We start from the raw sequence: 109,682 nt of genomic DNA, 5'->3' as shown, positions 1-109,682 counted from the left end.
CAGCCTGAGAAGCTCACCCAAGCTCACCTGCAGCCTTTCCATGCCTTGTAGACTTGTGGCAAGGTCACGGGTGAGCAGACCACCCCTACTTTCATAAGACCAGACCCTGGGGAATGTCCAACAAAAATATAATGCAAACTACATATGTAATTTAAAACTCTCCAGTAGCTATTATTTAAAATTATTTTATTTATTTATTTTTGGCTGCTTTGGGTCTTCGTTGCTGCATGTGGGCTTTCTCTAGTTGCAGAGAGCAGGGGCTACTCTTCGTTGAGGTGCGCGGGCTTCTCATTGCGGTGGCTTCTCTTGTTGCGGACCCCAGGCTCTAGGCGTGTGGGCTTCAGTAGTTGTGGCACGTGGGCTCAGTAGTTGTGGCTCCCGGGCTCCAGAGCGCAGGCTCAGTAGTTGTGGCACACAGGCTTAGTTGCTCCGCGGCATGTGGGATCTTCCCAGACGAGGGATCGAACCTGTGTCCCCTGCATTGGTAGGCGGATTCTTAACCACTGTGCCACCAGGGAAGTCCAGTAGCTATTTTTAAAAAGAAAAGATGAAATTCATTTTAATAACATATTTAACCCACTATATCAAAAATACTATCATTTTAACACATAATCAATATAGACGATTATGGATGAGATACTTAACATTCTTGTTCCATACTAAGTCTCTGAAATCCAGTGTGTGCATTACATGTACAGCACATCTCAATTCAGAAGAGCCACATCCTGAGGACTCAGTAACCACATGTGGCTAGTGGCTATCATATTGGACAGCACAGCTCTAGACAGAACAAACGCAGTGACCTTGGGCAAGTCAATTCAGTGACCTCTGAAAAGGAGGTAGGAGTACTACCTGCTTCACTGGGTCATGGGAGCATTCATGGAGGTGATGTAAGGCAGGTTCCCAGCACAGCGCCAGCACCAAGTAGTCCCTAAGTCGGTGTTCCTGGAATCTAGGTATTCAGGGGACACAAGTGGGCGGGGAGGGGGTGTTGGGGAAGTAGGAGGAAGTCCCGAGGAGACCTGTGCACTGGTGTCAGGTCGACCTCAGCAGGGCTGGGGGAAGGGCGCACCCCCCACCCCCGCCACCCCTACATCACCCCCACAGCCTGTCTTCCTTTTTCCCACCTGCAGCCCCGCCCCTGGGAGAAGGGAGACAGGTTAGGAATGGAACTTGAACAGACACATTAAACTCATTTGGGTTTAATTCACTTCCATTATGCACCAATTGAAAGGAAATTAGGTGACCTAGGTGGCCTGAGGGAGAACCTGGGTGCAGGATGCTGCCAACTTCTGTCTCTCTGGACTTATTTCCCTTGAGGCTTCCTCTTGCCCACCCCCCGGGCAGCCCTGGGTCCAGTAGTTGGGGCTTTTTAGAGCCAGTCCCCAGTACCCCCCATTATTCCTCCCTGCACTCCTTCAAGAACACCCACCCCAGGAACACCCCTACCCTCTCAGGCCCTCAAAACACATGCTAAGTGTCCAGGGCAGAGGAGACTCCAATAAGGGTTTTGGCATTTCAGACGAGTGGGAAGTCAAGAAGGGTGTTGGGCAGAGGGTGGCATGATCAGATTTAATAGGATTGCTCTGGGTGGATGGGCAATGGATGGGGGGCGGTTACTGAAGAGTGAGATGGATGCAGAGAGACTGGTGAAGAGACCATCCATACAAAGGAAACTTTAACTTAGGGGGATGTTACGGCGGGAGCATGGAATCTCCATGTATGCAATGGTGGAATTGTCAGCCCCTGGTATGGATGGTATCAGAAGGAGCCAAGGGTGACTTGTGGGCTTCTGTCTTTCTTACACACCTGGATGGATGACCATGCATTGAATTTGGAGACCAGGAAGAGGACCAGCTTTGACGGGGGACAATCATGACTTTCACCTAGAACACGTTAACCTTGCAATACCTCGGAGATAGTCATGGGGGAATTTCAAGTAGGAAGTAGATGGTTAGACATATAGGACTAGAATTCAGGAGAAGGGCGGGACTAGAGTTACTGGCATGGCAGGAAGCCGTATTGGAGCAGGCTGTAGAGTGAGTGGGAGGTGAAGAAATTAAGACAGGATAGACAATTCTTGAAGTGGAGCTATGAAAAGAGGGAGAGAAAGGTCAGGGGCCACTGTTGGCTCTGAAGGTGAATTAGCTGGAGAGGATGATGGAATGTTTCCAAGAATGGAGAGGCCATCCTTACCCCCTCCCCAAGATCCTACATAATGATAGACCAAAAATAACCAGCCCTACCATCCTGGGAGGCAGGGTCCTGAGACCTGGTAATGGATATCATCACAGAGATTGATTCTGCTCATTTGTTGGGCTGCAGGCCAGCCACAGTTCCTGAAGGAGGGTGGGGGAGGATAGGGGTGGGCATTCAGCAAAACCGTGGCTCTAAGGTCTTCTGGGAGGAGGGAACTCTAGACTCCATAGGGAGCTCCCAGGCACAAGATGGAGATACAGATCTGGTGCCCTGGGCTCTCTGCAGCCCTTGTCCCTGCTCCTTCTGACCAGGCAGGAGCAGGGGTGAGTCATCCCCACAGTCTCAGCTCCCCACGGGGCCTGCTCCAGGCTGCTGTGTCCCCATCCCCTGCCGTGGCATGGCACAGCCCCAGCCATCGATCCGGTCATCCCCAGAGTCAACCAAGAAAGTCAATATTTAATTTGGGCACCACGTTAATGCCATCGATCGCCGACTCCCCTCCTCCACTTCCTCAGGCTCATTTGTCTCTTCCCACCCATGGAGGGGAGGGGGGCAGTACTGGAACCCAGTGGAGGCAGAGCTCAGCCTGGGTCGGATTGGGAAAACTGGCCTGCATGTGGGGATGCTGCCCTTAGCCACCCAGGTTCCCATTCTCCCTGAGAATCACCGACCTGCTTTGTTTGAGTTTCCTGAGCCCTGTCTCCAGTGAGGAGGAGGCCGGGAGGTCCACATGCCTCCCAGGCGGGGACTGAGCCTAACTCCCTGCAGGGTCCATACACAGAGCGGATGTGGTTGCCGGTTGAGCAATGGAGGGAAGGATAGAAACCGTGAAGTATACCACCGTGGGAGAAAAGTGAGGGCAAATCCTAAGACCCAGAACCCGAGGGCTGTGCCGGCTCAGGCTTCTAGAGCCCCTCCTGGGTGCCCACTGCTGTACCCGTGTGATGCTGTGGAACCCACACAAGGACCTTAGATGAGGGTCCATCTCTAGACCTCAGAGAGGGGCTTGGGGGAGAGTTGAGCTTAGAGGCCTAGGGCCCAGCTGGGCAGCGAAAGAGGCTGAGGGGAGGGCAGGGCTGGGCCCACCTCAAGGCTGGGCTGGGTCCAGCTCCACTGTTTGTTCTTGTCAGCTCTGTGGGTCCAGATATGGGCAGGTGGGCTGTGCCCTTTGACCTTCTTCCCCAGCCCAGCCCACCCACCCCCAGGAAGGGAATGGAGTCTGCTTTGGGGGCCAGGCTTGTGCTCAAACCGCAACTCCATCCCCAACTTGCTGAGAGACCTTGGGAAAGTTAAATAACCTCTCTGAGCCTTAGATTCCTCTTTTGAGAAGTTTCTTAGGGCTTGGATCACTTTTTACAGTTTCAGAGGGTCAGGGATGGGCAGGGGCAAGCCTTGGTGGCCCAAGGGGGTATTACCAGAGTTCTCACACTGAGCAGCTGCACACTGGTACAGCCTTGAGAAGCTGCCAGCAACGCTGCTATGAGGCTGCTCGCTATCAGGCCTGGGCCACCGTGGCACCCTTGGTGCTCCTCGTTATCCTGAGCTCAAGAGCCAAGACCATGTCACCAAGGGGACAGTCAGGCCAGGCCTGCCACCTAGCACCTGGGTGACCCAACAGCCAGTCCAGCTTGGGGCACCAGCAAGGTGGCAGCAACACACGTACACACACACACACACACACACACACATAAATGAGAAGAAATACTGCTTCAATGAACTTATCCACAGTTTTGCAATTGAAAAATCCCAGAAGAAGTTGTTTTCATTTCAGCATACACGTAAGTATTATCCTTCATGGGTTACTATCATTTCTATTATGAATCATGTACGGGGAGTACTAGGACATCTAAATGTCTTAGTCTGGCCCAGGTGACTCCCATCCTGAGCTGCCCAGAGATTCCTCAGCAGCCCAGCTGACCCACTCGGAGCCACTCAGTCAAGCCTTGAGCCAGAAGAGGCTGGTTTGGTCATTCATTTATTCAGTAAACATTGTCCAATGCCAAATTGTGCCAGGCCCTGAGCTGGGCACTGACAATGTAAAGATGAGGAAGACATACTTTCTAAGAAGGATACCAAGGAGGAAGGAAGCAGGGGGAAGGGATGGATTTTGTTTTTTCTGCCCAAAACCTTCCAGGGGCCTCTCGTTGCTCTTAAAATAAAGTTAAGTTTCCTCACAGTGGCCCAAGAGGCAGGGCCTGATGTCCCTGCCTATCACTCCGGCAGAGCTCCAGCCACGTGGCCTCCTTTGTGCTCCTAGAACACATTTCATGGTTTCTCCCACCCCAGGGCCTTTGCATATGCTATACCTACCACTTGAAAGGCTCTTCCCTGGTTATCTGCTTTGCTGGCTCCTCATCTTTTGACTGAAGCTCTGATGCCACCTCCTGCATACCCCTTACCCTTCTGGACCATTTTCTATCACATCACCCTAATCCTTCCATAGTACCACTTCTCCCAATCTGAAATTACAGCACCTATTTCCTATTTATTGTCTGTTTCCCCCACTAGACTGTAAGCCTCTGAGGGTGAAAAAGGGTGATAGTCACTGACATTCATACCGTTGCCTGGCATATGATATGAACTTCATAGCTAATGTTGAATGGATGAATGAATGAATGTGGAATTTAAGGTTCCCAGGTATCCAGGAAGCAGGTAGAGCTAAAGCTCTGGCCCTTGGTGCCCCACCATAGACTGACCATATCTGCGTCTAGACCTGGGGGATGGAGGGAGGGTGTTGCATATGCAGGCCTGGGAAGGGGAGAGAGCCCCAGTGGTGTCCAGCCTCAGGGCATGCATATTGCAGGAGGCTCCTTCCTTGCATATCAACTTGCTGCTAGACTGGCAGCTCCAGCTGCTGCTGAGTTTTTCACTGTCAGGGCCAGTGGTTGATTGGAGATGAAGGCTACGTCTACTTGAGTGTGAGAGTGTCACGTATAGCTATTTAGGCAGGGGTTGGCTTCCATGTGGCCCCTGGGTGCTACCACGTGCAGCTGCATGTCTGAGCAGGCTCTGCCCTTAGCTGGCAGGCAGTGCACACAGGTGATTTATGTTTTACACACCATCACTTCCAAGCCCAACTGAGGGAAGGAAGGGCCATTAGAGACTATTGAGTTCCACTCCCCCCATTGTGCAGAGAGAAAAACTGAGGCCCATAGAGGGGAGAGGTTGCAAAGTTACATTAGGAGTCCATGCGGGGTCAGGTCTAACGCTCAGTGGGCAGGGAGGATTTATGGAGAACCTATGGTGTACCTGGCACTGCTCTGGGCACTGGGGACTCATCACACTAGAGCAGCCCACAGTCCAGGAAACGGGGCTCGGGGAAGAGGGAGCCAGACCTGGACATGAGCAATAGGCCCCAGAGCAGGAGGGGTCTCCTCTGTCTTTGTGGGGAGGGTGTCAGGGAAGGCCACTTAAAGAAGGCAACACTTGCACTGAGCTTTGAAGACTGAAAGCTCAGCAGGCAGAGAAAAGGGAAAGGGCACTCCCAGCAGAGGATGCCATGTAAGCAAAGGCGCGGAGGCATGAAACAACCTGGCAAGTTTGGAAAATTGCAAATCGTATGGTTTGGGTGGAGAGGGGAGTGCGAGGAGGATGGGCTGCAGAGATGAGGCGGCGAGGGAGGCAGGTTCTGATCACAGTGGGCCTTGTGGGCTGTGGTAGGGGTTTGGATTTTATCCTGAGGGCTGCCGGCAAATCACTGGAACAGACTTGGGTTTTAGAAAGATTCTGTAGCAACCGAGGATAAATGAATTCGACAAATACATTCTTTTTTTAAAGATTTCTTTTTAATGTGGACCATTTTTGAAGTCTTTATTGAATTTGTTATAATATCACTTCTGTTTTATGTTTTGGTTTATTGGCCCTGAGCCATGTGGGATCTTAGCTCCCCGACCAGGGATCAAACCTGCACCCCCTGCATTGGAAGGCAAAGTCTTAACCACTGGACCGCCAGGGAAGTCCCGCAAATACATTTTGAATGCATACTTACTATGTGCCAGGCACCATGCTGGGTCCTAAGGATTCAATTCTGAATGAGGCACACCTAGTCTCAGTCCTGCAGTGAGATACACAGACAGGTGGAGCAGGTGGGACTATTGGCACACAGACTCCAGAAACACACTATTTCTGTATTCTCATTAAATCAGCTCCAATCTGACTCTCACTCTAGCCCTTGCCTAGAAGTTGGCAGAAGATTCAATCTCAACCATCCCCGGGGCCGTCTGCCACTTTCTCGATAGGCTTGTGCAAGGACCTGCTGTCCCACCCAGGTCTAAGCATGGAGTCCTGATTCCGGCTACACTAGTTACACAGAGATAGATGCCCATTGTACTAGTCCGTGCGGTCCCTTGAGGTTCGGCAACTCAGCTGTTCCTCTGCCACCCGGAAGCATTGAGGCTAGTACCTCAGTGCTTGGGCTCCAGCCTCCCCAGGTGCTCCACCTGCCCCCCACCTCCCATGATCTATCAGGGGAGGGGCTGCCGGCCACAGATCCCCACCATTCAGACGACCTCCACTTCTAGCTCCTCTGCAGCTAGCTGCGCTCTCTCCTTTCTCTGCCCACATTGGCTGCCCTCTTCTCCCCATCCCCTTGGGAACACCTAGCACAGTCACTTCCAGAAGGTTAGCTTTTTCAAAATCAGGATGCGCCGTCAGACTTCAAGCAGCTTTTATGTTCAACCCCGCACAAGTTCCCAGAGGCTAGAAAAATCAAAGGGTTCAGATACCAGCTTGGAGCTGGGAAGGGAGCAAAATAATTAACATTTCAATAAATTATCCTGCCACAAAAAGTGGATAGGTGATGAGAGACCCAGGCACTGGGTCCTGTGGGAGCTCAGACAAGGGGCACCTAACTCATGCCAGAAGGTTGGGAAAAGCCTCTCAAGGAGGGAAGTTTTTGCCAGATGAGTCCTGCAGACAGCAAGGAAAAGTGTTCCAGGAAGAGGGAACAGCAGGTATGAAGACCTCAAGGTAAGAGCCAACAGGGGTGTGTGAAGAACTGACAATTGCCCTGTGAGAATAGCTGGGACTGAAGGAGGTGGGGCTGGGTGATGAAGAGCCTCCTAAATCCCAAGCGAAGATTTGGAGTTAATCTGACCATAAGAAGCCACTGAAAAATTTTAATCAAAGAAGAGACCCGAGCAGATTTCTGGTTTAGAAACATTTAATTGGCTATTAGTAGAAAATGAATAGAGAGAGGGTAAAATTTGAGGCAGGGAAAGCAGTTGGCAGGAGCTGCAGGGATCCAGGCAAAGGATGGTGGCTGCCTGGACCCCTGGTGGTGGCAGTGATGGACAGAAGAGGGCATTATCCATAGATAATTATGAGGAAGAAGGGACAGGACTTGGGGGGAAGGGGGGAGGGCAGATCTTCCAATGACTATCTGGGGCGAATCCCTGAGATGGGGCAGAGCAGGATGGTGGTGTGAAGGTGTCAGCAGAACATCGAGGGAGAAGAAGGAAGGATTCGGTGTGCAATGGACCCCTCCCCCCACCCCATCTCTGCATCCCGCGATTCCCAAACTTCCCACTAGATGGAGGGCTGGTGCTGGGAGACAGGCTCCGCCTCTCATCCTCTGCCCCTCACCCCCAGTGGGAGGGGCCTCCACTTGGGCCTTTCCAAACCCCGTGTCCCTGAACTCGATAGGAGAGCGTCTGTATTTGGGGCCATCAGCTGCCCCCACTCCCCAGGACTGTGGCCTCAGCCTCTAGGGCGCAGTAGTAGGGGGATCAGGCCAGAGACCTCTGCCCAGGTCCCTCCGCGCGCAGCTCTGTGCCCGCGTATACAGGGGTGTTCCCGTGCTCGGGCTCCCTCCACCACTTCAGCTTCCAAAACCGCCTGGCTCCCACAGATAGATACGTCCCTAGCCTAGAGGCCTCCCCGTCAATGGCGCCATTGTTGCCCCCCGACGCTCTCCTTCTCCCCGACCCCACGCTGGGGGAGGGAGAGGCCCCCATTCCTCTCACTTTTAACCCGGCCCCCAAAGGCAGGCTCAGCTCCAGTCCCAGGCTGTTAGACGCCCGGCACCTAGACCTCCCAGGACCTTTGGGACCGGATACAGGTTGGCTCCCGGCAGAGCCGGATAGGAGGCGGGGCCTAGGGTGGAGTCAGGGAAGCCACCGGGGCCGTGCGTGCGGCCCAGGGAGGGATAGGAGCGTGGCCTATGGCGGGGTGGGGTCGGGATCTCCCGAGCCTGGAAGCGTCCTCCCCTCACTCCAGCACTCCCCACCCCCGCCCCGCCCCGTTCACTGCGGCCGCTCGGGAGCCCAGCCCGCTCTGGCCCTCAGTCCAATAGCCAGACAGACCAGCCGTCGGGAAGCTCCCGGCCCCACTTAACAGAGGTCGTTTCTTGGGAGGCCGCGCCCAGCTCCCTGGAACTGCCAGGCCTTGCGGAGCAGGCGGGGGAAAGGGGGATGCATTTTCTGGGCCTGCACCTCCCCCCACACCCCAAGTGTTTCCGTTCTTTTCTAGATAGAATAGCTGGAGGTCCTGGGGCTTAAGTCCCGAGCTGGAGGACCTGGTCAGGCGCCTGATCCCCGCCAGCAACCCCTTCCCTGCCCCTCAACGCTCAGGCCTGGAGCCTGCTCTAAAAATAGACTGAGACGCGGGAACGTGCCTACGCGGGAGGGGGTCTGGGAGGCCTGAGTCACCCTGCCGGCAGGGCCTTCCCCCCATCTCGGGAACCTAGGCCGCCTTGACGGCCTGGCGTCGCTCTGATCCTGCTGGCCCGACTCTGCGCTCTTGGCTGTGCCATGTCCCCCTCCCAGGCCCGGGAGCTGGCCAGGCGATGGCGGCCCAGGCTGAGTGAGCGGCAGCAGCCACAGCCGGGAAGGATTAGGAGTTCCCGGTCCTGATTTATTTAGTTGTTTTTGTGTGTCTGGCGGCAGCCCCCATCCCCCAGCCGCCCGCAGGACAGTCACGTCTACACCTGCCCTTCTCTCCCGCCCAGGCCCACGGAGATGTTCTAGGCTTCTGGGTGGGGACCTGGGCTCGGAGCAGCAAAAAGTCCCAACTTGGATCTTACAGGTTCCGGAGTTAGCATCCCCATTCAACAGATGAGAAAGCTGAGCCCAGGGGAGAGGAAGGGGCCTATCACACAGCAGATTGTGCTGTGATAGCCCTGGATTCAAATCCCAGCTCCGACTCTTAGCTAGCCACTTCTTAGGGCTCGTTTCCTTACTGTAAAGCGCTCAAGTTGAGGATGACACCCATTCACCTGCGAAATGGGAATAATGATAAATACTTAGGATCGTCCTGATGATTAAAATTATTTTTTTACGCGAATTACCTGGCGGTCCAGTGGTTAGGACTTGGTGCTCTCACTGCCGGGCCGGGTTCCATTCCTGGTCGGGGAACTAAGATCCCACAAGCTGGGTGGTGCGCCCTTGCCAAAAAATTAGTTTTTAACAAGCAGCAATGACATGTTGAGTGTTACACGTGGGTTCAGTTCCAGCTCAGGAAATTAGTTATCATCTCTGGCACCTATTTTTCTCCCCTTCTGCATGTACAGAGGAGGATTAATGGGTGTGGTGAGCTCGCCCTGCCCACCCTACGCCTGGGGCTCAGCTAAGGTGGTTGGAGCCTGGTCACAGCGGTACTTAGGTGAACGTGGAACACATGGGCCAGAGCCGGTGGAGGGGGGGGGCAGCATCCTGGCTTTGCATGGGTACGGCTCACCTCACCCTGTTCCCCTTTCTGAGGAGGAGGCATGTTTGGGTCATTACAGGTTTAAGAGCCTCGGACTTGGGGAATGGAAGGGGCTCAAGAGTCCCTAAGATCAACTTTTCCTTGTTGGCAAAGGGCAGGGGCCCTCCTAAAGCCAAACAGTGCATCACGGTTGACCCTGGCCCTGAAGCCAGCTCCCCAGTCCCAGGCTTTTTCTCCCCACCTTCCAACCACCTGTCCTCTGTCTTCCAAACACCAGTATCTAGCCTTTTCTGAATGGTCAAGGCTGACAATACTCAAGTTGGTTATATTTCTTTACATATTATTTGTTATTTAGGCCACTTAATGGGGGAAAAAAAAAAGTCTGATATCTGTTGGAAATGTCATTGACCTTTCAAAGCTACCTGAAATCAGCTTTGTAAATAGGAAGGGGATGAGCATGGGTGTGAGGTGCAGGGCAAGAGTCCCTGGTGAATTATATAGCCCTCCCCAATAATAATAATGTTAATAATGCACATTTTTGAGCGTTTACTATGGACTTAGTTTCATGCATTGTTGCATTTAATCCTCCAAACAATTCCATGTGGGTGGGTGTTATCATAATCACCCCATTTTACAGATATGGAAACTAAGGGTTCAGAGAGGTGAAGGAAGAGAACAAAACCAGGAAGTAGCAGAGCCAGGATCAAACCCTCTCTGAGCTTAGATTTTATTTTTTTGCCTTGATGAAAAAGTTCGGTTTTCACCTTGAATTTTCCCTTGCCCTGCCCACTCCCTCGGCCTCCCTTTCCAGCTAGGTTGTCAGGCCTCCCAAGACCAGCCCTGGGCACTACTGGGAGGAGGTGGGGCTGGGCAGCAGCCAGAGTTTCTCTCTACCAGAGATTCCAGGTTTCAAAGAATTTGTGAGTCCAACTGTCTGAGGCTTTTGCATGCAGAGCTTGCAAAAAGAGAATCCGGAAGTCCCCGAGTGCTCCTCTCCCCACCACGCCTCACCCAGGAGACTCCTTGGCTTGCTCTCCACAGAAGGGAGTTTGTCCTGGGCCCTCTTTCATTCCTGCAGCCAGTATTTATAAAGTGCCTAGTCTCTGTCATAGGCTCTGGGGATAAAATGGTAGCAAAAACAGCACTTCCTATGGCTTACAATCGAGCAGGCTGATAACTGATTATACCCCTCCCGCTTCCAAGCTTCTGCTCAGATCTACTCCTTCTGGGAGACTGTTCCCAGCTGCCTTCCCCAGCCCCTATTGGGAAGGAAGGTGAAGATAGTCTCAAAGCTAAACATGTGAGGGACAGGTGGGAAGGGAAGGCACCCAACAGATTGTGTTTGTAGTGGTGGTAAGGTTACACTCTCTCACCGCATGTATGGAATACCTGGCATCTGTTGAGCTCCAGGAACTGTGCTCAGCACTTGAAATTTGTCATCTTGGGTAACGCTCACAGCATCCCTGTGAGCTATGGACAATTCCATTTTACCAACTAGGAAACTGAAGCTCTCTCTAAGAGATGAAGGGATTTGCCAAAAGTCACACAGCTAGTAAGTGGCAGGAGTGGGGTTTGAACCCAGTTATTCTGGGGCTGGAGCCGCTACTGTTAACCACTATGCTGAGTTCTTGTTTGACTTTTAGGTAAAGAAACTAAGACCTAGAGAGGCCTAGCGATTGGCTAAAGGTTGCACAGCACAGCAGGACTGTGAGTTGAGTTGGTTGGTACCCAAAGGGTTGCTTGGGTAAGGGTATACAAACTATCCTACCAGGGCCTTGGGAGGCCAACTCTTGCCCCAGAAGGGATTATTGGGGATGGGGGCAGGGCCTGGAGGAAGGCTAGGGGCCAGGTCCATCTGGGGGTCTTCAGTGCTGCCTGTGCTCCACCCTCACCCCTCTCCACAGGCCTTGTGCCATGGGGCAAAGGACACTTGGGATGCCTTGGCAGATGTGGGCTACATCCCACTGTCCCTGCTGTGTTTGTTCTGAGATGTCATCTCTGTGTCCTGCTCTGTGCAGACCTGGGGAGGTGGCTGGTAGACAGGAGAAAAGGAAGCTTTAGTCCTTTGCTTAGTCCTTCACACCTGGGAGCTTCCAGTCTGTCTGGGGAGGAGGGACTTGCCTGTGTTGGGGATTGTTACGCTGGCGAGCATTTATGAGCATATTTACTAGGTGCCAGCAGCATGAGTGCACTTTTCTCTTTGCCATTCTCTCCCTTAATCCTTTCAGCAAACCCTAAGTGACAGATATTGCTGTATTTCTGATTTTCCGAGGAAGAGGTTAAGTGATACCACCAAGTTACAGAGCCAGGATTTGAACCCAGGTACAGGCGATCTAACACCATGCTCTACTGCAGGGGTTCTCAAATGTGATCCCTGGGCTGGCAGCACCAGCCTTGCTTGGGGACTTATTTGAAAAGCAAACGCTGCTGAATCAGAAATTCTGGGGGTGGGACCCGACAGTCTGTGTTTAACAAGTCCTCCAAGCTCCAGAGCTTCTGCTCTCCTGCTTTATAGCACCTTGGCTGGGGGGGCAGGGGGCAAGGGGCAGGTGACCTGACTAAGATCATGGGCCCTGGAGTCAGGCAAAGCTGAATTCAAATCTCTGTCCCACCACTTCCCAGCCCTATGACCGTGAGGCTTAAATCATGAATCTTTGCCTTTCTAGCCTGTGAAGTGGTGATAACGGTGCCTCACCTCCTAGAATTGTTGCCGGGTTAAATGAGAGAGTAGATCTCCTTTGACAGATGAAAAAATGGCAGCCTAGAGAGGGAAAAGGACTTGCCCAGGCCCCTGCTGTGTGGGCTCCTTTCCAGAGAGGACTCTGCCCTGTGGGTCTGTCCCAAAGTGACCAGTTCACATCCAGCTCCATCCTTGCCAGCTGTGTAACCTTGAGATGATTCCTCATGTTCTCTCTGCCTGTCTCCTCGGGCTTAGAATGGGGATCGTAACAGTGCCTGGGCCTCCTGCCCTTGTTGTGAGACTAAAATGAGTTTCTCTGTGTATGGTGCCTGCCAGCACTTCAAAAGGGCTCAGTAAATGTTAGCTGCTGTTATTAAAGGCGGAGGCAGGATCAATTCCTACTGTCTTCTAACAGCCCCCCACCCCTGGTCAGAGCATGATTAAGAGTTTAGTGCAGGGCTTCCCTGGTGGTGCAGTGGTTGAGAATCCGCCTGCCAATGTGGGGGACGCAGGTTCGAGCCCTGGACCGGGAAGATCTCACATGCCGCGGAGCAACTAAGCCCGTGCGCCACAACTACTGAGCCTGCGCTCTAGAGCCGGCGTGCCACAACTACTGAATCCCATGCGCCTAGAGCCCGTGCTCTGCTACAAGAGAAGCCACCGCAATGAGAAGCCCGCGCACCACAATGAAGAGTAGCCCTTGCTCTCCGCAACTAGAGAAAGCCCGCAGCAACGGAGACCCAACACAGACAAAAATAAATAAATAAATAAATCTATAAAAAAAAGAGTTTAGTGCAGGTCAGAGAGCGTGGGAATTCTGAGGAGCGGAACCTTCCCCTCGGGGGAGGGCATTTTGGACCAGATCATTCCGTGTCGTGCAAGACTGTTCTGTGCATTGCAGGATGTTTAGCAGCATCCCTGGCCTCTACCCTCTAGATGCTAGGAGGTGTCCCCCCCACCAAGTTGGGATGACCCAGAATGTCTCCAGACATTGCCAAATGTTTCCTGGGGAGCAAAATTGCCCTGGTCAAGAGTTACTGAGGTAATCAGGCAAGGTGGTTTGAGGTGCTTTAACACACCAGGTGGGTTAACACGGGATCCTACGGTTTACCTCTTCGTATGGCGGGGAGGCTGGGGCCCAGGGGCACACAGTGGGTAGAGATAGGTCTGGAATCCAGGGCTCTTGTGCCTGTCACCTCTCCACAGGTCCCTCAGAACAGGTGGGCAGAGCCCAGGGGACAACCAAGCTGGGACTCAGGATGCCTGGAGCGTTCCCCCTTCCTCCCCCAGTGTCTACCTGCCTGACCATTGCCACATCCACTGCAAAGCCCATCAGAGTCTGGGCTTACCTCTCCAGAGGCTCCAAACAGGTGCCTGGTGTCATGTGCTACTGAAGTAAGACACCCTTGTTGGGCATCTAAGAATGCTGTTGCCAGGGCCAAAGTTGCCAGGGCTGGGGGTGTCAGTGCGGAGCTCGCCATGGCCCTGCGGGGGAGGAGGGCATCAGCAAAGTGGAGCACCGCCCCACCTGCTGGGACCATAAAGCTGCCACCAGAGGTGAAAGATGGGTCCCCCTGCCACGGGGATGCAGAGAGCCGTGGAGACATGGTGGCAGGGCTGATTTAGAGCAAGGAGAGGGAAGGAGGGAGAATGAGAGACACAGTCAGAGAGTCAGAGATACAGAGCCAGAAACAGAGACACAGCCAGAAACAGAGACACAACCAGAGAGAGACAGAGGGAAAGAGACAGGGTGAAGAGAAGCAGAGAACACGGAAGCTCCAAGACAAAGAGAGATAGGAGATAAGGACATAAAGATGCAGAAAGTGCGAGAAACAGACCCGAGACACAGAGGGAGATGCAGAGTTAGAGACGCAGATCCAAAAACAGAGGGCAACAGCAGAGTCAGAAACAGAGACAAAGATGAGAGAGAGCTGGAGAGGGGGCCGGAGTCACAGAGAGGAAGGAAAGAGAGCTAGAGAACCAGATGCAGAGAAAGCAGGCCAGATTCAGTGAGAGAGATGTCGTGGTCTGAGTGCGGGTTGGAAAAGAATTTCCAGACACAAGGCAGAATGTAAGGAAGATAGAGTTTATTAAAGAGAAGGGTTGCTGCAAGAACAGTGGGCCGACTTCCTGGTAGCCAGGGCAAGTCGACCCCGAGCATGGGTTGCTTGTCTGTTTTTATAGCCAGGGAAACTGCCTGGCATCTGCTGACTGGGCAGAGTATGTATACTTTCAGTGTGTTGAGCGGAGATAAACGGGGCAAATATCTTTTCTTATATGGGATGGGAAAGGGACAGGGCATGCTGCTTGGGAGGGCTCTGGGACATTGCAATGGTTGCACTGTGACAGGGTGATAGGAGTGCTGTAACTCTTTGTTCTGGCAATATTTGCCCTTTGAGTTTATCTTGTTCTTTGTCCTTGGAGCACACCACAAGAGACAAGCCGGAGTCACAAAGAGACGGGACGGAGACACCCAGAGAAACCCAAGGAGGCAGAAGGAGACCTTGGTCCTCTGATCTCAGTCTCTCCTCTGGGACCCAGAAGCTGGGCATGTGTGTGTATCTCTGCCCACAGGAGCATTCATGTCTGTGCTCCTGTGGGGGCCGTCTGTGTCTGAGTGCCCAGATAGTGCTTGTGTGCGTTCATCTGCTAATTCACCACTGGCTGCCTGTGGGGTGCCAGGCTCCTCTGCAGGGCAGTGGGTACCAGCGGACAAGACCCCTCCTGGAGACTCTTGCTTATTAGTAAAGAAAGACAGTACACAAATGCCGGAGCTATGCAGAGATTTCAAACAGAGTCACGTGCTAGAGAGTGACTCGGGGCTCCTCTAGACCTGGTGGTCAGGGAAGTCCACTCTGAGGGGTGACTTATGAGGTGAGACCTGGATGTCAAAGAGCCAGCCTCGCAAAGATCAGGGACAAATCCTTCCAGAGGGATGACTTGGTACAAAAGCCCGGAGGAGAAAGCCAACTTGGTGAATTCAGGACTGAGAAGGGAGGCCCGTGGGACCACAGCTTCTGGGGGTGAGGTGGCTGGACAGGAAGACAGAGGCCAGATCATGAAGGACTTGGTAAGGCCAAGGGAAGGATTTGGGGGTTTCTTCTGGGTGAAATGAAAACTGGAAGATTGAAGCAGGAGAGTGAAGCCAGTGGATCCAGGTTTGGAAAGGTCTTGCTGGCTGCTGGGTGGGAAGTAGGGAGTTGGGAGGCTCCTGCAACAGTCCAGGCAAAAGAGGATGGTGGCTTGGGTGAGACCGGGGAGAAGTAGGTGGATGCGGCCTGCATTTTGGGTGTAGAATCCACAGGATAGCAGGGATGGCAGGGGAAAGGAAGGAGCCAAGGATGACTCCTAGGTTGTTTGCCTGAGCATCTGAATGAATTATGGGGGTGTTTATCAGAATGAGGAAGACAGGGCGATGCAGCTCTGTGGGGAACAGTCAAGAGGTCTGTTTCGGCTAAGTGTGATATGCCTGTGTGTGTATGTGTGTGCACCCGTGTGCCCATATGCCGGGGCCCAGGTGTGCACGTGTGCCTGTGGCGGTTCAGCTCACCTCTGCTTGGCTGGGTGGGAGCTCCTGGGCTTGACCTGGGACCAGGCCCTGTCTTGGCTCTTCACTCTCGCCAGCCCCAGGTGCTGCCCCTGCCAGCTGGGGATTCCCCAATGGCCAGCAGGAACAATGGGGTGGGTGGGCCCTTGGCACTGCCGACATCTGGGCACACAACCCCAGGCCCAGGAGGCCTGGGAGCCCCGCCCGGCAGCGGCAGGCAGGCTCCGGGGCAGCTGGTGGCGATTAGCAGCGTTGATTACCTAGTGGCGATGCCATCTGGGGTTAGGGCACTGAGCCCAGCCCCACGGGATACCCTGCTTGCTGGCATGCAGGGCTTTCTGGGGCTGAATGCATGTAAATGTGTCAGCATCGCTGCCTGCGTGTGTGTGGATGTGCATTGGTGTGTACGTGTCTGAGTCGGGGTTTCTGCAGGAGCTGAGTCTGCGTGGCCACCTGTGTCTGAGTGCACACATGTGTATGTGCTGTAGGTCTGCAGGTTTCTCTGTTTGCATATATGAAGACTTATGCCTGTGGGCACAGATGTGTGTTTCTATGTGTATGTTTGTGCACACACATGTCTGCATGTGCATGCATATGTCTCATGTGTGCATATCCAAGTAAAAGCAGTGCCAAGTACATGCATTCTGAAAATTATGCACCTGTGTTTGAGTACATCCAGGGATATATTTCTGTGGCTTCATCTGTGCTCACACATGTGTCTCTGTGTGTCTGTTTACGTGAGGAGTATCAAGTGTGTGCATGTGTCTGTGTGAACCTAAGTGTCTACATATGCACGTGGAGTCTGTACACATGTGTCGTGAGAGAACATATCTAACTGCACGTTTCTGGATGGGTGCACATATGTGTCAGGGGCAGGAAGGGGCATAGGCCCATTTCTAGACTGCGTTCAGCCGTCCCCTCCTGCCCGGGAGGGTCTGGGATATGAATGGAGGAAGGATATAGGAGTTGCCCAGGATGGCACAGTGGTTAAGAGCGTGTGCTATGGGTCCAGCCTAGCTGGCATGGGCCCCTGCCCCACCATCCACTAACCATATGATCTTGGGCAAGTTGAGTTGTTCCTGGGCTCCAGTATTCCCCATCTGTAAAATGGCGGTAAGCATAGAATTCTCCTTCTGGGGCTGTTGTGAGGATGAAAGGAGCTAGCCTGTGTGAAGTTCTTAGCACAGAGCCTGACCTTGGGTGTTGTCTATTCATTCCCAAGGGCCCGCCACTGGCGCAGCACTGTATGGGCAGGCGGAGCCGGTGCCTGCCCACTCCTCAGGCCAAAGCTCCCAGAAAGCCCCACCCCTCCACTTCCCGCCTGCTGAGCTCAGCGCTTCCCAGGCCCCACCACTGTCGTAGCCACATCTGGGCCAGTTCTGTGCAGGGACCACAGTGGCGCGTCTCTGTGGCCGTGGTTGCGGGTTTCCGCTGACTCAGCGCCTCGGGCTCCGGAGGTGGGAAACCCTAGGCTTGCCGCCCCTCTGGTTAAATGGGGCCACAGGGCTATGGCTCCACCATGTTGCTTCTCCAGGAAGCCCCCACCCCCCATCAGGGCACTCCAGGTGCTCCCCCCACACGCATTCCTACCACTCAAGGGCCTCTTGAACCTACTTCTCTGTAGTTCCTCATCCTTGGGGCCCAGAAATTTGTTTGCTGCCGCCAGGGGAGACCCTTGGGAGGGTCACCTTGATCATCCCCCTGCCTCTGGACAGAACTGGACACATTACCTGCTTCCTTCTCCTCAGAAGTCCAATCTCTCATCCAACCTCAATTCCTCTCGGTTCCTTGGATCCTGAGTATAAAGCAAAACCCTCTCCATCGCTGGGCTGGTCCAGTTTCACCCCCTCACCCCGTCCTTGGCCCTCACCTCCTGCCAGCGTCCACAATAATAATGATAATAACGGTGAATATTTATTGAGCTCCTCTTTTGTGCCCTTAGTAAGTACTTTTACAGACTAACTTGTTTCCTGCTCACAACCTTGTGAGGTATATGCAGTCATTATCCCATCTTACAGATGAGAAAGTGGAGTCATAGTTAAATAGTAAGTTCAAAACCACAAAGCTAGAGCGGAGGACAGGGATTTGAGCCCTTCTAACCTCACGGAGTCAGGAGGAATAAGGGGACCCGCTGGGTTCCACTTGTCTGGAATTGAGTCCAGAGCAGAAGGGGTTAATTTAGCATGCGCGCACCCACCCACGCGCACACACCCCCCAACTCCTGGAGGGGGCCCCCTCCCCCCAGTTCAGACGGTCAGAGAACAGACTAACTGGGAATGTTAGGCTCAGAAACTGGAAAAAGCTGACCAAGGAGGCTTGGGCAGCAGCCACGTCACGGGTGCTGCGGAACTGGGGAGGAGGGTCTCCATCCCCCCCTCCCCCCAGCCCCACCACCCTTCTGGAGGCCCAGCGAGGGAAGGGGAAGGGGGTGGCACAGGGGAGGCCCTTCAAGCTCCAGACCTGGCTCTTAAAGGGCCGGACTCCCCGCCCACCCGCCTGCCGCCAGAGCCCCTTGCAGGGCAACTCCCGGCACGCAGGGTCCCGCCTTGCTCACTCGCTCACCTGGCGGGGCAAGTGGGAGGGATGGGCTTGGGAACGCAGCCAGGCCAGGAGCGGGCCTTGCGTCCCGCCGCCTCTGCCACCGCTGGAGCCCCCTCTCGGTCCTCCCTCCCTCCTCCTGCCTGGCGGGCGGGTCCAGCTGTGTTCCATTAGCGGCCCTGGCAAGTCCCCAGCCCCCTGGAGCCTCCCCCTCTTCTCCCACCCGGAGTGGCCGGCAGTCCCCGGCAGGCGAGCGGGCATGCGAGCGGGGCAGCATTCAGCCCCAAAAGCTCAGGACGGGAAACTGGGGACCCGAGGCCGGCCAGAAGTAATCGAGGACCTTCCAGCGGGTCTGAGGAACGCAGGCCCTGCCTCCCGCGGTTGGCTGCGTTGGGCTGCCTGGATTACTCAGTGAGGTGGCAGGGATTCCCAGCCACGGTAAGTAGGGGTGGAGCGGGTTGCCTCGGGGCTCTGGACTGAAGGGCCTCTTCTGCCCCTGACTTGCTGTGTGACCTGGGGCAAGAGGCATCCCCTCTCTGGACCTCAGTCCCCTTCTTTAAAGCAGGATGAGCTCTACCTCCATTGCAGTTCTGACTCTCCCTGCCCCCAGATCTGTGCCTTCGTATATGGATGGGGTCATCTCCTTGGAAGCTTCTCTCTTATCCCTGTAGCCCCCTGCTCTGGCTGGGGCTAGAGGAGTGAAGGCGAGAGGTCAGGAACAGGAAGGGGACAGGGAACCATTGAAGTTCACATGCATTCACATGTCTGTCACAGTTGGCAGTCCTTCCACTGACTGGCAGGAGGGGGAGGTCAGGATAGGGTTTGAGAGATAGGATGTGCATGCCACCAGAATGCGGGATGAATAGGGTGGGGGAACAGTTCTGCCCCAGGAGGAAGGAGATTGGGGTCCTATCTCCAAATATATTGAGGCGAGGGGTCCTTCCTGCTCTCATTCCCTATCCAGAACTGAGGGAGGGGAAACAATTCCTTTACAGCTGGAGGGAATGAGGTCAGACTTGCATAAGAACTTCCCGACAGGAGGGCCTATGGAGGAGTAGTCATAGGCTGGCTGTGTGCACGTGTATATGTACTAGCTGGTGTGTCTAAGTGTACCGTGAACATGTGTCTCTGTGACCATGCCTGCGTGCAGGTAGGACTGTATGCACACATGGGCACAAATATGTCTCTGTGTATATGTGCCTGTGTATCTGTGTGTGTCATGCTGACACATGCATGACTGTGTGCGTGAGCGAGCTGCCTGTCTCGGGGGAGGCTGGATGATGTATGGCTCTGCTGGCCGCTTGCTGAGCCCGCATGGATTTATCTGGGCCCATCCATCGGGGTTTAATAAAACTAAAAGACAAGCATCCATCAGCAGGGGAGGTTGGCAACAAGGTCCTGAGCCCGTTGACCTGTTCTCTCGCCCGCTGCACCCATGGGGGAGGCTTCCAGTCAACCCTGTGATGCCTTCCAGGAGACTCAGCCCAGTTGTCAGCCCCTGACCTTGTGGGTGCCAGACAGGGCCGCCTGGCTGAGCTGGGTGCGGCTGGCCAGGAACCAGGCTAGCATATACCAATGCAGTGCACAGGTTGATAAAATATTGAAATACTTCCAAGTGTCTTGGCAAATAGCCTCTGCCTCAAGCTTCCTCGCTATCCCGAGTGACCTGGCCTTCTAGGACCCTCTAGATCTCTCCTCAATCCAGCAACTGTCCACTGGCACAGCCAGATGCCGCCTGGACCTGGTTTCGGCGCTCCAGCCAGCATTCTGCTCTGGCTGCTCAGTGTCCGTGCCATACCGGTGGTTAAATATTTTGAATATCACCTCGGCCCAAATCCTAGCCCAAGGCCTGTGGTTGGGCCTCTGAGGGGGACTGACGCCTGGCTAGACCTCCTGCAACCCCAGTACCAGCGCCTGGGCCCCATGGGCTGGTTGCTGCTTGCCCACGTGTGGAATTGTGCTCTGTGAGCTCAGGAATCCACCTTCCTGCTCTCTATGGTTTTCAGGTGCTGTGGCTGCGGCCGACTTCTCTGGACCAGGATGTGGGCATCTTGGGCTCCTGGCTTGTGGCTGCTCAGTCTCTGTGTTATCTGCAGCCATGAGGCAGATACAGGTGAGATGACGTGAGGATCAGAGTGCCATAGGCCTGCCACTGGCTCTCTGAGGTGTGGGGTCCTGTGCACGTATGTGACCACGGGCCTGGGTCACGTGGGCATTTATAGGAGAGTCCAGAGGCTGGGCTCAGGGTAGCCTGAGGTGTTTGCACACATGAGCCAGTGTGAGGTGAGCTAGAGAGGATGTGTGTTTCAGTCTACATATTTGTGTGTCTCTGGGCCTCTCTGTGTTTACATCTCAGAGTTGCTGTGTGCATCTGTACATACTCCTGTGTCTCTGTGTGTGAGAAGAACCACCCACCCTAATACATAAACCCAACCTGTGCCCCAAGTGCTGGTGGGGCCAGCGTGGTGGGGAGGAGCCGGCAGCAAGCTGTCCCTGCAGAGGGAAGCTGCATCCCCAAACAGGCCAGGCCTCTCCAGTCCTTTCCATGGTGGAGAATCCATCTTCCAGCCCACGTGCTCCTCCTCCTCCACGGCGATCTTGGATAAAGGGCCCGCCTCAAGGCCCAGACGCCGGATGGGACAAAGGGTGTAGCTTTCCAGGGCCCAAAGCCAGAGTAAGTTGACCAGGCAACTTGCCCTGCCCTGCTAGGTGCCCTCTGGCTGTATGGCTGAGCAGGAATAGAATTCCTAGAACCCCAAATCCAGCCAAAAGAGGCAGAAAAACCAAGATGCAGATGTGAGTGGGGTACATGTGACTGTGGGTTGTGTGTGTACATATGTGTTTTTGCATGTTTGCATATATACCTTACTCTCTTCTCCCTCACCGGGTCCCTGGGGATTGGGGCAGATAATTTCAACATCTGTAAGGAATTTGGGCCCGTTGCCAAGGGGTGAGTCACCCATTGCTGCTGCTGATGCTAAAGACAGTGATAGTTTTTCTGGACAAACCTGGGGGAGAAAGATTCCAGGGGGGTCACTGGGCCTAGGAATCCAGGATTCCTTCTTCCAGCCAGGCATCCAGGGAGTCCAATGCCCAGCTTCTAGGAGCTGTATCCACTGGCTTGTCCCAGCTACCCCATCTGCACTGATGAAAAGGTTTTTGTTTTTTTTTTATTCTAGCCTCCGTTTCTCCCGTTGTAGCACTCTCTCATTACTTCTGCTCAATCAGCCCTAGAGAAGAGGCAGGCCCATGGCTGCCTACCTGCCCCTTAAGGGTTTTGGAGACCTGACTAAGCTATCCCCTTCTGCATGAGCCTTTACCCCCTTCATATACCCTGTCTGGAGCCCCAAGGTTCTGGGGGGGGGGTCCCTTGAGCTTGTGGTCCACTCAGGCCCTCAGTCTCTTCTCACAGTTTCATAAGGTAGTTATCCAGTTGAAAAGTCAATCTGTTGACTCAGACTTGTGTCTGGCCTGCTTGCCTGTTTTGGCTGTGGGAAGTGGAACCCCACCCATTGCTGAGAACATGTGTACCAGCAGCACATGGCATCCCTGGTGGCACAGGCATCTACAACTCACACATGTGCAGACATGCACATGCACTGGTATATAACACAGTGTGCATGGACCTGACATTTCCTTGCCCCTGAAGTTCTCCTCTGTCTCCCACTTGGGTGTATGTTGTGGAGGGAGCACATGTGTATACACAGCTCCCCACCCCATCTGAGCTGTAGGGCTGCCCAGAGTTTCTTTCATTCTCTTGCTGGTCTGGCCCCTGACTTGGGGGTCCTAGGGAGATTTGGGTTCTAGGAGTTCTGATCTTGTTCTGCTGTGAACTTACTTAGTAGCCTTGGGCCAGGCCTCAGTCTTCCCATCTGTGCACTGGCTCCCAGGGTAGCCAGGGTCAGAAGGCAAAAGGTGAAAGCAGCCCCAGGGCAGAGCCTGGGTAAAGATGTAGTGTGGGGAATATGAACTTGCTCCGTCCCAGGTTCCCCAAGAGCCCAGCTGTGAGGTCACCTCAGCCTGAGCCCACCAGATGCCCCACTGCCAATTCTTTTCCAGGGGAGCGGTGCCCACCTTCACAGCAAGAAGGACTCAAGCTGGAACACAGAAGTGACTTATCGACCAACGTGACTGGTGAGTGCTCATCTCATCCTGTTGTCCCCCCTCCACCATCTTCCTGGAGTGGCCAGTACCCCACTCACCTGCCCAGCTGAGCTTGTCATCTGGTGTCTCCCCTAAAGGCTTCAATCTCATCCGCCGACTCAGCCTCATGAAGACATCTGCCATCAAGAAGATCCGAAACCCCAAGGGACCTCTCATCCTGCGACTGGGAGCGGTCTCAGTCACCCAGCCCATGCGGTAAAGGCCCCAGTGTGACCACTGGGAATCAGTACTGACCTCAGCCACACTCCCAGCGACTCTGCATGTGGGGCCTAAGCTCAGGGGCACCCGTGGGTCATTGTATCCTGCTTCCTGTCAGGAGTCAGCCTGGTCTCCACTCCTGGGCCTTGCAGGGCGTGCAGAGAGAAGGGGACCGGCAGGCCCACCCTGTGTCCTTTCCCCATCTCTGGCTAGCAGTGGGTGAGGACAGGTCCGCATCCTGTGGGCACCAGTTCTGAGGACTCCAGGATGGAGGAGGGAACCTTCAAGAATTGTGTGTGTGTGTGTGTGTGTGTGGGTGCACGCACACACGCGCGTGCACCCACACATGTGAAGTCCAAACTCCCACAGTCCCTGGGTGGTCTGGCCCCTGTTTGGCTCTCCAGCCTCATCTTCCAAAATGTTCCCTTTCTTTCTTTTTTTTTTTTGTGTGTGTTTATTTATTTATGGCTGTGTTGGGTCTTCGTTTCTGTGCGAGGGCTTTCTCCAGTTGCGGCAAGCGGGGGCCACTCTTCATCGCGGTGCGCGGGCCTCTCACTATCGCGGCCTCTCTTGTTGCGGAGCACAGGCTCCAGACGCGCAGGCTCAGTAATTGTGGCTCACGGGCCCAGTTGCTCCGCGACATGTGGGATCTTCCCAGACCAGAGCTCGAACCCGTGTCCCCTGCATTGGCAGGCAGATTCTCAACCACTGCGCCACCAGGGAAGCCCCCCTTTCTTTCTTGCTGCTCCAGTCGTGCTGAACCTGTTCATCTTTTTTCAGTATTTCTTCCCCTCCCCCAGGCCCGGTTATTCTCCCCAAGGCATCCTGGATTCCTTGGAAGCACTTACCACAATCCTAATGAAATAGTGCAACAGTCATTCTGAGGATCCTTTGTTTATGGCCTTACCTCCCACATCACCCTGTCAGACTTGAAGGCTCCCTGAGGACAGGCCTCTTCTCTGTGTTTTCACCCCTGTTACCCCCGGCAGCCAGACCCACCACTGGCACATAGTAGGCCCTCAATAAACATCTGTAGAATGAATGGATGTGTATAAGTATGTGTGTGGCAGTTTGGAGGTGTGTGCCTGTGCGTGTCTCGTGTAGGTTCAACAGTCCTGAGGGCCCAGGGTGGGCAGCAGGTGGTCTCTTACCTGAGCCTCAAGGCACCCTCCCTGCTCTACCCACAGACGTGTATTCCCTCGGGGCCTCCCCAGTGAGTTTGCCCTGGTGCTGACACTATCGCTGAAGAAACACACCCACCAGAACACGTGGTATTTGTTTCAAGTGACCGATGGAAATGGGTACCCACAGGTGAGCCCGACCCCCTGCTCCACCCCCATTGCTCTTGGCATTCGAGCAGTACCAGTCCATACCAGCTTCTGTCCCAGCTTGTGATTTCTGGGGCCTCCCTGCTCCATCCCCGTGCCCACCCTCAAGGCCGCCCCCACTCCACCTATCCCATTCTCTTAGGAGGTATTGCTCTGTGACCCCAGCCAGCTTTCGTCCCTTTCTGGGCCTCAGTTTCCCCTCCTGTGAAATGAGCTTGAGAGCCCTTACCTTTGTCACGCTGTGGCTTGCGGGGCTCTGATTCTCTGTCCTTGCCTTTCCCAATTCCACACAGATTTCCCTGGAAGTCAACAGCCAAGAGCGGAGCCTGGAGCTCCGGGCCCGGGGCCAAGATGGCGACTTTGTGTCCTGCATCTTCTCAGTGCCCCAGCTCTTTGACCTGCGTTGGCACAAGCTGGTGCTGAGCGTGGCTGAACGCGTAGCCTCTGTGCATGTGGACTGCACATCAGTCTCCTCCCGGCCTCTGGGGCCCTGGCGACCCATGCGGCCTGTGGGCCATGTTTTTCTGGGCTTGGATGCTGAGCGGGGCAAACCTGTCTCGGTGAGTGCTAGGTCAGGCTTGGACTCTGCTCCTACTTTCTGGGAGCCTGAGTGAGCTCCCGGGAACCTATATTTGACCAGGGCTTTCCCTTGCTCAGAATCCTCTCATGGTTCCCCACTGACCTCCAGATGCAGCCTGAACATATTAACCTGGCATTCAAGGTCTTTCATGATCTGGTCCCTATAAATGACTGCAGCAGCATCTTCTGTTCCATCTTTCCGTGCAGCTTTTGCTCTGGTTGATTCCATCCCAGACATCCATCTCACCTAATACTTTCACACCTCCAGCCTTTGCCTATGCTGTTACCTCTACCTGGAATGCTTTTCCTTGCATACTTACCTGCTGAACATCTACTGGTCCTCAAGGCCCAGCTTGAATGAAATCTCCTCTTCCCCTCTTCCTCTGGGCCAAAGCGAACATTTCTCCCCCCTCTCCCTCTTTCTTTCGCGTATAGTTTTGTTTTGCTTTTCGTGACAGCTGTATTCTTGATGGTCTCCCAGGCCAGACTGGAAACCTTCTGAGGGCAAACTCTGGGATGGAGCCATCTCTGTGCCTCATTAAGGGCCAGGACTCAGAGCTCTTTGCTAAAATGAAGTGACACTTGTGTGTCCCCTGCAGTTTGACCTTCAGCAGGCACACATCTACTGTGACCCGGATCTCGTGCTGGAGGAGGGTTGCTGTGAGATTTCACCGGGAGGGGTGAGTGGCCTGGTCCCAGCACAGCTGGGAGGGGTTGGGGCACTGCCCAGGGACACAGTGTGCTGGAGGAGGAGGACCAGGAAGGGGATGCCTAGAGATCTTAGGATGATGAGTGGGTGAAGTGGGAGGGGTCTGCCTTCTGTACTGACCCCAGCCCTTCCCCCACACTGGGCAGTGTCCCCCAGAGACCTCCAAGGCCCGCCGGGACACCCAGAGCAATGAGCTCATCGAGATCAATCCACAGACTGAGGGCAAGGTCTACACCCGCTGCTTCTGCCTGGAGGAGCCGCAAAACAGCAAGGTGGGTAGGCAGGGCAGGCAGACATGGGCACAGGCAGGCACAAGTGGGCCTGCCCCTCCCCTGACCTGACTGGGGCCTGCCCCCAGGGTCAGTTGACCATGTGCCCCCGGGCAGGGGAGGCACTGGAAGCCCTGCCTCTTTGCTTCCCACCCGTATTGGATTCTGGTAGGCAGAGAGACAGCCCACTGTACGACCCTGTGCCTGCCTGCCTGCTGGCATTGAGAGTTGTGCCCATCTAGCTCTGGTACTACCCAGACCCTCACTGGTACCGTCCCAGACCCTGGTGAGGGGAGGACCAGGCTGGCACCCAAAGGCAGTTTCTCCAGGACAGGGATATCTGGGATCAGAGGCCAGGTGCCACACTGCTTGCCTTGGGGCTCACTCATTCTCCTGGGCTCAGCCCGGGCAAGTGCCAGGCTGGTTCCATGCCCAGCACCATGGCCAGCTGCCCTGCCTGCTTTAGGTTCTTTAGGGGTGGCAGGGAAGCCCAGTTCCTCCCATAGCCCCACACCCTGGCAGGGCAGCCTCCCTGCCTACTGGGCATCTTGCCCAGCTTTTGGCTGCAGGAACACAGGATCCCATTGATTCATGGTCTTGTTTTCTCCGACATCACGTGGGTGGGGTGAAAAGGAAGGGGGGTGCCTGTTGGGGTGCCAGGGGCCTGAGCAGGCTCTTGATGACCTGGGAGCTGCCAGATGTCAGGCTGAGGCATCCCAGGGGTCCATGCCCCTGCCTGGGGGCCCCTATCTAGTGTGGACCCCAGAACTGCCCCCTCCTCAAGATTTCCCCCTTATTCTGTCTGCTCAGGTGGATGCCCAGCTGACGGGAAGAATCAGCCAGAAGGCAGAAAGGGGAACAAAGGTAGAGACAGTGCGTGGGCGGAGGAGCCCACAGTGTCCTCAGTCTGCCCTCCCTGTCCTCCGTAAACCCCTCGAGTAAGAGACTCTCCGCCCATGCTCTTCCTACCTGCCCCCACTCTCCTGGACAGAGCTTAGGATTTGTAGGTGCCAGCTCTGAGAAAGAAGGATGAACGGGAGCGAGACAGACAGTACCTGGCACTATCTAGGGCACCCGCTCCTGGTGGTTCTTGGGTAGGGGTGTTGGAAGCAGTGCTTTGTCCCCTCCATTCCCCACCCATTCTCATGCCCTCCCTCTTCTCAGGCCCACCAGGAGACAGCAGTGGATGAGGTAAGCCTCCCATCTAGACTGGCAAAAAGAGCTTGGTTGGAAAGGTGCCAGCATGAGCCCTCCGGACAAGGCTTTGGGGCCCTGGAGCCTGGGCATGGGGGTGTGGGATGACCACACAGCTCCCAGCATTCCTTGGGGACCTGATGCTGGACCCTGTCTGCCTGCTGCTTCTCCTTAGGAGCGGGGTGTTCAGCCCTGGACACTCCTGCTGAGTTGGCAGCAAATGGCCACGGGTATCTTGGAGAGAGCCCAGGCCTTGGCCATGGGACCCTGGATTCTGGGCCTCACTCTGCTCCAACATGCTGTGTGACCCAGGGCCCACTGCTATTCCTCTCTGGGCTTCAGTTTCCTCATCTGAGAAATGGCTTGGCTCTGGGTTGGTGGGAGTTGAGGGGCGAGCTTGATAGGATTTCCATCTTTATGCTCCTCAACTCCACCCAGACACCTGTGATGTTCTTGGTGTGTGTATGGGGGCCAGTGGGGTGGAGAGGGCTGGTCCTGGGCTCTCAGACCTGACCTCCAGGCCCATTCTTCCCTTTCAGTGCCCACCCTGTGTCCATGGTGCCCGGGAGAGCAACGTGAGTGAAGAGAGAGTGTGCTGGGTGGGGTGGACGGGGCCTGGGAGTGGGCGTTGCCTAGAGGTTGGCTTGGCGGCTTCCTGGTTCAGGACAAGGGGGTCTTTGTGCACTTTCACACTCTCTGCCTGCCCACCCCCAGAGCTGGGTTTGACCCACACCCGCAGTCCCACCAAGCCAGGGCCCCAGGGAAGGAAGCCTCATGCAATGTATTGGGCTCCAGGGTGGAATGGGGACGGGGTGGCGGCTGGCAGAATCAGAGCCTTGGTTGCTGATCCCAGCTTGGCTCTCCCCTCAAAGACTCAGGCCTGGTCTGCTTGGAAGGCTTCTCATGTCATCTTCGAGGCAGAGAAGGGGAAGGGCTGGCTCAGGGTGACACAGCCCAGCATGACCCCCCAAACCACATGTTGGCTCAGGGCCTCCCCTCCTATCCCTCTCTAGCTGGTCCTGGCCCATCCTCCCTCTGGGGTCCAGAAGGACAAGGGAAAGGGACTCAGTGCGAGCCCAGCTGGTACCCAACTGTGTCTCTTCCGTGGGCAGTATGAGTCACCACTTTCCCGCAGCCTGACATTCTGAGTTGACATTCTGCATTGATCCACAAAGGGCACAACCCCCGCTCCCCTCGGCTCTAAGCCCCTGGCCTTGGGGGACATCAGGAAGTACCCCCTCTGCTGCCCTCCCCTGTTTCCGTCCAGTCCTCCACCAAATCCAGTAAGGCTGATGGTCCCCAGACATGCAGGGGTTACCATGGCAACCAAGCAGCCATATTATCCTAGCAACTGCGGGGTGGAGCTAGCCAAAGCCAGGCAGGTTAGAGAAGGAAGGTCAAACCCCTCCGTAAGTTTGACAGCTTTGGGATATAAAATCAGCATGCTGGTTGGCCTGGGAGACAGAGCAGGGGCTGGGGTTTGGGCTGTTGGTTCAGCCACCCCTGTGTGACCCGGACTAAATTGCTTGCCCTCTCTGGGTCTGTTTTCCGCTCCCTCCCTGAGATGATTACATCCTCTCTCCTTTGTCCCCTCAGGTCACAATTGGTCCCTCTGGCCCCCAGGTGAGTCCCAGATGGAGAACAGGACACCCCTGCCCTCTTCAGTGGTGCTAGTCCATCTCACGGCATGTGGCCCCTTGGCTGTGTGTATATATCAGGGCTACCCAAGCCTGCATATATGTGGGGTGATTAGATATGTGTGTGTGTGTGTGTGTGTGTGTGTGTGTGTGTGTGTGTGTTGGAGAGAGTAGGGGGTTGTGTGTATGTGAGGATGTTAAGAACTGCCCTTTTCTGAGGGCCTACTGTGCATCAGGCACTGGGCCACCCATTGGCACCATGACTTTCCTGAACCCCCTCAGGCATCTTGCCGGGTGGGTACTATCATTTTATTTCAGGGAAAACCGAGGTCCAGCTGTGCCCACGTGGGTGACTGGTGTGCTTTTGTGTGTGTGTGTGTGTGTGTGTGTGTGTGTGTGACTACGTGCATTTCTGGACACATGTTTGCACATGTGCAGGGGGGTGAACCCATATACCTGTGGGCCTGACAGGATCGCAGAGCTTGTGGGTGATGTGCAAATGTGAGATTGCACACTTCTGTGTGCCTGTGAGTATATAATGTCATTCTTGGAGCCACCTCCATGTGCGTGCTAAGTGGTGCACACTTTACCTGCAGTGTCACATTTCTTCCTCACCGCAGCCCCTTGAGGTAGGTGCTGACATGAATCCCATTTTATTGATGAAGAAACTGAGGTTCAGACAGTTCACATAACTTGCCCTGAGACACATGCTTGTAAGCGGTGGAGGTAGGATTTGAACTAGGGCAGCCTAACACTCACCATCATGGGTGTCTGCCACTCCACATGTGTGTGTCCACGCACATGTGTCCCTGTGCCCCTGGGTGTACTGTGTGTGAGCTAGCATGCTTGGGTTGGAGTGTGGGAGAAGAGATACCTTCTGCCTGAAACTACGGATTTGCCAAATATGGTCCTTTGGGGTGGGAGGGACAGGCGGATGAACGCGTATGGAATCCATATGCTGTGTGCGTGGGGGCGGGGGGGTTGGGGCAGGGCTGTGCTCATTTACACACCCGTGTTTGGTGGATGCGTGGAGAAGACCAGGATGGGGAGAGCTTCTTCAAGGCTCTCATGTGCTCCTCTGGTCCCAGCCCTTGTTTTGGTCTCATCCACAGAGAGGGAAAGGTGAGCAGGGCCTGCCTGGTCCATCAGGACCCAAGGGAGAGAAGGGAGCCCGGGTAAGTGCCCCAGCCATGCCCATGGTAAGACGTTCCCACCTGTGCCCTGGGGTTGGGCCAGAATGTGAGCCATCATCCCATCATCTCAGATGGAAACCTGCAGCCTGGTCCAAATAGGGGATGAGGGCCAGGGTCTCTCCAGGGGTTAGTGTGCGGAAACATGCATCTTCTAGGGGCACCTGCGACTATGGGATTCTTGGGCCCATCCTCCTCAAAACAGGTCTAGGATGGCTCCCCTAGGAGGCTGATCATTTGCTCCCTACCTCTAGGGCAATGACTGTGTTCGAATCTCGCCGGACGCCCCGCTTCAGGTAAGGCCTGGAGGAGAGGCCTGCTTTAGGGCCAATATGGGGTCAGCCCCTGAGGAAGGGGCTGTGCCCTCAGAGCCCATGGGGGTGACCCTGGGCCCCTCTCAACACCTTATCTCCCTGTTCAGTGTGCAGAAGGCCCAAAGGGAGAGAAGGGGGAGTCGGGAGCCTTGGTGAGTATGGGACCAGAGACAGGGCAGGGCAGCGGGGTCCTGGCCAGCCTCCCCCTCCTTTCCTCACCTCTCTTTTGTGTCCCCTCCTTATCTCAGGGACCCTCAGGACTCCCCGGCTCCACAGGCCAGAAGGTAATGGGCCAGGATTTTGAGGGGTGTGCGCCAGGGAGGTCTGCGAACCCTACAGACAGGAGGAGGGAGGTGTCCAAAGTCATCCTAGGGGATGGTGTCACTGGGCCCAGAGCTGGTAGTACTCCCGAAGCCTCCCAGTCCTCCTGCCTTGTCCAAGTTCCTGCTAGACCTGGAGAGAAAAGCCACAGACTCCCTGAGCGAGTGGCCTGGCTGGTGGCAGTTCTTCCTGTTGTCTCCCCTCCTGTGAAGCCATTTAATCTCTGGGGAGGCTGAGACCACCGATCTAGAAAGCAGTTGTCCCTCCCCAGATGGAGCTGTCCTGGCTCTTCCAGCCCCTTCTCTCAGCCCCAGTCACTTTGCCTCTTCCTTCTTCAGGGCCAGAAAGGCGAGAACGGAGACGGTGGCATCAAGGGCTCGCCAGGAAGGCCAGGCCGAGATGTACGGTGCTTGGGACCCTTCCTCAGCACGACCCCCACATCCCTCAGCACGTGGTCCTGAAATGCTGGACTGTAATCTTGGGAATCTAACCCACTACGCTGCTCAGACAGAACAGAGACCTGGGGAGGGGAGAACTGCACCCCAGGAGGGGGCAGAGAAGGGCCTGACCCTGGGCATCCTGACTCCCAGCCTGGGAGCCCCTGACCTCCAATGTCCTGATGTTGACATCTAATGACCTCGGGGCACTGGGTGAAGTCAGGCTTTGGGACAGGGCAGGGAGGGTGGGCAGCTGGGTATTTACACGTCCCAGTGGGGCTGCTGTCCCCGGGAGGTGCCAGGCCTCAGCCATTCTTAGACCCTCCCCCTGCCCACAGGGCCGGCCAGGAGAGATCTGTGTCATGGGGCCCAAAGGGCAGAAGGTGAGTTGTGGGCATCTGAGGGGTGAAGAGTGGGTGGTGGGGCTGAGGCGGTGGCTCTCTCATACCCACCTTATGTCTGTGCCAGGGAGACCCTGGCTTTGTTGGACCTGAGGGGCTGGCGGGAGAGCCTGGGCCCCCAGGGCTCCCTGGGCCCCCTGGGATAGGACTTCCTGGGACCCCGGTGAGTACCCCTTGCCCCTCCTGCCCTCTTTTTCTCAGAGACCCTTCTCCCTCCTGGCCAGGGGTGGGGAGGTAAGGCTTGGTCCCAGGCGGCCTGGTTGGGGGAAGGGGCCAGAGTGGATCTCACTGTAATGTGAGGGCCCTGGGAAGCCCCTGCCTGACCCTGTTTCTGCCCTCAGGGGGACCCAGGTGGCCCTCCAGGCCCCAAGGGAGACAAGGTAAGCACAAGCAGGAGCAGGGGCACATGCGGGAGCCCCCCTGCTTAGCGGGAGGGGAGAGGAGAGAGGAGAACGGGGCCGGGGTGGCTGGGGCAGCAGGGACAGCAGGGGGGAGGAGGGAGGCGGCCGGCATGTTGGGGAAGGGGCTAGGGGGCTGGGCCCCTCAGTGGGCAGTGTCCCCATCCCAGTGCTTGCTGACGTGGGAGCCTTGGCCTGGGTTGCAGGCACAGGGACGGACAGGCCTAAGTCTGGTAATGACCGGAGTGGCCTCATTGGAGGGCCCAAGCTCATTTTAGGGCCTTATGCCTTGACAAGCAGAAAGTCCTGGAAATGTCTTTCTGCTGTGGTTCCTCTGGGGTCACCCGTGTCACCTCCAAACGTGCTGCACTGGGGAAGGGGCACATAGAGGCCTCTTGTTCTCCATTCCTTTGCAACCAGAAGGACTCAGGTTAGACATGGAGAAGGACAGGCAACAGGAAGGGAGTGTTCGTTGACAAAACCGACCACGAGGAGATGAGAGATTTGGCGAGATTGTCCTGCCGTCCAGAGAGGGAACTGGATGGCAAAGGGGTGCATGGGCTGAGGTCACGGCCAGAAGCCTCCCCCTTAACCCTTCTTCTGACCACAGGGCAGCTCCGGAGTGCCGGGAAAGGAAGGTCCTGGTGGGAAACCTGTGAGTGACCCCAATCTGGTGGGGGAGGGGAGCCGCTGCCCACCATGCCCAGGCCTCGTCTACCAAGGCCTCCAGAGAGAGAGGGGCTAGGTCCTCGGGCCCTTTCTGCTGTGGCACTAACGCTCACTGCTTCTCCAACAGGGGAAGCCAGGGGTTCCAGGGCTGAAGGGAGAGAAGGTGAGTCCCAGGCTTGGTTACCCCAGGTTGGGATGGGAGGGCAAGCTTCTCTCTGAAGGTGACACTGAGCATCAAGGGCGCTGGGCCTGGGACCCTCCTCGGGGGACCCCCACCCCTTCTTTGTTCCTATGGTGTGCGTGTGATTACTAAATAAAGGGCCTGGCTTTGGAGTTACACAGACAGGTTCAAATCCCACCTCGACCATGCACATGAACACAGCAAGTCAATGCGCTTTTCCCTTTGCCCAAGTTTCCCCACCTCTAAATGGGACACAGTGATTTCTTATGTTCTTATGGCTTGTTGTGAGGATGTAGTTTTTTTTTTTTTTTTTTGAGGATGTAGTTCTTGATGTCCAGGAATCGTAAGCTGAATGACTGAGTCGGTTGAACGGAAAGCCCCCTCGGTGTTCCTGCTGTGTGCACTTTGCCCCGGCCCACCCCGTGCCTAGAGCTCCTTGTCTTCCCCAGGGTCTTAGCCCCAACTTGTCCACTCGTGCTCTCTCCCTTCTGCTAGGGTGACGGCTGCGAAGTGTGCCCAACGCTGCCTGAAGGGTTCCAGAACTTTGTGGGGCTCCCTGGAAAGCCAGGGCCCAAGGGAGAACCGGGTGATCCTGCACCCGCCAGGGTGAGTGCCCAGGGTGGCCCTTGTGGGACTCCACCAAAAAACCTGGGGGCATAATCATGGAGAGGAGCTGGGCAGAGGGGCTGGAAACTTCTCATGGCCATAGAGACACTGTGGGCAGAGAGTCTAGGCTCTTAGCTCCTTGGGGGGGGGGGGGGGGGCTGAACCATAGAGTTTAGGGCTGGGCTAGAAGGCCACCCCAGGTCTCCATAGCAACCAACTGGGGTTCTCCTAGCCAAGGCTTAAGATGCCTTTTGGGCAAGCTGGGGTGGAGCCAACCCTTATAGTGAGTGAGATTGTGCCCTCCTCCTGGGATTGGGTGTTGGTTGGAGGTGGAGGAAAGGAGCGGGCAGGGCTGGGTTATGGTCCTGGGCTGGACTCTGTACCCCACTCCCTCACAGACCCTTTTTTTCAGGAGGGCCTGGGAGCTGTTGGACAAAAGGGTGATCGGGTATGTACCGGCACTTCTGGCGGGGTAGCTTAGCCTGGCCTCATTTCCTCCATCTGTCACACGGGTTGATGAGCCCCGGCTCTGGGGTGCTGACCTTGAATCCCCTGGGACCCCTGGGTGTTTGAAGGGTTTGTGGTGTGTGACATTGCTGTCCTCATATATGGCTAGGAAATTTGGGGTGTCCCAACATACCCAGTCTCTCAGCCCATACACCTTTTCTCCCTGCAGGGAGACCCTGGCATCCAAGGCCTCAAAGGAGAAAAGGTGAGGGACACTATTCTCTGGCTGACCCCTTCTGACTACTGGGAGCCTTTCTGATCCCTTCTCTTCCTTCCCCAGGGGGAGTCCTGCTTGTCCTGCAGCTCAGCCATAGCAGCCCAACATCTTGGGCCCGCTATAGGGCCCAAAGGAGATGTGGGCCCTCCTGGTCTCGGTTTGCCTGGCCTTCCGGTGAGTGACTGCTTCCTCCTAGCCAGGCCAGGCCAGGCCAGCCCAGCCCATCTTTGCCACACTGGTGGCCTCCCTGGCTCCTTAGGCTCTGAGTCTCAAGGCAGAGACCAGGAAGGAGGCCCTGAGGCAGGTTCTCCAGGCCTCCCTCCACCCTTGCACTGCCCTGGGACTCCCTCTTAGAACCTCTGAGTGCCCATCTGTATAACAGAGGTAGTTGTCCAGCTACCTGCAGGGTTGTGGGATTTGTAATTCTGAGCTGGCCTTTCTCTTTCTGGGTGGACACTGGGACCCATGGAGTCTTGGAGGGATGGGAGTGGGGGGGGGTGCAGTGACTATGACTTGATTGTTTTTCAGGGGAAAGTTGGGGCTCCAGGGCCAACAGGGCTGAAAGGAGAGAAGGTGAGACCTGGTTAGATGTCAGGAACACCGGGGTCTTCTTGGCCGGGAGACAGGGGAGGGGGCCCCTGGACGGGGAATAGGGACAACATAGACAAGAGATCAAACTGTAAATCCACAGAGAAATAAATTCATCAGTGTTTTGTAGACTGGAGTCAAAGAATTGATTTCTGAGAGCCCACATGTTCTCCAAGAAAGTTCCTTAGTGTTTTATTTTTAATTTACTGATAATCCAAAACAATTAAGTATATGCAAGACTACCTTATAATAAAATAATAATAACCCTTCTTTACCACTTACTTTGTGCCGAGCAGCATTCCAAGGGCTTGTAGGTGTATTGACTTGTTTCCTCCTCCCAAAACCTCATGGGGTAGGTACTCCATTATTCCCATTTTATGGATGAGGAAACGGAGGTCCAGAAAGGCCAAGTAAATTGCTCAAAGTCACATGGGTGTTTGGGTGCAGACCTGGGATTTGAGCCCAGGGAATGTGGCTCCAGAGTTTGTCATCTTCCCTACTCGGCTGGGTTACTCAATTTCAGTGCCATGTGAACCTTTGTATTTGTGGTTGCATTGGAGATGAATGACAGCGTTGAATTAATAATGCAGTGTTACTTAAATGAGGGGTCCTGTGGGTATACGAGTGTTCATGTGTGAGAAACACTGGAATATACGTTCAGACTCCACTCTACCAGGCAAACCACGCCTGTCATTTCTCAAATGGAGCTTTGTGCCACCACCCCACACTTGTTTCCTCTTCCGGTCCCCCCATCTCTGTAAATGGCATATACCGAGTTCCTCAAACCTCCTCAAACCCCAAACCGTGCAGCATCCTTGATTCCTCCCATCTCCACATCATCTCCTCCATTTGACAGTTCTGCCACAGCACCTCTCTCAATTCCACCTCCTTTGCTCACCTCCATGACCACCACTTCGTCTGGGTCCCATCATCTCTCACCGGGATGGTGGCGGCAGCCCCTTAGCTGGCCTGCCTGTGGCCACTGCAGCTCTTAAACTTTTTCATCCAGTGGCTAATGGGGCTTTGTTAAAAAAGAAAAGAAAAGAACAAAACAAAACAAATAAAAACCTCAGGTTATATTATTTCCTTGCTTAAAATCCTTCTATGACTCGACTTTGTACTGAAGGCCTTCTATGCCTAACAAGACCCTGGACGCCTGGCCCTGCCTGCCTTGAAGGTTCATCTGGTTTTCCTCTCCCCACTTCCTGTGCTTTAGATGTGCTGCCCTCCTTACTTTCTGGAATATGTCAAGAATGTTCCCACCTCTTAGATTTTGTACTTGTGGCTCCCACTGTCTAGAACATTTTTCCTCTCTACCTCCCCCTATTCTTTCATTGGCTGGCCTTTGTCTCGTCTTTCTGATAATAATTGTGGCTCACACTTCTCTGACCATCCTGTCTAAAACGGCCTCCCCTGCCTACTTTGTCTCATCACCCTGTTTATTTCCTTCACAGCACTCATCGCTATTCAGTTACAATTATTTAAAAGTTCTTGGTGTCCCTACAAGGGTGTAAGCTCCACAAGTGTGTTTGTCTGTGCTGTTCACTGCTACCTACTGGCACCTTGCTGAGTGCACAGTGTGTACAGGCATCCAGCGAGTGACTGTTGGATAAATGAATTCGTGATCTTTGTGTGCTGGGCCAGAGCTGAGGGTGGGGCTGGGATTCTGCAGAGTGAGGCTGGGGACAGAAACAGGCTGGCCACAGACTCCCCTGGGGACCTTGGGGAAATCCCTTTCCCTCTCTGGGTCTTGGTTTCCCTAGCCAGGAAATGGGGGGGGCGGTAGTTGGGGGTCCCAAGGGGTTATTTGTGTAGTTTGGGGTTTGGGAATGACCTAGAGTGGCCTCCTCACTTTGACCCTGTGTCCTCTGCTTTGCTCGCAGGGTAATTTCGGGGAGGCAGGGCCAGCCGGCAGTCTGGTAAGTGAGCTTTGGATGGCAACAGCTCTGAGGAGAAGGACAAGGTGGGACGCGGGGAGATGAGAGGCCCCAGCACGGCCCAGGCAGTTGCCGGGCATCACACACGGCTTCTTATCACACAGGGGCCTCCAGGGCCAGTGGGACCCACAGGCATCAAGGGGGAGAAGGTGAGTTGAAGACGTTCCCCACGCTGCAGCCAGTGCCAGCTTCCCAAACACACGCTTATCCTGCTCTACTTCAAACCCTCCGAGGCTCCCCACTGCCTGAGGGTAACATCTGATTCCTTAGCATGATGTCAGGACCCCTGAGGCCTTGGCCCCCACCTTCGTTTCTTACCTGTTTTCCCACAATGTCTCCTGAGATATCCCTTGGCAAGCACAGGTGCTATGTCAGGCCGGGCTACGTTCCCCAGCCCCAGATTCCAAACCTACCTGGGGTCCCCCAACTCTGTGTCCTTGCTTGGCAGGGGGAGCCTTGTGAGTCATGCGGAGCCCTGTCCAAGCACGAGGATGGGGACAGCCATGTGGTGGCCTTGCCTGGGCCTCCCGGAGAGAAGGGGGAGCCTGGGCATCCAGGCTTTGGCCTGCCAGGAAAACAGGTGAGTTCTGGGGCCTGTGGAGGTGGGATACAGGCAGGGCTTGAGGGGGACAGGGGCTGCCTGGGTCTCTAGGCTCCCTGTGCAGTGGGGAGTAGGTGAGAGTGTGTGGAGGGGTCAGTGCCTCTGTCCCCAGAGGGAGCTGGCCTGACAGGCCTCTGCCCTTCGTCCTGGGACACAGCATGGCCGGGTGTGCAGAAAGACCACCAACCTGGAACCAGACAGACCTGGGTTCGAAGTCCAGATCTGCCTTTTACTAGCCCTTTGGCTTGAGCCAGTTACTTCCCCTCTCTGTGCCTCTGTTTCCTACGCATGGTGTTGTTGTAAAGCCTAGGAACAATGTGTGTGAAGAACTTAGCAGCACACAATAGGCATTCAAGAAATGATAATTACCACTGTGGTGATTATTATTGTTACTGCTTTACTAATAGCAGTGAATGCTGACATAGTGTTCATCATGAGCCATGCACTGTTTCACATATATCAGCTATATCAGCTTGTGTAATCTCACAAGAACCCTACGAGGTAGAAGCCTGTGCTCTTTTTATTGTCCCCATTTGACAGATAAAGAAACCGAGGCACAAAGAGGTTAAGTAACTTGCCCAGGATCACCCAGGCAGGGAGCCTGGCTCAAGTCTCTTCTCTTGAATATTGCTTCACTAGAATGAGAGCAGAGATTTTGATCTGTCTTGTATATTGTATATTCCCGGAGTCTAACACAGTGCCAGACACTTAAGGGTGTCTAGTATGAGTGAATGGGTGCTGGAAATGCTTTCTCCTCAGGGCAAAGCTGGAGAGCATGGATTGAAGGGGCAGAAGGTAAGATAATTTGGTGGGCACGGGTGGGCACCACCTCCTCTCAGATGCCCTCCCCACCTCCTATTCCTGATTGCCCTGTGCCCACTCTCCACTCCCTGCCCAGCCTCCAGCCCCAGTGAAGGGCTCTGAGTGCCTGCAGGTCCCAAGAGGGCACCGTGCCCTGCCCTCCTTGAACCCTACTCCAGCTGGATCACCCCTGCCCTCTTTGAACCCTACTCCTTACAGGGCGATGCTGGGAATCCCGGAGATCCTGGAACACCGGGCACCATGGGGCGGCCGGGACTGTCGGGAGAGCCTGGGGTTCGGGGCCCTGCAGGGCCCAAAGGAGAAAAGGTCAGTCAGGCAGGGGGCAGTTTTTTGCATGAGCAGAAAGAGATTAGGCTGAGAGCTAGTGAGGGGAAGGACTTGGGGTCAGGCTGTGAGCCTCAGGGGATGCCAGAATCACTGGGTGGAGGCGCCTCAGCTATTCTCCGAGGCAGGGAGGAGAGCTAGGCGTGTCAGGGGCCAATTTTGATATCCCAGGCTGAGGAGGGGTCAGTGGAGGGGCAGAGCTTTCAGAAGGGCGCAAGGATCCCCTTTCCGATGTCTCCTCCCGGCTTGGCTGCCAGGCCTGGCTCATGAGCTCCTGGCTGTGCCCATCTCTGACCAGGGTGATGGCTGCACTGCCTGCCCCAGCCTGCAGGGGGCATTGACTGACAGGGCAGGACCACCTGGGAAGCCAGGCCTGAAAGGAGATCCGGGGCCGGAAGGCGTGGGCCGGCCTGGTAAACCGGTGAGTTCTGGCTACCTGCCCTCTTGTCCTTCCCTCCCTGGGCTTTCCTTCTCTCCCTCCTGCCCCATTTCCCTTGAGGGACCCATGGCTCACCTGTGTCTTTTAGGGCCAGCCTGGTCTACCAGGAGTTCAAGGACCCCCAGGACTGAAGGGCATACAGGTGTGTGTGTGAGTGTGAGGGCCTGCGCTGCAGCTCTGTGTGGGTGAGGGTGCGGATGCGGAGATGCGTGGGGACGGTGGGCCTGGAGGGGGGAATGGAGATCAGCTACAGAGCAGGGAGGAGGCGGAGGTGGAGGAGGTCCAGGAGGAGGGGCTGGGACAGGGGAGAAGGGTGAGTGGGGAATCTCAAGCGCAGGCTTGTCCTTCTGCCTCTTTAGGGAGAGCCAGGGCCTCCAGGAGTGGGAGTCCAAGGGCCCCAGGTGAGTCTCCAGCCTTACGCGTGCCTGCTTGCCTCCCAGCACTTCCCTAAGCCAGCTACTCACTCCCACCTGCCCCCCAAACCTCAGAGCTCTGCCTGCCCCCAGATGCTCAAGGGCACAGCCCTGGCCTGCGGTTGTTTCTGTTGGGGACTTTGGTTTTGACCCCCTGCCCCTCTCTGACCCTCAGAGTCTCCTTGTGGAGCTCTCCTGAGTTTGGGCTGGCAGACACCCCACCCCAGACCAGGTCTGCCGGCGGGGCAGGTTGGCTTGGGCAGCTGTGGCCCAGTCTGCCTTTTCTGACTTGCAGGGGGAGCCTGGAGCCCAGGGTTTGCCTGGCATTCAGGTACGTCTGCCTTGGGCCTGGAGGAGACGGGCAGGTGAAGGGGCCACTCTAGGATAGAGATAACTAAGTGTGCTTCCATCTGCAGGGGCTCCTGGGACCTCGGGGGCCACCTGGCCCTGCTGGAGAGAAGGGTGCCAAGGTGAGCCTCTGCCTGTTTGGGCTCTAGACTTGTAACACTTCGGAATGTCCTGGCAGTGGGCACGGGGGACATGGGAGCTGAGGGATGTTTGTCAGAGGGCTGCCCAAGGCCTGGTCTCACCTGCTGGATTGTAGCTAGCTTCAAACTCTGGCCCTGCAACCTTTGTACCCTCTCTTCCACAGGGATCTCCAGGGGTGAAAGGAGCCACTGGGCCTGTGGGACCTGCTGGTGCCAGTGTCTCTGGGCCTCCGGTAAGGGCCCTCCCCCACGCTCCACACTGGGGATGTTGCTTGGACCAAGGGCGTTGCCGCCAGGAAGAGGGCATGGGGCTGACCCTGCCTGTCCCAGCAGCATGGGGGATGGGAGGAGAGAGGCCTCAGCCTGGCCCGGCCTGGGAGAAGGAAGACCGCCCTGTTTGGGGGGAGCCCCTGAAGAATGATAGTATTGAACACCACCAGTTTTTGAGCAGTGACCGTGCTGAGGCCCTGTGCTAAGCTCTAAACAAACAGAGATTCACTTAATCCTCACAACAGTCCCGTAAGGGAACGGCTATGATTATCCCCATTTCACAGATGAGGAAACTGAAGGCCAGAGAGTGAGGAGACAGAGCCGGGACTTGAACCCAGGTCTGTCTGACTCAAAGCCCATATGCTCTGCCCGCCACCCTCCACTTCAAACCTTGGAGTCATTCGGGATCATCTAAAACAGTGCTGCCCAATAGAACTCTCTACCCTGCCCGAGACGTGGCCACCAGCCCCACATGGCTGTTGAGCACTCAAAGTGTAGCTAGTGTGACTGAAGAACTAAACTTTAGATTTAATTTTAATTATTTTAAATTTAAGTAGCCGCATGTGGCTATTGGCTACCGTACTGGCCCGCACAGATCTATCCAGACCAGCAACACTTTCAACCTTGTTACCCTCAAGGACCTCCCTTTATTGCTGTCCCACCAGTGATTCCCATGTTCTGAAAGATGTGTCTGTTGAACAAATTGCATAGATTAGGTAATAATATACGCATTTCCTCATTTTTATTCATCAAAGACCTGTATAATAGCTAGCTTTGACTCCACATGAATCCACTAGAATTTTTTAAGATGATATAATTCTAGCCTAAATCAAAGAAATGATACCTTTCAGCCAGCCTGTGTCATGTCAGGTTGTGGGCAAATGTATAATTTTTCCTAGGCTTTTGGTAATGTTGAAAATAGCCTGTGAACTGTATCTTTTCTGTCTTTATGGATCCCTAGAGAAATTCCAGACCCAGTTTGGGAATCACAGATGGATTCCTCCTGAGGGTGCGCTGAAGCCCAGAGGGGTCGCGGCCTTGCCCAGGTCCCCACCGTCCGTGTGGTTGCCTAGCACAGCTAGGTAGTCAGGGTCCCCGCCTGTCCCAGGGAGCTCCCAGTAAAGGCAGAGGTGAAGGTGAAGGTGAAGCCGGCCCTGGTTCTCAGGGAGCTTTGAGTCCCACATGCGAAGGTGGCCTGTCCCACAGGACAGCAGCCGTCAGAGAGCCCTGCTGACTTCTCCAGACTGCCTTCCCTCAAGTTGAATCCCATCTGGGAGGTTTCCCAATTCTGGCGCCACACTTACGAGTTGTGTGACCTTAGGCCAGTGACAGCCTCTCAGGGCCTTCAATTCCTTGTTGACAAATCAGGGCTGAAATTCCCGTCTCCTCCTTAAATCAACTGAGAGAACTTTTATGATGGAGAGAATTGTGTCAAACACTAAAGGGTAAGAGGACAGAGCAGGGACTTTGGGCCGCACAGACCTGGGTGCAGCCGTGCTGTTGGGTCTATTACAAAATGTCTTTAAGCCTCCGTTTCCTCACCTGTATAATGGAACAATACCATCCTGCAGGGCTGGGAGTGGGGATTCCATCCAGTGCTCCCTGACAGGTGCTTGGCCCAGTGTCTGACACCAAGAAGGTGCTCAGGAAATGCCAGTGTTCTTCCTCCTTCCTCCTCGCCTTGTCTCTTGGGCCTCAGTCTCCTACTCTAGGACATGGGCACTGGGATGTGGGTTCCAGGGGAGCCTGGCACTGCTTCTGTTTGTCCTATCACCCTCCCCTGCTGGCAGGCCAGATGGCTGGCTGCTGTCCAGCCTTGCCCACTGACCCTGGGCTCTCTCCCTTCAGGGCCCTGATGGGCAGCAAGGACAGACTGGACTTCCAGGAGCCAGAGGGATGTTGGTGAGTACCGTGTCGTGGGGCAGCAGGAAGCCACAGCTGGCCCTTTCTCCACACCCCTATCTACTCATCCCCCTGTGTTTCTTCCCTGCAGGGTGAAAAGGGAGAGCAGGGAGAAAAGGTAAGTCCCAGGGACCTGTGACCAATACTCTGGGGAAATTAGCAGCCCCTGGAGCTCTGCCACCCAGGGGACCCTCTGCACTTGGCTGTGGCTCTGGACTGAAGGATGGGTGCTGAGGAGTCATCCTGGTCTCCTTGCCACCCACTAGCTCCCTGGTTGCTGGCCCAGGGCTCAACCAGGATCCCAGGAGACCCAGAGAGCTCCAAGGCCCCCATGGGAGGCAGCTGCATTTTCAGATGGATGCTGAGTTACAGGACAGGGGAAGGAACTGAGTTCAGAAGGACTAGTGAGAGGACAGGGATATGAGGGACCAGGAGAGAAGGGCATGGAAGCCAGGCTGGGCCAAGGGGAATGGGGCTGAATACTTATGCAGCAGCCGACAATGATGAAGCGAAAAATGCAGTAACACCAAGAGCTGTTGATGGCCGAGTGCTTGGCACATGGCAGGAACTCTATATACATTCATCCTTTCCATCCTCATGACAGTCTGTGCATTTGGTATTATTATCCCCATTTTATAGATGAGGAGACTGAGGTTCAGAGAGGTTGAACAGATTACCCAAGGGTACAGTCAAAAGAGGCCGATCCTGGATTTAAACCCTGACCTCTCCATCTCTAGAGCCTGCCCTGCCGCCCAGCTGTTGATTTCCAGAGGGTCCTCCATCCTCGCCCCTGCTGACAAAGGCTCTTTTCTTTTCAGGGTGAGCCAGGGGAGTGCTCCTGCCCCTCCCGAGGGGACCCCATCTTCTCTGGCATGCCGGTAAGTGGTGCCGAGAGCCTTTGCCCCCAGCCTGGGGGTGAGGCCTGGCTTCCGGCCTTGTGCCCAAGACGCACAGGCCCCTGCGCCCCAGCCAACTGCGTCCCCACGCAGCCCTGTGCTTTGTGTGGACATTGCCTATAACCTTCTTTTGCGATCCCCACTCCCACCCAGGGTGCTCCGGGACTTTGGATGGGCAGCTCCTGGCAGCCGGGCCCGCAGGTGTGTGTCGCTTGTCTCCTCTGTCTCTCCTCTTGTCCGCCAGCATCCCGAGGCTTGCCCATCCTAACGCCAGCGCCCCCAGCGATGGGGCAGAACTTTCTTCTGGATCTGATGGTTTCTTCTCTCCTTCAGGGTCCTCCGGGTATTCCTGGACCACCAGGCCCCCCTGGAATGCCTGGGCTTCAGGTAAAGAGGGAGAAGAGAAGCGGGGGGCAAGGCAACAGGGCGCACGCTCTGTGCCAGACCCCAAGTGTGCCGCTCCCCTGCCCCAACGCTTGTATGTGTCATTTCTCACTCCTTGTGCTTCCGCTTCCCAGAGTGGTACGGAGGACGCACTGGTCCCTGAGGGCAGGCTGTGTGTACTCCCAGACCTTTTTTTGAGGAATGCCCTGTTGTTGTAGCCCAGGTACCCCACTGACACCTGTGTCAAGCTCGGGCCTTGGTCAGCTGTCAGGAACCCAGAACCTGGGTCAGCTGACAATCCTTGACACTGGTGCAGAGCTCACCATTTTGGAGCAGCGTTCAACATTCATTCATGCAACGAAAGTTTTGCACACCTAGTATTTTCCAGGCACTGTTTTAGGTGCTGGCAATACAGCAGCGGACAGAAAGAAATCTCTGCCCTCTGGGAGCTTGCATTCTAGTAAGAGAGACAGGCGATAAGCAAGAGAAATAAATAAAATACAGTATGTTAGAAAGTGATATGTCCTGATGAGAAGGTTAAAGCAGGGAGTGAGGATAGAAAATGGGAGGAGCCCAGGGAAGATATTTGAGAAAAGTGTTGAAAAGAAGGGGATGTTTAAATCAAGACTTAAAGGAAAAAAAGGGAAAAAGAAAAAATAAAAAGACTTGAAGGAAATGAGGAGAGAGCCTGCAAAGGAGAGTATTCCTGACAGATAGACAAGGGAGCAGGTACGAAGGCCCCGGGGGTGGGAACGTGCCTGCCATGTTTGGAGAATAGGAAGGAGGCCAGGGAGTGAGGGGCGAGCAGTAGGAGTTGAGATCCTTGTGGCATCATGATTAGAGTGTGTGTTCCAGAACCAGGCAGCCTGACTTTGAATCACAGCTCTGCTACGTGTTAGCTTTGTGATGCTGGGTAAGTTACTTACCCTCTCTGTGTCTCAGTTCCTTCATCTGTTAAGTGGAGATATTGTAATTACAGAACCTACCTCATGGGGCTTTTGTGAGTATTAAGCAAGTTAATGCTTGCTAAATGTGTAGAACCTTGCCTGGCATATAGTGAATGCTCGGAAGGCATTAGCCATCATTATGACAACAACTACTGTTATGATTTTACATCCATTCTCTCGCATTTGTTTGAGCCTTACATCAACTCCAATAGGAAGGTGGTGGATCCCTAAGTCAAGCTGGGCACGGTGAGGTTCTGGGAGGTGAAATATCTTGTCTGAAGTCATCGGCTACGAATTGGCAGTGCTGGACTGGGGCTTTCCTGTGCAGGGCACTTTCTTCTGCCCTCCACTGCCCTGCAGGGTGGCTCCCCAAGGTTTGCATGCCAGGCCACACTTCCCAGAGGCCCTAGGAGGCACAGACAGTAGCTTCTGTATTTCTGGCTCCCAGCTCCTGGAGGAGTGAGTCTCACCTGAAAAGGCAGAGCAGGACTGCGTGGAAGCTTTTTACAAACTACTCTCCCCCCTCTGCCCTGATGATTTTATATATACCTCCCTTCACCCTGGGCTGAGAATCTGCTCTGGTGGGCCCCCTTTGCTGATGGGAGCCTCTCTCAGTATTCCAATTCTCTGTCTCATTGAGAGCTCAGAATTAGAGCCAACTCTGGGTCCCCCACAGGCCAGCCACACCTTTACCAAGTGTCCGGGCTTCCTGCTGCACTGCCAGGAAACAGGAATCAGGCTGCAGGGGGCTTGCAATTTGCTTGGAGAAACGTGAGAGTCATTTCAAAGTGACCCATTAACAAGCGCATGCAGATGTCATGTGAACCCTGCCAAGGCATGCTGGGGGAACGAGGCAGAAAAGAGTGACTGCCACCGAGTTTGGTCCCAGGCACCAGAGTCCTCTTCTGGCACCAGTGCTGGAGACCAAGCCGAGGCTGCTGCTTGTGGGCACCTGCCCCGTGCCAGGCAGGGTGCAGGTCCCCTTCCCTGGTCGTCTCCTGCAGTCCTTTCAAGGAAGGGAGGGCCCAGCAGCTCCTCTCTTCAGGTGCAGGAACAGGCTCAGAGATAGACAGCATCCAGAGCTCCAGTAATCCCCATCCATTCCTACAGACGTTAAGAAGTGTGCGGCTCGGTAGCTAGTAGACAGTGCATAGTAGCTCTTCACTTCTACAGTAGAACAAGTGGGAGGTATAGTTCTGGGCACGCAGAAAAAGAAAATCACAAAGTATCAGGCTTGAACTAACACAGACAATGGAGAGTGGGGCAGGGAATGAATGATCATTTAGGGGCATGATTAGAATTAACACGGTCACGGTGTTTCCCCTGTGCCGGGGGCTGTTCTAAGCACTTTGCCTTCTTAACTCGTTGAGGGCTCGGAATGAGCAGGGCTGGGTGACGGCACGTGGAGGGGCAGGAGGGGCCGGGGGAGACGGACTCCAGGTCTGACTCAGGCCTGGTGGAGCCTGGCCTGAGATCGGGCGGGCTGCCAGGGAGGGTAACGTGTTCTATTGCTGGGAGCTGGGACTTGAAGGGAGGCCAGCTCTCAGAGCGGGCCAAGGAAATCCTGTGTCGGGGCAGCGGGTGAGCAGCAGTGCGTCCGCTCGGCGTGTATCTGAGGCATGCCTCCTCCGGGTGGGGCACTGGGGGTTTCAAACCGAACACACTCCCTGCCTCCATGGAGTATTTAAGATGCAGATGTGCACTGTGAGTCTGTAAGGGGAACAGAGTCTGGGTGGTAAACATTTAACATGAGCATCCCTCGTGCCATGCTCTGTACTAAGTTCCTTATAGCCGTGATCTCCTTTAAGCCTCACCACAAACTACCACTGTTTTACAGAAAAGGAAACTGAGGCACAGAGATTCCCCCCCCACCTCCCCGCAAGTAACCTGACAAAAGTTGTACAGGTAGTGAGTTAGAATTTGCACCTAGATGGGTATGACTCCCAGGCCTCCACCCTGTGTGTGCCTGAGTGTTCTGGGGAATGTCTTTTGAGGAATGATGCAGAAATCGTGGTTAAGAGAGGGGTTGAAGCCAGTGGTCCTCAATCTGAATTTCACCGCTGTGCCTTGCTCGTCCTGTGACCTTTAGCAAGTTGCTTGCCTCTCTGAGTTCGTCGTCTTGTTTTTAAGATGGAGATAACACTTACCTCACCAAAACAACTGTGGTGATTAAATGAGAAAATATAGTGAGAAAATATAGGAAAAGTACTTAGCACAGAAAGAAATAATAGTTATTTACTATATAGAAGACCCACTGCCCTGACATGTAGGGGAAGAAATCATTTGGACTGGTTTTGGGGGGTGGGTCACCCCTCTGGGTCTCCTCAGCTCCTCCTACAAAAAGTCTGGAGACTTTTGAGCTGAGAATAGACGTCAGCCAGGGCTCTCAGCTCTTCAGGATGAGGGGGAGAGGCAGTGGCGATGGTGAGAAAGAATCTGGGTGACCTACAGGCTAGAGAGAGGTGTCCACTCACCCGTGTCTCTTCTTGGCTGCAGGGAGTGCCGGGGAACAACGGTTTGCCAGGACAGCCTGGGCTGACTGCAGAGCTGGTAGGTACCGGCCTGGACTCACTGTCCTGCGCCGCCCCTGCTCTTCCCAGGGCTGAGCTTGCCATGCTAGCGCCTCTAGCTGCTGTGGGGGTCCCTCCTCCCTCCGTCTTCCGAGGCTGGGAGAAACCTGGATGCCACGTGGCTTCCCGAGGTTCCACCTGGTGCCATAAGTCTCCGTCCCCCTTCCGCTCGCCCTCTGAGCCCTCGTGTCTGTCTCTTGCAGGGATCCTTGCCCATTGAACAGCATGTCCTTAAGGTAAGAGAGTCAGAGGGAGGGCCTAGGAACTGGCAGGGGTTCCCCTAAGGGGATCGCTGTAGTAAGCGCTCAGCTGCATGGCACCACACACAGAGAGCTGCAGATGGAGCTGTTTGTGGGAACCGTGCATGCCAGGCATCTAGCTGAGGGGGCCTAGTCAGGGGCCGGCTCGGAACAGACTCCCAGTCAGTGTTTGTTGAGCGAGTGTTTGAAGGAATCCTGTGAAGGCACCCAGATAGGTGGCCATGGGTGCTCTGGGCAGTGGTAACACGGAGACCTGCCTGCAGCAGTTGCCAGTGAGGTCACACGGGGGCAGGGCAGGGAAGGTGAAAGTGCACTTGGAGGGCAGTCAGGCAGGGATTTGCGAAGGTTATGTTCTATGATAGGGCTGGGTAGGGGCCTGGAAGAAGGCTCCGGCTGTCCTCTGCTCAATCCAGAAAGAATCCAGGGAGGAGAAGGGATTTGAGAGGTGATTCTAGTGGGGCAAGAAAGAGGACTTGGGGCCTGAAGGGAGAGTCGGCCTGTGCCAGGGTCTGTCAGTAGCATTAAGACCATGCTCGAGGGCTGTGGCCTGGTCTGATCTCCCACGCTGGGCACCACGGGTGCCACAGCGCTTCCTTGCTCAGTTACCTCTAGAGACCAGATCAGGACTCTTCCCTCCTCCAGCTCAGCATCCTTTGGGGTCCCTCCCACGCCTTGGCCTCCAGAGCCCCTGTCCTGGTCACCCCCTTCTAGCACTGGCTGGTCAGTGCCCTGGAGCTCCCACGACCCCAGTGGTCCTGGTCAGGACAGAGCATGGGGACCGCCTGCCCCGCCGCTGCTCTGGACAGCAGTCATCTCCAGAAGCAGCCTGAGGTCGGGTTATCCTCCTGGCGGCAGCTACAGGTTGGATCACGGCAGGGTTGTGGCAGTGAACCCCCGCTCTTCTGCCCTAGGCCTCTGGCAAGCCAGGGTTCCCCAAGTCCTGCCCCTGGGCAAGTGATTATGCGACTCCAAATGCAGGATTCGACATTTCTCTGTGTAACATGTTGTCTGATGGCTTCTTGATGAAGTGCTCCACGGAGGGCCCCCAACAGGAACTGAGTGTGGTCTGGAGAAGGGGTCAGATGGGCACCGACAGCCCAGAGGAAGCCTGGGCCTGTGGACAGAGCGCTTCCTTGGCCCTCAGACAGACCAAGGTCCGATCCAGGGTCCCACTTACCTTAGACAAGTCATGCTGTCTCTCTGAGCCTCGGCTTTCTCATCTCCAGAGCGCTTATAAGATGACCTGCCTCATTGCAGTGTCAGGGTTGAATGTGATAATGTGCAAGGCCTGTCACCATTGCTGGCATCATGGGTGCTGAGTAAATGACAACCATTATCATTGAGCTTTGCAGCGAACAGTGGAGGTGGAGCAGCATCTCCTCTAGGGGCCCGTGGACATCCCGCCGGGCCGTGGATAGATGCCAGGCTCCCGAGTCCTCTGAAACTGTAGTCTAGTTTTCACTAGTAGGTTTCATTTTGAGGGGAAGCGGACTCACAGCTTCCATCAAACTCTCAGAGAGGTCTGTGACCCAAAGAGCTTAAAGCCTCCAGGTAAGAGGAGGACTTTCTTGTCAGGAAGACTTCAGGCCCGGCCCACTGGGGAGCCTGTAACAGCCGTGATCCACTGGGAAGTGCAGGGCAGGCCCCATCCCAGAGGCTGTCTGCGAAGGGCCTGGCTCCTCCTGCAGCTGTTTCCTTTGCTCCCTTGGGCAGAGAAGCTGGTGTTTGGAGCTGGCCTTTTCAGTCTAAATCCTCGTGGCATGTCCTCACACTGGGTGCAGGTTGCAGGAACAGCCGGGACAGATGGTCCCTCCCCGGGCCCCTCCGCCTCCTCCCACACGCCTGTCTGGAAAGTGGCGTTGGCTTGGCCCTACCGGAGCTTCTTCCTGGAGGAAACTCAAAGCCAGTGTTGGGATCGGGTCCCTTGAGGATACAGCAGAGCTGCCGCAGACATGTGGCTGGGGAGGAAGAGAGTGGGTGGGTGCCGGCCAGCAGGGTGCCCCTGGCTGAGTTCGGAGTGGGTTTCCCCCATGAGGCCCACCCTGGCCTTCTCCGACCCGGGCCCCATGCCACCCCCCCCCCACCTTTGTCTCATCAGAGCATCTGCGGGGACTGTGTCCAGGGGCAGACGGCCCACCCGGTGGCCCTCCTGGAAAGTGGAGAGAAGGGAGACCAGGGTATCCCCGGCGTGCCAGGCCTCGACAGCTGCGCCCGGGTAGGAGGCTGGGCTCGGGGTGGCCTTGGTGCAGGGCGAGCTCCCGGCTGCTCCCCGCTGACCGGGCCTCTGGCTGTCGTCCGCAGTGCTTCATGGAGCGGGAGCGCCCGAGAGCTGAGGAGGCCCGGGTGAGTGGGCCTCCGTCTTCTCTTCACCCCCTGCCCCGGGCCCCACGGGGCTGCTCACACTCACCGTCCATCCCGCTCCAGGGGGACAACAACGAGGGAGATCCGGGCTGTGTAGGGAGCCCCGGCCTGCCCGGTGCTCCAGGACTGCCCGGCCAGAGAGGAGAAGAGGTAAGAGCGGGGCCCTCGCCTGGGCTGGACCCTGAGGCGGCTGGGGTCTCCACTTCAATGACCTCCAGTTCCCGAGGGCAGTTTCCTTCCTGCCAAAAGTCTTCTCGGGCCCTCCGGTGGCTCCCTGCCTCTCTTGGGAGTCTTTCAGGGGCCTTCAAGGCCTTAGGTCACCGGCGCCCCGCGCTGCTCTGGCCTCACCTGCTCTCCTGGCACCGGGCCTCCTCGCAGCTCTGGGCCCCGGGCCACTCTTCCTCCCCTGGCCTTGCTGCTCCCTCAGCCTGCAACTCTCCTCCAAGGCCCGCTCCTTCACCCCTTCAGCCCTTTGCTCACATATCACGTTCTCGGTGAGACACTCCCTGACCACCCTCTCTAAAATAGAACTCGCACACCCGTGCTCAATGCCCAGTCCCTCTCTCTGCCCCACACTCCTCACTGTGTGGCATCCTGTGTATTCCCTTCATTCGGGAACACGCCACAGGTGTCTACTGAGCACCGCCCGGGTGCCAGCCTCTGTTCCATGCACTACTGTCCACCTCTCCCTAGAATGTAAGCGCCACAAGGTGGGGATTTTAATGGTCCATTTGTCATTGTGTCCTCAGCCCCTGGACCAGTGCCCAGTACATAATAGCTGCTCGATAAATGTTTGTTGGATGATTGAATGAACCGAATGAAAGGTTTAACGTCAGCTTTAACATCCTGCTCTGACAGCACTGCCTGTTGACTGGGTCTGTGGCAGGCTGGGAGGAGGGCTGCGGAGACCTCGGGGCGCTGTGGGCCTGAGCCTCTTCATCCATATTCCCTGGCTTCCTTTGCAGGGTTCGCCCGGCATGAGGGGCTCTCCGGGTCCTCCAGGCCCTATTGTAAGTATCTGTGGGTTTCCTGGCCTGCTTGAGAGGCTCTCAGAGGGGTTGTAAAGCCAGACACCGTTCTGCTGCCTTGTCTCCGGGAAGCTGGGCAGGACAGAAAGAGGGAACTTCCTTTCCCTCTCCTTTCCCTCGTCAGAGCATCTGCGGGGACTGTGGCCTCCCGCCACCGAACCCCCAGAACAGGCCTGCTCCGCCCCGCTCTGCCTGTGGTCCTGCTTAGAGGAGGCCCTCAGGGCGCGTCCTTGTTTCTGCAGCCCTGTCCCTGCTGTGTTTTGCACCCATGGCTCATGGTCTGGACAGCCAGGAAAGCGTGTGGCAACCTTCAGACAGGGGCCAGGGGCTAAGATGGAGCGGCCCTCTATCGCTCTGTAGGGCCATCTCTAAGACAAGCCTACAAAGGCTAGACTAGGAGCATCTACCCTGGAGTCCTCTGTGGTGTTGATATGGCAGGAACATAGAAGTGACTAGGAAAGCCTGGAAGAACTGAAAATGCTTTCTTTGGAGGAAAAAAAAAATGGCTGGTGGGAGCCTCTTAGAACCAGGGAGTCCCCACCTGGGGGCTCATGGAGGTCAGGTAACAGGCATGATGGGCTTCCACTCTGGCACCAGGATTCACTCGGACTCGGGAAGACTTGGGCAGGTGGTTTGACTCTGGGGGCTGTTGCGCATCTCTACTGATGGCAGAGCCATTCTTCCTGGAGCCGAGGCGAGGAGCAGACGTATTCTGGGCCAAGACTTGGGATGAGTCTCTTTTCCAGCTGCCTTGAAAATATTCCCGTGACTTCCTCTCCCCGTGACCTCTCAGCCCCAGACTGTGACCCAGGGTTACCGTGCTTGTGAGATGTGACCTGCCTGTTTCTCCCACCAGGGCCCCCCAGGTTTTCCTGGTGCTGTTGGCTCCCCCGGATTGCCTGTAAGAACCTAGCGCTGCTCGACCTCCCCTTCCCCTGCCAGCCAGGTCTCTGTGGCTTTTGCTTGTCTCCCTTCCTGTCGTGCCCTGGCCTCCCTCCTCCATGTTTGTCGTTGTCCCCCTGCAGGCTCGGTAGCTAACGACACAGGTTCCCTGAGGTCCCAGCAGCTTGGACGGCCTCCCAGTCTCTGACTTCTTTTCATTTCTCCCTTCTCCCTCTTCTCCTGCTTTCCCTCTCTCATCTTCTCTCTTCTCCCCCCTTCCGTTTCCCTTTTTCTCTCCCACAGTCACACATCACTCCCCCTAAATCCTCTGGAGCTATTTTACCTTCTTATTTTAAGCTGGTGCCTCTAGGGGCCTCTTTATCCCTGCCTTCTCACTCTGCCTCCTGCTTCTCCCACCTTTGGTGTTGACTGAAGATTTGCTGAAAGTAGTTCTTGGGGCCCTGCCAGGCACCTGGCCCAGAGCCCGGCAGAGACGCCAAAGCTTTAGGGCTTCACACTGCAGGCTGGCACAGGTTTGCTGCCCTGCTGCTTGGCAGGGCTGTCCAGAGGCGCCCCAGGGATTTCAAGGCGGCCATGCTTGCAACTTTTCCCATCATCCTAGAGGAAACTTCCTCCTCTTCCTTTCCTCTTCTTTGGCTCCGGTCCCAGTCTGCTCTGAGGCTGGGCACGTGATGCCAGCAGTAGGGCTTCTGGGTGTCGTGGGGCCCTGCCCCTCTGTGCCCAGTGTCTTGGCCGCCTCCTTCTGCCAGGTGTCGTTAATTGCTCTGCCTTCGTCATCGTCACAAGTATGTTTGAGTCATCCTCATCCTCACTGTTGCTCCCTCCTGGGTCATGGAAACTAACCTCCTGTTTGTCAGATTTCGTGTCCCTGGGGCCTAGCTCCTCTCCTCCCAGGCCTGGTGATGGAGGCTCAGGGAGCAAGGCCTCTCCTTGTCACAGCTCCATCTGTCCCCACGTCCTCATCCTGGCCGGACCTTGTCTGTTTCTGCTTGCTTGGGTGAAGGGGCCATCTGTCCGTCTAGCCATCTGCCTTGTGTTGTGGAAAGGTTTGGGTGCCGTTTCTTGAGGGCACAAGGGAGAAGGGGCAGACACGGCCCCTTAATGGTGCGGTGCATCCACGAAGGCCAGGGCGAGGAGTGAGGAGGGATGGGGGCTCTGGCTTTGATTGAAGTGGATATCCCTTCCCACCTAGAAAGTGAAGGGACTGCTCTGGAGGGAGCCTTCCCATGTCCCTCCCCAGCATCCCTAAAAGAATGTGGTTTTTGGCTGGGGCAGGGGGTTGGAGAGGTAAGTGTTGGGAGTCGGGTGATACATTTTGGTGGGAAGCATCACTCTAGGGACCCCTCTCTGGACAGTTGCCCCTCAGGGGGAGCACATGTGTCACCCTCCTAAAGGTGCACCCCAGACAGTGGTCACAGTAGGGCACACCAATGACAGCCGCCTGAGAAGTACCTTCTGAGAGTCACCCGACTGGGCGGGCATATCTCTGTGGTGACCTGTCTCGGGGGGCATGCTCCTGAGAGGCACCCTTACGTGGGAATTTACACCTCTGATAGTTACCCTTCTGGGCACACCCTCTATGGTCATTTTTCTGGGGACACTAGGGGGGGCCACCAGCAGCCCCCCACCTTTGCCTAGAATGGGAACAGAGGGCTGGGGGGCTGCAGGGAGGAGTCAGGGGCTGCGTGGAGACTGCCCTCCCCTGCAGTTTCTCATGATTTTTCTCTCCAAGGGTCTTCAAGGAGAGCGAGGCCTCAGGGGCCCGACAGGAGAGAAGGGGGAACCGGTAAGCGGAGGCAGCAGGGGATGGAGGTAGATGAAGAGCCCTGGGGAGACGGAGGTTGGGCCCCCCGGGATGGCTGCTGGGTGGAAGATGGGAGGTGGACTCCTTCTTTTGAAACTCTTTGCCCCTCAGCCCTGATTCCCTCAGTATTGGGGGATCCCTCAGGATCAAAGGAAGTTGATCTCCATGTGCCCTGACTCCCTGTAAGGGGCAAACACCTCCATCCCTGGGGGCTTTCTCCTCCCTCTTCCTGCAGCGTTCAGCATGCCCCTTGCACTGCCCCCACCCGGGTCCTCATCATCCCCTGCCCTGGGCCTTCTCCTCTGGCTCAGCTCCCAGCGTCCAGGACTGTGGTGGTGATCACAACCGAGGGGAGCTGGGTCTGGGGGAAATGGCCCAAGGGGGCGGCTGTAACCGGGGCATCTGCTGAGGGGCAGCTCCAGACCGTCGGGCCTTGGCCGCCCTCACAGCCAGGGATGGGGACAGAAATGTTGGGGGGCTGGTCCATCATGTCTCCCTTTCTTTGCAGGGTCCTCCAGGGCAACCTGGCTACCCAGGTGCCATGGGCCCCCCGGGGCTGCCTGTGAGTAAGGGGAGCCGGGTCTGGGGTTACCCGAGCCGTGGGGTGGTGATCAGGACCAGCCAGGCTTGGGCATCCTCAGCGGGCTCCCTCCTTTCCGAGCATTTCAGCTGGTGTCTCTGCCAGGCTGTCTGTCCAGAGCAGCCCCCACCCCATAAGCCCCCTTGGTAGTGGAGCTTGGCCTCCCTCTCCGCGTTGGGGGGCCCACCACAGTCGCTGCACATCAAGGGCCAGACTCTCAGAGCACCCGGAGCCTCCCAGACTAGGAGAGGACAGAGGTCTGCCTCCCCGGGGGCGGGGGAGAGTTGGGGAGATCCAGCGGAGGCGCCTGGTAGGTGGACGTGACCCCCGTTCCACTGAGTGGCGGTGGGAGGCCGCAGAGGCGCCCCCGCTCCGCTCCGGGAGCAGCCCACCCCTCTGGCCCCCCAGCCTCGTCCGGGGCGCCTTCTGCGTCTAAGTGCCAGTCTGTGTGCCTGCTGCAGTCTCCACCCCTCGCATCGGCGCCGTGGCAGGCGGACCACGGGGCTAATTCCCTCTCTCTTTGCTGCCTGTCAGGGCATCAAGGGGGAGCGCGGCTACGCGGGTTCCCCGGGAGAGAAGGGAGAATCGGTGAGTGCGGGAGGGCAGCTCCCTCCGCGGGGGGAGGGGGGGGAGGGGAGGAAGGGCTTCAAATGGCCGGTCCCTGTCCGCCGCCTGGAGAGCTCACAAGCCGCCCCTGAAAGGGAGACGTGACCCCGGCCTCCCGGCCCCCTGACTCGCTCCAGCTGCGTCTCAAGCAGTCAGCGCTGCCCGCTGGTTGCTGCGGGGGCGGAAGCTGCGAGGAGGAGAATCCCGGCAGGTTTCGTGGAGAGCGGCGGAGGGGCCACCTGGGGGCAGGGGGCCAGAGTCAGCGGGCAGGGGACCTCCTCCCTCCCCCCACAACGCCCACAGGCCGGAGAGCCAGGCCCCCCACACTGAGCACAGGAGCTGGGACCGTCATCAGATGGGGACACCGAGGCTCACGAAGTGACATGGCTTACACAGGGTCCTGCAGCTAGTGAATTAGGGCCGAGCCTGGACTTGAACCCAAGTCTGTGACAAACCTCCCAAGTCTTTTGTCTTACCTTCCCCCTCGCACATGCTGATGAGGCCCCGGTGGGATGCAGCAAACCCCACTGTGCATTTATTCAATAACAAATCTTTCTCGTGGGCCTTCTGGGTGCCAGGCTCTGTTCTGAGGATGCCTTGGTGGATAAAACAGGCAGTTGAACCCTTGGTCCTCAGGGAGCTCACGTTCCAGTGGGCCAGGTAGATAACAGATGAGTAAACAGCTACATGTAAATTATGAGAGGTAGGACCGGTGGAGAAAATCAAGCTGGGTAAGGAGCTGGAACCATGAACAGGAAGCATTAGACAGAGGGTCAGGGAGGCCTCTCTGAGGGGGTGGCATTTGAGCTGAGCCCTGAATGGAGCTGCGGGGGTGTGTAGGAGCACAGACAACCAGCACATGGTTGTCTGTGCTGGCGAATCCCAGAGGGAGAAGCCATGGGTGAGGGTACCTCAGGGACAGATTCGAGCCATCGAATGATTTGGTAAGGTTTCAAGAGACCTAGAAATGGTGGGGGATGGTGGGCATCCTAGGTAGAGGAGACAGTTGTGCAAATGCCCAGTGGTATGACTGTATAGTGTTCAGGGAACTGCAGTCTGGCCAAGCCAGGCAGAAGATAAGAAAAGGAGAGGGAACTGAAGCAGGGAAGGGTGGTTGGTATCAGATCACAGGATGCCTCAAAACCCAGCATTCAGTTGGCAGAGGGGAGCCATGGAGGATGTTGGAGCAAGAGAGTATTATAATCAGAGCTGTGTTGAAGCAGAGGAGATGGCAGCCTCTTGCTGGCTGGATTAGAGCAAACCAAGAGATGGCAGAACTAGTTAAGAGGCTGGTTCAGTAGCTCAGGCAAGGGAAGGGAAGCCTGAACAGACCAGGGAGAAGAATCCTGCAGCTTAGAGGGGCGTCCCACCACGTCCCTGCCTCTGCTCTGTGCCCCGTCCCCTGCCCCATACCCTGATCTCCCGCCTGCCCCAGTCAGAGTGACCGATTCTGCTCCTTTTTGTCACCAGGGCCCACCAGGATCTGAAGGCCTCCCAGGTCCCGCAGGCCCAGCAGTGAGTGGGGAAGGGGACAGGGAGATGTGGACATGGGGATCCCTGATCCTGCCCTGGGGTCTGGGGACAGGAAGGTTGGGTTCTAGATGCATTGTTCTCTGTGGTGACAGGGTCCCCGAGGAGAGCGAGGACCCCAAGGGAACTTGGGTGAGAAAGGTGACCAGGTGAGTGGTGGCAGGGACCTATCTAGCTGTCCTCCCCCGATGGTCACCCTCATGTACGGGACGGGGTGGGGGAGGGGGCGCAGTGACCAGCTCTAGCCTCCCACCCCCCACCATCCTTGAGTTGTAACCTCTCACCTCGTGCCCAGAGCCTCACCTGCTGGCCATTTGGGGCAGAGTGGAGGACAAGGCCCGTGACTTGAGGCAGCCTCACGCTGTCATTCTTTCCACCTGGGTAGCCAGGCAGGAGAGAGAGGGTGGCACAGCAAACTGTCCCTTGCTTTCTTCCCCTAGGGATTTCAAGGCCAGCCAGGCTTTCCAGGCCCACCGGTGAGTGCACACACAAAGCCAGCTCTGTCCGATGTGATCCCATCTGTGAGGGGCAGGCCTGGCCAGGCCAGGCTGGGTGAGGGTGGGCCTAGGGAGGGGAGGGAAGAGGCACGGGAAGAACAGAGGAATGGCCTGGGTGGCCAGGCCTGATTCCAGGAGCCAGGACCTGGAGAGCAGGGCCTCCTGGGTGGGCCCCAGCCCAGCCGCCCAGCCAGACGTAATGCTCCTGGGTGGTGTTTCTGGGAAGTCAAAACGCATCACATTAACAGTGGTGAAGCACACCCAGGAGGAAGAAGGAAGGGGAGCTGCTTTCCAGCCCCGCTTTCATTCCTGCCTGCTTCTTTGTTGATTTAGGGTCCTCCTGGATTCCCAGGCAAAGCTGGAGCACCTGGCCCACCTGGCCCCCAAGCGGAGAAGGTGAGCAGGACCCCAAGTTGGCCACAGTCACAGCTCTGAGCCATCAGAAATTCAAGGACTAATTCAGTTACATCAAGGGTGGGCAAAGAGACCTCCAGGATGAGCCCAGCAACTGCTGTAGGGCAACAGGGCCGGGGCAGACCAGTGGGCCCCTAGGGCTGACAGCTGGGCCCAGGATGCCCACTGGCCTCTGTGCCGCCGAGGTTCCCACCCAATGGGAGAGCATGGGGGGGGGGGAGGCAGAGGGGTGTAGTGAGAGGTGGGCCACTAGATGCGACAGGCCAGCCCCGGCCAGCTGCAGCTCCTCCAGGGGAGGGCAAGGAGTTGAGGGAAGGAGGGAAGCACGTCCAAGACTGGGCACCCTGGGCCCTTCAGCAGGAGGAGGTCTGGGTATTTGCCTTCTGGGTCTGACAACAGCAGGAAAGGGGAATGGGCCTCCTGGGAAGCCATGCTCAGGGTGTCCCCAAGGGCCAGAGAGGGCAGGCGTGGCCTGTGACCTGGTGACAAGGGTGGGAAGGAGCAGCAGCTGGGGAGCCCCTGCACTGGCCGCCCCTGGGTTTGGCTAGATAAACTTTGGGACTAGCTCTGCCTTGCTCTGGAGGCTGACATCCTTGTCTCAGCCCATCCTCTGGGCTCTCCAGATGTGACAGGTGGGCAGTGTAATGAGGCCCCAAATTGACTTCTAAGCTTGGGGTAGGGGGATCATAGCCCACAGGGAGGGGCAGGAGATCTGCAGCTTCTTGGGGAGCCTCTTTCCTCTGAAAGCTGGAAAGGACTTCTAGAAGGGCCACCTTGGTCTAGGTTCTCACTGTTCAGGTGAGGAAATGAAGCCCAGAGAGGCTGAGGGCATCCCAGGGATGCACAGGGAGACAGTGACGGAGCTGAGACTTCCCTCCCAGCTCGGGAGAACCCTCAAGCCCCTGGCTGCGTCCCCCCACCCCAGAGCCGGCACCTATCAGCTATGGTTGAGGCAGTGGCGGGTGCCACCTCCCTTCCCTTCTCTGTGGGGCACCTGAGTGGCGGCCCCTGCCAGAGTCTTCCGTGCTGCCTCTGTGCCCGAGGCTGCTTGCTCTCCTTAGGCCGGTCATTGCAGAGACTCCCAAACCTCTGGCCAGCGGTTCTCCATCCTGACTCCCTGTGGGGCTGCCATTTCCTGGGGCTGTGCTGACCCCTCCTGGTAGCTGGCGGCATGGCAATGCCACCCTGAGCCCTTTTCCCCCCCTCTGTGGGGTCTCTAGCTGGATCCCTTCCCCTTGGTGACCCCCACAGCCACTGCGCCAGGGCAGCCTCACTCTCCCCACTGGGGAAATGCTGCCGCCTCCCCACTTAGGTACCTGCCTCCCCCTCTCTTCTCCGATAAACATTTGAATTCACACGTTCGCTCTCATCATTCCCCTGCTTTGAACCATCAGTGGCTCCCCAGTGCCCGTAGTGGTGTTTTTCAGACTTTATTTTGTAGTCCCCAAGGCTTTTTGTCACACAAAATCTCATATGAACGCTCAATCTATAAAACAGATGCAAGTGGAGCTGCTCTGGCTAAGGCAAGGGTAGGGGTCCTGGAGTCCCACCCCCTTGGCCTCCACTTTGTGCCCCCAGCCCCTCCAGGCTCCTCCAGGAACCCCCAGGCCCTGAGAAGTACAGTTTGAAAACTAACGATCTGTTTGATAAAATCTAGTACAGGGTTTCAGGGCCCTCCTCCAGCCTCCTCTCCGCCCCCCCCCCCCACCACATCACACGGGCTCCCCAGACACCCCAGCTAGACCAAGCATGTGAACACCTCCCAATCTTTATCCTTCTCTGAAGTCCTCTGTGGCATGCCCTTTTCTCCTAAACCTACCCAAATCCCAGCCGTCCTTCAGAGCCCAGCACCTGCTAACTCTCCTGTGACACTTTCCCTGCCCCCGACCAGAGTGAGCTGCTCCCTCTCCTCAACTCCCAGGGCCCCTTTCTCACACAAGGCACCTAGACTGTTGCAATGCCCGTGATGGTCCTGGGCCTGTGACTCTCGCTGGACCGTGAGCTCCTCGAGGACAGCGCCCACCCTTTTTCCATCTGGGGGAACCAGAGGCCACGTAGTGCTTGGCACCTGGCTGGGGTCAACGTGAACTGAATGTGTGCCCTCACTTCAGCCCACATTACCGAGCACCCACCAGGCCAGTCCTTGGTCAGCCCTGAGGAGGGCGCTGGACCCAGTAGGCTCTGTCTCTTCCTCGTGGAGCAGTGCAGAAAGGCGGATGCTTGGCAGATGAAGACAGATTTTCTTGGGGGAGGGGTGTGTGCGATACAGCCAGTTAGGCCAGAACCGAGCTGGGGTTCGGAGCCAGCTGTCCTGACTTCCAGTAGTCACCGGGCCCCGTGGCCGGGGTCTCTTCTCCTGCCGGTGTGTGTCAGGGGGATGGAGGGGGGCAAGGCCCCGCTGACTTTGCTGGGGGGCTCATTTCCAGGGCAGTGAAGGGATTCGAGGTCCATCAGGCCTGCCTGGTCCCCCTGGACCACCAGGATCTCCCGGGATTCAGGTGAGCATGTGCGCGCTTAGCCTGACAGGTGTGTGTGTGTGAGTATGTGTGTGTGCTCATGCACGCATGTGTGTGTGTCTGTGTGTGTGTTTTAGGGGTGGGAGTTGGGTGAGGGGTGGAGGGGGTGAAGAGGGTGGAGGGGCTGGGTTAGGCCTCCCACCTCCTAGGGCTCCAGCACAGGCGTGCAGGAATGCCTTTTTCCCATTTCCAGGGCCCTGCCGGTCTGGATGGTCTGGATGGGAAGGACGGCAAGCCTGGCGTGAGGGTGAGATGGTGGGCCCAGGAGGGCACCCCTTCCTTCTCCTTCCTTCTCCAAGAGCCAAAGTCAAGGGAACCCTGATGAAGGGAATTGAATTCCACTGCCCCACACCTCTTCCAGGAGGTGCCCCACCTTCCCTCGGTCGGCCTCTCACCATACCCCACTTCTCTGATGGCACCAGAGCCCCCTGGTTTCTCTGTTCTCCCAGTTGCCTTAACCAGGTTGGATGAGCTGGGTCTCACCAAAGGCAGGCAGTGAAGGGAATAAATTTATACCCAGAAACTCAATCAGCTGAAGAAACTAGGCTGGGTGTCAGAAAGAATAGGCTGCAGACAGGGAAGGACTTGAGTGTCCCTGGCTCCTTGGATCTGATTTTTCTGGGGCATCTGAAAAGGATGGGGCCATGGCAAAGGGCAGAGCATCAAGGTCAACCCCCTTCTGTACCCAAAAGAAGGAAAACTGAGGTTCAGAAAGGGACCGGGATTCACTCGGAATGCATAGCCAGTCAGAGGCTGAGCCCGGCTTGGAATCTTCCCTGTGCCCCATGCGACAATCCCTCCATCCTTGGAGAGCTGGGGGAGGGGCTGGAGAAAGGGGGAGACTGATGAATGAGTGGGTACAAGCTGGACAAAGCTCTTGTCTCAGTGCCCCTGGTCTCTTTCCCTAGGGGGACCCTGGTCCTGCTGGCCCCCCCGGACTCATGGGACCCCCGGTAAGTTGAGCTGCAGGAAGGAGCTGGGAGCTGGGAGGTTCCAAAGCTGGCAGGTGCCCTGATGGGTGGGGCAGCTCAAATCCACATCCCCTGTGGACATGTTATGACTTTGGATGGATTTGACTTGTCTAACCTGAGGAAAGAGGAGTGGGAAGTGGCCTCTGCATGAGGTGAGGGACGTGGCAGCTCCTGCTTTTTCTTCCAGGGCTTCAAGGGAAAACCGGGCCATCCCGGCCTCCCAGGACTGAAGGTAAGGGCCTGGTGACTTCTGCCAACTGGGTTTTCTCGGCTTTTCTCAAGGTCTGACCCCGGGCAGTTGTGGCAGTCTAGCCGGAGTGGAGTGCCACCTGACCCTTGGCTAAGATGCCATCCCAGCATCCAGGCCTTCTGAGGCCACCCGTGCCTGGCCGACTGGGTTGGGGCTTTGCCATCTGCCAGCCCGAGGGCATCAGAGGTCCCCTGGCCAAAGCCGGGGCATGTGGCAGGACTCCTCTGATGTGGGGTCAGCTTGGGGTGTGGGAGCCAAATGGAGGTCTGGTGAGCCTCAGTTACCCCTCTCTCCTGCAGGGTGACTGTGGAAAGCCTGGTCCCCCGGGCAGCAGTGGACGCCCCGGAGCAGAGGTAAGGGCCTGGGGCCTATGCGTGCTGCCTTTAAACAGCCCTTGGGTTCTGCTGAGTCCAGGACGCAGCCACTGCCTCCCCCTTCGCTGGCAAAGTGGCAGCCTCCTCTCCTTGCCTTCTGGGGGAGGTTTTGCCCAACACTGCACATCTTGACCTTCCTCCTCTTAAGTATATAACCGGTTTTCTCTCCCTACGGGCTATTGGGTCATTAACCCATAAAGGCCTGGGCTCTACCTTCCCCCTCCAGCCATACTCATGGGCAGTGCTGGTCCCCTGTCCCCGGAAGGCTTAGGCCTAGAGGCCCGGGCTCAGCGCAGCTCTTCTGGCCATTGGTGTTCCACCTGCTGTGCTCAGCGTTCTCCTACCTCACAGTCTGTGTGTGTAAGTCTGTTTCTGTGTTGTTTCTTCCTCTTTCTCCCTCCTGCAGGGTGAGCCTGGTGCCATGGGACCCCAGGGAAGACCTGGCCCCCCTGGACACATTGTGAGTTAATCTGTTTTCCTCTCTGTCTCTGTGAGAGTTCAGACTGTGTTGGGCTGGGTGGTGGTGGGCAAGCTGGTGATGACCCAAAAGAACTGACCGCAGCAGCAGTGCCAGCCGTGTAGAGCAGTAAGGGGCTCTGGGCGCACCCATCCAGCGGTTCCCCGGCTTTTCGCCATCTTCTTATTTTCTGGGCACATTCGAGTTTGCTTATCAAACAAAGATCATTCAGTTATTCAACAAGTAATTATTGAGCACCTGCTCCATACCAGGCACTGTTCCAAGCCCTGGGCTACGGTGATGAGTGAGATAGACAAGGTCCCCTGATCCCAGAGCTTCCACACAGGCACAACAAACAGATTAACGCGGAAGGATCAGGCGGTGATGTGCTGTCATAGGGAGGGCCTGGGAGGCGACTTTACGGGAAAAGTGGCCTTTGAGCAGAGGCCCGAATGACAAGACGGAGCCAGATGTCGAGCAGTCTGGTGGAAGAGCATCCCGGCAGGGGTGCATCTGCTGCAAAGGGCCTGAGGCAGGGAGGGCTTGGGGAGCCCCAGAGTCAGCGTGGCGGGAGTGGAGTCCGAGGAGGGTGTGAGTGGGAACGGGAAAGCTGAGCTGGGAGAGGACGTGATGCAGATGGTGGAGGACCTCGGGGGCATGGGGAGGAGGGGGAGGGCGCGCAAATGACAGCAGAGGTATCAGCGGAGGGATGATGGCGGTGGAGCTGGTGGCAGTGGACAGATCCCGCAAGTGTCTGGAGGTAGATAGAGGACTTGCTCATGACCTGGATGGGGAGGGGGCAGGAGGCGGTAGAAGGAGAGGAATCAAGGGTGACTCCTGTTCGGCTTGGGCAGCTGGGTGAGTGGGTGGTGTATTTACTGAGAAAGGGTGACTTGCAGAGGATGTTTATTAAGCAATAATGGCTTTCCCGTCCACTTTACTCATCTGTAACACAGATGACTGCCAGTGGGCGCCTTTGATCAGTGTGACCATGTCGAGCTGGTGGGATTCCAGAGAGCCCTATTGAGGCTGGCTGTACACTTTCCAGAAGGCTTTTGGAAATGTTAAGAATAGTGCAGAACCCCAAAAAAGGAATTCTCGGGTCCTCCTCACTATTTTTATGGATCTCAAGGTGTCCAGAGACCTTGGATTGGGGACCCCAGGTCTAGCCCTGTCCCCTCCATGTTACAGATGAAAGAAGGAATCACACACTCTGAATTGTGTCCACATCGGAGACCCCCTGGGGGGTTGGGGCTGTGCAGGGTTCCTCTTCCCACCTCTGTCCATCCAGCCCAGCCCCCTGCTGTGTGCCAGTCCCAGTGCTGGACATTCCTGCCTTAGGAGGCTTGAGATGAGTAGAACAGAGCCTGTGCCTCTGGAACTTTCCATCTGGGAGCATGGAGGGAAGTGCTCTGAGAGAGACCTGGGTGCCCTGGGGTTCAGAGAAAGTGTAGCTCTGACCACCAGGGCGGTGACATTTGAGCTGAGCCTCAGGGGCAGGATGTGGAGAGATGGGGCAGGCCGGAGCCCTCCTGCGTGTTTCAGACTCATGGCCCTCCAGCGGTAGGTGAGCGGCAGGAGACCAGGGAGCTTGGGGCTTCTCTGCGAGGACGTTGGAGTTGGTGCTGAGCCCTTGCCCCTCACCCCTGCTGCGCAGAGGAAAGCTCCTGGTCTCTGCTCTTCCCAGAGAACAGAAGGAAGGCGGCAGGGGGTGGGGGGGAACTCAGAAGACACCCAGGCCCACGTACCATGTACTTTACGCCCTCTGCACTTGGCTCTGGCTCCCAGATCATCCCCTCCGTGCAGGCCCCAGAGGTACCACTCGGCCTGCGGCAGGCATGAGGGTCTTGTGTGTTCAGGGCCCCCCAGGCCTCAGCTCTGGCGCAGGTCAAATGCAAGAGCAGAAGGAGGGTTCGGGGAAGAGAATGGAGCAGTCATAACAAGGTTAAGGCGTGTTCTTGCTGTTGGTCCTTCGCTGCCTCCGGGGCCTTATTACTGGAGCCTCTTTCCATCCCACTGACTTGGCTCTCTTTAGGGGCCCCCGGGGTCTCCAGGCCAACCAGGCCCAGCTGGGATCTATGCAGTGGTGAGTGGCGTGCTCCCCTTGTCCCTCCCTCCCAGGAGTTTGGCCCTGCTCTGCTGCAGGCTCCTCGCAAAGGGAGCCGGGTGGGGTGGGGGGTGAGGGCTGGAGAGCAGCGTGTCCCCAGCCCCCCTCCTTCCCTGGCATCGGCCTCTCCTGCGTCCAGACATCTCCCTCACTGGCCTGTCATGAAGACCTTTGGAGAAGCCTGGAGGCCATCCCAGGGCCCTTCCCCAAGTTCAGGCAGCGCCACCTCCCCGTGTGCGGCCTTAGGGTGGGGGCCATGGTCCCTGGCGCACAGTGTCTGCCTCTGGCTGCGTGGGGTTCACTCTTCCCTCTCACCATCCCTGTCTTTTTCCCTAGGGCCCGAAAGGAGACCGAGGATCCACTGGAGAAAGGGGCCTTTCAGGTCTTCCGGGCCAGCCTGGTCCCCCTGGACACCCTGGCCCCCCGGTAAGACCCTACATCTTGTGGCACAGCCCGGGGGAAAGGGCTAGTGGGCTTTGTCAGTTGCGTGCAGCCCTGCACTTCCGGGGTCTCCAGGGAAGGAGAGGCATTTAGCACGGACGATGGCAGCTCGGAGATTGTGCCTGAGGATCATGTCCTATTTGGAAAAAAGGACAAGCTGTACAAGCCAGCACTGGGCCGACCACACAGCCGACCGCTGCTTCCCGCCAGGCACCGCTGTACAGATCCCCCCACTAGGTGTCGGACAGGGGAGACTGGCCCCTGTTCCACCCCCGCCCCCTCCCCAGGGGAACTTGTTGGTAACCACAGAAAACCTGTAAATGTCAGGCACCAGAAACACTGTGCTACTGCTGGAGCTCTTGCAACAGCTCAGAAACCGCTCCTTAGTTTCAGCTAGAGTTTATACTAAGAGCTGTGATATATTGGTCACTGACAATGTGCTGAATGGTGACCTACGTGCTTGACATTTTGTCATTTAATCTGTACCGCAACCCTATTTAGTAGGTCTGATTGTCCCCATTTTACAGATGAGGAAACCAGGGCTCAGCAAGGTTAAGTAGGTTGTCCAGAGTCACACAGCTAGTGAGTGGAAGAGGCTGCCTGACTCCAGAACTTGTGTCCGGAGCCACTCTGCGACACTTTCTCTTTCAAAGATTCCAGACGGGTGGCCACATCAGGTGGAACTGACTGCCAGTCTCAGGGATGAAAAATCTCCCCGGGGACTGAGGCAGGGACCCAGGTCTCCTAGCCCCCAGGTCAGGGTGTTTTCCACCCAAGCAGACTTCCTTCTGGGGAGCAGTAGCAATGCCCCTGGGGCTGGTGCCCTGGAATGGGGCGGATGACTGTAGCCCATGCAGGAGTAATCGGTCGGCCCATCTGCCAAGAGGGCCGAGCCTTGCCTCCCACTCATCTGATTCCTGCTGCGGACCCCGGGCAGGCAGGTCCCGCCAACCCTCCATCCCTCCTGCCTACAGGCTCAGGAGCCTCCAGGGTCCCCGGATGAATCTGCCAGTTGCCTTGCAATCACAGATTCCTCTTCCCCAGCATCCCACTAGAAATGGGCAGGGCCCTGGAGGCAGCCTCTCCTGTTTTGGGGAGGGAGCAGACACTGAGGCTGCCCTGGCCGATCTCTGGGACCTCATCAAGGCCAGAGATTCAGAGTTCACACCTTCATTCAGCAAACATTGAACATACACTCAGGGCCAGGGAATGTGCGAGACGCCAGGATCTCAAGCAAAGAGCAGGGCAGGCGCAGTCTGCTCTTCCCCCATAGAGCTCAGTCAGTGGGGCGGCCGGGAGCAGGCTGGAGGGTGGGGTGGGGTCTGAGATTCCACAGCCTGTGCCTAGAGTGTCGGGGGGAGGTGGGGAGGATCGTGACTCCTTGGTGGAACTGGGTCTGGCCATGCCTGGTGGGCGAGGTGAGGCATGAAATGCCAAGCTGGGTTGGCACTCACCACAGCTCCATTGCTCTCTACTCCCCAGGGTGAACCTGGTGCAGATGGTGCAGCTGGCAAAGAGGTACCGTTGTGCTGGGCTTCTCCTTTTCTCTTGGGGATGCTTCTTCTTGCTCTTAGCTTTGCCCTGACCCCTCTTCATTCATTCAGTAAATGCTCCCTGTATGCACAGACTATCTCTGGACAGATACACAGGAAACCAGGGCCCTTGTTATTCTGGGGAGAGGGATTGGGGACTAGGGGAGAAGGATGAGAGTGAGCCTTGTTTTTCACTCTTTTTTTTTTTTTTTACCATATACTTGGTCAAAAAGAGTCAATAATAATAATAATACTCCAAATAAACATTTCTTGGGCACCAACTCTAGCCAGGCCCTACCTTTCATTCTGATTTCTCACCTCTTTTTGTCTGTGACAAGAAACCCAACCAACACGATCATACATGGCCACACCCCAGGAACATGAGTCTCCCTTCCAGATGTCCCCGCTCTTGCTGGCAGGGAGGTTGGCATCCTTTCTCACACAGAGCCCAGTGGACACGGCCTGGGGACCTAACACTGTGGGAGGTCCTTTCACGGCACCTGTCTTTCCTGGACAGCTTGGAGACGCTGCCCAGACTTGATCCCTGACTTTTGCTTTCTTCTAGGGACCCCCTGGAAAACAGGGAATCTACGGACCCCCTGGTCCAAAGGTGAGTGGGCACTGGCCGGGTTTGAGAGGAGAAGCTCATGAGTTGATTAAGCCCAACTCTAAGCTCTGACTTTAGCCATGGAGAGGAGACACAGGAAGGCCAGTGGGCAGGGAAAAAAATGGGCAGAACTTGGAGCAACCTCGTCTCTGACAACTTCTCACGTGGGGCTGTTCCAAGGTTCATTCACTCCTGATTGATTGATTCATTCATTCATTCTGCGAGCATCCTCTTGGCCTTGCTTACCCGCCAGGCCCTCTGTCCTAGCCTTGGGCAAACAGAGGTCCCTGAACAATAGGTGCCCACTTAGTCCAGTCACACTTACACTGGAGCGTGGCAGGTTTTACCGAAGAAGATTAGACGTAGCACCATGGGATCAGAGGGAGGGAGCAATCAGCTCAGCCTGGGGCGTCAGGGAGGCTGCACAGAGAACAGGGACATTTCAGCTGAGTAGGAGGAGTGCACCGCAGAGAGAGGAGGGGAAGGCAGTCCAGGCAGGGAGGACTAAGACACATGGCCGAGTCAGAATTATAACCAGGGAGGTGTGGCTGGAGGTGCAACTGAGGCTGGAGAAGATGTGGTCAGGACCGCATCATGAATGGCCTTGAATGCTTGGCCAAGGAATTCGACCTTTATCCTGAGGGCAGTTGGGAGCCATGAGAATTTCTAAGTAGGGAGTAACGACATGAAAACTGTCCTTTAGAAGGACTGCTTTGGGGGCAGCGACATGGGGCAACCTGTCAAGATCCTGTGGCCACAGTCCAGAGGGAGACGCTGGGGGCCAGGTAGGGGGCTGAAGACAGGAGCAGATTGCTGAGACATCATGAGGGAGGCTTGACAGTACTCGGCAATGCTGGACTGTGCTTCCTGTCCTTGTAGGGTGACCTGGGACCTTCCGGGCAGAAGGGCCAGGCAGGGGAGAAGGGAAGAGCTGGCATGCCTGGCGGGCCTGGCAAGAGTGGCTCCATGGGACCTTCTGGGCCGCCGGGTCCTGCAGGAGAGAGAGGCCACCCTGGATCTCCGGGACCTGCAGGGAGCCCTGGTCTGCCCGGGGTACCTGGCTCCATGGTAAGGCGGGGAGGCTGGCAGCCATGGGCACTGGCCCACAGAGCAGGCATGCGGGGTAGAGCGTGGACCATTTTAGAAGCTCTTGCTGACATTCTACAGGAAAGAGCATGAGCCCCTTATAGATGGTTCTTAACTGTGTGGGCGAGTTGAGGGGATTGGGGACCCTTTCCCCAGAAAAATGCACTGACTCGCGAAATGTTTTGTACCACTTTAGGGGGTTAGGACAGTGGGTTAAGTATCTGTGGGAGGCTCCTGGGACCCTTGCCTCCCTTCCCATCCTTTACTTCCATGAAGTCCATCCCCAGGGGAGATGAGCCCCAGGCTTGGAAGTATAATTGAGGCAGGTTTCTTCTCTTTCCTCAGGGAGACATGGTGAATTATGATGAAATCAAGAGGTTCATCAGACAAGAGATCATTAAAATGTTTGATGGTAACTGGCAGCCGGCTGGGTGGCAGTGGGTGCTGCTCGCCCTTCCCAGCTGCTTCTCCACCCCGCCCCGGCCTCCTTTTCCTTAAAGCTCAATATCCTCCTCCCCCCCACTCCTACTTACCTTGCTCTCCCACTTACAGGCATATGTTCTATTAGGCTTCAGCCTTTCCTGTCACCTGCTCAGTTCAGAGACAGAATGATTCCCTTCTGCCCTCCCCAAGCCCCCACTGGAGCAGAGGAGACAGCCGAGAAAATTGATATCAAATGAGTCGCATAGAGTGAGCTCTAAATAAAGGGGCAAGCAGCAGCTCTAAGAAGGCTGCTGTGGTTTCATTTTAAGCTTTTTTTCCTGTTCATTTGTTTGTCCAAAATTGACAGGCTAGGGACTGGGGAAAACATGGACCTTTCCAGAAGGGGCTAGACATCTTGCTTGGGAAGCAGACCTTGAATGCCAAGCAAGGAGTCTGGACTTTATTCTGAAGCCAGTGGTGAACTCAGGAAGGCCATTGGAGAAGAGAGATGCTGTAATCAGATCTGTGCTTCAGGAAGCTCACGGTCGAGAGCGAGGTGGGGCTAGGGCACAGGAGACCACTTAAGAGATCCACCCACACGTTCCTTGCTCTGACATCCCTCTGAAGAAAGGCTGTCTTGGATTCCATGCTGGGGGCCTGTCTGTAGCATCTGCAGTCGTTCTGAGTCCCTGGGGGCGCCCTGTGACCTGTCCCCGTCCTTTCTTACAGAGAGGATGGCTTACTACACCTCCAGGATGCAGTTTCCCATGGAGATGGCAGCAGCTCCGGGACGACCAGGGCCCCCAGGGAAGGACGGTCCCCCGGGCCGGCCAGGTGCCCCGGGATCACCTGGGCTCCCTGGTCAGATTGGCAGAGAAGGTCGGCAGGGCTTGCCCGGGTTGAGAGGTAGGTCTGCCGTCCGGTTACTGAGGTGCATACCTAGCTCTTGGGGGCAAACACGAGCATTGCATGAGGTCTGTTGTGAATATGGCATTTGCATGTATACGTGTGTTTCAAATAATCCTACTGGGTGTGTCATTGCTCTACTTGGGGATGGGGCCTCTTATTTTATTTCTTTTGTTCCAGGATTGCCTGGTACCAAAGGTGAAAAGGGAGACATTGGTGTTGGCATTGCAGGAGAAGTTGGTCTCCCCGGCCCCCCAGGTAGGAAAAGCCAGCCTTTGAGACCATGAATCTGGAGCAGTTGAGATCGCCTTTCTTTATGTTCCTTCTATAACATAATTGTGTAGAACCTGAAGTAACCACAGGCCTATCAACCATCATTTAGAGTAATGCCACTGCATGTAAGATACTCTACGAGGGCGTGTGTGTGAGTGTGCGTGGGGAGGGGGGCGGGTGTTGGGGATGCGGTGGAAGACCCAGTGCCTGCCCTCAAGTCCTAACCTGGGCTAGCACCACGCAGTGGAAGAGAGCTGGATGTGGTGGGGCCAGGGAATGCAAGTCCAGGTCCTGCTCATCCTCTTACTGGTTCTGTGACCTTGACGAGCCTAAGAGAGAAATGACTAAAGCTTGATAGCCTGGCTCTGAGATGTAGCTTCACCACTTACCAGGTGGGTGACCTCTTTGAGCCTGTGTCCTCGTCTCCAAAATGAGAAAATAGTTTCTTTCTCATGGAATTGTTGTGAAGATTCAATGAATAATGCAGAAAAAGCACTTGCCTCGTGCCTGGCACGTGGAAACTCTGAATAAAACTAGCCAGTAGTATTATTGTTATCGTTAAACTAATGTAAGGATCAGATCAGGTCTTCATGAAAATATGGTGTAACCGGAGAAATATTTATCAAATGTAAGGTATTATTTACCATGACTATTATTTTTTCTTTTCTTGTGATCTGGGTTTCCTGATTTTCCTTCTCTGACTCCTTCCTCCCTAGGTCCTCAAGGTCCTCCAGGATACGGCAAGATGGGTGCAACTGGGCCGATGGGCCAGCAAGGCATTCCTGGCATCCCTGGGCCCCCAGGCTCCATGGGCCCGCCGGGCAAGGCCGGCCACTGTAGCCCCTCTGACTGCTTTGGGGCCATGCCAATGGAGCAACAGTACCCACCCATGAAAAACATGAAGGGGCCTTTTGGCTGAAATCACCATTTCCATCAGATGAAGGACTCCATTGGGAACACATGGCTAAAACTTATAGGATTCTGGATGGGTTGTGAATGTTTTGGGTTTTTAATTGCTATTAATATTTTTTTATCAATAAACAAAGAAACAAAACTATCTGCAATCTCACTTCCAGTGGGGCTTCTCTGGGGCTGCAACTGCATCTCCCTGTCATCCTCCTCTTGTCACTTGGTCCCAGGGTCAAAAGAGGGCATTTCCTTCATCGTCTGTGGTCAACCAGTCAAGCTGTGGGATGCTGCTGTATAGGGGGCCCCCAGCTCAGCTCTCCTCTCCAGATACTTCTGAGTCAACCTTTGGGCCTCTGGACCGTGTGTCCTATCCTTCATGGCACACTTCTCCAAGTCAGAGACGGGGCATGGCTCAGCCTCTTCCCATGGGTGAGCCAAAGGCGGGTTTGAAGACCCTGCTTGCAGCTCATAAAGGCCCCTCCCTATTTGCTTCCCTAAAGAAACCAGTGTTTGGTACCCCACCCACCTCTTCTTGGGTGTGACCCAAAGCCAATCCAGGTGCCCCTTGGGAACTGCCACTTGCTGCTGAGGTGCATTCATCTGCCTGGCGGCACCTCCAAGCATGCACGGTCTCTTCTTGCTGCTCCAGTAATTCCATGATTAGGAAGCCTGTGCAAACAGGAGGAACGATAGGCCGCAGCCCCTGGCCCAGGCAACGAGGGACTGCTGCTTCTCCAGGAAATGACATGGAAACTCCTGCCTGTACCAGTGCATGGCCCTGTCACCAGCTCTCCTGGACAGCGCATGACATCTTTTGTTATTCTTTGTCAATCTAGCTCATGTGGTGCTTTTCCTGTACCTCTTAGTCTAGGCCTTCAGAAACAGATTGCATCAGTGCAAAGGGGTCATGGGCAAGCCACGATCAGATCTGAATTCATTGTCCTCAAAGTCCACTGGGACTTTGGTGATCTATCTGCTGCCTCCTTCTCCATATGTAAAAAGGCTAGGAAGAAAAAGAAAAAAAGACAGCAAGTTGAATATTACAGAAACGTTCTATCTCAAGCTTCTTCCTTTTCTGCTTTTCAGATCTCTTGTCCTGATGGGCTGGTTGCTCTGTAAGAAATCAACAGGGCACATCCAGAGGGACTTCCAAAGAAAGCCTTTTTACTGGCCCCAGCTTTCTGGAAGGTTTATTCAAGTTGGATAAACTTCAAAGGGATCACAGAGCAGGCTGAGAAATATACCCAGAGTCCAGATGCTTATCCAAACTGCCTGAAGCCTTCAAACTGGCCGTAAAATCTCTCCTGAGCTGGCGTTTCCAGCACAGTTTTGAAAATTCCCTTCTCCCATTGAGCCCCAAACACCAAGAGCTTTTCAGAACCTTTGCTCTGTTTTTCTTCCTGCCAGGAGCAGAGGTGTGCCGATGGCCAGGGAAATGCAATCAGGCAGACTCCTGAGTATGCCAAGTGCCTCACATGATGTTTCTAGATAAAGGAGGAGCCAATTCTTATTTTATCTCTCACCAGCAATTCTCAGTTAACCCTGATTCTAACATAAAACATTAAAAAGCAAACTCCTCCTCTTTGCATTGAAGTAGCAGCCAGTTTTGGACAGCGGATGAGGACAGATGTTAAAGTGCTCCCATTGGAAGGCCAGCTTCCTTTCCACCCAGTCTGTGAAGCACTAACCGATGATGGGCCTCATGATAAGGAGCACGTTGGTGTGAATAGAAAGAAAGGGAAGCAAGGACCAGCTGTTGAATTGAGCAGGTTGGCTTTGAAGGCCAGAGGGGGAAAATCGCTATGAGGAAACATCAAACTCAAGCCCTCTGAGGACCACCAGGGAACCGATCCTTACAGAGTAAATGATGTTTTCTTCACTTTTCTTCTTGAGTCAAATTCATACTACTCTTAGGGGGTTCTGCGACAGGCTAGGTTTAAGCTTTCATGATTTGAGTGTTTGTCTCCCTGGAGTTTGAAATTGCTGTATTCTCTTGGACCATGAAGAACCAGATGGAAAGCTGAATTTTATAGTCTCTGTTACCGTGGTCAGCAAAAAAAAAAAAAAAAAAAAATCCATGGATTTTGCTGGTAAGTTCAGGAGCTGGGTAAGCTTTTAGAGAAAGGGAGGAGGGGTGCACCCCTTCCCCTCCTTTCAGGCAGCTCTCTCACTTTCCCGCCTGTCTTCATTTCTTAGTGTATTTATTCCAGGCTTTGAAGGCAACACACAGATCATTCAGATTGGCAATATCTAACTTGATGAGTCCATTTCATCCTTCTACTTTGTGCTCGGAACTGTACCAGGCTCTGGGGATTCAGAGGCAAACTAGACAGATAGGATCCCCCCCTCCACAGTGTCTAGGGGGAGAGCAGAGAGTTAAACAAGCAGTTACAATAACGTGGGATGATGGGGCAGTACCAGGCGCCAGGGGAGTACAGAGCTGAGAGACCTAACCTTGTCTAGACAGAGGTCTATGTAGGCAGAGGGAACAGCACATGTCAAGGTCCAGAGATGACTGAGGACAGCACGCTGAGTGATGAGAGACAGTGCATGTGGTTGGAATGTGGAGTGAGAGCGGGAGAGACATGGGAAGCAAGGGTTTCACGTGAGGCTGTGTCGAGCCAGGTTTGCCTAACAGGGAACTCTTAATTTGAGAAACCCTCTGCTCTGTAAGATGCAGAAAAGGCTGCTGCATGTTTATTCTGCAGAGAAAAACTCCCGAATTTGATGCTTTCTGGAATTTGTCTTCTTTTCTGTCATAATATTTTTCCCTGTCACAGAACTCAACAGAATCTATTTAGACTCTTCACATGTGGTCCATTAACCCCCCTATAAGACTAGCTCTTTTTGTCGTTGTCCTGAATAGTTTATGGGAATAGAACGTATCAATGCAGCCTCCGTATGATCCTATAATGGAAGGGGAGTGTGGCCAATTGTCTGCTGTTCTCATTTTTCTGCTGGTTCTGTGGAAAGCTACAAATCACGCTCTGATCCAAGGCATGCAACTGGAATTTAAATTTTGGAACTGAATCTAGTCAGAATCAAAGAGAATTAATTCCATAATAATTAAGTGGGTATTGGTATTCCTTCTCAGTAAGCAATACTGGAGCTTGGTGCTGAGACAGGAGGCCTAGAGGGAATGATGTGTCTCCATGGGTGGCCATAGTTTCCAGTGGATGGTCCTTCCATTACCAAGCTATGCCTCACCTCTAATGGGTCAACCATGGGGCTTCCATGAACTCAGGAAAGTACTCTGTGCTCTAAAAAGGGCTGGAATCCAAGTTTCCCCCTTTGGCTAAAGCTGAAACAAAAACAGGAACTTCTCCACCCACCTCTGTCTGCTTCAGGTAGCTGAGGTTTTGGAAATGAGTTAATTGTTTTTCAGTCTTTGGAAGATCCTGATCTCCATTTTACCCAGCCCTCTCCAAAATAAACACACCTGGTCCTGCTGCAGGTCTTCCGAGGCACAGCCCTCGACTTGGCTTTGGCTGGTCTCTGACTGCCTGAGAGATGACTTGGATACCCTTGCCCCCAAATAGCACAGACATCCAATAGAATGTCCTCGTCTGAGCCCTGTGATGGGCAGAGCCCGGGGCTGGGGTGTGAAATTCTCATAGCTTAATCCTCAGCACCTAGAACAGAGCCTGGCAAATGGTGGGAACTCAACAGGTTAATGTTTGTGGAGTAAAATGAGCGTGCCTCACACGGCTCCAGTTTGCAAGCCAGGTGTCACTCTTCTCTCTCCCTTGACCTTCAACCCAGACTACAGGGCTTCTTCCTTTCTGAGATTTTGCAATTCGATTCCACCAGTTTTTTGAACTGTCTATGTGGGCGGGGGTGGGGGGAGGCTGGTTTACAAAGGTAAAGAAGATAAGACCTACCAACTCCTAAGTACTGAGTAGTTAAAAGGTTGTGGACCTGGCTTCAAATCCTGCCTTCTGTATTTCCTTTTGATAGTTGGGAAGTCACTTAGCCTCTCTCAGCCTCAGCTCCTCATTATAAATGGGTAATATAGTATCTATGTCAAAGGACTGTGGTGAAAATGAAACAACACACTGTACTTAGCACAATGCTTGGCACCTAGTAAGCATTCAATACAGGATACTACTACTAATAATAACTATAATGGTTATTGAACTCATGCCAGGCACTATTCTAGGCACGGAGGATAGAGGAGTGAATAAGAAAAGGACAATCCTACAATTTACATGTAAACTTTAAAGAGGACAATTCAAGTAATGACAAGTGTTACGAAAGAATGAGACATAGTGATACCATGGATGACTAGAATGTGTGTAGGGGCAATGCTACTGTATTTGTGGTGTCAAAGAATGTCCCCCTCCCCCACCCAAGGAGGAGATATTTGAACTGAGACCTGGATGGCAAGGAGAAGCTAGCCAGTGAAGAGCCCAGGGAATGGCATTCCAGACAGAAGGAAGAGCTAATCCAAAATCTAGAGGGGGGAATGAGCTTGGTACATTCCAGGGGTGGAGACCAGGCCAGCAGGGTTGGAGCGACCTGAGGACTGCTGTGGCAGGAGGTGGGGCTGCAGACGCAGGCAGGGTCTTGGTTATGTAGGGCCATAAAGGTCATAAGGATGAGTTTAGATGTTCTTATGAGTTATTGGAAGCCTCTGAAGGAGTTTAAGCCCAGGAGTGACATTATCTGATTTATATTTAAGACAATTATTCTGGCTGCCCTGTGAAAAATAGAATGTGGGGGAAAGAGTGAAAGCACGGATGTCGATCAGGAAGCTATGGTCATGATCCAGGCCACAGATGATGGTGTCTTGGGCTAGGGTGACAGTGCAAACCTGGAGAAAAGAGCAGATGTGGGTCTATTTTTGAACTAGAGCACGGGGAGGTGGGAAAGTATGTGGAGAAACAGAGGCCACACAAGAATGATCCTAGGTTTCTGGCCTGAGAGGCTGGGTGGATTTTTGGAGATGAAGGAGAGGAACAGGTTTTGGGAAACATATCAAAGAGAACTCTTGTACAGGCAGGCTAGAATATAGCACAGTGACAGTACCAAGTGCACAGGGAGGCAGGCAAGAGCGTGGCCAACTCTGGAGCTGCGGGGAATGTGGGACGGCTAGGTGCAGGATGGGACTGGAACTGAGCTTTGAAGGACTGGACTTGGGAGGGCTGCTGGTTCAGGGAAAGGAGTGGTTTGAGCACAAGTCTGGGCATGAACAGGTGCCATAAGCTCATTTTTCAGATCTCTTTACATATTGCTTTCTGACAGCTGAGGAAACAGAGACTCAGAAGTTAAATCACTTGCCCAAGGTCATAGACTTAGCAAGTGGTAAAATCAAGATCCCTGTTCCAAAGAAAGGGGGCTGAATGGTGGAACCGAACACAGGAGTACAGAGCAGCAGACAGCAGGGACTGTAAGACAGGATTGAAAAGGTGAAGGTTGGGCCAAATTGTGAAGGGCCTGGGGTGACAGTGCAGAGGCTGGGCCTTATTTTGCAGGTGTAGATGAAGAGGAGCCATTGTAGGCTCTCCCGTGGGCAAGCAGCATGATCAGCACTGTGATTTTGAAAAGTGCCTGGTGTTGACTGAAAAAAATCCACAACATGAGAGTTGTGAGTTAAGTTTTATTCGGGGCAAAATGAGGACTACAGCCCAGGAGACAGCATTTCAGATAGATCTGAAAAACTGCTCCAAAGAGACTGGGGGGAAGGTCAGTATATATGTGATTTTGGTGAAGGGGGAGTACACACAATCAAGCACATATTTCTTGCAGAAGGTTACTGCTAGTCATGAGGGGCAGATGTCACCATGGAGGATTTTATGCTTTTCTAGATACGAGGACATGAAGAATTGGGCTCATAGAATCGTCTCCTGAAAATATCTATCTGAAAACCTGTTCTGCCAGTTTTTCCCAGAGCACAGAGTGCCTCATTCCTGATCTCCACTCTGAACTCCTTTCAGGGGGTGTTGAAGGTCAGCAGCTACAGCAGCTCTTAATTTGATCCTTGTAGAGGCAGATGGCAAGTGCCAATCTGTAGGTGATACTGGCGAGATGGTTAGATGGGCCAGAATGGAAAGCACCTCGTAACACTATTAATTAGTTTATTTTTAAAAACTACAGGTCCTGGAGATATAATGACAAGCAAAACCAGACACAATCTGTGCCCGCATGTAAGAACTAACAAATTAAATAAGCATGCAAACAAATGGAGAGCCTGAACCACGAACAGGCAAGTACATGACTATGAGGTCACTTAGTAACCAGGATTTTACTTACTTTGGCACCAGTCCTCAAGACTTCCCTGATGAGAACTGGGACATTCACTGACCCCCGTTCTCGGCTACACTCTGCCCCTAACCCATAGTGAACTAGGGCAAGTCACTGCTTCTCTGGACCTCAGTTTCCCCATTTATGAAAGAAGGGGCCCTAGATGATCTAATTTCCTGCCCATTCTGATGGTTTGGAATTTTCCTGTCCAAACACCATAGATCCCACTCCAAAGCTACTAACTGACACGTGGTGCCTTGACATTAGAACGCAGTAGCTTCTTGTCCTTGCCTCTAGCCTTCCCCGGAGGCCTCCGTCTGTTCCCCGTTGTCACGGTAACCGCCTGGGCCTTCCGCAGGTGGAAACTTGGAGTGACGACAGCAACTACGCCACTATCATGCGTCCCATTTGCCAGGTTAAAACATGGCCACCGCTGCAACACCCCACCCAAGCTTCTCCCTAAATACCCCGGCCCGACCAGCCCTGGAGCCTACTCTAGGGCAGGAAAGAGAGGAACAGGTGCGCCAGGACAGCGAAGATTTCTGGGAACGTCTCCGGATCCTTAGCTTCTCCGGCGTCTCTGGGAGGCACCAGATCGCCGCCCTACAGCGTCACTTCCGTTGACCCATGCGCCCAGGATTGATAGTTGCGGACATCCAATCAGAACAGGGCCCGCCCCCACGCCCAGGAGGAGGCGGGTTTGAGGCGGAAAGTCCCGCCCCACGGCGACGTGAGACGTCAGAGTCGCCATGGCCAGCTACCCGTACGGGCAGGTGAGTGTGTGAGGGGCGGGCGAATCCAAGTGGGTGCCTCGCCAAGTCCAGGTCCGGGATCCCCTGCTTCTCTTTCTCCCCGCCTCCTCCGCGCCTTTCCCACGCTGAGGTTGGTTTCAACGAGGTTTCGCGCAGGAGAGAAGGGAAAAGGTATGGTCGGTCGCGCCTGGCTCACGTCACGCAGGACTGCACGTCTGGGAGGTCGTGTCGCGCCCCCTTTGACGTCGCGCACGGGAAGATTTGGGGTTCTTGGACCCCACAGAGTCAGGCTGGGCTTGGCCTGGGCCCCATACCTTCCCAGGATCCCGCTGGGACCCCAAGCGGGGTCATCAACGCCAACAGAACGTTTAGAGCGCTGGTTCTGTCGGTATCTTTTGGGGAGTCGATAAAAATACACCCTGAACGTACTGCATCTGAATAATCAGGAGAACCTGTGGTTTTAGCAGGCTGCACAAACGAGCTTGTTCGACTACTGACTGAGTCCAACACTTCCATTTCACACATAGGAAAAGTGAAACCCAAGGAGACATGGAATTTATTTGAAGTCACCAGGCAGTTAGGCAGCAGAACCCGGAGCTGTCAGCAAATGCCTTTTCCCCACTTGCCAGCCCATCTTGATCCAGGCAAGAACACCACAGCAAGGTGATTCTGTGGCCAGAATCCGTTGTTGGATAACAAGAGCGTTAGAGTAGTGAAGTGCAGTCTGGAGTCAGAGGAAGGTTCACACCTTGGCTCCATCACTTAAATAGTTTTGAGCCATTGAGCCCTTTCTGAGCTGAAGTTTCCTCCTCTGTAAAATAGGGCCAAATAATAGGATCTACTTCATAGAGCTGTTATGAAGAGTAATGAAGTGATGCTTGTAAAGCATTTGGTACTACGAAGAGTGTGACAGGTGTTACCTTTTAGTATTTTGATTTTTACTAGATTCCTTGAAGGCCAGTGCTGGAAGGGCCCTCAGAAGAGTCCCTTCATTTTAGCTCAGAGAGGGCTCCTGAGTTGCCCGAGATCACACTAACTTAGGAGATAAAACCCATGCAGGAAAAATTGGAAAACAAGGTCACATGGGATATTGCTAAGCGCTGGGCTGAGTGTAATCACATGTCAGAAGATGCGGCAAGAGCCCTCGTAGGGAGTGCAGCCCTGTACAGTTTTTGCACACAGTATTTGGACATCCGTTATCTCAATCATGAAGGCTCTGTAAACAGGCTAGCAGGGATTATTCCCCCAATTTATAGCTGAGGAATGAGCCCAAAGAGGTTAAGTGGCTTGCCCAAGGTCACACATAGCAAGTGAGGGAGTTCCCGTGCTAGAACTTAGAGTTTCTGTCATTGCATACTTAGCAGAGGTAGGAAGGAGAGAGGCCAGCCTGGGCTGGGGTTAGGAGGAAGTATAACCTACAAGTGTTTCCCAAGCTCAGTTGCATTTGCTGAGGCTTGTGAAATGTTAATAAGTATTGCTAATAAAGGAGTATTCTGTGGTTAAATAAGTTTGGGAAATACGCTGTTAAATACAGATGGCCTGTTAACCACAGACCATCTCAGAATTCTTAATTTGTTAATAGACATTGTAAATTTGCCAGAGAGGGATAGCATATGAAGTGTTTCTTAAACTTACTTAACTATGGAACCCCCACCCCCACCCCCTTTTAAGTCTGGTCATATGTTGGTGACACTGGTATTCTTGAGGAACACAGTTTGGGAAAACATTGCCATAGTACTTTGTTTCTCAGTGGATGGTCTACATCAGAATCACCTAGGAGCTTGTCAAAAAAGCACATTTTGGGGTTCCACCTCATACCTATTCTGTACCCAGGAAAGGTCCAAGCATTACATTTTAATAAGCTTTTGGAGACAATTTGTATGCATCCTAGAAGCAGTGACATAGAAATTAAGAGCCTGAACTTCCAGGTTAGACAGAACTGGGCTAGAATCCTAATTCTACTATTTAATAGTTATACACCCTTGGACGCATCATCTAAGGGCTCTGAGCCTCCGTTTCTTCACTTGTAAAGAGGGAGGAATAGTACTTCATAGGGCTGAAAAGAGGATGAAATATGATAAAGCCTGTAGGGAGCTTGGCGCATTGCTGATACCTAGTGTGTGCCAGAGCGTGGTGGCATAGCTCTTGCTGCTGGGATCACTGTTATCATGCCGTGCTGCCTGGGCTTATGCTCAGTGAAATACTGAAAAGGAGCGCAGAGAGGACTGTGTCTCGAGTAGAGGAAGAAATGCTTTTCTCCCATCATACCTTCTTCGTTCCTCCTATCCAGCTCCTGGTTCACAGTGTTCCAAGAAAGGAAGTGGGTTGTCTGAAAACATCCAAAGGCTTAGTCAGTGCTGCCTCCCCTCCACCCAGTACATAGCCCTGGAGGATTCCAGCCTCTTGTTAGGAGTCAAAACTATAATTTTCTGCTGCGTCCTGCCCCAGGGTCCTCAAGCATGGACTGGGTTTTCGAGGAGTAAAACTCAAGTACCCTTTGGTCCTGTGGGGGAGCCAGCCTGATGGATTTCAGTGCTTAAGAGCTTGGTCTCTGAGGCCAGAGAGATTTGGCTTCAAATCCTTGCTCTGCCATTTCCTTGCAGAAATTTCTGCAGAAGTCTGAGGCTCGGTTTCCCCCTTTTTAAAAATGGGGTCATAAGAGTACCTACCTCAAGGGTTACTGCAAAGATTAAATGAGGTAATCCACATAAAGTGCTTGATATGGTGTTTTGGCATATAGTAAATACTCCAAGGGGAAGAGTCATACAGACACGTAAATTGTAGAAGCTGTGTGATGAGTATTAAATGGGAGTAAGTGTCAGGCTAGCACAGGAGGGACACCTAACTTAGTTTTGAGGGAAGGAAGTCTTCTTAAAGGAGGTGACATTTAAGCCAAAAACCAAATCTCCAGTAGGAGTTATCTGGGTGAAGAAAGGCATGGTATTCCAGTGGAGGGAATAGTATTCACAAAGGCCAGGAAGCAAGTAAGAGAGCACAGTATTTTGGAAGAATTTAAGGAGATCAGTCTAGTTGTAGTGAAGAGGAGGGGGGAAAAGAGTAACAAATAAGACCAGAAAGGTAAGCAAGGACCAGATCCTAAAGGGCATTATGTGCCTTTTTGAGGAGTGTGGACTTCATCCTGAGAGTTGTCGGGGAGCTCCTGAAGAGTTTTCTCCCATTCGTGCTTTGAGCGGTGACCGTGGGGCACTGTCAGGGGGGGTTGAAGCAGGAGAGACAAGGCAGGGAGACCAGTTTCAAAGCTGTTGAAGTAATCTAGGTGAGAGAACAGTGACCTGGTGAACATGGAGCTGGGAGGTAGAAGTGAGAAAACTTGGTGCCTAATTGAGGTGACGGAGGAAAGGAAAGAGGAGGTGTCCAGGAGGGCATCAGGGTTTCCCTTCACAGCAGTGGGAACACAGAGGGAGGAATAGATGTGGACGGAAGGTCCAGGAGGTTGTTGGATATGAGGTCTGCAGCTCATGAGAGATGAAGCTGGAGAGAAAGATTTTGGAGTGTCAGCAGAGGTGGTAATTGAAGTCTTGGGACAGTTCTTGGCTCGCTGTTTATTGGCTGCAGATTTCTGGCCTTTAAATATTTTAGGAGGTTCTGCTGGTGAATGCCCAAACCACTCCTTCTGTAGTCTTGTGATTGTTTAACCCCTTAGAATGGGCTCTGACCTCCTCCAGCGGGCTGTGGGGTAGCTCCAGAGCACAGGCTTGTGTTTGCAACACAGCCTGTGTTTGAAACACAGGCTTGTGTTTCCCCTCAGCACTCAGCATGGACCAAACTTTGACACCTCTGGGCTTCACAAGGGTCTTGGGGTAGAAGAATGAGCCCTCAGAGCCAAAAGAATATGTAGGACTTTCTGAGTGGGTTATTTGGGAGGGGGTGAACTCCCCACCACTTGCAGGAATGTAAACACAGATTCCGGATGGTGCTACAGAGATTCCATCATCGACTGAGAGGTTGGACTGGGAGGTCTTTGGGGTCTCTTACAATACTGTGGCTCTCGAATTGGGTCTAGGTGCAGGGGTGAAAACAGAATAAGATTCTTCTGAGTCTCCCTGGTTTCTGGGCTTGAAGCCTCTGAAAGATCACCTAATCCAACCCTTTCCCCTTCAACCCCTCCCACTGTAGAAATCCATCATATCTGACACATATATTTAGGACAGTCTCTGGCACTGGCATGTGGTAGACACTCACTCATTTGTTGTGAACACCCAGAAGAGGGTAGAGTGGTCGAGTCATGCAGACCCTGTTTTGAAGCTTACCAGTTCTAGCTGCGTCATCACAGGCACATGATTAAACTCTGCACCTTAATTTTCTCATCTGTAAAATGGGGATCATAGCACTTACCTCATAGGACTGAGGATCAGTGAGAGCCTTAATAAAATGTTAATTGCCCTTCCCCCCCCACCCAAATTTATCAAATGTAGTTTATTTGCAATCAGTAAAGACCTAGGGTTAGTTTTCTGTAATGTTTTGGAAACCATGGTTGCTGAACTCTTCCTGTCTTTTTTTTTTTTTTTTTGGACAGTCTTGTGTTTATCAGCATGAAATGCTCTTGGAAAAACTCTTCAAAGGGTTGGCAAATGGCATGGAGTAGTATAAAAGAACATGGAATCAGGGACTCTGGTTTTCATTTCTGGTTCAGACATTTACTAACAACTCAGTGGCCCTGGGAACCCTCTTCCCCAGCCTGGAATCTCGTGGTTTTCCTTTCTTCGTCCTCTGGTGCAAGCTAGAAACCTGAGTCATTCTAAACACTTCCCTTTCCTCACTGCCCCCTCCATCGCTTCTCTAACCTAATTAGTTGCCAAGTCATGTCTAGTCTATCTCTGAAATAGCTTCAGAATCCATCCCGTTCTCTCTGAGTCTGCTGTCTGGTTCAAGCCCTGCCTGTCCAGCACCTGGGCTGCCGCCTCCCCAGCTAGTTCATCCTCCACACCCGCCGCTGCTTAGTTCTTTAAACAAGGCCCGATCACGTTTCTTCCCTGTTGGAAACCCTTCTGTAGCGCTCTGTTCCCTCCGGCATAAAGCTCCAAATCTTTTGAGTGGTATTCATTTGTTCACATTTTTATGGCGGCTTGCCGGTGCCAGACTCTGTGCTGGACCCTGGGCTACCGTGATGAATGAGGCCACTGTCTGCCCCTGGGGAGCTCACTGTTGTGTGACAGAGAGAAACTGCTCTAAGGTGCACCAGCTAACTGAAATGCAGCAGGGCAGGCGATTAGACAAGGAGCATGTAAAGAGCTTGTCTTTCTGAGTTCACTCTGCGTTCTTGCCCCTGCCACCTGCTTTTTAGCCCACTCCCTGACTACTCCGTGCTCGCTCATAGGTCTGTGCGTTTGTCTTTTTTCTTCCGTCTGGAATGTCCTTTGCTGCCTTCCTTTTGGAGAATGCCTGTGCATCCTTCAGTGCCAGTTCCAGTATTACTCCTGCCTCTTCCAGGAAGCCTTCCTTGACCCACTGCCTACATGTGTTCATTTGATTGCTCATTTATCATTTGACAAACAGAACCAATTCCCCTGCCCATGCCTTCTTAATAGCATTTAAGTAGATTTTTCTGATGACACTGATCAGATTGTATCATAATTATCTGGAGCTCCTCAAGGCCAGGCCCTGTTTAGTTTCGTGCCCCCCGGCCTAGCACAGAGCCTAACACAACATTGTTGCTCTGTAAATGCTTGCTGAATGAATGAAGTCTTTTAACAGTTGTGCACCTCAGTTTCTTCATCTGAAAATAGGCCTACTAATACCTTCCTTTTTTCTGTTAGAGGATTGTTGGCAGAATTTTACCAGTAGCGTTTGTGTGTATGTGAAAGTGCTTTGTAAACTACACGTAAGGGCTTTAATGCAGGGCAGAAAGGAAAGGGTTTAGTTGCGGCCAGGCTGCACCAGACCCCTGGATTGTGATAGGACCAAGGTCAGAAGACCGGCCGGCAGCACTAGCTTGGTTGTCGTGGGGTCGTTTCCTGGGAGAAGGGCTGTGCCTCAGGTGTCCTAAGCCAGGAACAGTTGATGGGTTTGCTCACACGACTTCTTGTGGAGCAGCAACTTCCTGGCTTGGTGTCCAGCCTGTTCTTCGGGTGTGCCCAGACTCTGCGGAGTCCCCATCCCCTTTTCTACCCTACACTGGAATCCTGTGCCCTATTGCTTAAGGAAAGAGCACCGTGGCAGGAGGTGGTGGGAGTCAATGGACTGGGGTGTGGACGGGGAGTGATCTGCCTCTGCCTTAAGCTCACAGCGTTTCTTAAGCCAGTCTCTTCCCCTCACCTGGCCTTAATTTCCCATCTGTAAACTGAAGGGGTTAGGTTGAAGAGGTCTTCTGGGCACCTCTCCCATCACACCTCTCCAGCTCCCTTGGGAATCTTTATTATTGTTTAAGTCCTAACCCAAATGCTGCTTTCTTCTGGAAACCCTCCCCGATTTCACTCTCCTTTGTGGTCCCATGGCACATGGCTTATGTGTCCATTTTAAACACCTGTTTCCTTATGCTGTTTTGTTAAATGTTACAGAGTGTGTTTCAGTGCCTCTCCTATTAACTGAGCTCCTTCGAACATTTCACTCTCCTTTATACACACCCCCCGCCCCAAGAGTTTACCTGGCCCAGGGCTTTGCTGATAGTAATAATAATAATTAATATAACAGTAGAGCTATGATTTATGCCGGACGCTGTTGTAAGAACTGTTTCTTGTATTAATGGTTTTCAGAGTGCCTTTTGAATCACTGGTGGGGGTTCTGCAGGGCTCACTCACAGCCTAGCAAGGGAGAGGCCTACGTGGTCAGGGCTCTGGGACCCCCACCTCCAACCAGAGCAACTTTCTCTTGTCAGTTTTTAAATATTTTTATTCATCAAAAGGTTCTTTAGGGAATTCCCTGGTGGGCCAGTGGTTAGGATTCGGCGCTTTCACTGCCGTAGCCCGGGTTCAGTCCCTGGTTGGGGAACTAACATCCTGCAAGCCGCGTGGCCAAAAAAAAAAAGGGGGGGGGGGGGGGGGGGGTTCTTTAGCTAAAAATTTAACTAACAAAATTCTGCTGTATACATTTCTTGTAATCTGCAGAACAATTCAATGAGGAAGGGATTATTATATTTTGCTTGCGAGGAAACAGGCTTAGAGAGATTAAGCCACTGACCCATGGTCATGAGCTCAGCTGATGAGAGCAGAGTTTTGAATTGAGATTTGCCTGTGACTTCATTATCTGTGAAGGAGTCTTGCTACGAGCTGTGGCAGCTTCCAGGGCGGAAGAGTGTCCACGATGCTGAGTGGGGAAGGTGGAAGGGCATGCTTCCTGCCCTCCCTCAAGAAGCCTCTCTTCCCCAAGCAAGCAGACTCTCTTGAGATGAAGTGTGACTTTGGCCTTAGCCTTGAGGGTAACTGTCCTGGAAGCTATCAAACGCAATTAAAAGAGAAAATCCAGGCTTGTACTGGCTAGGCCACTGGTGTGCCTTACGGGTTGATCTAAAATGTGTCCAGATGGTACCATCCTCACGATGCTCGGAGCCGGGCGCAGTTGCTCTCTATGCCCTTGAGCTCAGCCTGTCTGCAGATGTGTTGAGGCTGTGCTCCACTAGGCCATTTAGGGAGATGGAGCCGAACACTCTGAGCCTCAGGGATCCCTGGCTAGTGGTGTGGGGACAGGGACAAGAGAGGGAGGAGTGCTCCCGTGTATGCTCTACTGTTTACATGGCCTGGGCTTAGCAGCCAGGAGACCTGGACTCTGGCCCCAGCCCCTCCACACGGTTGTTGTGTGATTTTTCTGGACTTGAGTTTCCTCCTCCATAGAAGAGTGCTACTATTAATAGTTACTGTGTATTGAGTGCTTACTTTGTGCTAGGGCCTGTGTCAAAGCCCTTCACGTGACCGACCTCATTTCATTCACATACTAACCTGGAGGTAGGCAGGCACTCTTAGAGCCAAGGATATTGAGGCTTAGAGAGGGTAAGTCATTAGACCAGTTAGTAAGTGGCAGACCGCAAGCTTGAACTGGTCTTTTTCTCTCTTAACCATGGGCCTATATTGCCTTAGGAATAGGGTCTTGCCTACCTGTCTCACAGAGCCATGAATGAGGCTGGGGAAATGGTTGTGCATCATGAGCTAGAGTAGGGTAAGGAAGACATGCTGTGGATGAATCCATGCTATAGATACATCATTTGTGACTGAAGAGGGTCAGGGGCATGGGCTGGAGATCACATTTGCACTGTGAATTCTGCGGATAAAGATGGGGGTACCACAGGGTGTGGATTTGGAATTCAGTTTGATTAATTTGCCCGCTCATTCATACAATAAATATTTATTGAGCATCTGTTCTGCACTGGGGTCTGGGGATAAAGGGATAAAGTGGCAAACCAGACATGATCCCAGCCCTTGTGGAGCCCCTTGGTGTGCAGGGAAGGGCAGCCAGGAGGGCAGGTATCCAGCCCTACCTCTGCAGGTCAGTGGCAGTGTGACCTTGGGTAAGTTGTATCCCCTCCAGAAGCCTCAGGTTCCCCATCTGAGCAATGGGGTCATGATTCCAGTCCAGTTCAGCCCATAGGATCAGTTGAAAGAAAGGCAGTGGCAGTGCCTTATAACTGTAAAGTGCCATACTGTGGCTAGTTTCTGGCCCTGTCATTCTGACTGATATCTTGCTCTTCTTGCAGGGCTGCCCAGGAGCTGGAGGACAAGCACCCGGAGCCCCTCCGGGTAGCTACTACCCCGGACTCCCCCATGCTGGAGGGCAGTATGCTAGCGGGGTAACCCCTGGTGGCGGATATGGAGGAAGTCCTGCCCCTGGAGGGCCTTATGGACCACCAGCTGGTGGAGGGCCCTATGCACACCCCAACCCTGGGGGGCTCCCTTCTGGAACTCCGGGAGGACCATATGGTGGTGCGGCCCCAGGGGGCCCCTATGGACCACCACCTCCAAATTCCTATGGTGCCCAGCATCCCGGGCCTTATGGACAGGGAACACCTCCTCCAGGTAAGTAGGGATCTTGGACTCCAGGTGCCTCTGACCTTGTTCTGAGTTATCCAGGGCCCTTCCTTGCCCTCCTTGTGGACGTGCAGGCAGCCTGGTCTCCGGCACCTTAGCATCTTGTCTCTAGCTTAGCTTGCATTAGCAGAATGAGAAGTCTGTTAATTAGCTTTGCTGTGGTAACAACAACTCCTAAGTCTCTGGCTCACAATGGCAAATGTTTATTTCTGTTCCTTGCTCACACTTACTTACTCTTGGTTACATGTCGGCAGCTGCAGGCTTGGCTGCTGAGGTTCTGCTCCACGTGTCTTTTCTTTCCAGGATCCAGGCTGGAGGAGCAGCCCCTATTTGGGATATACTGTTTTTGTGGCAGACAAAAAGAGCAGGAGAGCTAGCAGGAACGCACGATGCCTCCTAAAGCTTCTGCTTTGAAGTACATTATATCTCTTCCACTCACGTTTATTGGCCAAACCACATCCTCTGGTCAAGCCTGACGTCAATAGGATGGGAATGGATACTCCTCTCACTGGAGGGGCTCTGCAGGCCACCAGGCAGTGGAGAGGATGTACCATGCTCTTGCAGGGAAGCAGGGGAGGGAGTAGATTAGCAAATGATTGGAGATAACACTATAGTCTACTGTGGGGAGAAACCCCATTTCTGTATAAGAGAGACTGACTACTGTATGTAGAAAGGTAAGATAGTATAGTTGTTGAAAGCTTGGGCTTTTGAGATCAGATCACTTACTGACCTGACCAAATTACTTCATCTCTTTAAGCCTCAGTGTCCACATCTGTAAAATGTGTAAATGTCACTACCTCACAAGATTGTTAATAAAGATTAAATGAGAAGTTGCAGGTAAACACTGGGCACAGTGTATGGCAAATGGGAGGGGCTTAGTAAACAGTGTTCTGTGAGAGGACTCGTTCTGGAGCATTCTCAGCAACGAGGTATTTGGCATTTAATGTGATAGCAGATGTGGCAAGGGCTGTACCACTGAAAGATGCCGAGGCAGTCAGGAGAGTGATGGGATGAGATAGGGGAAGGATAAAGAGCAGAGACAGTAAAGCTGAGGTACTGGACAAATGGGGGCTGGGGAGGGGGCTTGGCAACTCAGTGGAGGCAGAGAATCTTAGGTGGGGCTTCAAGCTCAGTGAACATTTCTGAATGATTTCAGACAGGGGGTTGGGGAAGGTGAGCTCCCAGACCCCTGTGTCCTCCCAAGCTCATTCAGTCAGCCTCTTCGCAATGCTTGTTCCCAGGAGACCACACCAGCAGCGAGGCAGCCTGGAACCACTCTGGTGCACCTGAAGGGCCTCCAGGGAATGGTACTGCTGGGAAGCTGCAGCATCTTAGCATACACTCCCAGCAGGTGGCCGAGGGAGAGGCTCAGACCTTGGGGGTTCTAAACACTGTGAGCCAGTGGCATTTATCTTGTCAGAGCCGGAGCTGCTGGCTGTTTGCTTTCAGCTCAGAAGCTTCCTGGTGGATTTCCTCCTCCTTTTAAAATTTTGTTTCCGAGCCTACATGAGGTCACTGCAGGGAAAGAAACCCCTGGCTGTGAGGCTTATCCCTGCAGGGCCTGAGGCCAGAGATAATGGGGCTGCAGCGGAGAGGAGAAATGTGCTTCAGACTCTTAACTGCTCACCCTCTGCAGCTTCCTCTCTCCTCTCCAGTGCGGCCCGTGAGCCCCTGGAGCAGTGCTTCTTTTTTCTTTTTTTAAATATTTATTTATTTATTTATTTGGCTGCGCGGAGTCTTAGTCGTGGCACAGGGGATCTTCGTCGCAGCGTGCAGGATGTTTTTTTTCAGTTGTGGCATGCGTGCGGGATCTAGTTCCCTGACCAGGGATCGAACCCAGGCCCCCTGCATTGGGAGCGCGGAGTCTTAGCCACTGGACCACCAGGGAAGTCCCTGGAGCAGTGCTTCTTCAAGTATGATCCGTATATCACCTGCAGTGGAGTCACCTGGAGGCCCCACCTTAACCCCGCTGAATACAGGGTCTAAATGTTGAACACCACGCTCTGCAAGAGAGGTTTGACCCTTAAAGGTGCCTCATTGCCCACAGGGAAGATCCTAAGGGCACTCGACTCACAACGGGCCTTTCCAGACCCTCTCTCTCCCATCAACCCCAGACCCCTTGGAGTACTCTGAACACACTCTGTGCCTTTGCCACATGCTTTTTCTTTTCCCCATCGTAACTCTTAATCATCCTTTCAGACCCAGTTTAAATAGGCCTTCCTCCACGAAAATGTGACTGCACACATTCCAGGCCCTTTGTGAAAACTTTACTTTGCTGTTATCTCATTTAATCATCACAGCAACCCTGGGAAGTAGGTCCATTTTAGAAATGGGGGAATCAGTATTCAGAGAGTGAAACAATTCCTCTAAGCCACACAGGTTAGTAAGGATCTTTGCTCTCTTCGCTTCCAGAGCCTGAGCTGTTCTATGCTGACTGCGCAGACCACATGTCACAGAGACTCTCCTGCCTCTGGCTGTGACCTCCTCTCCCCCATGGCACAGCAGCTCTTTTAGGAAAGAGGGTGGGGCCTGTCTGGATTTCCCATCCGAGGAAGTCAGACTAGTCCCTCAGTCAGGCAAACCTTTATCCTTCTGGCCTTACTTTGGGGACTGGGCAGTGGTTTCTGTGCTGTCTCTGATACTGCCTTGTGTGAAGGAGCCCTCAGTCAACTCAGCAGGTTTACCAATACTGTGTAACTCTGGCTTTTTCCCAAGACAGTCTTCTGTGCTTCTCTGCTTTCACCTGCCACCTTCTCCCCTCATCCCCAGCCCACCCTGCATGTCTTTCCAAATGAATGATCCTTTCTTCTGACGTACACACAAAGCTCCCAGACACACAAAGCTGTTTGAACCATGACAGCAACACTAATAATCAGCAGTTATATAGTGCTTGGATGGTGCCAGGTGTTAATCTAAGAGTTTTCATGTATTAATTATATCTTCATAATAATAACCTTATGGAGTAGATGCTATTGTGCTTATCATTTCACAGATAAGAAAACTGTAACACAGAGAACTTCAATAACTTAACCAAGGCCGCACATGGGAGAGCTGGGACTTGAACCAGGAGGCCAATTCTAGCATGAATTGAGCACCTCCCCTTTCTGTGTCCAGCTCTGTGCTAGCCCGTGGGGATTCAGAGATGAGTTAGGCTGGGATCTTGCCCACAAGTTGCTCCAAGTGTAACCTGGAAAGAGTAGGAAAAAACATGTACACTGGAGTGATCAGGGCCATAGAGAGGAGTACAAAGGAGAGAGGAAGGAGGCCTGTCCAGGGATGGAAGAAGAGGAAAGGCTTTATAGAAGGAGCAGCATTTTATTTGGGTTTTGAAGGGTGGGTGGGAAATGGATGCAAAGAGATGAGGGAGAAGAGGGTATGAGACAGAGAGAACTTGGTGAGGTGAGTAAAGGCTTCCTAGGGACCTGTGAAGGTCTGGGTAGGACCAAGTGTCTTACTTACTGCATCTAGGCTGGAACAGGCAGAGGGGGACAGAGTAGGGATAGAGTGACAGGTAGATGGGGGTAGACCCCATTGTGGGGAAACTGGAATGCTGGACTTTATTTTGTAGACAGTGGGGAGCCTTTGAAGAGTTCTGAGTTGAGGTGGGGGGAAATTGGTGAGAACAGAGTGGAATTTTACAAAGATTACTCGGCAACAAGTGCTAAATGGTGGAGAGTCGCTGTCGTGAGGATTTGGTTAGGATTTTGGGTTTGTTCCACAGTCAGGTGAGAGGTGTCTGAATCAGGGCAGGTGTAGTAGGAACAGGGAGGAGTTGATACCTGTGTATGGAACTGGCAGCTCTTTGGATGTGTGGGGTGAGGAGGTGTCAGAGATGTCCGCAGGGAGGTTTGGAGATGGGGACAGGCATCGGAGGTGATGGGGAGGGAAGAGACATGGAGCTCTGTGGCCACCCACGTTCTGGTAGCTCTTGATAGAATATGCCAGCTCTCCTGGTGCCAGAGATGGACCAGACCTGGTTCCCACCCCAGCGAGCTCCCTGCTGCCTGACTCTCAAAATGCTTGTCTCTGGGCTGTGCGTGTTAGGTGCTCAGCAAACATTTTTGGGGAAGAGATGATCCCCCTTTTCAGAGAATTCTTAATCTGCCGGACAAGTCCCTGTTCCTTAGAAACTTAAAAATCAAATAGAGAAGTGGCTGGAGCACTGTAGGAAAAACCTGAAGGATTTGTGGAGTAGAAATCAACCGCAAATACTCGTGAGTTTACACAGAAGGTCCTCTTCCATTAGAGTAAGGATGTTGTCTTGATGGAAGACAGGGAGTGGGTAGGCAGATTTGTGAGACTTTTGAGGTAGGGAAAACCTGTAGCTGGGGGGCACTGAGGCTGACCTTCCCAGCATTTCTGCGGATTGGTCTTGAGACCTGCGTCTGACTCCCCTGGTGGGCACCCGTTCCTGCAGGTGGCGCCCCTCCCGGTGTGGATCCCGAGGCTTACTCCTGGTTCCAGTCAGTGGACTCCGATCACAGTGGCTGTATCTCCATCAAGGAGCTGAAGCAGGCCCTGGTCAACTCCAACTGGTCCTCATTCAACGACGAGACATGCCTCATGATGATAAGTGAGTCCTAGCCCTTCCTCACGGGCTCCGGCTGGGGCAGAGCCACCTCCTGTCTGACGGTAGGTGGGTGGGAGGCCATTCTGAGGAGAAATCTTTTGGCCAGGGAGGATTTCTGGCAGGAAACTGGGTTCAAGGTGAGATTCCTTAGAGAGCTCTTTTCCTTAGATCTTTTCTCAAGTTCTAGACCTTGCTGAATCATAGGCCAGCTCAGTTTCTCAATCTGCAGAATGGGACTCCCTGTCCTGGTGGGAGATGGCAGGGAGGGGGTCAGCTGCCAAGCCTGCGGAGAAGATGCAGTTCTGGCAGGGGTGGAGGCTGGTATGGTACTTGATGAGGGTGCATCTTGGGTACTGGCATCTGGGCCTCAGGCCTGTGGTTCTGTGGAGCGTCCTACTCCAGCCTGGGGAGAAGGGAGCCTCAGTGGTATCTGAGGACCCTTGGCCTAGTCTTGAAGCCTTCTTTCCCTCCCCGCCCAAGACATGTTTGACAAGACCAAGTCAGGCCGCATTGATGTCTACGGTTTCTCAGCCCTGTGGAAATTCATCCAGCAGTGGAAGAACCTCTTCCAGCAGTATGACCGGGACCGCTCGGGCTCCATTAGCTACACAGAGCTGCAGCAAGGTGAGGGCCTGGCAGGGACTCAGCGGACAGGCACAGCCGGATGTTTCTCTTTACTCCCTAAGACAGAGCAAGGGGTTCTCTCTAGCCTCTGGCTACCGCGTGTCCAACTGCACTGCAAAACGCTGCCCTCAGCACAGGCCCTCTCCCCACCTCTTCTGTGACCTGGCTGGGCCGTGAGCCCAGTCCAGGGCAGGGAAACGATCAGGGCTGGACTCTCTGGCGATGGGATTCCTGGCAGCACCAGGTGAGACAGGCCCAGCTGGCAGGGAGCCTTGGGGATGGAAACTCAGCAGCCCAGGGCACTTTGAGACTGGGACATGTGGCTCGTGTGGCTCTTTCCTCTCTAGTTTCTAGCATGCAGAATGGAAAGAGCCCTGTAGAGGGGCTCAGAAAGGTGGCTTCTGTTTCTAGCCCTGCTAGAAGGCAGTTTCATTCCCAGCTTTGGGACCCGGACCACTCTAAAAGTTGCAGTTGGCTAAGATGACCTGAGGCCACAGCTCCAGGTCTGGTTCCAATTCTGACTCCAGAGGATGGTTGGTTAGTGTGGGGACTGGACAGGGAGCTTTGCCACCTGAGAGGGAGAAAGGGCTCCCCAGAGAACCCAGCCGCTCGCCCTGGCCGTGGATTTCAATCAGACTAAGGAGCCTGGGGGCGGGAGCGGGGGGAGGGGGAGCTCCCTAGTGGAAGGGAAAGGAGGTGACCTGTTCTGAGCACCTACTCTGTTGTCAGGTAATGATCCGGTGATGGATATTTGTAAGGGTGATATTATCACAGGAAAGCTAATATTTATTGAATGCTTGCTATGGGCCAGGTACCGTAATAAGCTTTTTTCATATATTACATCATTCTTTCTCCCCATGTGATAGGTACTGTTTCTTATTCCCCATCCTTAGATGAAGGATCTTTTATTATTACCCTTTTACAGGTGAGAAAACTGAGGCTTAGTCTAGGTGACTTGCCCAAGGGCCACATAGCAAAAGGGGAGCTGAGACTTTAGCCTGAGCTGGTAGATTATACAGAGAGGAAGAAGGAAGCATCCCAGGTGGAGGGACAGGAGGAGGAGCAGCATGGAGGCTGTGACCTTGGAGCTGCCCAGCAACCTCGCCTGGGGAGATGGTGATGATTTTATTACTTTTAGCAAATAACACTTACTGGGTGCTTATTATGTGCCAGGCACTACACCAAATCCTTTGCATGATCACCTCCTTTAATCCTTACTAGAACCTACAAGGTAAGTATTATCCCAATTTTAGAGATGATAAGACAGGGATTAGCAAGGGTTAATAAGCAATTTGCAGAGGGGCTGCCTCGACTCCAGAGCAGGCCCTCATAGCCTCATGCTGAGCCGCCTCTGATGTGTGTCTGCTCGGGGCAGGGTGACCCGAGGGGGCTCAGGCTTCTGTCTGTTATAGAGATGAGTCAGAGATGGGCATGGACAGACTGGTGTCATTCTGGGACCCTGCGGGCCCCTAACTGAACAGACAACAGAGATTTTGAGAAAGATGGGGGCCTTCCAGCTCAGGGGAGCATCCAGAGCCCCTGTTGTGCTCCTGCCATTTTGGACAGCCCCTCGGGACATCTGTCCTGTTTCTGCTTTGGTGCCAGTCCCCCTGAAGTTCCTGAGGTGCTGTACTCCGTGGAGCTGGTTGATGGCGGTGCTCACGGCAGGTTTTTGTGTCTGCTCTTTGTGCCCCTCCTCTCCAGCTCTGTCCCAGATGGGCTACAATCTGAGCCCCCAGTTCACCCAGCTCCTGGTCTCCCGCTACTGCCCCCGCTCCGCCAGTCCTGCCATGCAGCTAGATCGCTTCATCCAGGTGTGCACCCAGCTGCAGGTGCTGACCGAGGCCTTCCGGGAGAAGGACACAGCTGTGCAGGGCAACATTCGGCTCAGCTTCGAGGACTTCGTCACCATGACAGCTTCTCGGTTGCTATGACCAGCCCATCTGTAAAGTGGGGAGTGCACCAAGGGACTTTTCCTGGCTCCTAGGGTGGGAGAAGCATGTGGGCCACTCTTCATTTCCTGCCCTTCCTAGAAAAAGAATTCTCCCTTGCCTGATTCAGCATTGTTCCCAAAGAGGGCTGGGAGTCTACGTCATAGCCACCAAGTAGTGGGGACCTGGGCTGAGGCCACACAGGTAGGGGCCTGACCTAGGAGAAGACTGGAAATTGAATGTCCTTTTACATCCCTGAGTATTTAAATGGCACAGCCTTGCGCCAGGTGCAAGAGATGCTGGTCATTGCAATGGGGTTAGTGTCCAGTCAGCTGACTCCAGCCTCTAGCTTTTCCTTCTGTGCCCTGACGCCAGTGGTAAGTGTTCATCAGCCTCTTACCATTAGCACCTGCGTTCCCTCACCCATGCTGTCTTGTCAGATGAACCCAGTTTCTCCAAAATGGAATCTGACCAGGGTGAGAGATTTGCCCATGGGACCAGTGGCTTGGATTCCACCCGCCACAAGTCCGTGTGTGTTGACTTCTAGCTGCCTGCTCAGGGAGCTTGGGCAGTCTGCTCTCTGAGCATCTTTGGCCAGGCTACCCCTCTGCAGCTTGGACCCCTCATACTTGCCTGACATCCTCTGCTTGGCTTCAGTCCCCAGGGGACAAGTTGCTACCTCCCACTGCCAATGCTTTTTTTTTTTTTTTTTTTTGGTTTTTTTCATTTGGGGCCAAAAGTTTGGTGCAACTGTAAGCTTCAATACAAGAATAAAACTCTGGAGTTCCACATTTTCCACCACACCTTCCCAGTTACGGGTTCATATGCTTATCCATTCAGTCACTCATTTATTCTTTCATTCAACGAATATTTAAGTACATAGTATATACCACGCCGTGCAGAAAGAAACAGCTCAGGGGGACATGCCTCCACAGGGCTGCTCTCACTGGGGTGAAGTTAAGTGTAACTTAACTTCAGGTTAAGTCTCACCTTGCCAGGTTCAGTCCAAGAAGCTGACCGTATGTTTTACAACAGTTTTAGGGCTGGCGTTCTGGGCTAGAAGCAGCCACCCCAGACTTCTCACAGCCTGGCCTTTTTATTATCTCAAACCCTAGTTTTAATCTTCCAGACAAACTGCACTTATGAAGTCATAACTTTCTCCCCATTTTTATTAAGCGCAGACATCTGTACTTGCCAGCTGGATCTTCAGATCAGCTTGATAATCAGTCTATACCAAATGTCTACAGTGATCTGACAAAATTTCAATCAGAAGCCAAGACACCAGACGTTTTGGTTTGACTGGGGGACCTTATGATGGGTAATGGTGAGCTAATCCTTTCATTTTGGGGGATGAAGATAAGAAAACAGGCTCTCCGTGCTTGGTTGGGGAGGCAGCTCAGTGAGGCCTGGCAGGTATGTCAGGCTTAGCCAGTTCAGCCCGGTTCTCCTCTGGGCTGCTGTCATGCTAGAATCCTAGAGTTAGGTGGAACCCAGTTCCCAGAGGCCAGGCCCCATGCAGAGCTAGAACCCCCTCCATTACCCCACTTTGAGTCCGGCCTCTGCTTGCCAACCTCCAATGACAACTCAGTGCCTCTCCAGGCAGCCCATTTCCTCCTAGACTAGGAGGACTTCTTCCTGATGTGGATTCCAAATCCCACCACCTTGAAAACACTACCCATTGGCTATGGTTTTCTCTCTTGGGCCACCCAGAACATATTTCACCCCTTTCTGCATGCCAGTCCTCTAGATATCTGGAACCTGCCACCGCATTCCCCCAGGTCCTCCCTTCCCTAGGCCAGATAGTCCCGGGCTCTCCAGAAGCTGTTCACTGAGCTTCATTCCATGGCATCCTGGTCACCTCTGAGTTCATCTGAGTCCCCCAAAATGGAGGCCCGAGGCCCACCATGGTGCTGGGTTCAACCCACAGAGAATAGAGTAGAACTGCAGCCATTAGGGGAAGCTTCTGTTGTTTCTTTGCTCCCACTGAGCCAAGTGTTTACTGAAACCTGTGTCTAGAACAGTGTCGATCATACTCTGTCACCTTTGTGATCAGCTGGGGCTGAGGAGCCCAGGACCTGGGTTCTTCCTTGTGGGCATGGTTGGTTCTGGGCTTGGGGGGTCAGCCCTCACACCTCATTCCACACACTGCCCCTCCAAGCCTGGCTCCAAACTTGACAAACAGCTTTGGATCCTAAGGCTAGCGGGAGGGGAGTGGAGAATGGGCGGGACACCCTGTACCCTCTGGCAACAGCTGCACATCTGTGGCAATGTTCACGTGAGCTGGGCTGGCGAGTCATCTGGAGAGCAGGATGATGTGCTCAGACCACTCCCTCCACCTGCTCTGCCTACGAGGAGGGGTGCTAAAGCATTCCTGGGCTGGGCCCCTGGCAGGAGCCGCGGTTTGCCCCACTTCTTGACGGGTGAGGTCATTAATCAGGTTAAGCAGACCCAGCGGTGCGCATGGCCGAGCTGGCCTCTGCCAGATGTCTCCCGCTCCTCTCAGCAGAGAGTCCTTCAGACTGCTTCCCACCTCCTGCTCTGGCAGCAAGGATCAGGGCCTCTGGCAGCCCTCTAATCATCTTGGTGGCAGATGGAGCACGTCTAGCCCAGTCTCTGGCTTTCTCTTTTAAATCTGTGAGTTCATAGAAAATAAATGCAAGCCCTGATTTCCAAGAAGGTGAAGATAACAGTAAATCGGTCTGTTAACCCCGCTGTCTGCCCACCCTACCCCCCTTACCTTCCATAGACTGCTGGGCTCGTGAGCAGACAGATGTGGCCAGGATCGAGGTCGTGGCATCAGAGGATCGGAGCCACGTGAGCGGGCAGGAGCACGTGTGCTCTGAGGCCTGCCCAGGAGCAATCTGGGATCCCGTGTGTTAGGGGACGAGAGGTGGGAGGGGTCAGCAGATAGCAGCATTCCAGCACTGCCTTGTCTTCTCCCCTCCCCCAGCCTCCCCACCTTCTCACTCCTAACCCAAGAAGCACAGATTTTGTGCAATGACAAGGAAAGGGAACATTTAGTGCCAGGCTTTTAATTACAGTTGCTTCAGGCTGCTGGCCTCCATACCAAACGGCCTCATGGAGAGTGTCCTGTCGCTGCACGACCGACGGGGTGCAGTCTGTGGTGTGTGCACTTGGCACCTGGTGAGGGTGGGGCTCTGTTCCCACTGGGGAAGGGCTGGGCTCAGATTAGTTCACATGGGCCTCAAGGAGCGCTGCCCAGTGCAGCCTGGGCTTTAGAGCCCCTGGACCAGATGGAAATGCCTGCTGGGACCCTTATAGCAGACTCCAGGGAAGACCTGTGATTGGGTAGGAGAGGGGTCTTTGGGAGGAGGGCCAAGCTCTGGAAGGATGATGGTGATGGATGGTACTGTGTGGTATAGCCAAGTGGGAGGAACACAACGTTAATCTTGTCCATAACACTTTACAGTTTACAGAGAGCTTTCCACCTTCTTGAGCGTGCTTAATCCTCACATCAATCCACTTAGGGGACGCAGCTCAGAGAAGGGAAGTGACACTGCCCAGAGTTAAACAGAAAACGAGGCGAGGAGCCCCGGCCTCGCACTGCAACCAGCAATCTTTCCACGAGGAGTGGGGGCAGGTCCCCCAGTAGCCAGAGGAGCAGCCCAGGCAGGGGATAGGTTGCACCCCCTTTTGCCACCAGGATGGCCCTCGCTCAGGGCAGCACCGTGGTGACACTGGTGAGCACCACGTGCTCCGAGACTCTGGAGACAGAGCACCGGCTCTGCAAGGACAAGGACTTGTGGCTGGCAGAGGAGCGAGGGCTGGGGGCCTTCAGAGAGCCGCAGGGACCCAGGCCAGGCAGGCAGCAGGAGAAGGCGGCCTTAAACTGCTCCCGGAATTTGCCTTGGTTGAGAGACAGAAGACACAGCCATAAGGAGACAGAAGAGGCAGGAAGGGGCCTTGGGCCCAGGGACACCCACGCAGCTCCAGCCAAGCTGCCTGTGAGGGGGTGGGAGGGAAGGGAAGAGCTGGGCAGGAGAGAGCCCCAAGGCGACCTCGTCACTGCCAGGGAGAGTGAGGACAGAGGCCCTGGAGCAGGTTCCCAAGGAGAAATGCAATTTTCATCTGATTCCTTGACTGCGCTCTGGCTCTGAGCCTGGCTGAAAACGTTCTGTCTGGCTCAGGGAGCTCAGGTCACCTCTGCCCTCGTTGGCGGGTAGGTGGAGGGGCTCAGGGCTCACCATCTGTGGCTAGGCTTTCCCCATCTCTGCCCCATGGTGATGAAAATGACAGCGGCAGCAGCCCTTGCACAAGGCACTGCGCCGGGCGCCTGAGTTTGTCGCCCAGCTCACCCCAGCACCCTGAAGGCCTGGAGTCCTTTAACCTCACTCCACAGAGGCACACAGAGGTGCAGTGGCTTGCCCAAGGTCACCAGCCAGAATTTGGGCCCTGTTCTCATTCCAGAGCCTTCGCTTAAAGGGTAGGGGACAGCGGGGAAGGAGGGACCACCACAGCCACCTGTACAGTCAGAGGACACCAGGCAACAGATTGTGCTGGAACTGAACAACTGTGTTTCAGTCACCCCGCAAGCCTGGCCAGAGCCCAGCAGAGGGCCGAGCACACAGTAGGCGCTCAGTAAATGTAGACCAAAAGAAGGAATGCACGTCAGGAAGTCTGCCTGACGTGTCCTCTGCCGCTTGCTCATCTCTTCTCTTCTCTCCTCTGAGCTGGAAACCACCCGGCTAGCCTTTGTTGAGTAATTCTTTGGTCTCAGTGAGGGTTACAGCATTGACCCCAGCCCCTTCTTTAACCTTTCAACCTTTTCTCAAAGACTGTCCAGGCTTGAGCAGTCATCTGGTCAGTTCTCTAGGCCTGGTCCGAGTCAGAGGTCTGGTGAGTCACACTCTGCTGGGCCCAGGCGGGGGCCCGGGGTGGGGCCTTTCCACCCTGAGACCAGGAGGTAGTGGAAGGGGGTGGGGGCTATGGGACAGCGGAGAGAGGAGGCCTGGGCTGGGGGACAGGGGACCAGGGATGCCTGGACTTGCAGGGGGGAGAGTGGGAGGGCTGGTGCTGGAGGCAGGTGGATTCAGGGGTAGCCCCCCCCACCCCAAATTCGGGCCACTCTGCCAGTATGTGTCTAGCTGGGCACGGGGAAGCTGTTTCCTGGCCCTGGGCTGCCTCGCTGGTGGCCCTCCCTTCCCCCTGATGCCTCGATTATGCAGTCATCTTCTCAGGCAGGGGCTTCGTCTGGAGCCTGTGTTGACCAGACTGGCTGATTGGCAGTCCTGCAGTGCATGCATCAAGCAGGGGTGGAGGTGAGCTGGCCCAGCCCCTGCGCTCCCACCCACTCAGTGGTCTGCGTAATCTGCAAAACTGGGTCCTGGTGCTGGTCACCTTCTTTGGCCACTATTGGGAGTGTGGCCTGTCTCCCACTCAGAGCAGGGCTCTTGGGCGGGGACAAGTCTTCCCCCTGAGTGGGAGTTCCCAGAGCAGGGTCATGATCGCCAGGAGGCAGCAGGTGTATCCTTCCCCGCATGCTTTATTCAGCCTGGGTTGAAGATGGGGAGACTATTGTCCTGGGGACTGTTGCCACCCTCAGTCACTCTGCGTCCCCAGCCCACTCACCACTGAGGAAGTTGTAGATGATGGGGTTGGCGGCGCTGTTGGCATACACCAGCCAGTGGGAGAAGGTGAAGCAGGCATAGACGGCTTCTCGGTCGCTGGCTTGGTGGAACATCCCAAACACCCTAGGACCAGGGGGCAGGCCACTCAGAAATGGGATAGATTTGTGTGTGTGTGTGTGTGTGTGTGTGTGTGTGTGTGTGTGTGTGTTTATGTTGGGCAGGAGTCGCCATCCTCATCTACCAGACAGGAAAACTCAGAAAAGTAAGGCGAGTTGACCAAGGTCACATAGCTCATGAATGGCTGTAAAGTACAAGAGTCCCACTGCCCCTTCTGTCCACCAGGTAGCCCTTTCCTGGGCCTCTGAGTCTGGGGTCCTGACCACAGTTTGGGGTTCTTGGGCGCAGAAAGTATGACCAGAGTGGGCCTAGGAACAGGGACCAGGGTACCTCTGCTCAGTCACCAGCTGTGTGATCCCCTGGGGCTCCCCCTCCACTTTATCATCCATCCCCGTAGCAGCATGATGAGTCATAGACATCATCCATTTTTCAAATAGGGAAACTGAGGTTCAGAGAAGCAAAGTGATACGTCCAAGATCACACAGCCAGGAAGTGACCAAGCACAAACTCACACTGAGATTGTCTCATGGCAAAGAGCCCAGGGTCTTGCCCTGCCCCCCTCCCCACCCCCACCCCATGGCCTCTCACTTGCTATTCTTCCAGACACCTGTGGGTGTGGTTCCTCCCTTCCTTCAAGTCTCTGCCAAATGTCACTTCCTCAGAGAGGGGTTTTTTTTTTTTAACCATTACATCTAAAGAACATTTTTTTTAAACCCCACCAACCTCTGTCACTGTCATTCTCTATCCGCTTTCCCTATTTTTTCTTCAAAGCAGTTATCACGGGCTGACATTGTAATACATGTCCATTCTCTCTCCCACCAGATGTCGCCTCCACGAATGCAGGACATTGTCCCGTGCACTCGTTCACTCCATTCCCAGCCCTAACAACCTGATGATTGAATGCCCAGATGAGAGAATTTTCACGATAGCCCTAGGAGGCAGGCTAGCCTGTATTATTATGGAGAAATAATAATGGAGAAATAATAATAATAATAATGGAGAAAGCCAGGTCTTTCTCCGAAGCAGAGAGAGCTCCTTCCTTTGACCCCACCACCTCTCCCCACCCCCAACCCCTCCCCACACGCTCTCACCTCTTGAGGACATTGAGGACACTGATGGGCAGGTAGCAGAGGGCAAAGACCAGCAGCACCACCATCAGCATCTTGGCCGTCTTCCTTCGAGCTCGCATTTGCTTTACCTCGGCCAGGAAGGCACGGGCCCGAGGCGGGGGCTCTGCGCCCACACCCTGCCCCTGGTCCTCCAGCTGGTCTGAGGGCCTCTTCCAGTTCCTCACCAGGGCCGACGTGGTGCCGGGGATCTGTCCAGCACACACAGACAGCAGCGGTGGGTACACCTCCTTGGATGGGTCGTTCTGCTTCGCTGGGCCTGCTCCAGGCTGGACCCTGGGGCAGGGGGAGGTGGGCAAGGGAACAAACCCTTGCAGCAGGAAGGAGCCTAATATTCATGATAAAAGCCAACACTCTGGACTTGAGTGTACTTCCATTTTCCATTAGCTCATCGTGAGACCACCCACAATATGCCTCTTGGGACGGTATTATTCACCCTTAGTTATAGATGAGGTAGGGGACCCTTGACAAGTCCCCAGGTCACAGCCTGGGGCCCGAACATCCTTCCAGCTACCCATCCATCGTCCTTAAATCACCACCTCCATCTGTGGTGACAGGGGTGGTTGGATGACTCGTGCCTCCCCTAGTCCGTGCCCGACTCTGGGAGGCCTGAGCAAGGGGCGTGCAGGTGGACAGCGTGGAATGGCCTGGGCCTCAGAGCACAGGTCCCAGCCTAGGTCAGTGCCGATAGGCCTGTGGTGGTTCTAGGCTCCTGGAGCAGCCACAGATATTCTCAAAGCCTCTCCCACGCTGGACACCTGAATCACCCCACAACAGAAGGGCATGGGGCTAGAGTTCAGGAAACTTGGGATCCAGGGCCAGCTCAGCCATTCACGAGCTATGTGACCTTGGTAAACTCACTTTTCTTTTCTGAGCCTTGGTTTTCCTGTTGGATAAGGATAGCGACTCCTGCCATCGTGACCGGGGGACTGCGAGGAGCAGATGGCAAGTGTTGGTGGGCCGCAGGGCTGCTCGTGTTCTGGCCAGCTTCCTCTCCCCGCCCGGGCACTGACCCAGGACTCGTCCCGCAGTGCCAGGGGCCTCTGAGCACCCCCTCCCATGGCAAACCGCCCCCCCCACACCAAAACCTACTGTTGGTCAGTTTGTAATAGAGGAAAGAAGGAAGGCCCTGGAACCAGAAAGGCTCTGCCACTCATCGGCCGTGGCAGATTGGTTGCCCTTACTCAGCATTTGTAAAGTGGGTAATATTGCTTCTTTGCTTAGATAGTTGTGAAGACATTGCAAGCAAAGTGCCTAATTTGGACAGCAGCATGGAGGTGTTATTGCTGTTGTGGCGCTGAACCGAGCATTGGAACCCCACAGACCCGGGTTTTAGTCCCTGATCGTCCACTCGCTGGTGAGGGATTTGGGAGAAGTTGCTTTGCCTCTCTGGGTCTCAGTTTTCTCATATATTAAGGTGGGGATAGGGACTTCCCTGGTGGCACAGTGGTTAAGAATCCACCTGTTAATGCAGGGGACACGGGTTTGAGGCCTGGTCCGGGAAGATCACACGTGCCGCGGAGCAACTAAGCCCGTGCGCCACAACTACTGAGCCTGCGCGCTAGAGCCCGCGAGTCACAACTACTGAGCCCACGTGCTGCAACTACTGAAGCCCGCGCGCCTAGAGCCCGTGCTCTGCAGCAAGAGAAGCCACCACAACGAGAAGCCCACGCACCGCAACAAAGAGTAGCCCCTGCTCGCCGCAACTAGAGAAAGCCCGCATGCAGCAACGAAGACCCAACGCAGCCAAAAAAAATAAATAAATTTATTAAAAAAAAAAAAAGGTGGGGATAACATATGGTGGTGAAGAGGGTGCAAGACTAGCTGGGAGTACCTGGTACAATAACTGGCAGCTACTGATATTAGGAGGATGTTTGTTACTATTCGGTTCCAGGGCCGGCACTAGCAATTTTGGCCTTGAGTTTGACATGTGCCTAGGCCTTGCCTCTCTGGTTGCAGCCAGGATGGCATGTTCTGAAGGCAGAGGACTGTCTACTCCCTCAGACCAGTACCCCTGTCCCCTCCCAGCCCAGACAGTGACACCAGAGTGCGCCTCACCTGGCGGCCCCAGAGCTTGCGGAAGATCTGGAAATAGGCCATGGCCATGAGGCCTAGCGGGGCCAGGTAGGTGACAATGAAGAAGCAACTGTGGTAGATCTTGGGATAGAGATCATCTGCAGGGGCCAAGAGATGCAAGGGTTGGGCTCAGTCTGGGAACCCCCAGCCTGCCCTGCTTAGCAATACCACCCTGCCCTGACTAGGGCCAAAGTAAGCAGCTGGGCCCCATACAGGTGCCATGGCAGAGAGACCCAGGAGTTGCCCAGCCCAGTGGTCTCCATCCTGGAGGGACCCCTGGCAGATGTCTACACTAGAGGAGGTACCCACGCTGGAGGTATCCCTGGTAGATGCCTGCTCTAGGGTGTCCTCCCAGGAGATACCCACCCCTGGGTGCCCACCCCAAAAGTGCCCTGATGTCTGCTCTGGGGGGGTGTGCCCCGGAGGTGCCCACTTCAGGGACACCTGCCCAAGGCTCCCACCGTTACCTGCCCAGCGTTCATCACAGACAGAGAAGAGCCGGGTGCGGTTGGCTAGCTCGGGCAGCACACTGCTGCATTCCATGACAGCAGCCTGGGGCACCATGACAGCCAGCGACACGGCCCAGATGCCCAGGATGGAACCACGAGCACGTCGGGCAGTGCTCTTGAACAGCAGGGGGTGGCAGATAGCATACCAGCGGTCCAGGGCGATGAAGCTGAGAGTCAGCACTGCCACTGACACAGACACGGCCTGCCCCATGGGGACACAATGTCAGTCCTTTTGGGGGCCACCCAGAGACATGGGGTGAGTGATGGAGCTCACAGCCCAGAAATACCAGGCAGCCAGGTGCAGTGCAAATCCTGACTCCGCCACTTACTGCCTGTGTAGATTTGGGCAAATCATTCACCCTCTCTGAGCCTCGTATGCAGAATGGGAATGTATCATCCACCTGGCAGGATTCTTGTGAGAATAAATGAAATTATGGATGGAGAATGTCCAGCTTGAGACCTGGCACATAGTAGGTGCTCCCCTACTATGAATAATAATTTACACTTTAGGAAAGAACTACGTGGCGGACACTGTTCTCGTTATCCTCACAACAACCCTTGAGGTGTGTCCTCTTACCCCCAAGGTACAGGTAAGGAAACTGAAGCAAGAAAGATTAAATAACTTGCCTAAGGTGGATTTCCTCACCTGCCTGTCTTTATTCTCAGGGTTGCCAGAGTTAATGGGTTGAGTGGGAAACCTCCAAATAATGGGAAATCCAAGAGGCATTTCTCTCTGCCCCAGGATCCCATCCCTTCCCCAGGCTGTGAGGAAAAAGAGTCCTTATTCTGGGAGGCAGAGATGAACCTAGGCCAGAGACGTAGGGGCACTGGCTCCAGGAGTGCTCCCTGCCCTCTGGGGTACAGGGAGAGGGTCGAGGGATGCAACCCTCTGGCCAGCTCTCCTTCCAGCCCAGCAACCCTACAGGACAGCCTGACGCCCACCACTGGGAGAGGGAAGGCCCCGGCCAGGATCGGAAGGGGCGGGGAGGAGACTCTTGCCAGCCCGCCACCTCAAAGCTGCCCCCCTTGGGATCAGGGAACAGGCCCACTCTCTGTCACGGTGGGCTTGCGCCTCTCTCCTGCACTGTGTGCCCGTGTACCTGGAAGTGACTGTACATGTGTCCGTACATGCCTGTGTGTATGTCTATGGGTGTGACCTGGAGGGGATCTCTGTATGAGTATATGGGGCTGTGTCTGTGTCTGTGTCCTTGAGTGTCGTGCCTGGTGGCCTGCCCTTGCTAACAATAGAGCATGACACTGCCAAGGTACTGAGCCATGATGTCCTGTCTAAAAGGCAAGTTTGAAATTCACTGAGACCTATGCAAGGCCATGGTTTTTGTACTTGGTATGACAGGGGGGTCATGAGGGGCACCCAGGCAAAGCTCACCTGTAGATAGGGGATGACCTTGCAGAGGGCATGGCCGAAGAGCCAGGATTCAGTAATGTCTACCAACAAGCTAGCCGGCAGGCAGATGGCCGTCACCAGCACGTCGGCCAGGGACAGGTTGACGATGAAGTAGTTGGTGACCGTCCTCATGTGGTGATTCCGCCACACAGCCAGACAGACTGCAGGGTGGGAGCAGGATGAGATGAGGCCGGCGGCAGAGCCACACCCAGTCTAGCTGGGTCTCATCAGTGAGACCCTTCCCCCACAGTACCCAGTAGGGACTGGGGGGAGGGGGAGAGAAGCAAGGCCCAGGACCCCTCCCACTCCCCAGGGGAAGCCCGAAGCACCACAGGGACCTAGAGACCTACCCAGCGTGTTGCCCACCAGGGCCACGAGGAACACAGCCACGTAGGCGGCGATGAGGACCCACTCGTACTGCTTCGGGTACAGATAGTCACGCCACAGATAGCGGAGAAACTCGTCTTCATAGTCTGGAGGCACCGGGGACGGTTCCCCGCTGCCAGTGGGGACTCCCATCTGGGGCCCTGGGGTGGCCGAGGGCTCCATGAGCTCAGGAGCCACTACAGCTGATGGACGTCCCAGGCTCTCCCAAGGGAGGGGCGCCCCCAGGCCAGGCCTTAGCCCACTTCCCTCAGGGGACCCAGAGTCTTGCACTCAGGTGTTTGTGGTCCCAGCCTGAAACCTTCTGAAGGAAGGAAAAGGGAACGTTAGGGAGAGTGCCAGGCAATTTGCAGATAAGCTTCCTCTTAATTCTCACAGTCATGTGGGTTATGGAGAGCCTGAAATCGATGGAGAAAGACAGATCTGCCTTGCATCCCAATTTCATACCAGTTGGGTAACTTACCTCTCAGCCTTGGTTTCCCCATCTATCCCGTGGAGTAATAACTGAACCGGCCTCACAGGGCCCCGCTGAGGAGTAATGAGCTGTAATGAATGCCAAGTGCTTTACCCAGAAACTGGCACCGGAAGCCGGCTTCACGGTCATTGCCGGTTACCACTATTAAGAGCCCTGCTTTGCAGAGGGGGAGATAGAAGCTCAGAGAGGTTGAGCCCCTTGCTCAAGGTCACAAAGCTGCTATTCCAGGTCTGCCTGAGTCCACCAAATACCACAGATTGGAGAGGGGAAGCCATCCTGATTTAAATGTTCTCTCCTGAGTCAGTTCACAGGCCTGAATTTTTGGTTGAAAAACTGGTCAAGGGAGGCTTTTAAAGACCCAGGCCCCGCCCACAAGACCTGCCAGACCCTCCCTGGTGGGGACACACACACACACACGCACACGCGCACACACACACACACACACACACACAGTGTGGGTAGAGGTGCAGGGAGGAAACGACAACCTCTCCGAAAGCGAGGGAAGAGCCCCAGGCACAGGGGCTGGGCCCGTCAGCCCCCAACCCCCGCTAGTCCCCCCTTGAATCCCGTGGCCGCGATGCGCCCCGGCGGCCGCCAGGGGTCGCTGGACCGGCGCGCGGGCCGCCCTCTTCATTCATAAATCCGGCCTCGCACCCCGCCCCTCCTCGCTCGCTCAGACCCGTCCTTCCCCCGGCTGAGAAGGGAGGACCCCGGACGTATGTAGGAGGGTTGCCGATCCCTGGAGACCCCCCCGGGGAGCATGAGGGGTCTCCTTCATACCCGCAGCGGGCGCCGGCGGACCCGCTTCCTCAGCGGGACCTCCCTGCATCTCTGGGGCTGTGGGGGCTGCGGTGGGGGGAGCGAGGGCGCGAAGCGTTCTTTAGGAGCCTGCCTGCCGGGAGGAGGGCAGAGCATGCCGGGGACCCAGCCTCCCAGCACCCAGCTTATCTCCCGAGACTCTTGGCTCCCGCCGAAGGTCCTCTGGAACCCCCCACCCAGAGCCCGGGGGTCCCCCAAGCCCCACACCTGTTGGCTCCGGGACCCCGGCGTCCTCGGCTGCTGGTCCCACGATCTTGCACCGGGACTTTGCCTCCCCGCCCCGAAGGCCCATCTCCGGGGACTGGGGGTGGAGGGGAGGGGGCCGGGGCAACCCCCTCCCAAGGATGCGCTACCTGGGCTCTCTTGGCTGGGCGCGAGCGCTGGCTCCGACGCGGGCTGTGGCTGGGCGCGGGCTCCGCCAGGCTGCGCGCCGCGGGGGGGGGGTGGGGGGGGGTGCCGGGGCGGGAGGGGCAGGGAGGGGAGGGAGCCCCTGGCCGGTCTCGGCTGCAGGTCTCCCAACCCAGAGACCGGGAGGGAGATGCTCGTTCCTCCTCGCCCCAGACTTCAAGCGTCCATCCCACCTCCATTCATGTTTGCATCCGTTCATTCATACCTTTCGCATTCATTCAACATTTCTGCCTCCGGCTACTCTGCTTTCAGAGCGCACCTACTGTGTGCCGGCGGGTCCCGGGCAGCTTCGAAGAGCCACAGTGCAGAGGTGGATCCCAGCTCCACCTCTCCCCGCTGCCTCACCTAGCTGATGAGGATGAGGGCACAGGTGGGTCACTGCACCACCTCCAGCCAGGCCCCGGCTGTTGCTGGAGCAGCTAGCTCCCCGCGATGCCAGAAGGCCCTGCTCGCCCTTCTCACAGCCTCCGATTCCATCTGCCCTCCAATCCTTTTTGTTCATACCTACTTTCCCCCCTCCCAAGACAAGGACAGTAGGTGGGGGCAGGAAGGGGGGGCGCCAGAGGGGCTGATGAATTCAACTAACATTTTCTAAGCTGTGTGCCAGGCAATGAGCTAGAATAATACAGCTGCCATTTGTACAGTCCCCACCATCTGCATGATCTCATTTAATCTTCACATCAACCCAGTGAGGCAGCTGTTACCATCCCCATTTCACAGATAAGGACCCTGGACTCACATGGTTCAGTGACTTGCCCAAGGTCACACAGCAGAGGCCGAGATGGGATTCAAACCTGCACTCTTCTCCAGGTCTACCTTCCTCCCACACCAGACGGAGGCTGGCTGGAGGCAGGTGGGCTGACAGCCAGGCAAGTCCTCTATAGAGCGAGGAGAGCTGCCAGGGGGCCCAGGAGCTGGGGGGCACAGAAGGACAGATTGATCCAACCAGGGCATCAGGACAGGCCTCCTACAGCAGGAACACACCAGAGACCTAAAGAATGAGAAGGAAGCCCTGCAGGGGGTGATTCAAGGCAGAGGAAACAACAGGGGCAAAGGTGAGGATGTTGGACCTTCCAGGAGTCACAAGTGGATGAAGGGTGACCTTCTGAGCATCAAGCCATCACCTTGGCTATTATCTGTCTCAGGACAGGACCTTCCTAAAACATCAGATTCACCCTCCCCTCTGACCCTCGGAGATTCACACCCCTTCCCTCCTGGGAGGTAACTCCTGAGATGGAACTTCCATCTTCCCTGTTGCAGCCAAAGCCTTTCTTCAAAGGAGCTAGAGATGTACCATTAGGCACAGAGTGTGTGGGAGAGAAGTTGGGGCAGCCCAGGGGACAGGTCAGGGACCTCCTTCACCTGTCCAGGGCAGGAGGAAGGACTGAAGCTGGCCCTAGGGCAGAACCCTGTCCCTGGGTGCAATCCGCACGTGAGTGATGGGTCAGAGCACCCTTGCGGTAACAACGCTCTGTCCTGCCTGCCCTAGGTGCTGGCAGAGGTAGGGGAATGGATCAGGGGACGTGTGTGTGTGTGTGTGTGTGTGTGTGTGTGTGTGTGAGAGAGAGAGATGGAGCTTGAGTGTCTGTGTTTAGAAGTAAGGGCTGTGACTGTGTGTCTGGGGAATCCAGTGTGTTGCTGTGTGTGTGTTTGTGTCTCTGAGCCTGAATGTAGGTAGGGGACAGGCTCTGGGTTGATGACTGGGGGGCATCCTGGGTGGGATATGTCTGTATGGGTCTTGATTTGTCTCTGTGTGTACTGGTGTTTGTGTCTATGAGGGATGTGTGTGTGTGTGTGTGTGTGTGTGTGTGTTGGGGGGTGTCTGTCTCTCGGTGTGTCTGGGTGTGTGACTGTGGCTTTGACTAGCATTGGCCTCCCAGTGTGTTCTCTTGTGAGTGTGGGAATGTGAGTGTGGTGTGCCTTTGCGTCCATGGCTCTGCGAGCGAGCGTGCGTGCGTGGAACTCAGTACGTCTGCCCCCACGGGGATGACTCATCTAATCCCCCACGTGAACCACCCCCCATCTAGAGCTGTGACTGTTTGCTAGCTAGGGGCTAGGGAGGGGGCCGCGGCACACGCGGGGAGGGGAGGCACATAGCGCGGGACAGTCAAATGACAGCTGCAGCCGGATGTGAAAGGTACAGACCCCTCTGTGCCTGTGTGGGTGGCGGGCAGCAGCTGAGCCCAGCACAGACCAGGCTTAGAACCCAGCCCAGACCTCAGAGCGCCATGATTCAAGGCCTCCCAGACACCCTGGGTTGGAGTGAGCAAGGGGCTTCCCAGGTGCCCCCAAGTCATTATAATGGGGGTGCACATGTCTGTGTGGGGACGGAGTCAGGTGGAGAATCCACCCACACCCCCACAATGCCCAATGTCACAGAGCCAGTCCAGTCTCCCCTTAAGAGGGCTCCCACTCGCCAAACCCTCTCTTCATCCCTTGGTACCCCAGAGATGGCTGCTCCCCAGTACAAAGGATCCTGAGTGATTCCTTGTACCCCGAAGCAGCAGATATTTTTTTCCTCCCCTATCAGACCCTGGCCAGGGAGGAGGCTCTGGGTCCCCAGGTCCTGAGTCTGGCTCTCTTAGCCACGGCCTGAGAGTAGGAGAAGCCAGTTATTAGTCCTCCGCGGGCATGGGGTAGAGACCCTGGTATGCCTGCTCAGAGAAAATCCTGGGGTCCCAAGGGGGGCAGTGATGCTCCAGGAGACCCACAAGAAGCTGCAGTTGTTTGGTTTGGGGGCTCAACAGCACTGGACTCTGGGAGCTTCTGGCAAAGCATCTGTGCCCAGGACAGGGACCCAGTGACCTCATATCCTCCATCTCCAGGCTGGGCCCTCAGCCTGGCATCTCCTTCTCCCAGGGAGGGCCAGCCTGAAGCCTTTGCTTTGCCTGAGCTGTCAGTCAACCGAGACCACACGACCTCTTTCCTGGAAACAGCCAGCTCCAGCCTTGTTGACCTAATCCTGAGCCTCTGAGCTACAGGTCCCTGTCACATCCATCTTCAAGTGTCAGCCCAGGCACTGGCCCCAGGTGCTGCCTCCCCCTCCCTCCCAATTCCATTGTGACTTACAGTAACCTCTGTCTGGCCAGCACTAGAATAATCGAAATGTAATTGCGTTTTCGACTTGCTAACGCTGCCACAGACCCAGGATGGGGATGGGAATACTCTAGGCAGGGCAGAGGTGCTTCTTAGAAGAACAGAGATCAGAAAACAAGCAGAAGTGTGGGGTGGGGCGAGGCGTGGGCCAGCTGTGACTGGGCTGTGAGCCCAGAAAGGGGGATTCTGAGGGCTGAGTCCAGGCAAGCCACTGAGGCAGCTGGGGTGTTTTGGTCCTTGGGCCCAACAGTACTGGCCTCTGGAAGTTCCTGACAAAGTGCCATGCCCACGGGATGGACTGAGGGACCTCATGTCCTCCATCTCCAGGCCAGGCACTCAGCTTTTGTGCCCCTTGTCTTGGGGAGGGCCGGCCCTCCTTCAGGGTTTGAGTGGCTGGAAGGGAACCAACATCCACCAGGAGAATGAGGGGCCCAGGTCCCGAGGTCAGGCATCCTTGGTGGCTTCACAAGCTGGGGAGCATCTTCAAGCCAGAGGCAGGAGCTAGAGCGAAGGTGCTGGAGACAGCAGCCTTCTGTCTGCTCACTCACTCATACACCCACTCAACAAACACTGGTGGCAGGTAGGTTGCAGAGCTGGGGTCCCTCCTGGTTAGGCTGGGGAGACCCCATGTAAACATGGGGGGGTGGGTATCAAATGCATTAGGGTGGGAACCTGTGGAGTCAGGGCCGGGGGTAGGATGGGGCTGGGACCAACAACGGATAGTGCATGCGGACCCAAAGGAAAAACAGACAAACCCCTCAGCCTGTTAAGCCTAGTGTTGAAAGAAGGTTTGGAGCACAGGCTTTGGAGCCAGAAAGAGTTAGAGTGGGTTAGAGTCCTGGCTCTGTCGGTTACTGCTGTGTGATCTTGGACTAGTCACTTCACCTCTCCGGTGGGCTGGGTCATGGCCCTCAAAGATATCCATGTCCTAATCCCCAGAATCCATAAATAAGTTACAAGGCAAAAGAGGCTTTTCAGATGGGACTAAGTTAAAGATCTTGTGTTGGAGAGAGTATCCTGAGTTAACCAGGTGGGCCCAATATAATCACAAGGTCCTTATAAGAAGGAGGCAAGAGGGCGAGGAAGAGAAGATGTGATGACAGAAGCAGAGGTTAGAGTGATGCCAATGCTGGAAGGGTCCACGAGCCTCTAGAAGCTGGAAAAGGCGAGGAACAGATTCTTTCCTAGAGCCTCCAGAAGGAACGCAGCCCTGCCAGTTCCTTGACTTTAGCCTCATAAG

At 54.7% G+C, this 109,682-nt stretch overlaps 3 protein-coding genes across 8 annotated transcripts; 2 read left to right on the top strand and 1 right to left on the bottom strand.

Moving 5' to 3' along the window:
• Positions 1 to 18,541: 18,541 nt before the first annotated feature.
• COL16A1 (collagen type XVI alpha 1 chain) lies at positions 18,542 to 69,491 on the top strand. Of its 5 annotated transcripts, XM_036866188.1 has the most exons (72): positions 18,544 to 19,046; positions 20,615 to 20,721; positions 22,668 to 22,742; positions 22,850 to 22,967; positions 24,158 to 24,281; positions 24,592 to 24,858; positions 25,477 to 25,557; positions 25,733 to 25,858; positions 26,666 to 26,719; positions 27,020 to 27,046; positions 27,589 to 27,624; positions 28,646 to 28,672; positions 29,799 to 29,861; positions 30,131 to 30,172; positions 30,298 to 30,342; positions 30,439 to 30,474; positions 30,850 to 30,912; positions 31,287 to 31,331; positions 31,417 to 31,512; positions 31,691 to 31,729; positions 32,358 to 32,402; positions 32,544 to 32,579; positions 33,093 to 33,203; positions 33,616 to 33,651; positions 33,880 to 33,915; positions 33,991 to 34,101; positions 34,456 to 34,500; positions 36,399 to 36,434; positions 36,557 to 36,601; positions 36,901 to 37,032; positions 37,813 to 37,848; positions 38,074 to 38,181; positions 38,498 to 38,620; positions 38,727 to 38,780; positions 38,998 to 39,039; positions 39,347 to 39,382; positions 39,468 to 39,521; positions 39,704 to 39,772; positions 41,658 to 41,711; positions 41,803 to 41,829; positions 42,530 to 42,589; positions 42,761 to 42,808; positions 42,941 to 42,994; positions 46,435 to 46,488; positions 46,712 to 46,744; positions 48,867 to 48,983; positions 49,070 to 49,111; positions 49,193 to 49,279; positions 50,095 to 50,139; positions 51,014 to 51,058; positions 52,793 to 52,846; positions 53,373 to 53,426; positions 53,979 to 54,032; positions 55,521 to 55,565; positions 55,676 to 55,729; positions 56,021 to 56,056; positions 56,411 to 56,473; positions 58,918 to 58,989; positions 59,201 to 59,254; positions 59,916 to 59,960; positions 60,166 to 60,210; positions 60,528 to 60,581; positions 61,009 to 61,062; positions 63,095 to 63,145; positions 63,503 to 63,592; positions 65,090 to 65,125; positions 65,705 to 65,749; positions 66,626 to 66,814; positions 67,178 to 67,244; positions 67,985 to 68,161; positions 68,342 to 68,419; positions 69,151 to 69,491. In XM_036866188.1, exons 2-72 carry the CDS (start codon positions 20,649 to 20,651, stop codon positions 69,351 to 69,353), a joined length of 4,878 nt encoding a protein of 1,625 aa, XP_036722083.1. In that variant the 5' UTR covers positions 18,544 to 19,046; positions 20,615 to 20,648; the 3' UTR covers positions 69,354 to 69,491. The 5 variants fall into 5 exon arrangements, with proteins under 5 accessions (XP_036722114.1, XP_036722104.1, XP_036722091.1 ...); XM_036866209.1 differs by lacking the exon at positions 42,761 to 42,808 and having other exon boundaries at positions 18,543 to 19,046; XM_036866196.1 differs by lacking the exon at positions 46,712 to 46,744 and having other exon boundaries at positions 18,543 to 19,046.
• Positions 69,492 to 76,292: 6,801 nt separating this feature from the next.
• On the top strand, positions 76,293 to 93,261 carry PEF1 (penta-EF-hand domain containing 1). 2 transcript variants are annotated; one of them, XM_036822998.1, is made up of 5 exons: positions 76,293 to 76,359; positions 84,983 to 85,301; positions 89,731 to 89,886; positions 90,364 to 90,507; positions 92,212 to 93,261. In XM_036822998.1, exons 1-5 carry the CDS (start codon positions 76,336 to 76,338, stop codon positions 92,439 to 92,441), a joined length of 873 nt encoding a protein of 290 aa, XP_036678893.1. In that variant the 5' UTR covers positions 76,293 to 76,335; the 3' UTR covers positions 92,442 to 93,261. The 2 variants fall into 2 exon arrangements, with proteins under 2 accessions (XP_036678893.1, XP_036678902.1); XM_036823007.1 differs by lacking the exon at positions 90,364 to 90,507 and having other exon boundaries at positions 92,212 to 93,241.
• Positions 93,262 to 95,843: 2,582 nt separating this feature from the next.
• On the bottom strand, positions 95,844 to 105,224 carry HCRTR1 (hypocretin receptor 1). Its single transcript, XM_036870576.1, has 8 exons — positions 105,146 to 105,224; positions 103,611 to 103,948; positions 103,243 to 103,421; positions 101,814 to 102,057; positions 101,329 to 101,444; positions 99,235 to 99,461; positions 98,028 to 98,149; positions 95,844 to 96,305 (listed from the first exon to the last, which is right to left on the bottom strand). The coding sequence occupies exons 2-8, from the start codon at positions 103,807 to 103,809 to the stop codon at positions 96,115 to 96,117; spliced, it is 1,278 nt and encodes a 425-aa protein (XP_036726471.1). The 5' UTR covers positions 103,810 to 103,948; positions 105,146 to 105,224; the 3' UTR covers positions 95,844 to 96,114.
• Between the last annotated feature and the right edge of the window lie 4,458 nt (positions 105,225 to 109,682).

This window comes from Balaenoptera musculus, chromosome 1, assembly GCF_009873245.2.
Source record: "Balaenoptera musculus isolate JJ_BM4_2016_0621 chromosome 1, mBalMus1.pri.v3, whole genome shotgun sequence".
Lineage (NCBI taxonomy): Eukaryota > Metazoa > Chordata > Mammalia > Artiodactyla > Balaenopteridae > Balaenoptera > Balaenoptera musculus.
Note: the sequence above shows the minus strand (reverse complement) of the source record. Positions and strands in the feature narration are given on the sequence as shown.

Coding starts and splice junctions, on each gene's coding strand:
- HCRTR1 (XM_036870576.1), bottom strand. CDS start 103,809: ATGGAGCCCTCGGCCACCCCAGGGCCCCAGATGGGAGTCCCCACTGGC. Junction 102,058..103,242: donor AGGTCATCCCCTATCTACAG/GTGAGCTTTGCC, acceptor CCCATGGGGCAG/GCCGTGTCTGTGTCAGTGGC. Junction 98,150..99,234: donor GTCCTCAATGTCCTCAAGAG/GTGAGAGCGTGT, acceptor CCCTGGTCCTAG/GGTGTTTGGGATGTTCCACC.
- COL16A1 (XM_036866188.1), top strand. CDS start 20,649: ATGTGGGCATCTTGGGCTCCTGGCTTGTGGCTGCTCAGTCTCTGTGTT. Junction 37,849..38,073: donor ATGGATTGAAGGGGCAGAAG/GTAAGATAATTT, acceptor TACTCCTTACAG/GGCGATGCTGGGAATCCCGG. Junction 53,427..53,978: donor TGGGCCCCCCGGGGCTGCCT/GTGAGTAAGGGG, acceptor GCTGCCTGTCAG/GGCATCAAGGGGGAGCGCGG.
- PEF1 (XM_036822998.1), top strand. CDS start 76,336: ATGGCCAGCTACCCGTACGGGCAG. Junction 76,360..84,982: donor CCAGCTACCCGTACGGGCAG/GTGAGTGTGTGA, acceptor CTCTTCTTGCAG/GGCTGCCCAGGAGCTGGAGG. Junction 89,887..90,363: donor GACATGCCTCATGATGATAA/GTGAGTCCTAGC, acceptor TCCCCGCCCAAG/ACATGTTTGACAAGACCAAG.